The sequence below is a fragment of the Mya arenaria genome, chromosome 7 (assembly GCF_026914265.1).
Source record: "Mya arenaria isolate MELC-2E11 chromosome 7, ASM2691426v1".
NCBI classification, from domain to species: domain Eukaryota; kingdom Metazoa; phylum Mollusca; class Bivalvia; order Myida; family Myidae; genus Mya; species Mya arenaria.
Window position 1 is genome coordinate 65,188,279 of NC_069128.1, and position 118,405 is coordinate 65,306,683.

General features: G+C 35.8%; 3 protein-coding genes, 4 non-coding genes and 1 pseudogene across 7 annotated transcripts; 4 read left to right on the forward strand and 4 right to left on the reverse strand.

The window, feature by feature from the left end:
* Nucleotides 1-18,262: 18,262 nt before the first annotated feature.
* Nucleotides 18,263-51,369, reverse strand: LOC128241347 (neurogenic locus notch homolog protein 4-like). The gene is made up of 24 exons (XM_052958275.1): nt 51,363-51,369; nt 50,756-50,938; nt 46,376-46,566; nt 45,584-45,901; nt 44,742-44,910; nt 37,489-37,667; nt 36,823-36,958; nt 36,234-36,350; nt 35,662-35,727; nt 35,134-35,271; nt 34,452-34,607; nt 33,277-33,420; nt 32,075-32,227; nt 31,494-31,625; nt 31,045-31,209; nt 28,488-28,571; nt 27,943-28,137; nt 23,887-23,912; nt 23,064-23,181; nt 21,267-21,407; nt 20,719-20,890; nt 20,063-20,166; nt 19,591-19,607; nt 18,263-18,445 (listed from the first exon to the last, which is right to left on the reverse strand). Exons 1-24 carry the CDS (start codon nt 51,367-51,369, stop codon nt 18,263-18,265), a joined length of 3,294 nt encoding a protein of 1,097 aa, XP_052814235.1.
* Nucleotides 51,370-54,844: 3,475 nt separating this feature from the next.
* On the reverse strand, nt 54,845-65,856 carry LOC128241348 (E3 ubiquitin-protein ligase HECTD1-like; annotated as a pseudogene).
* Trnas-uga (transfer RNA serine (anticodon UGA)) lies at nt 62,165-62,237 on the reverse strand. Its single transcript has one exon. It is a non-coding gene; the product is annotated as a tRNA-Ser (tRNA).
* On the forward strand, nt 62,412-62,484 carry Trnas-uga (transfer RNA serine (anticodon UGA)). Its single transcript has one exon. It is a non-coding gene; the product is annotated as a tRNA-Ser (tRNA).
* Trnas-uga (transfer RNA serine (anticodon UGA)) lies at nt 62,684-62,756 on the forward strand. The gene has a single exon. It is a non-coding gene; the product is annotated as a tRNA-Ser (tRNA).
* Nucleotides 62,956-63,028, forward strand: Trnas-uga (transfer RNA serine (anticodon UGA)). Its single transcript has one exon. It is a non-coding gene; the product is annotated as a tRNA-Ser (tRNA).
* A 16,267-nt stretch (nt 65,857-82,123) lies between the features above and the next one.
* On the forward strand, nt 82,124-83,760 carry LOC128241350 (uncharacterized). Its single transcript, XM_052958276.1, has 3 exons — nt 82,124-82,323; nt 82,546-83,469; nt 83,742-83,760. The coding sequence occupies exons 1-3, from the start codon at nt 82,124-82,126 to the stop codon at nt 83,758-83,760; spliced, it is 1,143 nt and encodes a 380-aa protein (XP_052814236.1).
* Nucleotides 83,761-89,181: 5,421 nt separating this feature from the next.
* Nucleotides 89,182-92,320, reverse strand: LOC128241351 (uncharacterized). Its single transcript, XM_052958277.1, has 4 exons — nt 91,940-92,320; nt 91,436-91,599; nt 89,967-90,962; nt 89,182-89,215 (listed from the first exon to the last, which is right to left on the reverse strand). The coding sequence occupies exons 1-4, from the start codon at nt 92,318-92,320 to the stop codon at nt 89,182-89,184; spliced, it is 1,575 nt and encodes a 524-aa protein (XP_052814237.1).
* Between the last annotated feature and the right edge of the window lie 26,085 nt (nt 92,321-118,405).

Genomic DNA, 118,405 nt, shown 5'->3' on the forward strand with positions numbered 1-118,405 from the left:
GAAAGATGATCCCACAGGTAATTCTTGTTAGACTTTTTATGAAGAAACAATTGTTTTTTAATCTTCTTGTTATTAATGCTTAGATTCAGGGTCTAAGCCACATCAAACATATAACGCTGTATTTGTACCGAAATTAAACAAGGAGAATTTATATGATCTCCTGTATTTGAAGACATTCTTGCAGTGATATAAGGACCCCTTGAGATCTTTTCAATATAATTCTAAGGATGCAAGACATTTCATTCATAGCAAACCAGAGCATTTAGGCTATTTGGTATTTCATGTTTGTCCTTGCATTTGTTGAAATATTATACTAACCATTGCATTTCCCCCCCCCCAAATTATCATTTGTACATGAATATTCTTAATTTGACAGGGATAAGCTGTCTTAACAGGACAGCCAGATAAAGACATTGTGTTAGAATGACAATGTTAACATTTTGGAAGGAGGAGCCAAAGAATGGCAGTGGTGGCGAAGAAGCTAAAATCAAGGACAGGAATAAGTAATAGGACTTACTCAAATATTTTTCAACACAAATTTTAGCATGGATTAATAGAAAAAAAACCTACACATTGACTCAGATGATGAGCTGCTCGACATTTTGGTGAAGAGAACTCATGCCTTACAGTAATACCAACGAAAACAGCCGCGGGGGTTGTACGGGACCTACAGCAGGACAGGTAACTGGAAGCCATCCAGGGAACCTCAAGGTTCTGGTTGTTCAACACGAGTTTCAGCTTTAATGAAGGTTAATACTGGTTTTTAATGATGCCATACAGTCAAGTTTGTTTCCTAAGTTAAAAGGCAAACTTCATATCCAATTCATGACCAAGAGCATTAACTCAGATATTTGAGTCCAAACCAAGGATCAAATACTATTATTATTTGGGTGTTTCAGACAGAGATGCCAGAACATGACTCCATCCCTCCAGGTTGAGTCATCCTTCCCTCTCGGGAGTTGTGGGAGACTGGAACACTGCAGTCAATGTAACAGAGTGGGGCTAGCTAGGATAGATGAGCCCCAACGGTTGAGTCATCCTTCCCTCTCAGGAGTTGTGGGAGACTGGAACACTATGCAGTCAATGTAACAGAGTGGGGCTAGCTGATGACAATGGGATGTTACCTGGACTTGTATGATTAACAGTCATCCTTCCCTCTTGGGAATCCTGAAAGACTGGACATTGTTTCCTGGAGGAAATTCTTCAAGGTCCATGTTAGAGAGTGTGTAGAGATAGATAGATAGAACAGAGGTTACCCTGACATATATGAGAAACAGATTTCGAGCTTGCAATTTAAAAGATTTGTTCATATATTATGATTAACAAATGATAAGCTCATGAAATATGAAGTGACCTACTGACTAAAACATTCATTTAAGCTAGTTTGTTTTAAAAACCAAAAGATGGAACAGCATAAACAGATTTTAAGAAGTTAGTTTAAACATAAAGGAACTCCTTTTGATCATTAACATGTTTTTATCATACACAATTTGTGAGTATTTTTGTGCAATTCAAGCGCTAAAGTTAACCATTTTTAGGATTTTGTCTACCAATATATTTGAAGGGGAAGCATCAGCCTAATCTCGGGCAGCATTTACTCCACTAGTATACTGGTAGACTTCCTGGTTGCCTTTAGCAGCTGGAGTATGCACAAAGTATCCATATTTTTTGGAATCTGCTTTTAGCAGGAAACCTAGCTTTCTCAAGCAGACACTATTAATATACATTTTCATTCTTGCCTTTTGTCCACAACATTCCTATATATTTCACTCCATGCTTAAAATCTGCTTATTGCTTCTTCCTTTTGTGGCTGCTTGACACTATTAATTTGGAACTTTTACAACCTTCAAAGAATTTAACAAAAATACAAGCTTTAAGATTTTGAGGTATAAATATCTTGAGGTGAAAAAAGTATGTGTGTTTTTTAATATTAAGTTAAAAAAGCCTACCAATCATTAATGTTTTTGAAAAGGATGTTATTCTAACCAAACCTTTTTTTATTTTAAATGGTCATGATATTGGTTTACTTTGCTTGGATTAACTAAAGTTTATTTTGAGAAATCCACGTCAACATATACATGTTTGTCATTGTCATAGTAAATATATATTTTGATACAATATTTTTTTTTTTTTAAATGTAGACAAATTTAACAAGAACATCCACAATACCTTTCCCTTTTTCGATTCAGGCTCCAATTTCTCGAAATCTCTTAAGCTTAACAGGCTTAGGTTGCTCATTTCAATTAGCCAAAATACAAACTGAAAATGAATTCTGATAAATGAAAAGTACTTTATTCTGATAATCATAGATTATTCCTACCAAATTTCTAAAACAAAATTGAATAAGTAAATATAACACATTTTATAGATCATCAAAAATAGTGAGATTAGCTTAATCCTGTTATAAGGGACTTAAAAAGTTTCGAGAAATTGGGGCCAGAACAGAAACACAAAGTTATGGACACTCTAAAATACAAACATTTTGCCACCATTTCCATTGTTTGCAAGCCGACAAAATTAAGGAAGAAGAACAAAAGAACAAAAATCTTTAACACCGCCAATAAGAACAGGAGGAGATCAATTAATCTTTTCAAACATGGCTGTTTGTTTAGGACATATCCGTATTTTGAAACCGCCATCAGTTGTTTGCTAGTGATTGTTCTGGGCACACTATCTCCATCCCCATCAACACTCCCACTGTCCATCATTGCATTGTTGATGTCATCGTCTTGATCATTGGCAGTTTATTAACATTCTGTGGGATTGAATCTGTAATCTGGCAGGATAAGGATTATTTTGTCCATTTCTGTACTGCTATACATGTAAATAATCATACTTGTTTGCCATCTGATGAAGGAATGCAATATCAACAAACATTCTGCTTCTATTTTCGGTGTTTACAAGCCAACAAAATTAAGGTGGAAGAACAAATATTTTGCAACAGTCATCAGTTGTTTGCGAGGGATTGTTCTGGGCAGCCATTTTTACTGCTCTTGTTTATCAAATTTGCAATCAAAATAATATTTTAAATACTGTAATAGTAGTTTTTCCACATGTTTAGATTTTTTTCATTAGAAATGACTATTTTTGGACAACATAATCCAGCACACCCAAGCCGCCAAGTAACCATCAAATTTCAATTCTGGTATTAAACAGTCGCCAGAGAAAACAAACGGGTTGCTTAAAGCTGAATTCAAGCAGTGTGATAGAGACATGTTTGTGTTGGCAATTGTCCAGTGAAGATGAAATGAATCTGGCACATACTAACATTAAATAACCCAAATTAAACAATATACGAAAATCTGTCCATGAAAAACTAAGGAAAGCTATGGGTGAAGATACTGAATATGATTTGTGAACATGCAGGAGTTTCTGCCTTTCCCAAGATATTAACAGGGACCTTATTCACCCTAGCAAAAGGGATGGAAGGCCTAATGGATGTGTTGGTGAAAAACAAAAATCAAAGAAAACACATATCAAAGAAAAGCCCGACATACTGTGATCTAGGGATGGAGATGCGACGAAAGACTCATGCAATATGATCATTTTGTAACTTCTGTATGTATATTGTTTTGCTTGTCACTGTATAGATTATTTTTTTCATTGTTGACGGCATTTACATTATATTTAATATATCATACAATATCATAGTTATTTTATACATATATATATATATATATATATAAATGATTTTATAAAATATGTTCTTTGTTCATTCCATTTTTTTTTGCTCAAGTAAAAAGTAACTTCTAATTCAAATCAAATATTTGACCATACTAACTTATAAAGCCGAATTGTTGCAGGTATTGCAACACTGACTAATTGGCATCAAGTCAAATAAACTATAGACTAGAAACATTCAGCAGATTTTAATTACGAGTCAATGAACTCTGGAATTCAATAGTAGAAATCAATCCTGTATATGAAGCCCTAAAAAGATGGGAAAAAACCAACACTTGATGCAGGGCAGACACAGACACCGATTTGAACCACCAGACTGGCCTCTTAGACTAAGTCCCAACCAGGGCGCAAGCCCCTACATGTGGAAAACATAGCCACAAGCATTACTATACATACAGCAGGTTGTGACAGGTTGGGGATGCATTGACAGGACATACAGCAGGAAGTTTTCATTTTACACTATATATTTGTTTTTGATTGTATTTTTGGTTGAATATAGATATATGATGGTGCAATTTGTTTACATTATAGGCAGTGCATCTAGAATAATGCAGGACTATATAGTACTTATCAAATAGTAGACAAATATCCTGAATACATCCATATTATATACACAACGGCAACACAAGGCCAATTGACAAACAAAGAAAGGAAAAAGAATGAAATATTTCTGGGCTTTGGCTTTGCAAATTTGTTATATTAAAACTTATATTCTATTTGAATGTTTTGCTTATCTTTGATAAAGACATAATGCAATAAATTCTTATTCTACCTAGAGCCAAAAGAGTGATGGCATTATCATCATACAAAAGGCACTCTGAAATGAAGATTCTTCAGGATGACTTGTACTAAGTATAGTTAGTTTAAAACTTATTATTTTACAATGTTTATGGATCAAGTTATTACAAAATGATATTGATAATTCTTGTTGGCATCGTGTTACGCCAGAGTGTGGTCTTGTGTTGTGAGGAAAACCGGAGTACCTGGAGGAAACACACTTGTCTGGCATGGTGACCTCAAACAACTCAAGAAAACGAACCCGGGTAGCCTAGGTGAGAATAGGCAAACAACTGCACTGACCAGACAATCTAAATAAATTAGTATAGTTAAAACTCAAAACAGCGAAATGTGTAACAAAAAAACACATACAAGGATATAATGTTTGACAGGATCGAAATGCCTGAGTCATGAATTGCCATTTAACTATGAAGGTGATATTATTGTCTAAACATACGAAGCAAGTCACTCCACAAACCTTTGCCAGGAGGCTGACCATTCACTATCATAGAAATTATTAGGCTTAATTTAAAGAGCATTTAATCAAAATGTTGCATGTGTTATTCAACTTTACACTATTCTAACACTCACTATACCAAACCATCTGTAGTCTTAACACTTGACACTTCTCCTATCTGACACAATTGATAAGGTCAAAAAGGTTTACAAACGGCGCCTTTTTTGTAAACAAATTTGACCATATCAAAAAGCAAATAACAAAATGCGGCAAATGAAAGACTAAAAACCAGTTTGGGACACTTGCAAGACCAAACGTAGGAATAATGATTTTGAGCCAAGAATTTTATTTACAAATCTGAGAGCAGACAAATTTCTTTTGCTGGATGGTTTCCATGGTGAATTGACATTGAAACCTTAAATGAGAAATAGTTTTTAATCCTAATAAGGAATTGAAATTCAGGACTTTTGTTCGTAAGGAAATCTCATTATAACCTGAACTTTATCTGGGCCTCAACATTTACGTATAGTTAATCAAACAATTTGGTATTACATTTTAAAGTATGAACAATAATCATTAATATAATATAGATCATCTTCAATGGCAGTCAGTAATCTCAACATACATTGAAAATAAAGTTATGACAACTACTGCTGATTGTACCATTATTAATTTAGCCTAAAAAAAGAATGTCCGACATGTATTACTGTGTTAAATGTGTACAGTTGAACAAAATTTGTTGCTGATATGAATGCCTTCCATATGCAAGGATGGTAAGGATAGGACAGTATGTAACGTGATAAACGAAAGTTCCTATATTATCTTTCGTTCCTATATTATCGCCAGATCATCATTTCTTGATCCTGTATGTCGTCGCCATGGAAATAGGAGCCTCATAGGTCAGTGTATATCAGGCTGCAGCCTCCTCCACCTGTAGTGGTTAGGAACACAATAAAGTTATGCAGACTAAACAAAAAAGGTTAATGCTATGAACATACATTATACATGTTACTATACAACATAGATCCAGCATCTGCTTACACTTCAACAACGGCTGGCACAACAAGATCCCCTGGGTTCAGAGAAATTATTAAAATAAAGTAGTGAAAAATTATGTAAACAAGAGATGTTTGTCAAACATTATGTGATGTTTTTATGTTTTCAGGGCTATAGTACACAATACACAATTAATGAAAGGCATACCATTTTCTTATACTGGTCGGCACTGCTGTAGAACATATGTGCCCGGATCCTTAAACTGATAGGCAAAAAGCGTTGTTGACGTCCCAACTCGAGCTTGAGCTTCGGCCAGGGCGTGGAAACCACCATAGTCAAACTGTGAGTTGGTGTTGAATAGGTTATTCCTTAAAAGTAATTATTAATAATGAGCTTTTTGTTACTGTAGTTGAATTCTAAGAGTTGAAATGCAAAACACATTTATTTATTTTTTGTAAAAGGAATAAAATAAAGATGATTCTTAATTTAATAAAAATGCTTTTCTGATAAAGAGTCTAGACTTGGACTTAAGCCTGCTCAAAATCATACCCACAGGTCTTGAAATTTTGCTAGAGTAGAGAAACCAACAAAGTGGATTTGTTTTTTGCGTATACTTATTTATTTAAGCATAACAATGACCTTGTCCTTAACATATCTTTTGTTTGTGTCTATCCACTAAACTGTGAGTTGAAGTGCTTAAGTATGCTAATGGACTTGATGCCCAGTGTTTTGCTTGATAATAAAATTATATTCCATTTTCCATTTTTTGCATTGATGTAAGTATCAAAATATGAGAAATATTAAATGTCCTTAACACATTAGCGTCAAGAATTAAACTTCTTTAATTTAACAACGATGGTGAAACAAGCTATTGCATCTTTTTTTAATCACTCTCATTGGCACGATGTTGTGCGAGAGTGTGGTCTTGTGGGGTTAACCGGAGTACCCCAAGGAAACCAACTTGTCCGACTTGGTGACCACAAACCAGGTTGGGAATCGAACCCAGGTGGATTAGGTGAGAAGCAAGCGCACTAACCACTGCGCTAACTGGACACCCAAAGCTTCAAGAGTTTGTCCTGTTTTATAATTATTAAACTGAATGCCCAAAAATAGGGATTTGTTTTTAGTATCAAAATATGAAAGAAACTTTAAACAACAAAGTCAGTGAATTTAAGAAAGTGCAATGCTTTACCTGTCGTAGATTGGATAGTTATTATTATCAACCGCCCACATCATAAAGTCAGCATACTTCAAGCATACAATCGGGTTTGTGATTCCTGTGTAGTTTACGCCTGATAACATAGTTGTTGCCAATAAACGATGTCGACCACTGTAAGTGTAGGTACTGTCCTGTGTTGCATTTCCGATTATGTTTGTCTTGACATTACTGTCGATAAAGGCAACTAAGGCGTCAGGGTCAGGCTCATAAACTCCTGCAAAAAAGTTAAATTGGCAATGAATACTTGGACCTACAATATCATCCCAAGATGTCAACACTACATCATTTCCCAAGGATCATGAAGGGACACCACCAGTTGAAATCAAGTGTCCCTTCCTTAAATCAGTTGCCCCTCCAAAAACTTGTCTTGGCACCTTTCCGAAAATTTGTCTTTAGCATATGTTTTAGTATGGGGTTTTATTTGCCTGGTTTTGTTTTACACAGAATTCCACATGACATAAGGTGTAGATATATATATAAATATATAAAGCTGCTTACCCCTTTAATGTAAGTACTGTATTAAAACATGAATGAACCCAAAATGCTTAGAATCCCTGTTATGGATGAAATGCTATGAGTGCGAATCATAGTGAGTATGCAACAGAGTTTGTTTGCATGTTTTGACAATTTATGTTCAGCGTTATTTTACTAGGCTTCAGAGGTCAAAATCTAGTGTATGTAGATTGCTATTCCTCAAAAATATAAAGAATCAGTTACATAGTATATAAGCAATTTGCCTACCAATACCAACAATGCGTAAAACCTTACCCATGAAACCTTTGTCTGTACTGATCATGAAGTTCACAGAGTATTCTGAATTGTCCAAGTCGTCACCTTGGTCTGAGGTTAAGGCATTCTCAGAGTTAATGGTGGCTGTCATCGAGGATGATACATACTGGTTCTGTAAACATGATAAAACCCACATATACTAATGGCCAAAAGTCGTGTCCCGTATGGGTTTCATTTGTGCCTTGCAAATCCTCAATGCCAATTTTTATTGTACCGGCAGTTCTGGCTCAAATTCCAACATTCTTTTTTCATTGAATGCAAATTAATGTCCTCTTTTATGAGTGTGCGATATAAAACAAAACAGATATTGTAGTTTTTGTAGACCGGACAAGACTTTTGGATATTGTAGTTTTTATAGACCGGACAAGACTTTTGGCCATAAGTATATATACAAATTGTTACAAATTGTGATGTTAGTAAAAAAAATTAAGATTCTGTTAACATTTCACTATATTGAGTTTGCCGACTTACATCCATTAATATGGTTGTAGTTTTTCCGACATCTTTGGAATTTCTGGTAATAATTATGCCTATGAATGAATGAAAAGGCCGTTTCAAACTTGACTCAGCATTTAAAACTCAGTTTTATTTAATTTTAGAATTCAGCAGGGTTTTTTCCACCTTCTTTGCTAGGGGGCGAAATAAGGCTACTTCACAATTGGGAAAAATAGCATTTTTTCCCAATTTCCAAATTATTTTTTTCACATAACCCAGATATTTTCCCCAAAAAGGAAGATCTTACTTCAAAAATTTAATCTGTTTGAGCAAATTATTCTTTTTTATCTTTTAAGTTGACATAAGAAGAAAGCTGTATAATTTAAACGTTATTCAAGGACCAATTACTCCATAGAATTATATTGCTATCAATTCCCCATTTTGAGACGTTAACGCATTTAAATTTCCCAATTTGCAGAATTTCACACGTTTAAATTTCCCAAAATGAAAAGGCTAGGCCTCTTCACAATTTTTTGGTGAAAAAGCCCTGTTCAGTATTGTAATAAGCACAAAAAAGTACTGAATAGCGGGCCGACCATTCAAAACTCTGTTAAACCACGTTGTTAACATTACAGTTACTAACTTTTAAATATTATTATTTCATGATAGGCTCAAATATTTTTTAAATACTGCAGATCTTAAGATCTGTATCCATTAAACTTCCAAATCATCAAAGATTTGAAAGTTAACAACAATCACGTTTTAATAACATTGTTAACACTAAGTTCTGAACAATTGTTTCACAGATTCAAAAATATGTACATACCACAACATTTCCATCAGCGTCTGACACTTGTAGATGTGGCTCATCAGGGGCGTCTGCACATACCCATTCAAGATGGTGCCCGGAGGTCTTCCTACAAGCCACGTTACACATTGCTTGCAAGTCCATATCCCCTTTTGGGCATAGAATCCTAGGTACTTTTCTTCCCCACAGTACTGAAATTAGAAAAAACAACATCAAGTTTAATCTTAAAGGCAAGGTTTAAAGACTGGCAACACTTAAGTATAAACATCATCTGGCCGACACAAGGGTATGCTCTTCTGAAAAATATTAAATCATTATGATTTTTCTACTTACAGAACTGAAAAAAAAACAAAAAAACTTAAGCCTCAATTTAGTTCTGCATGGCAGCCATATCAATAAAGGATTTAAGTCATAACTATAATAATCTAAAATCTGTATAAACGTCACTTATGGAAAAACATTTTCTCATCTTTCTATTTATCTTGGATTAATTCACTCAAATATGAAGCAAAATAATGGCACTATAAGATCTATAGGGATACATGTTTGCAATTGTCAATGGGGAAGTGTATACGGATAAATTTCACTGTAGTGTTTTTGTATTGACTGGTCACCGGTCATACGAGTTCGTTATTTTAGAAACATGCTGTGGTAGTAAATACACATGTGAGAATATACGGGCATATTGTGAATAATAGTTTAAATTATGCATTTGATAACAAATATAAGTGCCTTAACACGACATTAATTGACTATTTTAAATTTAAGTGATATAAAATGAAACTACAAAGCTTAATTCACACAATTTTACTAACAAAAATAAGTTGCAATAACAAAATTAACACAATTTAAAAAAAACATTAATGAATAAAAGTAGGCCGAAAAATATCAGACCGAAATGATATCTCGGCCGAATCGACCCGACACCAATAATTTCATCGGTGATAATGCAAGGTACCAGTCTAAATAATTTGGGCATGAAAGGTTCCCATAAACTCTTTCTATAGACCAAGTTTGGTCAAGATATGTCAACCCTTACTAAAGTTATTCAGTTTCAAAGGTGAGTTTGACGCCGCCTGGCCCCCGCCCGAACAACGACGTTTGCCATTCTAATATAAACCAGGTTTCACTTTAATGTGAAAACCTGGTTAATAATAATAAAATGGGTATTGTACATAACCTCTGTGTATTGATCTTAATCTAATTGCCTGAATAACCTGCTGTGATGTTTTATTTTAGAAATGGACCCTAAATGGCCAGTGCCAACAAAAAAACTGGAAATTTGCCCATACTGTGACATCAGTGCAATTAGCAGGAGATGCACAGGAGAGAATTGTCATGCCAAACATTCCTTAAACTAAGACCTATAATCAAGTTCAGACTCAAAGAGAGTTTGTCAAATTGGAAAGTTTGATAAATATTCATGCTTCTCATGCTATGACCTGGGATGTTTACCAACTTGGACTCTTTTCAAGACCTGTTCCTTAACTAAATCGTTGGCAATTCATTGATGTATTTTAATTCTAGATATAGGTGTGCAAGAAATAAATGACATATTATGACAAGCCTGTGTTAAGACAGAACACCACAACATTGACCAAGAAATCATCACCTTAAAAATAGCTAAACAGAATAAACTGTCATACCTGGAAATCACTCCCGTTTCCTGAACACTGACAAGTTGGTTGTCCAGTCAGCGGTTGTTGCGCCTCTCCTCCACAATAGAAGCAACCAGTTTGACCAGTCAAATGGTTGAAATGGTTAATCGGGCAGTTTTGAGAGTCACTAAGGGCGGTCATACCTTCCTCATAATTGTATGTGGGACAACCAGTCTCATAGGCGGAGGCATCTGGGCAGTAGTAGCCTGTGCAGACATATTTTTCAAATTCAAGTCTGCATTTTATTAAAAGCAAGATACATGTAGAACACCATTATACATGATAGTGATTTTTTCTATTGTTAAACAAAGTGAAAAAGATTGTTATCAAGCAGCAGATGATGCTGATTTTCCTAAAGATTTTTTTTAATCTATGATCTATGTAAGAAATGAATATGAACTTTTTTTAATCTGTGTAAGAAATGAATAAAATTTTTAAATCTGTGTAAGAAATGAATATTAACTTTTTTTTAATCTGTGTTAGAAAAGAATATTTACGAGGGCTGAAATCGCAGTTATAAAATTGAAATGTAAACCCAGATGGAATTTATCATTTTTTAAACATGATTTTTACCTGGTGGGCAAAGATATGACTGTGTCCCATTTGGTCCAAAGATATATGCCAAATTGCTGTTGTTTGCAACGGGGTTATCGGACGTTGCCTTGTCAAGACAGACAACTCCTGTTCGACAAGGGAGACAACTGCTACCATCTGCCGCACTATAGTACCCTCCACAAAATGGTTCACATGTGTCATCAAATGTTACACGCAGGGCGCCAATTTTCTCCCTGTAGCCGGCAGGGCACATGACGGATTCAATGGCTCCTGAAAAGTGAAACGGCCATCAAAATAAGACTTCTGAATTAAAACGCTGAAATTCACAGTATAGTGCTTAACATCAGACATTACAAAACACACAGCTAAGTTTAAATCTTAACCAAGCCCATAAAGCATTTAACCAGAGGGCAGGGCTTGCAGCTAGACTCCTGTTAATTCTGACCTGTGACTCGTGAATTTGATTAATATTTATAACTTGTTAAAGTTAAGGTTTTTCATACCTCATTTGCTTGTGACGTAAGGCTTAATACATTACAATTCCACTTAAAAAATTGTAAAAATTCCTTTGTCTAATTTTTTTTCAACAATGGATATGCTCCACATCGACAATAGAATCATTGATATTATGCTTCATGCACCAAAATAAAAGCAAAAACTCTTACCGGCATCCGTGCAATTGCAAGTATCGAAATATTGTCCAGTACAGTAGCTACCAGGCGGACATTTTGTAGGCTGTGTGGCGTTTTTAGGGCAGAAGTTTGCAGGTGGACAAGAGATCTGAGTCTCAGAGTTGTTGCATTAGGAACCTGAAATTTAGCGCATACGTTCCAAAGGCCTTAAGAAAAATACATTTGGTTCAGGCAATCTGACACTACCTACAAAATATTTGCTGACCCTACCGTTTATAAAGGCATTTGGTAAAAAATATAAAATAATATATATACAATTTTTTTTTAAGTGAGTTTTAATATGTACCGTATTTCCCCGACTATAAAGCGATCTGTTTATAAGACGACCCGTAACTTTGCCCATGAAATATGGTGTTTTTGTCTAGACTCGTTTACAAGACGGGGTCAATTTTTAAAGCAAATCCAGCACTTAAATTTCATCAAGTCTGAGATAAAGTTCAAGCTAAACAGACAATTATCAACTTTTTTTTTGTACAGCCAAAAGTTTAAAACATTTAAAGCTTTATACGGATTACTTTTCACGACATTCTCCAATGATGACAATTTCGTTCTTAAATAAAGCCTTAAAAAAATAACCACCTTACCTGTTTCTGTAAAGATGTTACTCTAAATAAACCATTTTTGATTTGGCCTAAGGCCTTTTTTTATTTCATTCTATGTTTTATGAACACCGCCGCTCAAAAAAAACTCATTTCTGAAATAAAAACGAAATTGTGATTTCGGTTTTTTTATTCCACCGATGGAACTTTATCGCGGCAAATCATTAAAAGCAGAGGACATCGCAATAGTTGTAAAAATATTGGTGTAAACATTTCTGAAAAAGTTTAAGCCAATGAAAAACATTTATCGGATTTGCAGGCTGGTGCTAATAACCCGGTATCCGGTACCTGGTATCCCCTCATATCCGGAATCACTTTCTGATACCGGATTATGTTGATATCGGGGTTATTTTCAGATGATAAATCCAAGTATCCACGGTCCGATATTAATTGCTTTTTGACAACCAATGCATATTTTAAATAACACGGTATCAACATAATCCGGTATCATTAACGGTGATAATGGCTTTTCTCGATATCGATACCTGGTACCAGGTTTTAGCTCAGACCCGCATAATCCTTTGCAGCAGGGTGACTTCTGGTTTATTTCCGGGTTATAACGAAGTATAAAAACAGCGATAAATATGGCCTAATTATCGTTCCAGGTTTGTTATTATTTATTTATTTTTATTAGATTTGTCATTTTAATGAGATTATATTACATAATTGTGATATAATTCGAATGTCATGAGCTATAAATTGCTTGACTGTTTACCTGGACAGTTTAGTTCTGGTGGGTGGGGTAGATGGTTCAGAAAAGACTGCGGTTACTATTCTTAGGCCACTCCTTTTTTATTTTTTGGTTTACAAGAATTTTTGGAAAAAATGTCCACCGGGTGGTCGAAAAAAAAAAAAAAAAAAAGGAAAAAAACATACTCTTATAGGGTGAAAATCAGAAAACAACATAAAAACATTGAAAATTTATATCATTTACTTGACATTTTAAATTTTTAAACTGCTATTTATGCATGTTTTAAAGCTGCACTCTCACAGATATACCATTTTTACAATTTAATTTCTTTTTTTTTTGTCTTGGAAAGAGCATTTTTTTTTACGCAAATATCTGCAAACCAATGATAAAAGATTGCTGACAAAAGATCAAATCGCAGACTTTCATATTTCCGTTCAAAAATTAATGTTTTATAGCTTAAAACCGTTACTAACGTTTGAAGAAAAATGCATAAGACATCAATTTTTGAACTTAAATATAAAAATCCGCGATGGAAGTTTTTGTCAGCAATCTTATGTAACTGGATTCCATTGGTTTTAGCAAAAAATTGGCTCGTTCCAAGACAAAAAAATGAAAAATTTGTCAAAACGTTCAATCTGTGAGAGTGCAGCTTTAATACACTCAAAGTTTCAAAGTTTTAAATAAACACACAGTTTAAATCTTACATACTGTGCATATAAAACATCAATGAAATTGACTATAAAACATGTTTATGTGTATAAACTACACTTTTTATCAAAGATACATTGGATATCACTCAGCAAGACATTTGTTTAGCTTTAAGGGTATGCTAAAGCAAAAGTGAATGCAGAACAAAAACTGACCAATATTAATTTGAAAAAAGAGAAGGCGAATTTTACGCATTAGGGTACACGTACACAAAAATTGCATTGTATTAAAACAATACGTTACATTTTCTAAACATTATTTCAGTTATTTCAATATTGGTAAATGTCAATAAAGTGAAATAATTACCAATTTAGTAAATAAGAAAATAACATTTTATGAAGACATTTGAGTTCTAATATTGTGAAAACAATTCCTGAAAAACTAAAAACCAAACTAGACCTAGATTTGAGTTTTAATAACCTTTTCTATGCGGGGTCCTAGTTGTGTGTAACTCGATCCATGCTAAGTCCGGATACTTTCGGACCGGGATATTTACCATGGGATGTTCACCAAATCCATTTCAAATTCAAATCTTGCAGCAAATTACCACATCAGTACATAAAAATCACATCGCAAAATAATAAATCTAGCATGTGACTTAACTGTATGTACCAATAATAGTAACATAATTATGTATCGGATATTTTCATATTCTCCCAACTCCGCCATTTTGTGTATACATGCGTTCACAGGACATATATACTTCATGCTTCATTTTAAAGAGTATTTCTTGGTTACAACAACAAATCTCATTTATAGTGAAATATCAAGTTCATTACAAATTGAAATGGACTTATTTAAAATAGTTTTCCGTGTTGTTTTATCTAAAAGTTTTGCACACAACTCCTGGCATTAGTAAATGTCATTAACACATGTGTTCAACTCTTTCATTGTTTTTACTCTACTATTTTAAACCCAAACATGAATAAATATATAACCTAGAATAAACACAAGCTTTACATTGAATCAATGACAAGTATTTCCAAACCATTTTGTGATCTAAAATCCATAAACACTAGCGACCGAACTAGGTCACCGGTGTCAACTTAGAAATTTTACTTTCGATTTCATCACTCACATTTAGTGCACTGTTATTTGATATTTAACAATAAAATGTTATAAAATGTTTTTCTCACACATACTTAACAAATATTTGTGCCTACTAATTCGATGGCAGCCGCTGACACTTTTATTTTTATCTATAAACAACAATATTTTCATGACCTAAATTAGCGGGGAAAAACAACAATCACGTGACAGTTATTGTTTGTGTCTGCTGTTAAATTTGCCAATGTGTATTGCTATTGTTATTTTAACAACTCCTGCATATTTTAATTAATTATTTCATACAAAGAATGACTACTATCGTCAATTTCGCCATTGCCAACGGCGGTGCCATATCAGTTGACTGGTTCACGTATGCTATCACAATAAATTGGCGAATACGGCTACGGAACAACAAATCAGTCGAGATCTACTGCATTCGTACTCTTATCTGTTCGTTTTTCTATCGTTTCGCACCAAAATCAATACGGTCGGGAAAATAATTTTGAAAAAAAAAGTGAAATTCATTTTTTTTTTTTTGTACTTTTCGGAAAATTAGACCCGCCGGTTTTGTAAACCAATTTATATAAAAGTAGTGGCCTTATTGGAGTATTATTAACAAATAATTATCATCTATTCTATAACATTTGTTTTTAAAATTAACACAAATAATACATTAGGCTGTTTTACTATCTGTCAGTCATAATCTATAATGAAGAATCTGTATGTTACATTACCAGGCTCAGTATAACTATGTAATAGTCTTATGAATGAACATATATAAATCATCATCAATATAAATTATGATGTTTATACTGCTCTGTGTGTTTAATAAATATGTAATAAATTTTTTACTTAGACAATCAAAACACTTTAATAAAATTAAGTTAAATATAAGGTGGTTATAGAATAACGGCCCTGATCAATAATTACATACGAAGCTAAATACATACCAGCTTTGCATTGCTCGACAAGATCAGCTCCCTCTGGACAATACTGGCAGTCTTCACAAGGGTATCCCGCAAATGTCATATTCGTGTCAGGACAATACGATCCACCTGGACAAGGGAAGCATTCTAGCTCACTGGCGGCAGCAGTTACATCCCTTGAAATACACAACATAAAATGACCATGAAGTTTAAAGGTTCTCTCCCATGTTTTGGGAACAAACATGTGCATCTGAAAACACTTTTTATCATTAATTTATTGTACGACATCAAAATTGTGGAACAAAATACAGTTAAAGTATAAAACAGTTTTTTGATTTTAGTGGCGTGCCAACCCACACCAGTATAGTCAAGAAAAACAGAAAACCAACACCACAAGACTTTTAATTTTTTTTTATAGATATTTTGACTTCTTAACAATACATTGATAACACCATGTGAAAATGTCTATCAACCAATGAATCACACAACAACAAAGCTGAAATTAAGAGATCATTAGTGGTGTTAACACAAATGAAAATTTTGGTGTTTAAAGCGACATTTGGGCCAATAACAATATTGCTGAAGGGCTCCAGCTTTTGGAATCTAAGTTTAAAGACTCCTATTGACTTACAAAAAGTGCATTTTACAAAATCAAGAGCAAGTACCTTTAAGCTGAATGTATAAAACAGGTCAAGTTTTTGGTTTGGTTCATTAGTTATCCTTAGAGTTTATTGATTGGTCAATATTTATCCAATAATAACTACTAACCAATCAAATTGTTTTAGAGTAAACTTAGCCAAAAGATCAAAAGATGACCTGTGAACAACTTATCCAAGTTTCATACAAATGGCTACAGGAGGGTTACAAGCTTACACCATAATACCGTAAATGACTGGTTATAAGACGATAGGGGGTATTAGACGCAGGGAAAAAAATATGTGCTAAATCGGGGAAAAAAACTTTTAATTTATGTTTTGGGTTAAAAGACGCATAGAAAAAAAGTCAAATTGTCTGGCATTTTCGGCCACCATGTTTGTTGACAGTGACGAAAAAAAAAAAATTCGTGAAAATGGCGATGGTTATCTTTAAAACCATACAATGATAACACAAAGCAAAATAGGTTTCATTTTTATTCGTTTCATGTGATATAAAACATAACAGATTATTTAAAATAAATACATTCAACCAGCACATAAACAAATTGCACAAAGAAACACACAAATTGTCATTCACAAATCCTTAAATAGCTTTCCTCAAAGCCCTCAAATTCCTCGTCATCGTCGTCACTAAAAAGTACCTTTTATGACAATTTGTAAGATTCTTTCTGACAGTATATCGTAAACAAAATATGTCAAGAATGATAAGTTAAGTTTTGCAAAGACCTTATATTGTACGAGTTTGTTCTCAAAATGTCAACACCTACAGAAAAGAATAAAGAACGTGACAAAGTGCGAAAAAAACAAGACCATTATCGCAACAGTTTGTAGTATTGGTATGTTAACAGGTTAAAGGCAGTCGAGTTTTTCACACCTTATCGTACAACTGACAAAAAATATTTTGACAGTGCCCAACTTTGCTTTCTTATATGCAAGTTTAATTATTGTTCAATTCAATTTATTATTCAAAATTAAATTGAATAACTTTAATCGAAAAACATTTAATCCAAAAATATTTTTGTTAAAATTATAAACGTCTTACGATATACCGTATACCGATCTGTAACTTGCCGTTTTAACCCGTATATAATCGATCAATATGACGCGAGTAAGTTCCCTTTCTACATAAATGTAAACAAACTCTCAGCTTAAAAATCGACCTCAGAAAAAAACTTTGAAAAATTGTTACGGGGTATTATAAGCAGGCATTTTTTGCATTGAAATCTGAGGAAAAAAGGGCGTCTAATACCCAGTCATTTACGGTATTTGTGTCAGGACAATATGATTGGTCTGGACAACTAATCCAAAGGGAAGTAATCTATCCAGGTATTACTACAAGTCAATTTGCAATGAAAAAAGGAAGCACATGTACACATGCTAAATGGCAGAGTATTTAATCTTCCCTTGAATTATTCATGAGGTAAAATGAAAGCTTTAAAAGCTGGTATACAGCAGAGCTTAGCTCAATTTAATTAACGACAGCGATGTTTAAAAAAACACCAAATGTTAAGAAATTTAAAAATGTTATTTACATACAACACAAACCTGTATGTTCCAGTCGGACATGGCTAAGGATAGATGGAGGCGTTGACGCAGAAATATCCGAGGGGACATGGTTTGGTTGTGTAGTTAGCAATGCCTTCCTCATCACAGAAATAGCCAGCGGGGCAAAGGAGACAAGCACTGGAATCACTCATCCTGGTTTGGTCATTGTATGTGCCGTTGGGACACATTGCTGGGTCCATTGTGACCTGTGGAGGTAGTGAAAAGTAAACATTTAATGACTACAACGAAATAATGAACTTCTTCTCAATTCTTTGAAACGCCATTGCTGTCTCCACGACAACCATGAAATAATGAACTTCTCAATTTTTTGAAACGCCATTGCTGTCTGCACCACAACCATGAAATAATGAACTTCTTCTCAATTCTTTGAAATGCCACTGCTGACTGCACAACAACCATGAAATAATGAACTTCTTCTCAATTCTTTGAAATTCCACTGCTGACTGCACGACAACCATGAAATAATGAACTTCTCAATTCTTTGAAATGCCACTGCTGACTGCACAACAACCATGAAATAATGAACTTCTTCTCAATTCTTTGAAATGCCACTGCTGACTGCACAACAACCATGACATAATGAACTTCTTCTCAATTCTTTGAAATGCCACTGCTGACTGCACGACAACCATGACATAATGAACTTCTTCTCAATTCTTTGAAATTCCACTGCTGACTGCACAACAACCATGAAATAATGAACTTCTCAATTCTTTGAAATGCCACTGCTGACTGCACAACAACCATGAAATAATGAACTTCTTCTCAATTCTTTGAAATGCTACTGCTGACTGCACACTAAGTTCAATAGTTATTCAATCAAGGCATGTAATTGTTAAATGTACGATAGTATATCTTTAAATATTGGTTCAACAATGTACCGTAAATAATTGTGCATAGGACGATATGATATTTTGGACGCAGAAAAAACAAGACAAAAATCAAGAAAACAACAACACTCAAAGCATATATTGGACGCAGTAAAAAAATGTCAAAATCGATAGCCGCTGTATTTGTTTTGAGGAATTTTATTGATTCGTAAAAATGGCAAAGGTTATTCATGGAACAGGAATACCAAATAGTAGGAAAACTTTTAATCAATCTATGAGATGCCAAATTGTACAGTTCTTTTATTATGTGCTTTTCTGTGGTTTATAGAAATTTAACAGTGATAATTACTTTATATCCCACTGGTTTATTTACCGAACACCGAACGTTGATACTGGTATATCATTTGTGGCTTTCAGGGTGGACTAGTTGGTATATATTACAGGGGCATAGCTAGAGCCAATTTGATTTGCAGGTGCAAACATAGGGGGTCGGGGATCACCTCCCCTCCCCCACCCCCTGAAAAATTTGAATGTTTAGAAAGTAAACTGAGTTTAGGTGTATAACCAGTGATAATAAGCTTTAAAATCAAATAACAAATGTAGGGAATTCACATAGTTTATCCAAATCTCTTCAACAAAATCTTCTTTTTATTACATCACTGATTTGCTGTACATTCATTTAAATTTATATCACTGAACATATATATATATGTTTTAACGTTCTAACGACAACATCAGATTAATGGTGTTCAAATGTATATATATAGGAAAAAGCAACTCATTTTACCATACAATAGTAGCCTCTCCAGCATGGCTCGGACACCGTAGAATTTTCCGGATAAATCCTTCCACCCGGACAAGGCTGGCATTCAGCCTGGCTTATGGCCCCTTCCTTATCAACTAAACTGTTTGGTGGGCAGGTAGCAGGTGTGGTCACCCCTTCTCAATAGAATCCATAAGTGCACAGCCCACCATTGGGCAGGTAGGAATTGTCGGGGTCAGATACACCAATCCCACTTAGACAGATGTGGCCAGCCTGGCATGGGCCTCGATCTGCACACCGGTACAGTATTTGCCTGTAAAAAATTTAAGGTATGTAAATTTTCTTGAGCTATACATAAACAAACATTTTATTAATGATAATAACAGACGAAAAATAAGAAATTCTATAACTTTAAAGCAGTGGCATAAATGAGAATAGAATGGCTATAGATTGCTTTTTAAAATATGTACGATATTAAGTTTTTTCATGATTAATTGGCTTTGGCGAGGTTTAAAATTTATTTACAATACCATCACTCCATCATTGCAAAAAATTAGTCAATTAATGTTTCTCAGTTATAATTTCCAGTCCTTGCCCGGTATTCAATATTTATTCTATCCTTATCCTTAGACATGCCCCAGTTATTCCATTCAGCCCATTGGTAAGCTAAATATACAGGCCAATCAAAACACTTAGTTTATAATCTTAAATTTAAGTTAAATCTAGCTTATTGAATACGACCCCTGGTCATTCCTAAAGGAAAACCACCCATCCACAACAAATTCTTTAAAAACTAACCACCAATGCAGGCTGAACAATCTTCCGGCTTTTCCAATTTTGTCGAGGCGTCATTTAAGTCCCATACAAGCACAGCGTCGGGGCAGCTGAACTCTCAGGGCAGTATGAATAGATCCGGCAATCAATGGGCACAAATGTATTAGACGGGCAATAGTACCCTGCTGGACACGCGTCACACTCGAACTTGCCCACGTTTTCTTGGTAGGTGCCCGGGTCACATGGTATGGGATCGGCAGTGTCTGAAAAAGGGAATAAAAATGGAAACATTCTTTTAATAAAAGTTTAAAGCTTATAAGATCATTGGGTGGTCATACTACTGAAAATGAGCATGTTTATGAAAGTCTAAACTCAAAATAATTTTATTACCTAATAGGAAATGATATGTATTTTCCCGTGTGAAATATATGTCAATTGAAAACAACAATATGACTTGTATTTAATATCACATTTGAAGACAAAACAAAATATTTCAAGCTGGACATATTTATCCTGCCGCAAGAATGTTCCTAATTGATAGGAAATGGTTCCCCAAACCCTTGGTTAATATATTTGTCAATCTAAAACAAAAATATGTCTCATATTTCATATGACATTGATAGAAAAAACAATTATTACTGGCTGGACATATTGATCCCGCTGGACAAAGGTATCCGGTGGGGGATGCGTCTCCGATATCATCTGCTGCAGGGCAGTAGTACCGCTCAGCACACGGGCCAGTTGGCTCAGTGAGAGCTTCCCCTCCACAGTATTTTCCACCTGTGAATGTGAAATAAGTATAAATTATCATTTTTTATGACTTTTATCTTTAATTTCAAATGTTACCAAAACCTCAAATTACATCCTCCTTCATCTTCTCCTTGTCACTGCTGTCATCATCATTGTCCTCCTCACCACCACCACTGTCATTGTTGTTGTCATCATCCTCCTCCTCCTCCTCCTCCTCCTCATCCTTAGCACATAGACAAGTGGCCAGATTACACCTCCCAGTCAATAGCCATCTTACTGATAAGCAGTCCTTATCTGTATAGGTACTTTTCAGGATATTTGAAAATAAGGAAATGAATACAGCAGTATGACCTTAAAATCAATATTACTCCAAATAATTGTTTCCAAATCTTTTTTATGTGAATACATTTTTTATTGATAATTAAATTATCTAATAAATGGTGTCAATGATGAAATATTAAATTATTCTATTTCATCTGTGAATGCATATCCAAGATGGAATTGTAACATTTCTTTGAAATGTCATAATTGCATTAAATCAAAGGGTAATAAAATGCTGGGATTGATCTAAATTTTATTACCCCTATCATAAAAAAGACCCATCTGGATTAAAAAGCCGACAATTGATGTTCTTGTGTATAATACACCGAAATGTGGCAGGAATATCCGGTGTCATCCAGCTGAGAGATGCAGTCCAGAGTGTCTGTTTAACTTTATTACCCCCAAATAAAATTCTTTACAAAAAAAAAAGCCGATAAATGTTTTCCAAGTAATGAATAAAAAGATCTTAATCATCAAACGCTTGCACAAATGTTGTTTACTTGACCTATTTTACGACCGGAACCACGCTGGCCATCGATTAGCTCAGGAGAAAATTTACTCATTTTCTCAGCTACTTATTGTCTCTATTGTTTGTAACACAAACTATTATCTACAAATAATTATAATCTTTATTGATTTTAATGGTAAATTAAACTGACATAATATATTCAATGATTTACTCATCAATGTTTTGGGGGAAATTCCATACTGTACAGTATTGCCATTCCTTGAGGTTTTATTACATCACAGTGGGATCTCACACCTGTGATTGGCAGTATAAATAATAACCTTCAAGTTTTAGCAGACACATTTTCGAGGGAAAATCAATACGCAAAAGGTTAAGCTTCAGCTTTATAAAGATCTTGTTTACAAATAGAAAGATGCAAAATTGAAGAATTGAAATATGCGGGAGATGCGTATACATCCAGTAGTGGATAAGGTCGGCCAGATGCGTTTACATCTGCTAATGAGCTATGTCAGCCTATCTCGTATACATGCACTTAAGGGTTAAAGCTGCACTCTCACAATTTGTCTTTGAATGAGCCAATTCTGGCGTAAATATCTAACAACCAGTGATATGAGACTACTGACAAAAGAACAGATTGCAGACTTTCATATCTACGTTGGAAAATTTATGTTTTATAGCTAAATGCATTACTAATGCTTTACGAAAAAGGCAAAAAACATAAAAAAATAAAACAAATATGAAAACCTGCGCATCCATGCACATTTACCTCAACAATCAAAAAAGGTTTGTCATAATTGTTTGTGCAATTCACACAATAGTAGCCCGCAGGACAAGGTAGGCGGTAGGTCCATCCAAGGTCTTAACAATTGTGTCCTATGATTACACAGAAAACTCACCAATTGGACATGGTTCGCCATCATTTTGGGTGCCACTAAGACAATAGTAGCCTGCAGGACAAGGCAGTGTGTAGTTCATTCCCAGGTGACCTTCCTGCAGGACATATGTCACAGGAATCTGGATTGAAAGAACAATAACAGGATGTTATAAGAGAACTTTTTTATTACATACTAGGGATAATCCAGCAATTTGTACATTTTGCTTCTATAAGCAATAATTTCCACTGTGAGACCACATTAATATATATATATGCCTTTCACTTCATCATTACTATAGGAACTTTGAGAAATATATATCCAGTCTATGAACTTCTAGATCAACTCTCGGGCCTAAACAAAATAAACTTTACCCGACCCTTCCTACCAAATAGGCGCTGTTGTTTTGTTTCTGTAGTCAGGTGTTAAATAAAATATAAAATGAAAAAAAAATGTATATTTTGTGTGTGTTTTAATATGAAGTTAAAAATCTTTAAAGCTTTACACTGAAAAACTCTTTTAACACCATTCTCCAAAGATGACAATAAAGTTCTTTATCAAGCTTAATAAATAAAGAATAGAAAAAAATGTCTACATACCCTACCTGTTTTTGATAAGGATGTAACCCTCATTATACAATTATTATTTTGGCCTCATACATATCATTAATGTAAAATATGTTAAAGGAATCTGAGAACATAGAAAAAGTGTGTACAATTACCCTGACCCTGTTGGATTTGGTATGTGCCCGGGGAACAAGGGTTAGCAAAAAGACCGTAGTAACCGGCTGGACAAATGTAACCAATGATATTGTCTGTAGGCGTGGCTATATAGGATCCCGTCAAACCAATGTACCCAGCGGTACATGGAAGGCTGAAACATATGAAAAAAAAAATTAAAAAAATTATGTTGTTTTTTTACCTTTCAACTTAAGAAAAACAGACCATTTTTACATGTGGACAAAATCGAAAAACTCAACCTCAGTTATGATCAAGAGTACTTAGAAAACTAATAAAAACGAAGCCCTTGTCATTATCATTACCTTTGTTTGCAGTGGGTTTCCATAAATATTTTATTATTTATATAAATTTATTATATTTTATTTCTTAAAAAGGTTAAAAAAAAAATAATATTTTGCTAATTTTGCTATTTAAATACTAATTATTTTGTAAATTAAAGCATTATCTATCAATTACATCAAAGCAAATACACCCAGTTCCAAGCCAAACAACTTGTATCACTATAGCTTAGCTCTTGCAATTAATAACATAATCACACAACAGTAGCTTTATGTTAGCAAACAGCATATCATTTTATTGCATCATAAAACCACATTGTTATGGCCGTCCATTTAGCTCACTCGCTTTTCACAAAGATGATCTGGGTTCAATTCCCGGCCTGAGTGACCCCTAAGATTAAAAACACAATGTAATGATGCGCTTTTTATACTAATCAACCTTTAGCCGGCTTAGTGTTTGACATTATATTTTGTCTACTTGCCCGTTCTGTACATTCACATGCAAAAATAGCACAGTAAGGAAACTTTAAATTAGTCTTACAATGTCTTTAAGATTCAAATTGCTAAAAGAGAGGCCCGAGTAATTTTAAGAACATTTTTTAAAGTCCAAAATTTTCATACACATATTTATCGAATATCTCCAATATTAAACAAGAGCGACACTCACAAAATACGCCCATCAATAATTTCTTGGATTCTAAGACAACTTACTGTCACATTGGCCCTTTGCAGTAATCCTGAAGTGCTTCGGGGCATTTGGCTGATTATCATACTTGACCGATTTATTTTACCAACAAATATTTTCAGCAAGTTTGGTGAAGATCAGATGATAACTGTTCAAATTAGACAGTGGACAAAGCAAAAATGGCAAATTTTGACCAATTCAAGGGCCATAATCCTGAAGAGCCTGGCTGGTTATAGAACTTTGCCAAGAATATATACCAACAAACATTTATAGTAGCAAGTTTGGTGAAATTCCGATAAAAACTGTTCAAGTCTGAGAGTAGACAAAGCTAAAATGGCCAATTTTGATAAATTCAGGGGGCCATAACTCTGGAGTGCCTAAAGCGATTAGGCTGGTTATCGAACTTGACCTAGATATTTCACCAACAAACACTTTCACGAAGTTTGGTGGAAATTGGATGAGAAATGTTCAAGTTAGAGAGCGGACAAAGCTAAAATGGACAATTTTGACAAATTCAGGGGGCCATAACTCTGGAGTGCCTAAAGCGATTTGGCTGGTTATTGAACTTGACCGAGATATTTCACCAACAAACACTTTCATGACGTTTGGTGGAAATTGGATGAGAAATGATCAAGTTAGAGAGCGGACAAAGCTAAAATGGCCAATTTTGACAAATTCAGGGGGCCATAACTCTGGAGTGCCTAAAGCGATTTGGCTGGTTATCGAACTTGACCTAGATATTTCACCAACAAACACTTTCATGAAGTTTGGTGAAAATTGGATGAGAAATGTTCAAGTTAGAGAGCGGACAACATTGTGGAGCCGCCCGCCCGCCCGCCATGGGTGTTCCCATAATACGGCCATCGTAAGATGGGCGTATAAAAAGTCACCAGCTTTTAAGGTGAAAGTAATTCTCACCATTTTGTGAACTGATGGCCGTGCAGTAGTTTCCTGGCTTACAAGGCTCACAATCAGTCCGGTTCAAGTTACCGGTTCCCGTTGCTATGGTACCCGAGGGGACGGGGTTGGCTCATAGCTTCCTTAAGGACAGTTGTTGCCTATCGGACAATCAGAGTCAGGGGGGTTGAGAAGGAAGGAGCTTCTGTTGCAGAAGAAACTGGAACAAAATACAATTTTTAAGTGTCTTACTTTGAAATTCTACCCAAAGGTCTTATTTTTCACAATTTATTTTAACGCCATCATAATTATCTTAAATTCAAAGCATTGCTAAATGTTACATATTAATCAAGCATGAATATGAAAGAAAGGCAAATCTTCATGGGTCACAAGTGCAAAACCTTGCAGAAATGGTCACAATATAAAATTCCCAAAGAAATGACCATCACAACCAAAAGCAACATGAGCGCCGCAGAGAGAATACTAGTCTGTTCCTGGTTTTTTTGAAAAAAAAAAGCATAACTCTTTAATTATTAAAGCCTAAGTTATGCACCTTGCTATAAATGATAATATGCATAAAGTTCCTGGCAAAACATTTAGCAAGTTTAATTGAATCTCTTAAATGCTTTATGAGTTTTGAGTCAAAGTGACCTTTTATCATTTTTACATCGACAATGCAGACACAGACTACGTCAGGGGTATGACAAGAGTTTGACAATAATTATTGTTCTTTAATTTTTGTTGAAAATCTAATAAATTAACAAGTTGTCAGAAATATTTGGACAATTGAATGAAATATGCATGGACTGAAATGACAGCTGATTTGTCATTGGATGCATATGAGGCAGGTCATCTACTGGTCATACCTAATCTTCATGTCAAGTTTGATGACCATAGGTCCGGGAATTGTTGAGTTATCACTCGGACAAGCTTTGGTCTTCCAACAGACCGACCGACATGTGCAAAGCAATTATATAACCCCTCTGCTTCGAAGGGGGGCATAATTAAACTAGATGTTCACTGAAAACTGATACTTCAACTCATGCATTTAGTGACATATAAATTTCTACTGTCTACTATATAAGAAAAAAATTGTTAGTAGGATTTGGACACTTAAATAAAATATGGACAATCAGAAAACCTTTTTTCAGCTTACAGTCACACTGACCTTGACCTTTGACCCACTGACCTCAAAATCAATAGGGTTCATCTGCTGGTCATGACCAATAAGCCTACCTAGTATGAGGTCCCTGGGTCAAAGCGTTCTCAAGTTATTGATCGGAAACCGTTTTTCATGTTAAGGTCACACTGACCTTGACCTTTGACCCACTGACCTCAAAATCAATAGGGTTCATCTGCTGGTCATGACCAATACACCTACCAAGTATGAGGTTCCTGGGTCAAAGCGTTCTCAAGTTATTGATCGGAAACCGTTTTTTCATGTAAAGGTCACACTGACCTTGACCTTTGACCCACTGACCTCAAAATCAATAGGGTTCATCTGCTGGTCATGACCAATAAGCCTACCTAGTATGAGGTCCCTGGGTCAAAGCGTTCTCAAGTTATTGATCGGAAACCGTTTTTCATGTTAAGGTCACACTGACCTTGACCTTTGACCCACTGACCTCAAAATCAATAGGGTTCATCTGCTGGTCATGACCAATACACCTACCAAGTATGAGGTTCCCGGGTCACAGCGTTCTCAAGTTATTGATCGGAAACCGTTTTTCATGTAAAGGTCACACTGACCTTGACCTTTGACCCACTGACCTCAAAATCAATAGGGTTCATCTGCTGGTGATGACCAATACACATACCAAGTATGAGGTCCCTCGGTCAAAGCGTTCTCAAGTTATTGATCGGAAACCATTTGGTATTCCGACCGACCGACAGACAGACAGTTTTTCATGTTAAGGTCACACTGACCTTGACCTTTGACCCACTGACCTCAAAATCAATAGGGTTCATCTGCTGGTCATGACCAATACACCTACCAAGTATGAGGTTCCTGGGTCAAAGCGTTCTCAAGTTATTGATCGGAAACCGTTTTTCATGTAAAGGTCACACTGACCTTGACCTTTGACCCACTGACCTCAAAATCAATAGGGTTCATCTGCTGGTGATGACCAATACACATACCAAGTATGAGGTCCCTCGGTCAAAGCGTTCTCAAGTTATTGATCGGAAACCATTTGGTATTCCGACCGACCGACCGACAGACAGACAGACCGACCGACCGACATGTGCAAAACAATATACCCCACTTTTTTCAAAAGGGGGCATAATAAAATATTGTAACCAACCCAGGATAGCAAAGTCCCTCAGGCTCAGGAAGTCCTGTATTCTGACAGAAATATCCCGGCAAACATGGCTGACACTGGGTCTCGGCCACCAATGCTGTTTGGACCCATTAACACCACACGGGCAGTAGAAACCTCTGGGACATTCGTAGTTCGAGAGATTGCCGATTGCGCCAAAAGCATGGTCACAGAAGTAACCTTAAAAAATATAATCAAACATTAAACATTAGACAATGGAAAATAGCTTTCAACAAAAGTTGTCCTTAGACAGTGCCATCCACTATAAGCCACTTTGTCAGTGAGATATTCACTGAATAGCATGCATTATAGATGATATAGTACAGTACTGTTAAGACCAAACTTGACAGTTGGTGCACTTCTAGTACTCTCATAGTTCACTAGGAGTGCACTTCTGGTGAACTAGGGTAAGACAAGGGAAAGACTATAGGTGCTATATATGAATATTCAGGATTATAAAGAGAAGATTCAAAAAGCTTTGAAAATTAATTCATAGCCCAAATGGGAAAGGTTAAATTATAAAATCCTACCTGCTGGGCAAAGTTTGCATATGTCTTTCTGGTATTCATCCTGGTAGTAGCCGTTTTCACAGATGACCTCCAACGCTGTGTTAGCTGGACAATATTAGCCAGGGGTACATCTGTAGATGTAGGGTTCCGGCTGGGATTGACCCGCCGGGCAGTAGAAACCTGGAGTATATAAAAGAGTGATAATGTTTCATTTCAAACAGGAGACCATTACAGCCTTGTTAGTTGGAAAAAAAGTAGCCAGGTACCATCTGAAGATCTAGGGGATGGGCTTCAACTGACCTGCTGCGCAGAAGAAACATGGAATACTGTATAGTTAGTAGGGATGCAAACGAATGGCAAAATCAATATTCGAATATTCGGTAATTCTTTTGAACGAATATTTGAATATTAGATTACCAAAATACCTCTTTTAAAAGTTGTAGTTTACTATTATAATATTCTCTTAAGTAGTAGTCGGGGCATTTTATCCCTACTTTGTCGTAACAACCATGCGCTGCGTACCCTGAATTTCACCAAATGAGCTTCTGAAATTCCTCATTTCAAAAAGACAAAAGCAACACATTATGGACAAAGAAAATTTATTTTTCATTTATATCCCTGTGCCTTCATAATTGTAAACAATGTGAACTTAGATGGATTTCTAGTCAAATGGCGTTAATACGCCAATTGAGGGTCTTTCCGTAGCACGAGCAGCCTCATTCTGGGATTGACCTGTGCTAAATAAAACTTTGAAAAACCAAACCAACTCGGGAACTTGTTTTTTCCTTAATTGGCGAAGGCATTTAAGTTTACCGATAATATTTTTTGTGTCACTTTTCTGATAGCCAGTTACTTTAAAATTACGGGGTCTTTTATAGTACCTGATGATATGTCCCTCAATGTCATATGACGCGTGTTTAGTGTATTGTCATCACATTCACACCTCTGACAGTTTATGCCAATCATTGTAAAAACAAGACAAACTTTAAACACAACAACAGAGTTGTAGGCAAAAGATTTATTAATATATTTATTCAATAACAAAACATCGAATATTCGAATACCGATTTTGACATTCGAATACCAAACGTTTGATCGAATATTCGAATATTCGTTTGCATCCCTAATAGTTAGTAAAGAATGTCTGTCAAGTAAAACTAAAACTCATAATTAAAGGTCACACTAATAGCTGAGCCTTTAAATCAACTATGGTAGAGATTAGGATGTTGACTACATATGACTGTAATAAAATGTAGTTTCTTAACATAAAGTAAACTTTAAAGAGCAACTTTACTTTCTCATGACTAAGACATACAGAAATAATTCATTAATGAATACTTCAAATACAAAAAAAAACAAATACATGAAACCTACCTGCGTCACAAGGCCCAGATACCGCAGACAATCCTGTGCCATTACAATAGAAGCCTCCATCACAAAGTAGGGGTATTAATAGGGGCTTATTATCTATTGGCTACTGGTTATCAATGTACTGCAGTGGCAGGCCTAATATGGCTGATTTGACATGAGGGAAAGGGTTAAGTCATTTCCTAACTGAAGTCATTTTCTTAATTATCATATTAATTTATACTTGCATTATAGGATTAGTAATATTAAATTTTCGTAGATTTGATTAAAAAAAAAAAAGTATGTAAAAAAAACAAAAAAAACACTTACAACTTTTTTATAATTTGACAATGAATATTTTATGAAATTGACATAAGTAATGATTTTAGATGTTTTACAATTACCCCCCCCCCCCACCACCACCACCAATTAACAGACATTATATAATATGTAGCAGTAACTTTATTTCTGACAGTACCAATAATAATTCTATATCTCTTAAAATGTAAATTCCATTGACAATGCTATTTTTCAACTCAAAACCTGGATATAAAAATATAATATTTAATAGAAATATCTTCAGCTATTATGCAATCTTCTCATCTGAGGTAAGCTCTAATACATGCTCTAAATTATGATTACATACCATTCGTGAGGTTGTTGAATGTCTGTGGTGGACATGGGTATTCTGTAGCATGTGTAGTGTTAACTGGATAGTGACCAGCTGGACAGTCAAACTCATTGAAGGCGGTGGTATTAAATACGGCTGGACAGTAGTAGCCGGATGGACAGTCCTGCAGTTATCCTGGAAAGAAATTAAGGATTGTGAACCAGAAAAGTAGATAAAATAAAGCTAATGCAAACTTGTCAAAGATTGATGTTTTATAAATCTTAAGGTATCAAAGTCGGTCAAAATTAACATAATTGCATGATTTTGTAACATTGTATAGTGTAACGAAGCCTGATATCTGAAGAATCTCAGTAGATTGGGTACTTTTAGTGAGTGTGTTTGAGAAAGCATGTTAAAACAATAACCATTTAACCATATCCAATTCCTTCTACATAAGACATTGTATGTACCAATTCATGTGACTCTCAAAAAAAGAAATTCAAACAAATTATGCCTCTGCATTGATTCAGGTTAAATTAAAACTTTACTTTACCTAACAGTGGTCCTGATTGGTTAGATCCTGGTAGGTACCAGCCGGACAACTAATGGGATTTTCCGTACCTTCTGGACAATAATGGCCAATAGGACACACATCACCAACAATGGGGTGAACTGTACCGGCAGGGCATTGGCTAGCCCTTAGCATGGTTGGATTAGCAGAAAGTGCGCCCGATGTACAGTAGTGACCGGCACTGCAAGGGCCTGAAGGGCTGGTCAATTTGTCAGCTAGAAAAGAGCGAAATATGTACTTACTGTACCAATTACATTTTTAATGGGTTAATGCTATGAGGGATGGAAGTAGGTCGATGATCAAGATACAAGATAGGAGATACAAGATACAAGAATCTTATATAAGTTAACAAGAAACATTAGCTCAATGAGCTGTCGTCCGACATGAATAACCAACATACAATACTTATCAAAACATAAGGAGATGACCATTTTGAATACTTACAACCACAATAGAATCCACCAATGCATGATGTACACTCGCTTTCCTTTGTCAAGACCCTTAACTGCGCTGTAAGTTCCAGCTGGGCAAGGCTGCCAGTTGCCGTTGGGGCAGAAATATCCCGAGGGGCAAGCAGTCTTCACAGTGCTGATGTCTCCAGCCACCACATTGGCCCCCACACAGTAGAAGCCTTGAACAGAATTGAGTTAAATTTACTCATCTGTCATATGTTCAACAACTCATTTGCAACAACAACTAATTACAGTCAAACCCCGTTGGCTCGAATTCTTCTTTGGCGTGAACTGGATGTAAAGGAGCAGTTTCTTTATACTGAATGTAAGCAATCACACTTGGCTCGAATGTTCCAAGGCTCGAGGTATTTTCGCTGGTCCCTAGAAGTTTGAGCCAACAGTGGTTTGACTAGATGTTTAATCCCATGCTCGAAAATATTTTATTCACCCTGGTGGAAAAATTCTTTGAAACAAATTGAAGAATTTGTTTAAACAAACATGCTATTTAGCGTTTACTTAAAGTAAAGAAATTCCAACTTATGGTACTTTATTTCCAATTTGTAAGTTTGATGTTTACCTGAACTTTGTGAACTAAATAATAAATAGTCTTAGTTTTGTGTCCATTTACCTTCAGGGCAGATCTGACACTCTTTTTTTCCTTTAGATCCCGTGAAGTACCCAGCAGGACAATCTTGTGGGACCGCAGTGCCCGTGGGACAGTATTTGCCAATGTTGCAGATTACTTCTGTCTCAACACTGCTACCAACAGGGCAGTAGTAACCTGGGAAATAATAAATTTGTATTATAAAGGTAAATTATCCCATGGGGTATATATCATGTGAGTTTTTTTAGATTAAGGCATTATTTCCTGATTAAGGCAAATCACCCAAGTCTGAACTCTGCTACCCATGGGCGGTTGTAACCTGGGAAATATTTAAGTGATATTAAAAAGGAAACATCAGGCTTTTACATTTAGCCAAATATTTCCCAGTATAAAGGCAAATCACCTCAAGTCCCAACAGTGCTTCCTACTTGGTATAAGTAGGCTAGAGAATACATTTAGCTCAAGGCAAAGATATCATGGATGTTGACAATGGGCAATACTTTCGCTGAAAATATGGGATGGCTTTTCTGCAAAACTGTATGGATATTTTGATGTGCAGTATTTGCAATGAAAGTATAGTATCTCCTCCACATAAACACAAATTTACAAGATTTCTGTGGTTTTGGTGATCTAAAGGTGCAAAATGAAAGTTCAACTTATGTGCAGTTTAACTATTAGATTTTTAAAGATTATTTTGAGTTATGTCAGTTAGTGAATCAGCTTGGAAACCATTATGTACTATTTTAAACAGGGAAACACTGAGACAAGGCAGAAGCATGATTGTTGTGTTTATTATTTCAACCATGTAAAGTGATATATTATCGGCCTCCTACTAGCTCACATTAACAATTTTGGGCTGAGGAAATACTGTATTTGCCGATTTTGGACCGTCTGGTGTCTAGTCCCTTTAAATTGATGAATAACAACCAGCATCATGTTAATTTATTAAAGGTTACAGAACCAGTAACAACTCTTTAATATTACTAAATCAATCAATCCATGTGAGTAGCTTCCCTTTGAAGTGAATTGTAAACAAACATTTTTTGGCCTGCAATGGACTTTGGAAAAAAATGTCAAAAGCCCAATACTGTACATAAGACGCAGGAATTTTATCTATAAGAAATCTGGGGGAAAAAAGTGTGTTCTTTACACAATGATTTACGGTTATAATTTTTCTCCCTTACTCTAGACTAACATCCCAAACTTCACTATATTGTGGTCCATACCTTTTTTGCATTCTCCAGTGACATTGGCGAGTCCTTCTCCGTTACAATAGTAGCCTGGGTTACACTGGCTACAATCTCCACTTGCGGCATTACCCACGTTGTTGGAGAAGGTTGCATAGGGGCAAGGTGTGGGATACTCAGAACCTATAAAATATTAATATTTCAGATTTTTTTGGATAAGGTGCTAACGATTGGTTGGTGCCAAAAATATATGTTTTAAATCTAAAAATTTAATCCATTATCATGTTTTACTCATTTGATTTTTATGAACAGAACAAAAATACTACTACAGACTTAAGGTGTTCAGCAGCTGTACTACCAACTAGATGACTACTGACAGATCATTTCACATAAATCTTCTAATTTCTTAATGTTTTGAATCGAAATGAGCATTATTTAGGTTCAGAATTCTTTGAAAATGCAAAGCAAAAGATCCACTGCACGTTTATTACGATAAATATGGTAATAAAATCATCAATGGCTTGGACATAAACATCAACATTTTCGAAACCCCTCTTACATATTGGGCAGTAGTTGCCGACTGTGTACTGTTCCTTGGTTGAGCTGTCCCTTCCCATGGGACAGTAGAAACTAGCGGACTAACTACAGCACTTAGGCCTGAAAATAACAATAATTAGTTACCTTGTGTGCCATATTTTTTGAAGGATTGAAAATGAGCTGGATAATGAGGATTACCAAATATATGCATTTGCAGATACCGGTAGGTACTATTACACTGGCAGTTTTATTGCTTAATTCAGTTGGAGCAAATGTATTCAAACTTATCCTCTATAGGATCTTTAACTTTTCAGTTTATTAATAAGACAATGCTTGTCTTTTCATAATAGTTCATACCTGTTAAAATTGTAATAAAAAAAATAGTGAAAGCAAACATTTCCAAGTCATCCTACAGTCGAACCCTGTGGGCTAAAACTCACTTGAATCAAATTCTTCATCGACTCTAAATGGATGAAAGGGACTGATTTTTTCTACTGAAGAAAAATAATACTGTAAGTATTATTTACAGTAAGAATACTGTAAGTATTCCCTCTTGGGTTAAATTTTCCGAGGCATGAGGTATTTTCGCCTGTCCCAATGAGTTGAGAAAACAAGATTCAACTGTATTTATATTTTATGAACAAGGTTTTGGCTTCAACAGCTCAAACCAAACTTACCTGTATCATTACAATAACTTCCTCCAGTACAGTTTAGACACTGATCTTCTGAATGCAGCAACAGACTTGGATTGAATGTTCCGGCAAGGCAAGGCACTGAGTCTGCTGTTTGTTCAGGACAGTGCGAGCCAGTCCGAGATGGGTCAGCATTCACCCCTGAAGTGGACAGAGCTGACATTACATATGATATAAAAATGGACATTAGTCATCTAAATAAATATTACTGGGCAATAGAATGTTCACATGATAGTGATTACAGGGTCAGTGACAGGTTTTTCATGTATCTACACAAGATCCAACACAATGCAATTATTAGTATCGATACTGTATTTTGGTCTGAGGGGTTGTATTCAAATTGAGCAGAGTTTTGCAGATTCAGATTATAAAATGTGTAAAAAAAACTGAGTCATCAATATGATGTTTCTGATCAAAACACAGTACTAATAACCTTGTGGTTTCCGATCAAAACACAGCACCAATAACCTAGTTATCAAATGCATAACTGGTATAAATCACATAGTAGAAATGCTATAACATTATGAATGACACTTTAATGACACTATTTTGTTTTGTGACATAATTTGAACATTGGCATTAACACTTCTAATGATGTTACATCAGCAGAGTGGAATAGTCCCACATTTGAAACTAATACAAATGCTAAAACAATAATGAATCTTACCTTGGCTAGGTGTCTGTGATTGAGCTCCTGTGAGACAGTAATAGCCGGCAGAACACGGTCTCTTAGGATAGGTGCGGCCAGTTTCGTCACATGCCATACCAACAGAACAAGATGTACAGTTGTCTTCATGGACAAGCCCTGTCAAAGGATATCAACCTAATAGAAATATGGTTAAATGTTTTGTTGTTGAATTAAGCAACATTGTGAACAGCTTTGTCAACTTTTACACGTGAAATATTTGATGATGTGCTTATATTTGTGTAAAACACCTACAGCTGAAATAGTTGTCTCAAATCTTGATAAGAGGTACTGAAGATCGTAAGTGTATCCATTAAGCTTCTAGTGAAGTAACAATTTTATCAATAATGTTAACAATAACGTTAACAATGTTGTTAACTTTAACACAGTTCTGAACAATCAACCCTATGTTTAACTTCTAAATAATCATTACCTGTGGCATTGTTAAATGTTCCAAGTGGACAAAGGTGCTGGTCAGCATGTTCTCTGTTGCTTCCAGACTGAAGCTACCTTCTGGACAAATGTATTGGGAGTAGTTGGAGATGGCTCCGTAAATACCAGCATCGCAGAAGTAGCCTGGCGGGCAGTTTATGCAGCTTGACTGGATAGGTTGATCCTAAAAAGACAGATTATATTAACATAAGGTATAATTCTGATCCTGTTGGAGATATAGTGGGCAGTTTGTCTTTATGGCAGTATATGCAGCTAGACTGAGTAGGCTGGTCCTAGAATTGCAATGTTTGCTTTGATATTGACTGAAATGTGGTAGTCTATATGTAAAAAAATTCTGTAATTCTGTAATTCAATTTATATTAAACTGAAATTCTTGGTATTATCAGACAATGGCTGATAAGATAAACCCATTAAGCCTTTTGGCAAATCGTTAGCCAAGAGAGTGATCTTATAAAGAATGATCATATTTATAATGAAATCAACAAGTCACGCTTGAAGACTACAACCAATTTTTATGCATCCAGGAGGGAATCAAATCCATTTTGCATTGATAAAAAATACCCTAATATGACATCTTCAGGTACATGTATGAAGTTCATGATTTTTTTTTAATTAACATGAAGTCATACCTTGGGAGCAGTCTCCTTCAATAGCGGACAGTCCTGATTGGCTACAGTATTTTCCAGCAGTGCAGGACAGACAGAATGAGTTATCAGTGGCTCCCTGGCCTGTGGGGCATCGGTCACCTGTAAGGACAGATAGGAGGTAACTTATATAATGATATAACTGCCAGACAGGGAAGCATTATGGCTACCCCCATACATGGCATGAAAGCTGCCCAAGAAACTGAAGTGACCTGTCGGGCATTTGTAACCTTAAATGGTAGACTATACTTTACAATTATACGCCGAAGGTTGTCTCTTGTTATCAGTACATGAAGAGGCATAACTCAATAACTAAAACCAGATCTACTGGCCTTGCTATACACACCCATATTGACAATGATAACATGCTTACTAAGTTTCATGAAAATATCTTTAACAATGACAACTATGATATCTAGTCTTCTATTGTTTGAAAAACAGTTTCAAGAGAATATCGTTTACACTTACATTAGGACTATGATATTTGGTCATCTGTTGTTGGAAAAACAGACAAACATAATTGTTTTATCCCTTGCATGATCAATTTCAACAGGTATTATAACAATAAACATACCTCCAGTGCCTGTGGGTTGGTCGGTTGTGAAATTCCCTGTACAGTAATATCCCGCACAACAGTTACCCGTGACTGCATCTAGCATGTCTTTAGAACAGTAGGAGCCTGGGTCACATCCCGTCGTGGTGTAGCTTCCCTGTTAAGGAGATAACAAGTTATTCATAAGACATAAGAAAAAGTAGTGTTACACAATGAATTTCCTGTGTTGTAATATCCTCCACTGAAGTTGCCTGTTTCTAGCATGTTGGTTACATAGTAGGAGCCTGTTTCCAGCACATTGAATTTCTGGTACAAAAACATAACAGCACTACAGTTTCTTGACCATAATTTTTATATCCAGCTTTGCTGATAACACTTTTTTGTGGTAGTATCCAGTTCCCCAGGGACACTTCAAGAAGTGGGGTGGAGGGTTGTTTACTTCTGGCTACTAAGAAACAGGGAAAACAATCTCAACAGCTACAGGTAAAACCCATTGGCTTGACATTTTGGGGCTCAATTTCCTCTTTGGCTCAAACTTGATGTAAAGGACCAATATTAGTTTACTGTATGTAAGAATTCCTGCTTGGCTTCATATTTGTGAGACTTGAAGGATTTTGGCTAGCCCTGGGATATTCAGCAAACCGGTTTCGACTGTACTTCAATGTTACAGACCCAATTATATCTTACCACTGGACAATAGGTGCCAGCTAGGCATTTTCCTCCCTCTGGACTAGTGGGTTGAGCCAATAACGAGCCTGATTCCCAGTACCAGCCCGGATCGCACATTCCTGTGGGTGCAACGAGCCCCGGGGCAACACAGTAGTACCCAGGGGTGCAGGGCAGGCAAGAACTTTCATTGTGGGCTCCTGGAGAAAAATGTGAATTCAGGATAAAATATACATATAAAATCCCAATGCCACATTAAAGCCAGAATTTTCATTTTACAATGCAATTACGCAAACCTAAGATTTGAGCTAGTGACCTAATTTTTTTACCAAGAAGACCCAAACTACTTATCAGGGATATCATACAAATAACCTGATCAAATTTTATGAAGATCAACAGAAACTATTCCATTTGTGTGAATAACCTATTTTTTTACCTGAGGTGACCCATATTCACAATATATAGATAAGTATTCTGACAAAGTTTCATAACAATTGGATAAAAACTATTGATTGAATGACATGAAATTAAAACTTTAATGCAGAATTTTTAAAGCTATCCTGCCATTTTTTTGCAATTCTATAACCCTGTAATTTTTCAATGAAATGTCAGGCCTGGTTATAACAATATATTAAAAGAAGTACATTTTTTATGACATAACCATACTGTAAATAGGCATGCCAGGACGACTTATGAAGTAACAGGCATTTACTTTTTTTAACAATTACTTTCAAAAATGATAGAAACAATATGAAGAAGAATTCACTGTCCAACCTCTTTTGTTACATCACAAATTGTTTGGTGTCCAGGTATTTTCTATTTTTAAAACTTATTTTACTAAATTGTTTTGTATACCTTTGAAAAAGAATACATACAAAGGTTAATTACATGAAAAATGAAGAGAATTTATGCATACAGGAAAAAGTTACAAGTGATAATGAATACTTAAATTATTGTGATGTAACAAAGACGGACAACAACAAAACAACATTTGTACAGTTAAATAAAGGTATTGCAACACATCTGTAATGTTCAGTCTTCTCAATTTTAATCCATGTTTATACCTTAACACTGACTAAATATTATCTTTAACATGAATGTTTTGTTTTTGATGATTATGTTCAGATGTAACTTGACACGAAACTGAACAATAAATTGATTGCTACCAGCAAAATGGAGGCAATGTTGTCCGAGAAAGTACTGAATTAAATACATTTTAACATCACAAAGACTTTTAGTTGACTGAAAATGTTACAACTTAAAGAAAATACCAAACTAAACACGTTTCATTATAAAATAAAAGTAACGATGGACACCACATAGTGTGACTTAATAGTTTCTGTATCTTTACCTACTAAATGTTCTTTGGCATTAAACATCTCCTGATTTTAGACTCTCTGCATGTAAATGTATGTGCCTTTAACCTATTAACTACCCCATGTTGTATGCTATGGTGCACTGTAACATAACAGCAAGGTAGACGGATGTTGTAGTTTTTGTGTAAGCATGTCTGGTAAAATGTCTCTTCGGTCATTTAGAGAAGGACCAACAAGAAAATTAATTTGTGCAGCACTACTGTTATTCAGTAAGTATTTCTCGGGGCTTCATTAACTGGCAAATGGATGTTAAGTAAAGACCCTGATTAGACAGTCTAGATGCATAATCTGAAGAGACATTTTGTCAACTTGTGACATATATATTGCTTTCAATAGCTCGTAGTACTTGCTTGCACATAGACTAAGCATGCACATTTCTGTATTAGGTTGGGTTTTTTCAGCATTTAGCATTTACTGTAACATTCTTCTTAAGAAATCAGAAAGCTTTAAAATTGTACTAATAATTGTTTGCCATGTATACTTACAAATGTATTTTATATATATATATTTGACAATGAACCTCTTTTACAATAAACATATCAAATGCTGAAAATACCCCCAATCAAATAATTGATTGGATAGCCAGGTAACCACAGTGCAAGTGGACCTGGGGGCTCACCATAGCAATCCATATGTGTAAGGTGTAGTAATGCAATTGTATCTTTTCGCATTCATAACATATTCATTTCATTGTGATGCTTTGATAAAATAACTGACCATGTAGTGAAACAAGAGGCACATCAGTGCCTGTGCTCCACTGGCCAAAAGGTTCAAGCAAAGACCACCTAACGAACATTTTCGTCAAGTTTCATAGAAATACAATCATCAATTTTTGAGGAGAAGTTATTTAATTTTTTTTTTTACTTTAATAGCTCTGGCTGCCATGTTGTGCAGTGGACCGAAATGATTTGGGCAATTTGAGTAAAGGAGCACCAAACAAACATTTCTGTCAAGTTTTATCGAAAAAAGGTCATCGGTTTCGACGACAAGTCGTATAAAGTTTTTTTTATTTTTTAGCTCTGGCAGCCATGGTGTGCAGTGGACTGGAACCATTTAACAAATTTTGGTTAATGACCATCCAAGGAACATTTCTGTTAAGTTCCATCAAAATCTGATCATCGGTTTCTGAGAAGATGTTCTTTAAAGGTTTTTCTATTTTTTTGCCCTGGCAGCCATGTTGTGCAGCGGACCGGAACCATTTGAGCAATTTTGGTTAAGGACCACCCAAGGAACAATTCTGTCAAGTTTCATCAAAATCTGCCTATCCGTTTCAGAGGAGATGTCGTTTAAAGATTTTGCTATTTTTAGCTGTGGCGGCCATATTGTGCAATGGACCAGAACCATTTGAGCAATTTTAATAAAGGCCCACCCAAGGAACATTACTGTCAAGTTTCATCAAAATCTGCCGAACCATTTCAGAGGAGATGTCGTTTAAAGATTTTGCTATTTTTAGCTCTGGCGGCCATATTGTGCACTGGACCGGAACCATTTGAGCAATTTTGGTAAAGGACCATCCAAGGAACATTTCTGTTAAGTTTCATCAAAATCTGATCATCGTTTCTGAGAAGATGTTCTTTAAAGGTTTTTCTATTTTTTTGCCCTGGCAGCCATGTTGTGCAGCGGACCGGAACCATTTGAGCAATTTTGGTTAAGGACCATCCAAGGAACAATTCTGTCAAGTTTCATCAAAATCTGCCTATCCGTTTCAGAGGAGATGTCGTTTAAAGATATTGCTATTTTTAGCTGTGGCGGCCATATTGTGCAATGGACCAGAACCATTTGAGCAATTTTAATAACGGACCACCCAAGGAACATTACTGTCAAGTTTCATCAAAATCTGCCGAACCGTTTCAGAGGAGATGTCGTTTAAAGATTTTGCTATTTTTAGCTCTGGCGGCCATATTGTGCAATGGACCGGAACCATTTGAGCAATTTTGGTAAAGGACCATCCAAGGAACATTTCTGTAAAGTTTCATCAAAATCTGATCATCGGTTTCTGAGAAGATGTTCTTTAAAGGTTTTTCTATTTTTTTGCCCTGGCAGCCATGTTGTGCAGCGGACCGGAACCATTTGAGCAATTTTGGTTAAGGACCACCCAAGGAACAATTCTGTCAAGTTTCATCAAAATCTGCCGATCCGTTTCAGAGGAGATGTCGTTTAAAGATTTTGCTATTTTTAGCTGTGGCGGCCATATTGTGCAATGGACCAGAACCATTTGAGCAATTTTAATAAAGGACCACCCAAGGAACATTACTGTCAAGTTTCATCAAAATCTGCCGAACCGTTTCAGAGGAGATGTCGTTTAAAGATTTTGCTATTTTTAGCTCTGGCGGCCATATTGTGCAATGGACCGGAACCATTTGAGCAATTTTGGTAAAGGACCACCAAAGGAACATTCCTGTGAAGTTTTGTCAAAATCCGCTTATCAGTTTCAGAGGAGATGTCGTTTAAAGTAAAAGTTTACGCACGCACGCACGCACGCACTCACGACGGACAATCTGTGACGACATAAGCTCCATGGCCTTCGGCCAGTGGAGCTAATTATATATCATTTATTTTAAGTCATAACAGCACATTTTTGTTCAACAGAACTCAACAATTGCAATACAGAACCTCTCTACAGTGACCATGATAAAATTGACCTGTTTTGTACAGGTGGCTGTTTAATGCATAACTATGTATGCGGACCGATTTAAAAGGCGTTATAGAAGTTTTACTGTTTGCAATTTATTGAAACTTTGATACAATACTCTGTAATGCATACAAAAGGGAGAAAGTCTAAATATACAGTCAAACCTATCTTTTAAAAGTAATCACTAAAATAAGACGTCTTGGTAGGTGGCAACTTTATGAACATCAAAAGTAGTGTATGAAGCTGAGCCTTTGGCAACACTTTTGATCTAAATTAAGGTACCACTTAATTGTCTAGACATCTGCAATCTTCTTCAATAAACAATCCCTTAAGAGAGCTTTCACTCTTTTATATCATAAATTACGTCGCCAGCGTGAAATAACAGAGTGACATAAGTTTAAATATTTCACTAGTGACATAATTATGCTAATTAACGTCATTACTAATAGCATAAGATGAACGCACTAAAAGTGACGTTATATGCGTTAAGCCCTACTAATAGTCAACTTTGAATTTATAATATAAATAGAATATAACATTCGTGGTCATTGAATATGGAATTTATTAAACTTGTTTACTAAAATAGATAAAAACTCGCCAAGGCTCATTTTTATCAATTTTAGAAAACTCGTTTAATAAATTCCATATTCAATGGTCACTCATGTAATATCCTCTATTTATGTGCCATCAATTCAAAATTTGTAGAAAAGTCTAGAGCCACACATTGACAGTGATGGTTCTTCACGTTGCTCTACGATGTCGTCCCACAAAACGAAAAACTGTTTGTCTTCTAAAGTCCATAATGTCTTTTTGGCCTTCTTAAAAAACTGAACCCATACTCCATGTTCGTCTGTTGACAACTGATGTTCTGGTGTTTGAATAATCTGAAATTAAAACCCAAAATGCAGACATTACCATTTTATTTTATGTGAGTGATGTAATTTTGACAACAAATTGTGTGTCCATGATACATCTGACAAATAGTTTCGATTTAATGTACCTTTAGACAAGTAATAAAACTATGCTGGATTTTGCAAAATTCACAATCCTAAAAATAGATTTGACAGTATGTGATTCTTTCTTGATCACTCCACACAGATCATTGTAAAATATATTTTAAAAAGTAGATGTAACATGGACATTAAGATAATGTTTGTGATGCAACATTGACTGATACTTTGGTTTCTAAGTTACATCCCATTTGTTGCTAACACAGATTCGGCCTGCACTGTTGTTCAATCTTTTTTACACACATACATGGCATAGCATATTGAATCTTATAGTACTATGAACCATTGTGTTTAAAAATAATCGAAACATAAGAAATAAAATGTAATGTTTTGTTCAGATGTAAACGAGACAACAGGACAATCCTCGAAAATTTCACCAAGATCGTATCTCCGTTACATCATTTGCAAAAATAATCAAAACGTCCATTTCGTAAATTGACAACAACCCCACTCGATCTGGTTGAATTCACGGGAAATATAATAATCTTAAATATTTACTTTATAGTGTATATAATAATCAGCATTGCCCCTGATCACTGACAATTAGTGAAGATGTAATGACATACACGATCGATACACAGGGTAAATTTTCAACAACACACAGAGATCGAACGCTGGGGTTTACACGCATTTTAAAATGCCATAAATGAGAATAATAATTTCTTTTCCGATTGGACAGGGTTGGAGCTATGTGCCAAACTGATTAGGCAAGCGATATTCAATAATCTAACCCCATTACTGCTTACAGTGATGTAACATCGACGTTCTACTTACCCCGTCTGCTTGTCCTCCGCCATTTTAATCGCTCCGTGTTGAAAAGTACATGGCAAGGCGAATCACGACCGTTGGGAATACAGTGACAACATATTACGCGCAGAAAAGTAGTGCCGATCAATAACTATGGCATGGTGTGTGTGTTTAAAAAAAATATGGTGACGTAACATTTTTGACACGATCGTAGACTCAAATAATTCAATTCGGATTTCAGTTAATTACACAAACTGGGGGAGATCATTTTTTGCATAGAATTATTTATCGAGTAAAGTACTGTGTACAGCATATTTTGTGTAGAAGAAATATCATTTATACTAGGCATAGTTTAGGCTATTAGAGACGTAACAAAGTTTGACACGGATTGTTACGTCACAAATTTATTTTTGAAAATGAATTTATTTGGCAGTTATAATGGAATACCAACATATATGTAACATGTAAAGGCTGCAGAAAAGTCTGTTGAGATAACGAAATTAGGCCTTTCTCACACATTTAAAATATATGTATCATAACCTTGATTACCCTGGACCCACTGACAAAACTGTCCCATCTTATGTCCAATTTTTTGCTTATTATGTAATTGTAAAATATTTATTCCTTGTCATATCAATAAAAATTATCAAAGAACTAAAGCTCCTAATCCCTTTTTTTATGTTTTGTATCGAATCTTCAGAATACATGATACAGATAGTACTTAAAACAGTTATTATTTGAGATGTAACTTAAATTGCAGGACAGTGAATTTTCATTCATATATGAGCCGCGTCGCGCAATTTCGGCCTTCCGACATATTTTTGCTATTACAATATTTTAAGGTATTTGAATGCCTTGTAATTTCAGAAAGATATTCTGAAATTTTCATGATGATATCACTTAAATTGCGTAAGTTACGTGTTTACAAGTGAGATAATGTATTGCGCATTTTGAATACTAAATTCGACGTCATTCAAATGACGTTGTAACGAAAATGCATTATTCAAATGACATGCAAAATTATTGTATCAATACTACAACTAGCTTATAATTTAAATTTTTTTTTTTTATTGTTTTAAACACAGACTATCAATCCAGTCAAAATATGTCAGGACGATATCCATGGTTGCTATGGAAACATGAGTAAACCAATGGTCATAAATTATCGAGAAAATGATGCACCAATGACAAACCTTAAAAAGAAAGAAGTCAGGAAGAAATTGATTTACATAGAAAAAATCATTATTTTTGGCATTTTTTATTAATGATTATTTCATTTGTAATAATTATGTCCGAAGGCCCAAAATTGCGCGATGCGGCTCATATCATTTTTGGATTGATCTATTCATCAACATATATCACAGCAAAGTCTTTGGTGCCAAGCTTAATCTTGTATGGTAGATTGTCTCTAACCAAACAAACTTTTACCATTTTGGTTATAATTGACAATCTAAAACTGATTTAAACTTATAACATTGGTGTATAATTGTAAACATTTACACAACATACCAGGGAGGTTGTTGAATATTCCAGCAGGACATGGATACTGGTTATCCGCTGTGGTTCCATTGAGGCAGTAGTGACCGTTCGGACACGGGGTATCAGTGTAGTTAGTACTGCCAGCCAGGCAATAGTAGCCTGATGGACAAGTCTTGCAGTCAGCCTGGTTCTCTAGGTCCTAGAATGTTGAAGGATTGTAAACATTTAAAAGAAAGTCTAGGATGATTATAAGTGATTCAAAAGTGAATGTGTAATAATGGGGCAGGTATTCAATTACCACCTTACATTAGAATGAGTGGAATCATTGAGGCATATTGAATTCTGTCCGAGGAAATGTCGTTCTCCCACCTCAGATAAGTAGATCGAATAATTTAACCATGCTAGATATTCTTATCTTGCCCACAGGCAAAGAAAAAATGCCCGTATGGAACTCATTTTTAATGGTTACACATCATGAAAACCTTGTCTTGTGGCAATATTTAGAATGCTAGTTAATCATTTCTCTCTTCGAATGTCACCATAAAACAGTTTCCACGCACCATTCAAGAAATAATGCTTCACACTCCTTAGGACTATTTTAACGACCGATTGACTATTAATATAATCAGAATCACTGCGCGCTTATCCATGACAACCACAAATTATCACATATCCATAGGCAATTATTTTTCTTGATATTGTAGATCAATTCTACCATAAAAGTAGCCTGTTTTATGCTATTACATAACCATTTTTTTGCAATACCGCCAAGAAGTTACATTTTATTAGAACTATATTATTGAACTTCAAAGAAAGAATTGGACAAAAGAGTTGAAAACATGTTTATTTGATTGTATTTACTTGGTAAGTGCCTGCGAACAACTTTCTGGTGTCTGACAACGTGAATCCTCCAGGGGACAGATTCCACCAGTTCCTGTATTCGAAACGCCATCAGGTTGGGAGGTGTCGACACCCAAAGTGCAGAAGTACCCAGCATCACAGTCTGCCATGGGGGCAGTCAGGTTTGTCACATCACAGTGTTTCCCGCCTAAGCATTGCTGGCAGTCAGATGTCGTCAAGCCCAAGAACATTGGAAAAGGTGCCTTCAGGGCACCAGGACTAGTTTCTACCAGTTCCCTCGCGGCAGTAGAAACTCTCCGGGCAGAGAGAGTAACCTGACAATGAATCACCTAAATAAACAACAATAAATTAAACAATGTTTGTCTTCTTATATATAGTGACAAGTTGACATGAAAACTATTTTTTCTTAGAAAGGACTTCCGTTTTCTTTTTATTTTGGGCTGACTAGATTCACTTTTGACTGATAATTTCTAAAAAAAGCAGAACTTGTAAATCTAAATTTAGGGTTATTGGAGAAAAACAATAGGTAAATATTTTTGATAATTGTTCATTGATTTACACTTAAATTGATAACAATATAAAATCAATGGTCAAGCACAATAAGTTGTTGTTGTTTTTTCAAAAATTACACACCAGACATAGAATTTGAATGGATACAAATCATTAATAAAATCAACATTTCAGCCACAATGGGTCTTCCAATGAAGGTGATAAAGAAATATACCTAATCTTGCTCAACAACATACATTATAATAAGCATTTAACTAAATCAAAAAATGTAATATAATCAACATACCACTAACAACTTCCTCCGGAACACAGTAGAATCCGGGTGAACAAATCAGACACGAGTCCTGTTGGTATAATATCCGGGGAAGCATGGAGCAAGGACAATGGAGCCCGATGGGGCATGGGTATGCAACGGGGTTACGTACAGATTGCCCACATTGACAGTAGAAACCAGGGTCACAGTCGTTGACATTGCTTGTAAGGCCTGGAAAAGAGGAAAAAAAATCAGTGTATGTGTATCTCAATTCCAACATTATTGAAGCTATTCAATTGGTCCAGAGCAACCCATGTGGAGGACGGGTATAATCCATAAACCTCTTGTAATTTTGTAACCCCATCAACAAGAAAAACAAAATGGCGACCAAACAAAGTCCTTGCTTAACACTTTATATGTGTACTCGGTGAGATATAATTGTCACACTGTCTGTAGTTACACTTTGCTCTCGCATGTTATGAAACTGAACTGTTACAAATGTTACATAGTTTATATTAACCATTAAAACACGATTCTGCTTTATCAACAATTGTGTCATCATTGGCTTGTAAGTCTTTAAAGGTGCACAATATACAATAGGTTATTGCAAACATTTTTTTTAATTTTAATGCATTTTCCAGTTTAACTCATTTAAATTTGATTATACAAACAAACAAAAGCAGTGATTTTGTTACAAATAAAAAATATCAACCTTTTTAAAAATATCAATTTTCATATTTATATTAAATGTTTGTTTTTTCAATGGCTACGTGACCACAAATTGCTGGGTAAAAAAGCGCTAAAATATTTCTAATATTTCTCAATCTGTACATAAGTCAAATGCTTAATTCATTTTCATCTTTAACTATTAAATTCAAATAAGTTTAACATGATATTGCATTAAAATAACAAGAGCACCGCGAAACGGAGCAATATACGCCCGAAGAAGATTCGGCTTGAGGTCTTTAATAAACATTTAGATTATGCTAGTATACTGCTTACTAGGTGTGAAGTGTTTACAACAAAGGCTTAAACTTCCAATATTGAAACTTTAATGATACTTAAGTTAGCAGTGCTAATAAAAACTTTGTTCAACAGTATTTTTTTACAACATAGAATAATTGTAAAACAACATACATACTGGTAAGTAGTGCAATGAAGGATGTACTAATATGGAATCAGATTTTATGAAATGAAATATTTTTATAAAAAAAATAGAATATCTGAAACTTCCTTAGAAAATCTGAAAATACAAGTTTAAAAGTAGCAGGACTTGGAAAGTGCTCACAATATATCCTTTTAATGTAGCAATAATTTGTATAAAGTTATCTGAAAATTGCTTTATTGGTTACAAAGTTGTGGCTAGGACACGTTTTCTAAAAATTCCTTTATTAGTAGTAACACAAAGTTGTGGCCTGGACACGGAATTGCTAACGCCCCCCAGTGAAATTAGCCTTTGAGGTACGGACCTGGAAAGCATGCTTGACATATCCTTTTAATGTAGAGATGATTTGTATAAAGTTATTTGAAAATTGCTTTAGTAGTGTAACATCCGTCTCATACGTTTAAAGTTAAATGATTATTAACTGTCGATGATATGTGGTGGATCACTGCTTACACCAAGTAGTTTACCCGGTGAGCCAAAGCATATCTGTGGTGTATCACTGCTTACACCAGGCCTAGTGCATGGCAAGCCAAGGTATATGTAGTTTAATAATGATCAGTGATGAATATTCGAAAACGCAAGTCCGTTTCTCAATTAAACGTTATTTATTCAAGTTAATCTCAACTCCACAAAGCTAAGTCAATAATTACAATTGCGGACATGTTCAGTGGACAGTTGATGAGTTGATCAATAGTTTAATAAAGTTAAGTTCAATGTAATTATAATGATTATTTATTCTTATATAATAATATGCGAGGTTCATTTACTTAATAAATGTGCGCGTTGATTTAATTATAATACGTGTCAAAAGAATATACCTCGCATGTTTGTTTTCAAGATGTTGAAAATAGTTCAAGTTTCAGAAATGTCAACCGTCCCAAGCTCGAACTTGACACTTCTTATATACCCGCAAGATGCTGCAGCAATGCTGCAAGGCTTTTGATTGGTCTGCAGGGCTGCAGTTCACATTTGCAGGTGAGAAGAAGGTGCCAAGGCTCGAGTACAATAAAACAAGTAAATATGAAAAGTCTTGCAAGACATTCATAATAATAGATACATCAATCGATCGAGAATGACAAATTGCATCCTATTCGAACACTTAATTAAACAATCTAATTATAATGAAACAAATATCTTAATGCTGCAAAAATAATATTATCATTCATCCGCGAAATAGTGTCATAGCAACAATCGAATCAAATAGTGCGCTCGCAGCATTGTAATTGTAATCTGTAACATGAGCACATTTATATAAAACATTAATAATAAAATTATGCTTGAAACAATTTAACTTTACAATTCATACAGGAAAAGTTTACTCCAATGAATAAATATCTAATAAATATTACTGTGCTGTAACCCAACAGTTAAAATGGCGGACATATTTGTGACAGTCGTGTGTACTTCAAATTTATAAACGGGTTATACAGCTTCGATTCAAGGTATACTTATGGAATTTATATCTGAATTGAAATTGTAATTATCAACATGTTCATTTACTACAAGACTTCTGGAATACTCATAAAAGAAATGGAAAAACAGCGATAAGACAACAGAGTGTAAGTAAATTCGGATATCCGGACAATTGTTAAAATATAAAGGGGGTACAACATATTACAGTAGTAACCCAGTTATGGCCTGGACATGGAATTGCTAACGTCCCCCCCCCATGGTGATTCTAGTGTTTGAGGTATGGACTTGAAAATTGCGCGCGACACATCCTTTTAACCCTTTAGCGCATGTATACGAGATAGGCCGACATAGCTCATTACCAGATGTATACGCATTTGGCCGACCGTATCCATTACTGTATGTAAACGCATGGCCCGCATATTTCAATAGGGTCATTTCAATATTTCAATTTTGCATCTTTCTTTTTGTAAACAATATCCCGGATGTTTATAAAATTAAAGTTTAACCTTTTGTGTATTGATTTTCCCTTGAAAATATCGTCTGCTAAATTGAGAAGGTGTTTATACTCCCAATCGCAGGTGTGATATCCCATTGTGACGTAATAAGACCACGAGCTAAGTACTGTATGGAATTTCCCCCAAATTCATTGATGCGTAAATCATTAAATATATTAAATATATTACGTCAGTTCAGTTTACCATTAAAATCAATTGAGATTATATTTACTTAAAGGTAATATTTTGTTTACAAACAAAAGAAACAATTAGTAAATGAGAAAATGATGGGTAAATTTTCTGTGAAGCTTATATAATGTCCATCATAGTTTTGGCTGTAAAATAGGTCATGTGCAAGCGTTTTGTTTGATCTAGATCTTTTTATTCATACCGGAAAATCATTTATCGGCTTTCTTTTTTTGTAAACAATTTTATGAGGGGGTAATAAAGTTAAACAGACACCTTGGACTGGATCTCTCAGCTGGATGACACCGGATATTCCTGACATATATTTCTGTGTATTAATACACAAGAACATAAATTGTCGGCTTTTAAATCCAGATGGGTCTTTTTTATGATAGGGGTAATAAAAATTAGATCGATCCCAGCATTTTATTACCCTTTGATTTAATGCAATTATGACATTTCAAAGAAATGTTACAAATCCATCTTGAAAATACATTCACAGCTGAAATAAAATAATTTAATATTTCATCATTGACACCATTTATTAGATAATTTAATTATCTATAAAAAATGAATTCACATAAAAAAAATTGGACACAATTATTTGGAGTAACATTGATTTTAAGGTCATACTGCTGTATTCATTTTCTCATTTTCAAATATCCAGAAAAGTACCTATGCAGATAAGGACTGCTTATCAGTAAGATGGCTATTGACTGGGAGGTGTAATCTGGCCACTTGTCTATGTGCTAAAGGGTTAATGTAATGATGCTTTGCATAAAGTTATTTGAAAATGACTTTATTAGTGACCAAGTTGTGGCCTGGACACGGATTTGCTAACGCACCCCATGGTGATTCTAGTCATTGAGGTATGGACCTGGAAATTGCGCGCGACACATCCTTTTAATGTAGTGATGATTTGTATAAAGTTATTTGAAAATCGCTTTATTAGTTACCAAGTTGTGGCCCGTACACGGAATTGCTAACGGACGGACGGACAGACGATGGAGGCCACAACATAATACGACCCTTCGGGCGTATAAAAACTAAAGATTTTGGCATCAACCTATATTGGGCGCCTTTAAAACAACCATATCAAACTAAAATGTCCTTACATATTTCTTTTTTTGACCATCCAATAGACATAACTCTTACAACCTACCTGTATCGTTACAGTATTTCCCAGGATCACAAAATGTACACGAGGTCACATTGATCATGCCCTGTATGTTACTCAAGGTTACTGCGGGACAGGGTGTTGGGGCTGGGGATCCGGCGGGACAGTAGCTTCCCGCGGGACATAGGTATTCTGTACTCCTGTTGGATCCAATTTTCACAGTAGAATCTGAAAAACATGGCATAGACTTGATTAAAACATTGATCATTCGATGGGTATTACTGACAGTTCCCACAGGACAGGTTGCTTTGGATCTTTCGGGGCAGTAGCTTCCCCCATGACAGAGGTATTCTGTACACATCTTGGATCCAATCTAACAGTATCACGACATCATGGTTTCAATTAATACATTGATAAATCTTTAGATTTCTTTTATTGTGTAAAATAAAACATAGATCAAATTTGATTTTCCGGATTTTGGGCATGTCTGTAGTGACAATCCTTTCTTTATGGATGGATAATATTAATTTGTGATCAGTTTCCTTCTGAAATCGTTGTTTTTGTCATAAGTTGAACATAAATGACTTGAATATATCATTTCAGACAAAACAATGAGTCAAATTTCTGTGTTGTTTAACAGCAAACAGCTCACCCTTCATCACAAAGGCCAGTGGGAGCATAAGTCCTGTGTTGTCACAATATTGTCCTGCAGGGCAGTCCTGGCACTGGGATGCATCATGTAGACCGGTGTTGTTACTGTACGTTCCCATGGGACATGATATTGGATCTGTAGTACCAAGTGGACAATATTTCCCATCTGGGCAAATATTAGCATCAGATCCTGAAATTATTGATTACAAATTTTATACATATATGTCTGTGAAGAAAACCTATAACTTTTTACCCTGTCAAGAAAAAACATGTATACTAAAAATTCTTAATTTAATGTTATACATATATTTCAAAACAGATTTTAAATTTTTTACATCAGCATGTATAACACATCATAAAATTTATAGCCTTTCTTATTCAAGGCAAGATATTTACACTTGAATTTCTTTAAGATAAAATTTGCGTTCATTTTGTATGAGCCAGTCGCCATCTGTGACCTCTGTAAGTGGAGAGTCACAAGATAGACCCGAGTCATGCATATTGAAAACACAAATTAAATAATCTTGATAATTTTCTTGATAAACACGAAAATTATTACACCCAGAATCATTATTACCACTACTGTACTTAAAATAAAAATCAATCCTTAAATGTAGCCCTGAAAGAGGTGTATTTCAACCTACCTTGGTCTGGAGTGGTGGTATTGGCCCCCTGTTGACAGAAGTATCCAGCTGCACACTTGTGTATGTCCAACATCTGTGTCATTCCGGTGACGGGACAGGCGTATCCTCCAAGACAAAGCGTACAGTCGCTTTCCTGCTCAAGGCCTGGGTAAAAGCATAGTTTATTTTTATTCAGCCCTGGTCAATGCATATGAAAAATGAAAGAATTTTATTTTAGCCCTGGGCAAAGCATATGAAAAATCAAAGAATAATCTTTATTTATTTCAGATACTTAAGTTCATTTTAGATTTGGGATTTCAAATTAAAAACTAATTGAAGCCATCAATACAATTGCTAAAAAAAATAAGTTTAGTTAATAATACTTTATTTGCACAGGCAATGCAAAGGTATAATAGCTGTACGTATAAATATCATACAGTTGTCAAACATAAAACATGATCTTGGCTTAACATTTTGCTAGTTTTACTGCTAAAAGCAAAAATCATTTACAAGACACAATTTTCTACCAACCTGTGAGATTGTTGAATGTTCCTTCAGGACATGGGAATTCATTGTGGAACCTTGTTCCGGCTGGACAGTAATACCCCTCCAGACATGTAGATGTGGCGTTGCGAACGCAATATTGGCAGTGTTGTCACAGTAGTAGCCCGCATGGCAGATATCACAAGTTGTCTGGGTGGTCAGCGTCTGGTAGTAGCCATTTTCGCACTGTATAGGGTCATCAGTGTCTCCGGGGCAGTAGTGTCCCGCGGGACAGCTGGAAAATAAGAGCGAAAATTAAAATAGTCACCAATATCACATGATTTGTAGATGATCAGAGTATTTGAATGAAAATATGAAAATTGTGGTCTGTTTCTCAGTCAGCAGTCTTAGATCACTAGTTCTCTGACATTTACACAAAAATTGGCTTATTCAAAGACAAAACATAAAAAAAGTTATCAAAAAAGTCAATGGGAGTGCAGCTTTAAGACTAATAACATGTTTACTTTTTTTAACAATTTAAGTGAAATCTTACAAATATCAACAAAAGAGCATTGGATGATGGAACTCACTTGTAATCAGCAGGAGCAGAATCATTCTGACCAATCGGACAATAGTAGCCTGGGTCACAAGTTCCCGCAGGTTCAGGATTTCCTGTTCCTGGGCAATATTTCCCTACTGTGCAGATTATACAGTCTGAGTTGTCATCTGAACCAGTCACATTGAGGAAATAACCAGTCTCGCATACGGTGGGAGTGGAGCTTCCCTCGGGACAAGAGTGGCCCATGGGACAGATATTTCCTGTGGTGTTGTCAGTTGGCATAAAGCTTGAGGCCTCTAGTGTACAGTAGTAACCTGGAAAAGATTCACGTATGGTTAGAAAATGATAAAAAACAATTATATAAACACAGAAGAATATCAAGGTCTGGTATTTTACTTAGTGAACAAGTAACTCAATAATGAGCATTGTAATCAATCACACTTCAAATGCATGGGACAGGAGAATATTGGTCACATAAAATTCTAATCTCCTGGAGAGGAACAAACTTGATAGCCCTGCAATAAATGCCACTAGGAGTAAAATCATGTCGACCTTTTTGACAGAGCCAGCTGGGAGCCCCAAAAAAAGAATGCTTAACAAACCCACATAGGGTTTAAGTTGTTCCACAACATGAGAAAACATCAGAGCTACAGATAACTTTTTAACTCAAAGTGTATTTTACACCCTTATGCAATCTACTAAAGTGTATGATACACCCTTGGGTCATTAAACTATAATGGCGATTTGTAAAGTGTACTGGTATATTAAATTACAAATATGAATGACTTATTTTATTTAAGAACTTTTATAGCACATATATAAGAAACTTGCACAAAATTTCAATGTTAAATTCACAAGTCCTGATTAATTTAAACCTCTTTACTAAATTGCTTTCTTGGCTTATAACCTTCTGTAAGTCTCTTGGTTTGTCTCTTCTTTTTTGCGTGCTATAGCTGAACGGCTCATTTGGTGTCAAATGTTTCAAGTGTTACTCCGACAACCATTCATTTTCATTTTTTTCCTGCAACTTATCACCAACATGCTTCTTCTTTTTACTTGAATTTGCAACACAAATATTAACAGTGTCATGAATAACATAATGTATTATTGCTTTAACAAAAAGATGAAGTGGATTCAATTTCTCTGGTAACAAAGTTTAATAGCATATTTTTCTTGGAAGAAGGAGCTTTTTTAGCTGGAAAACGGCTAGCCTGGGTTACCTGCCCTTACCATTTCATTATCGGCTCTTGTTATGCAGAGTATGCTGGATACCAGACAAGAAAACTGCCTCGATCAGACATGTTTACTGGAGACTTGATTTACACAGAATATAATCGATTAAATAAAACGCTGTGCATCGGTTACGTCCCCTAACAAACATTGCGTAGGAAAGTGAATCCATTTTAACAAACCGGTTCACCATTTCGGCAAAACGGCTAGCGTAAAAATGGACAAAAGTACTCGAAAGAACGTTATGTCCTATTAATTTATTTTAATCGTACCGGTACGAACAGCTGTTTGATTTTATGTCGTAATGGGCGATTTTTAAAGTGTATTTACGCCCACTATGATCCTTATCTGTAGCTCTGAAACATGTTTATTACCTTTGTATGTGTAAATAATTTTCAACAAAATTTTAAACATTTCTATCATACTAATCTATACTCATATTTATAAATGTTTACACACCAGCAGAGCAGTTTCCTGTGGGTGCAGACAATGTTGCAGTTTGGCAGTAGGTTCCTGGGTCACACTTAATCTTCTTGGCCGAACCCTCGGGGCAATAAAATCCTGGGTAACATGGCCCACCCATGACCCCTAGAGCTGGGGTTGCAGTGTCACTGGCGTTGGATCAGTAGTAGCCTGAATAATGAATATGTAAAGTATTAAAATTTGTGGATATTCAAAACTGAATCGTGTCACTGGCATTAAAAAGTAGAGGCCTGGATAGTGGATATGTAAAGTATTAAAACTTGTGGTTATTCAAAACTGAATGGTTTCACTGGCATTGAAAAAATAAAAAATAAAACATTCTTTTTGGATGTACCTTGAAAACAATGGAAATTTGCTGAAATACAGTACACAATTGTTTCAAAATATTAATGAATCTTGAACAACAAAATATGATCAAAAGTCTCATTCCAATAAATTAAGATAGTCGAGGGAAACAAGAGGCCCAAAAGGGCCTATGCTCTACTGGCATGGCTCTTGTTGTCATTTTTAATCCAGAGCATGTATGTATGGGTAAAAGGCAACAGACATATAGTTCACATTTTGTGTTAGGGTTACCTGAAAACGTTGCACGTTCAACATCTGAGCCCAGAAAGAATTGTAAGCAGATTAGTTGCATGAACTATTTTAATATGTGCCAAGTAAAAGTCATCTGAAAAAAAAAAAATGCTTTCAAAACTGTACTCATGGTAAAAATTTCTGTAGTTTTAAAATTTTTAAAAAAAAATCGAAGTCAAGAGCATCCGAGGACAACATTGATCAATTTGAACAATCATTCACAAGCAATTGTGCTGAGATGAATGCAAAAACACACAAAAAGATTTTCAAACCTTTCCCAATTTAATTTTACCAAACCTGTGAACCCTGGGCGTGGCCAGTAATGACCCCAGGTGCATAACTTGAACATTCCTAACCAATTTTGTTAAGATGAATGTGCAAAACTACAGACACTTAAGAGCTAAGAAAATGGCCTTTGGGCTTTCAACAAGAACAAGGCAGAGTAATTCACAAAATCAACTGCAGTACAAAAAGCCAATTCTCTCCCTTAGTCCTAGACTTGAATTTACATGTACATGTAAACTTGGCTAAAAATAGAATTAGCTCCTGCCAGACCTGCATGGCTAAAAATAAATGAACTAAAAATAGCATTTCTTTAATTTAAAACTTTCAAGGCCCATAATCAAGGCATGCATATGGCTGGTTTTCGAAAGAAACCAAGCTCTAATTGATATCTAAATACTGTACAAGTTTCATCGAGATACAATCAAAACTGAAGACTGTATCGCCTTAACAAGACATTGTTTTCAGACGCACAGACGCACATACTACGTACACATTACCATCGCATAAGCTCTTCTGGCCTTTGGCCAGTAGAGCTAAAAAATGAGGCAAGCACACGTCAAACATGCGCTGTGAAGGCGTGTTTGACCTCAGTCTCTTTCAGTCGCGATTTTCTGAAAATCTTGAATATAAACACCGTCTTTTTTCGTGAGTAATATATTTATCGATGTTTATACTACACAAAAATGCATTTGTTACGAAAAAATAAGCAACAAATATATTAATAAATGACCGTAAATAAGCATGGCACATTTTAGGGCAATCATGCGGGAATCGATAGAGGGGCATTTTGGAATAATTATGCGGTAATCGATAAAGGGGCAATTTGGAACAATCATGCGAAATAGATAAAGGGGCAATTTGGCACAATCATGCGGGAAAGGTTTAATTAAACCATTCTTGTTTGCTTCAAGACAAAATTTGAACTTCCAGTTATAGTCCAGGGTTTTTTTTCTGAAAAAGGGGACGGGGCCTGGGGCCTTTGAGAAGGGGAAAATTTGGGGGCGTTTTAGTAAATAAGGGGGAAAATGTGCATGTTTAACATTTTTATTTTTATTTTACTATCATACATCTTATTATATTTGATTGTTACATTACAAGTCCATCTCTCTCTTTTTTCCTGTTCTTAAAACTCCTCCACTAAATTACCCTCAGCACTTCTTTTAGTTTTTTTTATTCGTTGGGGAGATTACATGTACCTCAGACTTGCTTTCACAATCAAAACTTCAAGACAGTTGGACATTTTTGCTCCGTGGTTCCGAAATTTCAGGGCCACTCGGCTCAACAGATCAGGTCTCGGGTCACATTTTGTGTGCTAGTGGATTGACAAGATGTAACTGCTGACCCAAACGTCAGTGAAGAAAGAATCAATTTTCCAAATATATTTTTTGTGATTTTTTTGTTGAAATACTTCCAGTTATGCGACATTTCTCGAGCACGCGAAACTGAAAAAGAACGGAATACGGTATGTCGTAAACCATCAAGGGAGACCACTGTGTATAATTATAAGTTTAATCGATTAAGTTCAGCGTGACTTACCTCCCCTGGCAGACGAAAAAACGACAGCTGATTTTTCGCAATTCGGCAATGAAATATTGAATTTTATCGGAGGGGAATTTTCATTTTTAGGGGAAAAACTAGGCTTATTTTCTGAGGGGAAAGAGCCTTTAAACGGCCCATTGTATATAAATTAAAAAAAACCTGTAGTCAAAAAGATGTATCTTGCCCTATCGGAAAGGCCCTGGCACCATTCCCAAACTGGTGGCGGAAACCCCCCACTGATCTTACCATTTCCTGAGTTCCAAATGCTGATGCCCAGTTGAGGAGCATTTGTCCAACATCGTCCATGAAGTTCACTTCAAACCCGCTATCCACAGCATCAATGAGAGCGTCAGTATCCTTGCTGCATATACAGTCGATCAGCTGTCTGTGTGACCGTTCCCCGAGACTGTCCATGCGACGGAGCCCAGGAAGTCGTCCCCCGCCTTTGGTAGCGCTCCTCAACCCTTGAATAGCAGCACCAGCAAGAGATCAACGAGTCGCATGGTGTCCAGGCAACATCTGCAAAAATGGTTATCAAAATTCAACAATGATTTATAGGGACCATTTACTGATTATTTACTGATCGATGGTCAATTGATATGTTTAAATCAGATAATCGATAAATATGTTTTTTGTTTTTTTTTTGAATGAATCAAAGTCCATTTGCATTTATTCGTCCAGAATTATGTGACTATTAAATCACTCCATTGGTTTAACAGTAATGAATATTAAAGGTATTTCGCCGAAAAGTCAATAAGGAATGAGATGAATGACCATGAGCCAATTGTAAGGAACTTGTTGAAGTTCACAATGTAGTTAACATCATTGTTGTTAACTTTCAAATCTTTACTGCTCCAGAAGTTTAACAGATACGTTTGTGATTTGCTGTATTAAATTTTAAATCTTTACTGCTCCAGACGTTTAATGGATACGTTTGTGATCTGCTGTATTTATAACAAGATAATTGAGGATTGTTTCAGCTGTAATTGTTTACATTTATTTTAAATATGAGCACTTCATGTTTAAAAATTAACACAATGCCATTAATCACTTTGTGACCTTTAACAGAAAACTAAACAATCGGCACATCGAATGACAATGGAACCTGTAATCAAAGAAGCCATGTCGGTCATATTTTCTGTGCCTTCCAGAACAATGCCTCTGCAATCTAGCCAACATTAAAATTTGAAACTGAAAGTAGGAATTTCCTTGCAATCATTTTTGGAAGTTTTTCTTTATATGTGCACTTATATGCCAAACATCTGCCAAAACATTTGGCCCTAGGTGCCAATTAAACAATGAGGGCAAATCCTGGCCCTCGTGTTATTTTTGGATGCATTTATATGGCAACTGAGAATAATGAATATCTTTTGGTTAAGTGCCAATAGTTTGTGTTGAAAGAAATATCTGATATACTGATGAAGCTAATATTTACTACATATGATATCAATACCTGTATCTGATACCACTCCTGCTCACATAGAGATATTATGTTGCAGTTAATTTCTGTGAAATAATAAGAAAATCTGTTTTTCATTCAAAAGTATATTTTCTTACAGTCAGAAAACATTGAAACTATGCATGTTCATGTTTGTTTCATTCTAAAAACAAATAAGGAAACCAGACTGTTTTTAAAATTGATAACTTCCAAGGTATCAGTTGAAATAGGAGGGTGACAGCTTTTACCTAAATGAGTTTGCAAGTATAACATTCCATTGTGATAGTATTACCGGTAGTATTATAATCAATCTCAAAGAAAGGCCAAATCGCTAAACTTGAAAACAAAATAGTTATGTAATAAATGAACATGATATTACAAATATTAAGTCTTTTGTACAGTCTGCAGAGAAATTTTACAAAAATTTGATAGAATAAATAAAGTTGTTTTTAAAACAAAATCTTCCTTTTAATTCAATATTTTGTCTACTTATACTGTTGGACCCTGCAAATAAAACAAGAGGGCCATTATGGCAAAAAATTGCTCACTGGATTGAAAGTTCTTTTAGGAGAATTAATGAGTTTATTGTTGCATGATATGAAACTTGGGATTTAACTAAATGTATGATTGAATATTGTCAAATATTGTAGTGGTCAAGGTCATCCAAGCAAAACATTGACATTTATTTTCAAAACTATTCACATGGTTCAAATTGTATTGCTGAGGCTTCAAAATAAGAAAGTATGTTACAATATCACAGTAAAGGTCATCGGAGTACAACATTGATACTTGTTTTCAAAGCAAAACATGGTCTCAATTTCATTGCAAGGGCTTCAAAAATAAGAAAGTAGGTCATCCTGAAGCACAACTTTTATATTTATTTTCAAAACTGGACACCGTCAAAAAAAGTAGGTCAAAAGATCACACTCGAGTTCATCCTAGTTAGGCCTAAAAAAAAAAAATGTCCGTTTCGGGTAACCCGACCCTACCTATAAAAATGCGCCGACCCTAACTATTTTTGTTCCGTTTCTGAGCAAAAAAAATATTCATTAGCGAATAGAGTTACGAAGGGCGGATAAATGCAGATTTTAATCAGAATTATTGTTTATATGATAAAACAAAGTCAGGCAATGACAGTAATGTAGGAAAGACTGCCATGTGCAAGAATACACTCTGAACTTACGACAGATTTTGAAAAAAAAAAAAAAAAAAAAAAAAATCCCTACCTACCCTACCTAGAAATTTTGGAAAGGTTACCCTAAACAAACAATTTTATTTTTTTTGGCCGTATCTTCAAAACTGGACACATGGTCCAAATTTAATTGCTGTAGCTTCAAAAATTAAGAAAGTAGGTCAAAAGGTCACAGTCAATGCCATCTTAGGACAACATTGATACTTGTTTGCAAAACTGTACACATGGTCCAAATTTTATGGCTGTAGCTTCAACAAATATCTGGGCCATGTGGTTTGATCACTGGGTGGGGACAGTAATGTTAAAGGAGTCACAATTTTAACAAAATTGATGGAGGAATACTGTTTGATGCTACATACAAAATATCACATGTCTTGGCCTAGCAGTTTAAGACAAGAGTTTTTTAAAAGATTTCCCTATATCAGTACATGTATCGGTATGTAAGAAACTTGTGACCCCTGGGGCTGGGCCAGTTGTGACCACAAGGGCATAAGTCGAACAAACATAGTAAAGGACTAGAAGAAAATGAAACACACAAAACTTCTATGCTCTAAGCCTCATGGGTTTTGTAAAAAAAAATAATTAAGTTTTTCCTTTCGGTTGTCATGGCATCCAGGTTTTTGGATGGAATTCATTTCTTTGAACAATTTTGAAAGGCAACCATCCCAGGGACATCCCAGTAAAGTTTTATCTAAATTTACCAGTCAGTTAAGGAGGAGATGTCATTTGAAGAGATTTTAGACAGATGACAGATGGTGAGCAAAGGGAAAAGTTCAGCTAGAAAACTACATGCTCAGGTGAGCTAAAAATACCATGATGTTTATCAATCCCTGAGGAAACACAACGATGAGGAATATTGATAACATCAATTCATTTACAATGTGTCTGCTTTACCATGACAGTAAATTAATAAAGACAAATCAACTATAAACCAAACTTTCGTCACCTTTCAGGCCGCACTCTATAGCATGTGGGAGGTCACACCGCAGTAGATCGTGGGTGTTTGAAGGTGAACCTCTACACAGTGTGGACAGCAGGCTGATAACGGTGGAGACACTGTGACTTGACTTCACTTCTGGAGTAATTGTCACTTTCCCTGGCGTGCTTGATATGGATGTATTCCGACCTTGCATGGACATACATTCTCAAAATTTATTGCTCAGTAAGATGCAATATATATGTAACAATGTTTCTTACATTTGTGACAAGATCAAAAGTGAGTTATTGCATAAATAAATTGCAGAGTTTTCCCTAATGACACGTTAACACTTCCTAATAACTGAATGAAGTATATCGTTTATTAAACAGTGTCCAAAAGCACATAATTTGTTATAATATCAATTCAATCAATGGATAAACCTGAAAGGTAATTACACTGAAAATACTTATATACAAAAGAGAATCTATTTATTTGTTACCTGGTTCACAGCCTTTGAAGGAGAACATTAATAAGGCCGTAAGCAGCTAGCTGCGCTGGGTCCTCTTTGCGAGTGAATCTGTCAGCAAGGGAAGCAAAACACCGCAGGGATCCGTCACTCACAAAATGGTCCTCATGATGGAGCAGGGCGAAGAGAGAGCTTACACACTCTTGCTGGGAGCTATCCTTAGGTTCCATCTTGCCACATAGCTGGGTGACAACGGACATGCATGAGTGGAGTGTGTCTTTATGAACCTGGCAGCCATGTTCGCAAATGAATTGCAAGACACAGCTCAGCCCACCTGATTCAAACACTGCCCCGAATTCTCGTGTGCATTCTAGTTTTAGCACCTGCAGATAAAGTTATTTGACTGTCTTGTAATGTTGTATACAAAATGAAATGTTTCAGGAGTGAAATGACTCAAAGAAAATTTCCCTTAGCTTTTCACTGAGTTTTCAGGGGGTTGGGGAGAGGGGAAACACCCAAGGTTCAAGACAGCCCCAGGCCCCCTTGGTGGCAGTTTCAAAGGTCAAAGTTTTTAAAAAGCACCTTGGAGCATTAAAGATTACATTTCAATATGCTAGTTGTTAAAGTGGAAGTCATGAAAGTAATGACCTTACAGCTGAAAGGCTGAAAGTTTCAAACTATTTCAACAAGGGGACAACTCCTCATTCTTTTGGGTGAAATTTGGTGCAAACTGAAGAGTCAATTTTTATAGCATGATGTGCAGATGCGGAAATGGATTATTTCTGGAGCCATCTGATCTGCAAATATCCGTAAATCTGCGGACAAATCACATCAAGGGTTACTTAATATAATATCAGGGAAAGAGTTAAAACCATGTTGTTTCTTCTTGGTAGTTTAAAAATTCTTGAAATGGACAACTTACCTTGATACACTGCTATGCTAGGTCTTTGCTTGTCCGAGACTCCATGTCAAACATCACAAGTCAAATGTCACAGGGTGAGAAAAGTGTGCAGCCAGACCGGGGCTCGAACCCGGGACCCCTCGCTATCAGGGCGAGTGCTCTACCGACTGAGCTACCGGACCGCTTACACACCTCCTCACCACATGTGTAGGTATCGGTACCGTGACATACTTCCCCGCAAACTGGAAATTCGTCCTCGAATTTGAGGAACACCAGTGCTAAGGAATGCACATAATTAACACGTTGGTCAGTATGTCACGGTACCGATACCTACACATGTGGTGAGGTGTGTAAGCGGTCCGGTAGCTCAGTCGGTAGAGCACTCGCCCTGATAGCGAGGGGTCCCGGGTTCGAGCCCCGGTCTGGCTGCACACTTTTCTCACCCTGTGACATTTGGCGCCCAACGAGGGACCGTGGCAGCACTGTTTGGCAGCATAATGCGCTCTCAGTGTTAATTATGTGCATTCCTTAGCACTGGTGTTCCTCAAATTCGAGGACGAATTTCCAGTTTGCGGGGAAGTATGTCACGGTACCGATACCTACACATGTGGTGAGGAGGTGTGTAAGCGGTCCGGTAGCTCAGTCGGTAGAGCACTCGCCCTGATAGCGAGGGGTCCCGGGTTCGAGCCCCGGTCTGGCTGCACACTTTTCTCACCCTGTGACATTTGGCGCCCAACGAGGGACCGTGGCAGCACTGTTTGGCAGCATAATGCGCTCTCAGTGTTAATTATGTGCATTCCTTAGCACTGGTGTTCCTCAAATTCGAGGACGAATTTCCAGTTTGCGGGGAAGTATGTCACGGTACCGATACCTACACATGTGGTGAGGAGGTGTGTAAGCGGTCCGGTAGCTCAGTCGGTAGAGCACTCGCCCTGATAGCGAGGGGTCCCGGGTTCGAGCCCCGGTCTGGCTGCACACTTTTCTCACCCTGTGACATCAGAATCAGGAATATTCAACATAAGGTATTCGACTGATTGATTTATTGTCTGTTGCTGACACCCCAATAAAAGTGACACGATCACACCCATCGGATTAAGACGACCATCTGCTTTGTTTTGCTACGATGAACACTCAATATAACGATAGTTATCGGTCCAAACACATTGTTTATCACAGGGGACATATTTTGGTACCTTTAAAATTAAAATATTTTGAACAAAAAATATTAAATAACTTTCTATGTCGTTAATAAAACTTACTTCTTCCTTACGATTAGGTCTTGCGTATATCATGCAGATACATGTAACTGGCAGATTTCAATACACATTGCATCAATTTATCCGCAATCATCATTGCTTATTTATTTCTTAAAATTTAAGTCCCATCAACTGCAATCCAGACAAACACCTGCGAAAATTAAACTTATTAACACATGTAATGGAATGTGTTGTGTTTGTCGGCTGCAGATCAAACAGTACAATTTGTGATGTCACAGCACAGCTATGTAAAGATCAAAGGTGCACTGCAGTGGTTTGTATTTAAATAGGTCAATCAAATACCTTATAAACCCATTTAAATCCAAAGATTGTGTCTAGGCTGGTTAAAACATACCATACGATCGGAAAATAAAAATCAATACTCCTAAGCAAATGAACAAATTTAGTTGATATTTGTATGTTTAGCTTGAACATTTTCACAGACTTGGAGAATTTAAGTGCTTGATTTGCTTTAAAAATCGACCCCGTCTTAGAGTCGAGACAAAAACACCTGATTTCATGGGCAAAGTTAGGGGGTCGTCTTATAAGTGAATTGCCTTATAATCGAGGAATTACGGTAAACACCAACACATAGTACATTTGTCATTTAAATTTTGACATTATTAATCATTTTAATAATGAAATATTTTATGAAATTTTACTGTAGATAGGAAACAATTGTTGTCTTAATTAACCATGAGAACAGGCAGACAAAAAAAATGGCCTCAAGATTTTCAAATAAAATTTTGTCCATTTTTCCCAGTCACCCATAAAATGAAATTCAAAACTTTTAAGATTAATGGGCCTTGTTTTTTCCATGCATCACTTTATTAAAATGTTTAAAATGAAAGATTACTTGCTGTGTTTTTTCAATGCAACACTATTGGACGGTTCAAATAAAGATTATGTGCCTTGATTTTCCCATGCACCACTCTATTGGAAAGATTGAAATAAAATATTATGTGCCTTTCTTTTCCCATGCATCACTCTATTGCAAAGATTAAGTTAAAAGATTATGTGAACAATGTTTTACTTATGACCAAAGTTAGATTTTGCAAGATTCTGCAAATCTCGACAACATATTAACACCATGGCTATAACATTTAATACCAGGGGCCGTATTCAATAAGCATCTTAGTTAATATTTTCAACTTTTTGAATTTTGTAACTTTTGACAACGATTATTTTAAATACCCGCTACTTTTCATCAGATTTATTCATATGCATATATTGTTTAGGCCATTTTCTTGCTTATTTTCATATTTTTTTTGTACAAACATAGTTTGTTTTCTTAAAATTCAAATTAGAAAAATGGCAATTTTTCACATAGTTGAAATTTTTTTCTAAGATGCTTTTTGAATACCGCCCCAGAGCATTTTTTTCTCTTAAACAACGGTCAAACAAACAAACAAAAATTGCTGGAAACTCCTATCCCAAACAATGCTCCCATATTTGACAATCTTTCATCTAAAGATGAACAAGAGAAAGTTACAGCCCGGACATGACAACCTTTACTTTATGTCCTTATATGCAGCATTCAATTGGGAATAAACACCCAAGTGTGACCTTGACCTTAGAGGTAGAAACATGGGTCTGGCACGAGACACATTGTCTGTCCAACACAATTGTGGCAAGTTATTTTAAAATCTGACCATACAAGAGAAAGTAACAGCCCGGACATGACAAGATGCACTCTATGTCCTTATATGCAGCATTCAATTTTGAATAAATACCTTAGTGTGACCTTGACCTTAAGAGAAAGGGACACGGGTCATGAACATTCTTATACAGATGACATGGTCATTTTCATAGAAATAATTATATATGGAAATCTAAAAGCTACTGTATGAGATCAGATGTTTATGTTCTATTGGCCATCAGTTGATATCTTAGGTCATACATGCATGCTTACCTGCTTGTCGGCTGGGAGCAGCTTGGAACTTTGCCGGGGTCCTCAACCACGCCGCCGGTGGTAGGCCTGGAGCATGTTTAGGCACTGCTCCAGGGTGAAGACCGGCCCGTCTTGTCGAGGATTGCCATAGAGGCGATACTGGCCGGTCCTCTCTTCTACCACCAGCGGGGGCAGGTCCCAGTGGGATGGACGCTATTAATTAAAGACAAACTGATATTATAGTAGGTTTAGAGTGGCAAGACTTTACAATGTGATCACATGGTTAAAACAAGAGGCCCAAAAGGGCCTATGCTCTACTGGCTGGGTTTGTGTGGTTTACATCACTGTTTTCGAAAAGAACCAACCTCTTATGGGTATCTGAATACTCAAAACTGAAGACTGTATCATGTTGGCAAGCATTCATTACACATTAGCATTTTTTTTATACTATTAAGGCCCATGATCGAATCATTTCAAGGCCCATACTCTAGGCATGCATGGGCGGATCTAGCTGGTTTTCCAAAGGAACCCAGCTCTAATGGATATCCAAATACTGTACAAGTTTCATCAAGATACAATGAAAACAAAAGACTGTATCATGTTAACAAGCACTTCTTTACTGACATACTGATTTTTGTTACTTTCAAGGCCCATTATCTAGGCACGCATAGGCTGATCTGGCTGGCTTTCGAAAGGAACCGAGCTCTTATGGATATGTAGATACTGTACAAGTTTCATCGAGATACAATCAAAACTGAAGGCTGTACCGTGTTAACGAGCAATTGTTGACATGATTTTTATACTATCAAGGCCCATAATCTAGGCATGCATGGGCTGATCTGGCTGGTTTTCGAAAGGAACCAATCTCTTATAGATATGTAGATACTGTACAAGTTTTAACGAGATAGAATCAAAACTGTAGGCTGTATCGTGTTAAAGAGCAATTGTTTACAGACACACCGATTTTTTTATACAATCAAGGCCCATAATCTAGGCATGCATAGGCGGATCTCACCAGGCTGGCTTTCGAAAGGAACCAAGCTCTTATAGATATGTAGATACTGTACAAGTTTTAACGAGATAGAATCAAAACTGTAGGCTGTATCGTGTTAACGAGCAATTGTGTACTGACACACCGATTTTTTTAAACTATCAAGGCCCATAATCTAGGCATGCATAGGCGGATCTGGCTGGTTTTCGAAAGGAACCGAGCTCTTATGGATATGTAGATACTGTACAAGTTTCATCGAGATACAATCAAAACTGAAAGCTGTACCGTGTAATAACGAGCAATTGTTTTCAGGATTTTTATACTATCAAGGCCCATAATATCAAGGCCCATAATCTAGGCATGCAACCGAGCTGTAATGGACATGTAGATACTGTACATGTTTCATCAAGATACAATCAAAACTGAAGGCTGTATCGTGTTAACATGAATTGTTTACAGACGCACGGACGCACACACAACGTACACATTACCATCGCATAAGCTCTTATGGCCATTAAAGTAAATTGTAGTCCGACAAAATGTGAACACGTAATTTCGCTTCACAAGTGTCATGGTGTATGACCCTTTGGTGTCCAGTGTTACATCTCTTGGAAAGTTAAAGGTGTTGTTTTTGAAAGAATTAAGCAGAATAACTGTTATTATATCTCTCAAAATTTGTTTTTTATTGAAATGGTATAAACAGGCATGTTACGTATTTTCATGTTTATGCCTTTCTTATCCAAATAACATCTTATTTAATGTAGACTTTTCAGTCCAGTTACATCACCGAACGGATCTATCATGTCAATGATAATCATATTAAAGTTGAGTTTGAACGTTTAAGTGCCAGCAATGTTTAGATAATATACAGAAAAACTTAACATGATGGACAACACATAAGAGCAGATAGTGCCATCTTTTTGTCATATTGTCCTCATTACATCACAAACAAAGTGAAATTTCTAAATGCCTGTTTTTACTTTCCATCTGGTGTTTTTATATTGTCCTTTCATTATCTTGGAAGCTTACGTGCCATATTTCATTAATAGAACATAAGATATGCAAAAAAAACATCTTGAATAACTCATTGGACACCAAGCCATAAGTGATGTAAAGAAAATGTGCTGGACAGAAAATTCTTGCTCAGATACCAAACAAAAAAGAAGGAAAAAGTTGGCGCCAAACAGTGTGCTGCATTTACGCTAGCCCAGTTGCCTGTGTCGGTGAAAAATTGACCTGGGCTACGAAAAATCCTGTAAGATGGTAATCTCAAGATGAAATAATTGACCTTGTTGGTTAAAAAATTGTTGTGTGATTGTTTATAAATCTTGTCACTGTTGACCAACTTCCGGATAATCTCGCATTGTTAACCCTTTACTTCATGTAAACCTAAGCCATTTCAGGCTGCCAGTGTATGGCTTATCAGTTCATATCAGTACCCCTACTTCATAGGAGATTATTGATATTATTGGAATTTTAACCCTCTTGTATTACAAACCTATTTTCTTAGTATTTCTTTTGGTTTAATCAATAAGTCATCAATGTAAAGTTTATAGAGAATTAAATTTCCAATCCAGTCATATAAATTTTATTTTGTTATCTAAATTATTTCCGCATGATATTCATAAATAAACCGAAAAATATTTCAAATTTGATGAAAATTAATTTTTATTACACTTTTATTTATCAAACATAACACAAAATATTATATAAACAACATATTTTTATAATTCATTTAATGCAACCTGAATTGAAACAAAGATGGACAAAATTAAAAAAATAATTCACAACAAAGAAGCACGGTACAGTATATTTATATATATGAAACAAAAAAAGTTGATCAACATTCACAGTACGTATAACTTTCGGTTATTAAACACTACAATTATGAACAAATAAAGTTATTATTTAACTACTAACAGGCATGAGAATGGCTGATTTACAAAAAAGAGGAAAAATTTCGCCGGGGGTCAAGGGGGCAGCTTGTGGGTCCAGGGCAAAGCCCTGGTAGGGGGTCTGGGGGAAGCTCTTGGGTTTTAAGGGATTTCAGTACTCTGAGACTGCCTTAAAATGAAAGGTTATATTACTGAAAATCAATAATCCAGATTAATCCTTCAACTAATTAGTCAGGTTTACACTGTTATTACTTTTGTTGGAGAAGGAACAAGGTTACTGATTACACTCAGCTTCCAGTTATAAGGGATAACATTTGCTACTGTGTAGGCCTTAAATGTCATTTCAAGAAGGTAATAAAAAAATATTTTCTGATGCGAACTGACTATTGCACCAAACATATCATTTACATCAAAGTGATTTCATGCCTGATGCATAGGCATGTTTGTACCCTTTATGCTTTACTGTCTGGTATTTGAGTATACACCCATCCAATACAGTAACAAAATGACCAATATCCATTGCTACAGGGAGGGACATGTAAAAACAAAACAGATCTAAAGGAAAAATATGAACATTTTATTTTAATACTGAAAAGTTAAAAATAAACTGAACAGGGCTTCCATTAATCAGAGTTTGGAAGTAAATTTCTCCTAACAAATGGGTTAAAACGCCCAAAATTGATTCCTTGAAAGTACCAAAATTTCCATAATATTGAAAGCTTGGAAGTTCAAAATATCAATACCTGGTGTCAAAATTACTTTTATGTCCACAAGTTCAATCAGACTTTAAGTGAAATCAATTATTATAATGTAAGTCAGTGAATTTGGCAAGTCAAAGTTGCAAATTATTTAGTTTTTAACTTACTAGTAGAAAAATATGCAAATAGATTTTGTACTTTTGAAACTTTCACATTGCAGTGAAAAACTTCCAAAATTGATGGACAGGAATTTCATACAACATGTACATCCAGTTTCAAATTCTTATGGAAGCACTGTGACTAGACAAGAAATGAGATCTAAGATTCCACATATGGCATAGCAAATTAATAATACAGTTTTGCATTTCTCTGTCACAACACAATAGGCATGTAAAAAGTCCATGACAGATACAAAACAGCTAATAATATCATGAAACACAATAAAGCAATCAACTAATAACTATACATGTATACACATCATATCCTATCAAAATTTCTGACCATGTGGTCAAAACAAAAGTAAAATAAATCATTCAATGCATAGCAATTTACTACTTGAACTGGGACAACAGAATATTTTTTTGTTTGTTCACTTCTACTTTAATTCTATATATATATATAATCTTAAAGTGACACTCATATTGGCATTTTAGTTCTTTATGCAATATGTTTTCTCTTGGCAGCCAAATTTTCTAGCATCTCCTTTTTTCTCTTATTCACCATTCTAACACCATGCTCTTCTAATTCTTTCCTGGCAATTTCAGATTGTTTTTCTTTGTTTGCCCTCTTAGTTTTCTTCAGTTTGAGTGATTTTCTTTTTTCCTCTTCCACAGATCTATTTATTTCCATTTCCTTCTTATATTTTCCTGCAGCACTTCTCAAATTCATGCACATTACTTTGTCAACTGGGTCCCTGACAGGATCAGGTCTTGCAAATTGTCGCACAGCATCAACTTTTTCCCTGGCAAGTCCATATTTGACAGATTGTATTGCGCTGTATGTTTCTATGTTCATTCTTCCTGTTCTTGTGTTAAGAATGTCTCCCATGATGTTGAAGCTACTTTCAACCTGTGGTCCATGGAAACAACTCAGTAGAGCAAATACCATATTGCACAATGTTGGGTATTTTCCAGTTTTGCTTACAGCAGACCACCAACTGTCAATACGTGTACCCGGTATGTATGGTGGCAAGTTCATGTCTATCTGAAAGTCCTTCACCTCCACAGTATACTTCTCATCATCCTCTTCATCCTCATTGATGGTTTTCACAAGGTCAGGCAACCTGTTCAACAGCTGAGATGTGTAAGAGTCAGCTCTGCGATCTGGACTAATACCTGAAGCAGCACGAAGTACTTGGTTTTTCAGAGGAAGTTTGTGCTGCAGATACCTGGCACAAGTGATATATGCAGTGGCAGCACGCTTTCTGAAATCCTGCACAACTGGGTCTTTGCCTGAGAGTGAAGAGATAAGTTTCTTGTTGGCAGCTCCGATGAACATGTCCTTCTCTCTAAGAAAAACATCACTTTCATCTCCCAAATCTACCTTGCACAACTTACTGCCTGACTTTTCAATCACAACTTCTGGTCTAACGATACAGGCCATAAACTTGGCCATCAGGTTTTCCTGTTTTTCCATAAGTGTATGAATAAGGGGCTCCTTTGTTTCAAACATGGTTACATAACATTTCAGCATTGGTAGGACTGAAATGTAGAAATTCAATGTTAACTCTGACTTCACAGATTTTTCAAAAAGGCATTCAATGATGCGTCCTTTCCTGTTCTTGCCATCAGTCGTCAGTTTCTTCTTTCCAAAGGCCTTCTGGATAGCTCTTATTTCCCTCGTTGCATTTTCTCCAACTCGTATTCGCTGAAGCACTTCATCTATGATTTGGGAGTATATTGCCTGGTCTTCAGTTCTTAAGAATGAGTAATAGAACACCTTGTGGACATCAGACATACGTTTTGTGTTCACTGCCACATCATAGCATGATAGCCACCGGTGTGAAACATATCTCTCTGGCATGGTAAATTTCACATCCAAAAGAATCGCCACCTCTTTCATGGCATCTCTTGTGTCTGTGCTCCATTTTACATCATTTGCTATGTCTGTGAACAACTGTTCTATCCAACAATCAAAAGGAGCGCAGAATTTCTTTGATGCATTATGAACATGATGGCATGTGTCCCCATCAATATCCAAGAGATGTGGGGCATATTGCTTCAATCTGGTTTCAACTCCTGATTTACTCCCCCTCATAACACTACAAGAGTCCATCAACACGGAGACCAAATTTGACCATGGAATTTCATTCTCAGTGAATATACTAACAATATGCTCTGTTAATGTTTCAGCATCAACCTTAATTACATCAAGTGATGCTAGGTGCTCAATCACTACCGATGATTTTTGTTTATCAAAGTAGCTCACTAGTATCGTCAAAACTCTGTGGAGGTTTGTACTAGTACTTTCATCAATATTTAGGGAGAATTTGTTTACTTTCAGGTTCTCAACTGTTCTGTTTTTCATTGTCTCTGCCATCCCATACTTCATTTTATAAGATGCTGTCGTCCTGTCCATAGACACATGGTTGAGGGCCTTCTGGTCTTTGTTAAGACTCTTAGCGAGATCCACAAGCTTTGGTGCCATGGTGAAGGGAAGTGAATTCTCAGCTAGGAACCCCAACAGCATAGCCTGAAAAATGAACATGTTCAAATGGATAGTAAGAATAAACACATTCCCAACTGAAATATGCTCCAAAATGTCTCAGTCATCGTTCACAAAATTTCATAACTCCATCTATTGCTTTTATTAGGAGATAAGAATGTCTTCCTCTATAATGTTACATAACATCAATTTTTCTCACAAACAAAAGTACATGTACTTGTGTGAAAACGTAGCTGATAGTTAAACACTATTAATATTGATTTAAACCCTCCTTAAAACTTAAGCCTGTATTAAGACATAGTCAAATAATATTTTAGCATTTTTGATAATAGTTTACCTCTGAGTTGGATACAGATCTGTCACACATAGGTACCACCTTGAAGGGATTTTCTGGCTGTCTACTACTGTTACCACTGCTGTTGTTGTTTCCATCAACCTTGATCACATCATTTTGAGTCTGAAATAAACAAAAGCAAACCCATTTTGAAATAATGCAAGTATGATTCAAATATACGTTTAAATTTAAATCAGTTAAATTACCCTCATTTTAACTTGTATGTATAACAAGTGGTTACTAAATGACTTTCGAACTTTAATTACCAGAAGTCTCTCAAAATAGCTCTTCTTCAAATCAAATTTGCTTTGCTATTCTGCAAAATATCAATAAAATTTGAACCTATATACATACACTAGTGAAGAAGGACTTGATGCTAGAAGTCTGCAATCTTTGCTTGACGAGGGCTTGGTGTTTTTCACTTTTCACATGATCTGCTACCGCAACAAAACCTCTGCTCCCATAGTTAATGGATTTTAAACAAAGTTCACAATAAGTATTTCCACTCGTACACACTTTCACTACATCATTGCCCACTGTATATTTGTACGGTTTACCATCAATCAATAAGTCAATTTCTCGCTCTAGCCATGCAAACGAAAATTTATTTTTCACTGTGGCATCAATTTCTTTGACTTTAACATCATTTTTGCCTAATTTCTCCATTTTGTAATACTTCAACAACAAAAATAATATTCTTACTCCATTTTGAAAAGAAGGCCAATGTGAGGATAGAAGAAAACTTTCGATTGGACAACGAAATTGTAATACGCTATTCCATTGGCAGAAATCCATATACGGATTCCTTTGAATGTTATCGCTGAATCTTTTCACTTTTGGTATACCTCGGATATCTAGCTTGAATTCGGTTTAAGATAAAACGGCAGAAGACTAACGGCCATCGGTAACGGACCAGCAAAACCAAAAACCGCGGAATTCCGCGGATCCGCGGAAAATTCTCATGCCTGTACTAAATGAGGCCTGCATGTTGTTGTTTACTAAATTTATATCGTTTATTGCATGTCCAGGTATTGTCATAATTGGGTTTGATTTTAAAAATCCTCATTTCTCGTATCCTTGTGTGCGTGACGCCAAGGTCCGAATTCGCTATCTCGACGTCGTACTCAAACTCATTTTAATCGAAGCCAGAATGGTCAGATTCGTAAGACAAACACTGAAATATAAATGACACTATTCAGGAATGTTGTTTTAAACTGAAGTTAACAAGGGCAGAAATTAGCTCTACATTGCATTCTTGTGTATTCGAAAAAACGTGTTTCAACAGCTGATCGATGTTATTTAAATTGGGTCATGTCAAAGTTTAACAATAGGGATAGTCATTATTTTATAACACATTTGTACTTACTTTCAATTTGTAGAAGCAGATGCGCATTTTTATGACCGGATTAGCGAAACAGAAGTGACACATATGTCCCATATAATGATTTATGGCCTTTGTTTATACAAGCCAGATGATTTTTTGTTTATCCAACATGGCCGACATTTTGACACGTTTTCGAACCATGACCTGTGACGTCAGGCGCGTGATCAATAAAATATAGTTGTATTATTGGTAGTTAATTATAACTTGCAGTATCGTGTAAATTTCCACGAGGAAAACGAGACAGGAATGCCCTCAAACCTGCCCAGTCAACGTTATACGCATCTTTGATACCAGTGACCTTATTTCGCGATTTTCTGAAATTCTTTAAATAGTAACAGTGTTTTTTTTAGTGCATTGTATTTATCGATGTTTATACTTCATGAATATGAATTTATAGCGAATAAACAAGCATCAGGTATGAAAAGAAATGCCCCTACATTACGAATACGTAGGATTACGTATCTATGAAGCTATCGATAAAACGTTAAGATCCGTATCTATGAAGCTATGGATAGATAAGTAAAATTGCGTATCTATGAAGTAAAGGGTTAAGGATGTTTTCTTCTGCAGTGATTTCCCTTGTTATTTTGACAGATATTATATTTCAGACTGTCAATACTTTTTTGATAGTGAAATAATGAAGTATGTATGTTGTGTTTTCTCTTTCAAATAAACTTGGAATTATTAAGTTACCGGAATATGAAATAAATGTTAGTACAATTTTTAACACTAATGCTACAAGCAGCACATGCATGGGTGAAAGTTGAAAATTTTCAAAATACTGAAAATCAAAGCTGGGGGCCAGGGGGCCGCAGGGCCCCCGGTGGGTCCAGGGCAACGCCCTGGCTAGGGGTCCAGGGGGGCCGGAGGCCCCCTTAAGCTCCAGGAATAAAGCATTTTATAAACACCTTTCAAAGCCTTTCCTGACTTTAAATCAGTCAAATCTATGTTGTATATTTATGATATTTCTGGCAGCTTTTGTTAACATACATAAGACCCCTGACAAAAACATCCCTCAATACTTAAATTCTTGCTCATTAATCAATAATTCATTTAACTCTGTAACTCATTCAATAAACGTTAAAAAAAAAAAGAAAAAAGAATAGAAATTAAGATTTATATTATATTTTTATCAAGTTAAACAGCACATTTAATAACTTGTACATACACAAACATATATAAAATACATACAACAATATTGCTAAGAAAATATTTACAAAATATTACAAGTCTCTAAACTAAATGTTCACTGGTCTGCCTATATTTCTTTTCCACTGGGTGTCCCAACAGAATCACTAGTGGATATAAAATTTATACAAGATATTGTTAAAAGCATTTACAAAATATATCAGAGTCCCTAAACTGAATTTTTGATGGCCTGTCTATATTGATTTAATTCGTTTCCACTGGTGTCCACAACTAGAACCACTAGTGGCTTTCCTTTTTCTGTTGACTATTCTGTTTTTCAGTCTCACTAACTTGGCTATTCTACTGGCTTTCTCCAATTTCAGCATTTGAATAGAGCTGTTCAATTTCTCTGTCCTTTTCTTTTCCACTTCTTCCCTTTTTCTTTTCAGATAGTCTTGATAAGATGCATATGCATTTATGCAAGCTTTTATCATACTTCTACTAACTCTCATTTTAGTGCTTTTTTCAGCTCTTCTCACCTTGCTGTGTCACCATCAAATATGACTTTATGTCTTAACCTAATTTACCTCAAACATTATCAATAAAAATATTTTTTTTCATTTTTGTACAGGTCTCAAATTCTTTAGATAGGGAACTCCTAATGGTCACCAAATAAGAAAAATAAATAAATGAGTGTCATGATGATTATAAGTACTAGTGTCATTGTAACACATTTTGTATTTACTACACTACTGATTAAAAATAAAACATACTGAAAGTGAAAATACAACTAATAAAAATGATATTAATATATATAGTAAACACTATTTTACCGTATTGGTTTTCACTACCCTATGGTTTTTCTGATGGTTTGCATCTTCGCAATGAAGTTTGAGTGCTTTCTTTCCGTTTGATTTGTAGTTGATTGTTTTCCCACACAAACTGCAAAAAGCCACACCACATACTTCTATCTTTTGGAGCCAATCGGACCATTTCACACCCTTCGAATCGACTTCTGACAGCCATTGCCACCTCCATTTGTTTTTCGCAGGCTGTTCAAGCTCTTTAGTATTATACCCTGGGGGTAGAAACTTCATTGTTCAATTTTGACAGCAGTATTTCGATTAATTTTTTTGTTTACTTTTGCTTCCAATTTGCGGTATGTCGTAAAAGTCGTAAAGGGTACTGACCGTAAGTCCTCGGCGAAAACTGGCCTTTTCCGCCATCAAAGTTTTTGTTAGCGCGGAAACTGCCGAGGTCACTCGGAGAAAATTGGAATTACAATGCTTTTTTCACGAAAAGAAACGACTGTTTTCGGAAACATTCGGCTGATATCGCCGACAGAAAGTTACTGCTTATGTCAACGCTATTTATAGAACGAAATTGGAAAACCAGTAATTTAACTTGGTTTTGTCTTCGATTTTGAGTGGATCGCGATGTTGATGGTGGATGATGGGGTACCCCCCGCCCCCCCCCCCCCCCCCCCCCCCCCCCGAAAAACTCACCGGATTTACACGTTTTGGAAAAATGACCCCTGAGAAGACCGAAAATACGGAATTCCGTATTAATACGGAAAACTTTCACCCATGCACATGTTGACAGGACCTTCAACCTCCCCATACATCAACAATCCAACTGCCTTGACGGAATAAGCACCCCCACACACACACAGCACCGCCCCCTTGCAACACAGGACCATACCTCCACCATAGCCTTGCATTCATACCAAATAAAACATTTTATTTTGTTTGAATGCAAGTATGGTTGTGGCGAGGTCCTGTTTAGTAAGATATTGTACAGGTGTAATATCATTACTTGTTATAACCATATAAGGTACTGAAGATGTGGGCAGGCTATGGAAATCTTGCTTGGACTACAGAAATCTCAAAGTCTGTAGCCCCATTGGCTACCAGGTAAAAAAGGTTAATTTCGCACACTGCAATCAAAAAGTAGGGTAGGGCAAAGGTGCAAGACAAAAAAGTAAGCAAAGGAAGGGCTCTCTGGACTTCCAGAAAAAAAGAGATACAAGTCATGTTAATAGTGCATTCAGCGGGACAAATCTTGACATCATATTGATCATCCACACATGGTTGACTATAAAATGTCTTCACCATAACCACCAGTTGGAAATATTGAAGATCAACAATTGACCGCCAGATAGACAATAAAATAATATAGTTGGTTCAAAATCATTGCAACTGTTGGGGTTTTTTTCTCATTATTAAATAGCCTGTTTAGAAGTGTAGTTATGAATATAATTTATACTTTATACTCGGTCACTCAGTGCAAAAAAAAAATACTGTTAAATTTACTAAATATTTTTGTAAGAACTGTAAAGAAATTCTGTTTTGGTGAATGAATTACAATTCAGTCATTTAGATTATGTAATGATAAAGACTCTGGACACCAGAGGTGAGATATATTAATAGCTCTACAAATCAACATGCAGACAAGTACATAGTATTCTGACCAAAGTCCATAGCAATTGTATAAAATCCATTGTATAGTTGACATCAAATAAAAACACTGAACGCCTGCCTGATTTTAGCCATTCTTGTTTAAGTCAAATTCTATAATAAAAATAGTTTGGGGGCTATCAAATATTATCATCTGACTGGAATCCCAAACAAACTAGAGCTGTCACAGGAGTGATGAATACCCCCAAATGCCGCCTGGACACAGGAATGGCAAACCATTCCTTTGAAAAGAGGCCATAACTCCAAGGTTACTGCACACTGTATCTTCTTTTATCATACATGTATTGTTTTATTTAAATCTGTTGAGTAATTTAGAAGTTACACTGCTGACAAGAAAAACTAGCTGATCTCTTCTTGAATAAGACAAAACCGTTTTTCTATTTTCGTAACAGTGCACAAAAACCTTTACTCCACTGGCCCCATTTTCAATCACAAGCATTGTCTTCACAGAGGCTGCCTATACAGCAAGTTTCATCACAATATCTCATGCCCAATTAAAGTTATGAAGCAGAAACCATTTTTCTATTTTTAGTAACAGTGACCTTGACCTTGGCCCCACCAGCCCCAATATCGAACTTGACCTGTATCTTCTGATGTTACACCTGTGTACCAAAAAATGTTCAAATCTGTCAAGCCTTTCATGAGTTATTGTCCGGAAACAATTTTTCTATTTTTAGTAACAGTGACCTTGACCCCCCCAGCCCCAATATCGAACTTGATCTGTATCTTCTGATGTTACACCTGTGTACCAAAAATTGTTCCAATCCGTTTAGCCTTTCATGAGTTATCGTCCGGAAACCGTTTTTCTTTTTTAGTAACAGTGACCTTGACCTTGGCCCCACCAGCCCCAATATCGAACTTGACCTGTATCTTCTGATGTTACACCTGTGTACCAAAAATTGTTCAAATCTGTCAAGCCTTTCACGAGTTATCGTCCGGAAACAGTTTTTCTATTTTTAGTAACAGTGACCTTGACCTTGGCCCCACCAGCCCCAATATCGAACTTGACCTGTATCTTCTGATGTTACACCCATGTACTTAATTTTTTTTAAATCTGTCTAGCCTTTCATGAGTTATCGTCTGGAAACCATGAAAACCGACAGACCGACCAACAGACGACGTTCAAATCCGTTTAGCCTTTCATGAGTTATCGTCCGGAAACAATTTTTCTATTTTTAGTAACAGTGACCTTGACCTTGGCCCCACCAGCCCCAATATCGAACTTGACCTGTATCTTCTGATGTTACACCTGTGTACCAAAAAAAATTCAAATCTGTCAAGCCTTTTATGAGTTATCGTCCGGAAACAGTTTTTCTATTTTAAGTAACAGTGACCTTGACCTTGGCCCCACCAGCCCCAATATCGAACTTGACCTGTATCTTCTGATGTTACACCTGTGTACCAAATTTTTTTTAAACCTGTCTAGCCATTCATGAGTTATCGTCCCGAAACCATGAAAACCGACAGACCGACCGACCTACCGACAAGCTCCAATATCAAACTTGACCTGTATCTTCTGATGTTACACCTTTGTACCAAAAATTGTTCAATTCCGTCTAGCCTTTCATGAGTTATCGTCCAGAAACCGTTTTTTTTTTTTTAGTAACAGTGACCTTGACCCCACCAGCCCCAATATCGAACTTGACCTGTATCTTCTGATGTTACACCTGTGTACCAAAAAATTTTCAAATCTGTCTAGCCTTTCATCAGTTATCGTCCGGAAACCATGAAAACCGACAGACTGACCGACCGACCGACCGACAGATGTTCAAATCTGTTTAGCCTTTCATATGAGAGTTATTGTCCCGAAACCGTTTTTCTTTTTTTAGTAACAGTGACCTTGGCCCCACCAGCCCCAATATCGAACTTGACCTGTATCTTCTGATGTTACACCTGTGTACCAAAATTTTTCAAATCTGTCAAGCCTTTCATGAGTTATCGTCCAGAACCCGTTTTTCTATTTTTAGTAACAGTGACCTTGACCTTGGCCCCACCAGCCCCAATATCGAACTTGACCTGTATCTTCTGATGTTACACCTGTGTACCAAAATTTTTTCAAATCTGTCTAGACTTTCACGAGTTATCATCCAGAAACCATGAAAACCGACAGACCGACCGACCTACCGACAAGCTCCAATATCAAACTTGACCTGTATCTTCTGATGTTACACCTGTGTACCAAAAATTGTTCAATTCCGTCTAGCCTTTCATGATTATCGTCCAGAAACCGTTTTTTTTTTTTTAGTAACAGTGACCTTGACCCCACCAGCCCCAATATCGAACTTGACCTGTATCTTCTGATGTTACACCTGTGTACCAAAAATTTTTCAAATCTGTCTAGCCTTTCATCAGTTATCGTCCGGAAACCATGAAAACCGACAGACTGACCGACCGACCGACAGATGTTCAAATCTGTTTAGCCTTTCATATGAGAGTTATTGTCCCGAAACCGTTTTTCTTTTTTTAGTAACAGTGACCTTGACCTTGGCCCCACCAGCCCCAATATCGAACTTGACCTGTATCTTCTGATGTTACACCTGTGTACCAAAATTTTTCAAATCTGTCAAGCCTTTCATGAGTTATCGTCCAGAACCCGTTTTTCTATTTTTAGTAACAGTGACCTTGACCTTGGCCCCACCAGCCCCAATATCGAACTTGACCTGTATCTTCTGATGTTACACCTGTGTACCAAAATTTTTTCAAATCTGTCTAGACTTTCACGAGTTATCATCCAGAAACCATGAAAACCGACAGACCGACAGACAGACCGACCGACAAGCTCACTCCTATGTACCCCCTCAAACTTCGTTTGTGGGGGTATAAAAAAGTATTTTTAAGGGCTAGTAAGGCAGATTTCAAAATCGCCCCACCCCCTCCCCCCCTACAGTGATATAAGCAGAAGACCGGATTAACCATATCATATATATAATTTAATTTCAGTAAATTTGTCAAGTACTTGTACAATGCATTTCTAAATTTAATTATATATGATAACTATTTTGAACATACCTCAATGGATGGGAGGACTTGAGGACCCCGGCGACTGCTCGGCCTCCTCTCCTCTTTTGGCACCTTAGGGGCTGGAGGTGCCCTAGGGGCTGGAGGTGCCCTAGGGGCTTGAGGTGCCCTAGGGGCTGGAGGTGCCCGACGGGCTGGAGGCTCCTGGTGGGTAGTTGACTTTTCTTTCTCTAAACAGAGTATAATGTGAATTGAGAACAAAACAACTTGGCACAAAGTTTTAAATGTAACAAACATTAAGTAATACCATGCTAACATTCATTAATCTTCGCATGATGATTTTTACAAACAAGGTTGAAATATTTTCATGATGTTAGACACACAAATATAGAACATGTAAGGCGAGGTCAACTTACTTTCCATGATCCTTTGTGAACGGCGGAGGAGGGTGGTTGGTTCAGGGTCTGCAAGAAAAAAAGTCCAAATGAAAAACAATATTCTCTTCACTTATTGTCATTTCCTAATTTCTCGGTTGGGCCAGTCAATGCCTTACAGTGATTCAGGTTTAAAGTCTTAAAGAAAACCTAAATGAACAAGAGGCCCAAAAGGGCCTATGCTCTACTGGCATGGCTCATGCCGAGGTCGTTTGCGTTGTCGCAATGGTCCCTTGCGGGACGATCTCCGTTGGGGGTGCGGGGTGGGGGCGGGGGGTAGTAATGACCCCAAGGGCATAATTTGAACAAACTTTACATGTAAACTTGGCTAAAAATAGACTTGCTAAAAATAGCATTTTTTTTTATACTTTTAAGACCCATAATCCAGGCATGCAGGGGCAGATCTGGCTGGTTTTCAAAGGGAACCAAGTTCTAATGGATATCTAAATACTGTACAAGTTTCATCGAGATAAAATCAAAACTGAAGACTGTATCATGTTCACAAGCAATTGTTTACAAACTGATTTTTTTATACTTTCAAGGCCCTTAATCTAGGCATACATGGGCGGATCTGGCTGGTTTTCAAAAGGCACCAAGCTCTAATGGATATCTAAATACTGTACAAGTTTCATCGAAATACAATCAAAACTGAAGACTGTATTGACTGTTCACAACCAATTGTTTACACAATAGCATTTTTTTTATACTATCAAGGGCCATAATCTAGGCATGCAAGAGCGGATCTGGCTGGTTTTCGTAAGGAACCGAGCTCTAATGGATATCTAGATACTGTACAATTTTCATCGAGATACAATCAAAACTGAAGACTGTATCGTGTTCACAAGCAATTGTTTACAGACGCACAGATGCACATAACGTACACATTACCATCGCATTAGCTCTTCTGGCCTTTGGCTAGTAGAGCTAAAAACATTATTCTTTATACAATTATAATTCTCACTTAAGCAGAGCTCCAGATATAATGATTTTCTATGAATTGCGACCTATTATGAGCAACCCCAGCATGTTTCTGGCACTAATGCAGTATTCAGGCTTTGCCGAGACAAGAACTTTTTTACCCATTAGATTCCAATTGGATTAACAGAATGATGAAACATTCCACTAGATTTCATAAATTTAAATATCAAATATGCTCAAATTCTAAACCTTCACAAAAGCACCATTTGAAACATGTTTGCATTGGTGTTTCTACTTGAAAGTAATTCAATAATAATGGAAGTTAGGCTTTCTTCCAGCCATTATGATTCAATATTTTCAGACAAATTTATTGTTAGTATTGTCCTTTCCGATAACTCGATTATCTTTCCCTGAATACTCTTCAAGTGGGCATGCGCAGAAAGCGGAAATTTACTTCCGGGGACTACACAAACCAGGAAGTAAACAGCAACAAGTGAAAATGGAAAGTAAAGATTCAAAACTAATAAAGAAAACGGGCAGGAAAACCCCTAAGTACTGTTGTATTTGTAAAGGAATTTACAGAGGAAAGGTTATTTATGGCAGAAAAGTGTCATTGCACCGTTTTCCTCAGAACAAACGTTTAAAACGTGTGTGGGTGCAGCGATGTAAAACGGTCATGAGATCGTTCCAGTGGAATATAATGAACACAGACGATTGTGTAGTGAGCATTTTGTTGGCTTCAGAGGACCTTCTTCCCAGCATACACTTCCATCTATGTTTCCAACTGAGACTGGTGCTACCAAAACCTTCCAGCCAACGGTATTTTTTATTTCTTATATTAGTTTAAGTTCTTCCTTACATGCACCTCAAAATGAATTATGTTATATCAACGGTGCTTAAAAACAATGTCACAGCACTTATTTGTAAATTTTGTAATTTAAGAAATGATTAAAGAATTGTTTTCAAATACAGCCTGGAAAAATGTGTACCATATAGCCATATACCAAAACATTTATCTTATACAGTTTCATTTGCAATTTATGCACCTTGATGAAGACGTAGGTGATGATGATGATGGTGATACGGTCAATGACGATTTAGACCTAGAACTGTCAAATGATGATAGTATACAGCCACAACTGTCATTTGTATCCCCTTCCGGACATGCCATTGATACCTCTGTCCACCTGCATGATTACTGCATGGGACCAGTACTACAGCCACAGAATCAGTCCTTAAGGTATTGTTCAATATATATATATATTGCTTCTTGTGCTATGAAATCGATCTGATTAGTTAATTACTTCTGATCATTTTTCTTCATTCTTTAAGAAAAATAGGAAAATTTAAGTGTTTGTAAATGTTTAAGGCCAAAAAAACAAACATTTGGTTCAGGTTACCAGACTGTACATGTAAGATGTGGTAAATGGGTACATGATCAATTTGTATATATATGTTTCAGATGTTGTGACACACAGACTGAGAACAACTGTGCAGTGATGGAAGTACAAACTGAAGAAAGTTTCCTGGGAAAAACAGCAGACTTCAGTTCACAAACAGAACATTCTACTAGAGACTTTGGTGTACAATGTCAGCTACCTATGCTCACATATGATGACGTAAAATACAATGACGATTTGGTCAGTTTTTACACCGGAATCCCTAATCGAGTTGTGTTTGAAGCTTTGTTTGATGAAATCAAGGATGAAGCTGAAGTGCGGACATCAAGGCGGAAACTTAACTATAAAGATTCAGATGGAGGACGGCCAAGAACTCTAAGTGTTCTGGATGAATTTTTCATGGTGCTTATGCGCCTACGTCTAGGTCTGTTATTTGAAGATCTAGGTACTAGGTTTTGCATATCCACTTCACAATGTAGTGACATTGTTGAAAGATGGATCAACTATTTACATGTACAATTATCCTTTCTTGTTCAATGGCCATCTCGTGAGGTAGTGAAAAATAACATGCCTGAACAATTTAAAGAGAAATATTCTAACACTAGAATTATTATCGACTGCACTGAAATTTACAGTGAAACATCCAGTTCTCTTTCTTTGAAAAGTTTAATGTACAGTGATTACAAGTCTCACATGACTCATAAGATTTTGGTGGGTATAAGCCCAAATGGTGTTGTAACTTTTGTTTCTGACTGTTGGGTGGGCTGTACCAGTGACAAGAAACTCACAGAAAAATGTGGACTCTTGGACTTGCTTGAAGAAGGAGACGCCATAATGGTTGATAAGGGTTTCACTATTACAGACCTTACTACTCCAAGAGGCATTCATCTCATTATTCCACCATTTAAACAGAAAGGAAAACAATTTTCTAAACGTGAGGTTCTCCTTACAAAAGATATTGCAAGTTTACGAATACATGTCGAAAGGCAAATGGAGAGAATCAAGAACTTTCGAATATTGCATGGCAATATTCCTATAACACAGTCAAGGAGAATTTCTAAAGTGTTCAAAATATGCACATATTTGACAAATCTATGGCCACCACTTGTTCAATAATAACTCATGTGTCAATGAAAGCGTTTGTATATATCAAGCATTAGATTTAGGGATAAAAACTTGTATACTTCTAACTAGAACAATGAAATCAATTTTTTGAGCAAGTTATATGATAACATATGAGATTACACATTTGATTCAGGTTTGACAAAAATGGATAAGGAAATATGCTCATGTGAATGGATTTCAAGATTTGATTTGAAACATGTATGCATTAACTGATCAATTTATTGATATAATTTTTTGTTTGTGAAACATCTGCTTTGTATTTTGTGGTTTTATTATTTGTAACATTTCTAAGAATAAAAGTCAAAGATCACTTATTAAGTTTGGCTCTGAAATGAGTTTTTTTTTTATTTGCCATGTGTAATTGATCTACCACGTATTTCAAATCATTAGTATTGAATTACTTAAAGGATTTTTCAGTATGAACCATTTTCATATCAGTTTCATAATTGAACTAAGTGGAAATAAGAATAGGCAAGAGTGCCATAGATCAAACTGAAATGCCCGACAAATGTTAACTTTAAGATACATTAGATTAAATAAACTAGCCCCATGCTAAATACCCTTGCAGAAATTAAATTGGATTTCCTAAGTATTCTTAAGAATATCCTAAGAAATCTTAGGATTTAATTCTTAGAATTTCCAATCTTTTCCTATCTATTCCTAGGAATAAAGAGTTGGAATACTTTGGAAAACATGGGCGGTATTGGCCCCAAAATCCAATGTTTTCCTAAGTAGTCCGAACCGAACCTGGATGCAAAATTCCTATCTTTTCCTATGTATTCCTAGATGGAAAACATTGGAAAGCTTTGGATTTTTACCCATTGGAGTCAAATTGGAAAACATAGGATTTGTTAGGAGTTCCCAAGAATTCTTAGGTTTTCTTATCATTTTATATCTACCAAATTCTTAAGTAATCCAATGTTTTTCTGAGTTGGAATACTTTGGAAAACATGGGCGGTATTGGCCCCACAATCCAACGTTTTCCTAAGTATTCCGAACTGAATCTGGATGCAAAATTCCTATCTTTTCCTATGTATTCCTAGATGGAAAACATTGGATTTTTACCCATTGGAGTCAAATTGAAAAACAGGATTTGTTAGGAGTTCCCAAGAATTCTTAGGTTTTCTTATCATTTTATATCTACCAAATTCTTAAGTAATCCAATGTTTTGCTGAGTGATTAGTGATATAAAGTAAAGACACCAGAATGCATGTGAACACACTGAGACAAATTTACAGACAACATGTCATGTTTTAAGTTGCACATGTCGTAGAAAACCATTTGATATCAAAAGGTTTATTATAACTTTCTTGTTTAAAAATAAAAATGTCAACCACTATCATGAAAAAAAATTAGTCAACAAGAAAATAGAAAACACTTTCTTGTAAGCTCCAGTTTTACGCAACCAATTCCATTTCATCATGAAATGTAGATTACTTTTCTTAATTAAGGATTAGTCATTTAAAACAAATATATTATATTATAATACATTACAAAATCAGCTATTCTTTCATACCAACATATGTTGTTGGTTACATTTCTAAAAGAACAAATACTCAATTGCATTATTTAATACATAACTGTTGGTGAAGGTCTTTAACACCATGATCAATCTAGAGTAAACTGCAAGTCCTTTTTCTGCCTGCGATACGCACAGAACAAGATAAAAGTACTCCTACTGTTTAACCGAAATGAACATTTTTTTATTATGTATTAAAATTATAAGTAATGCTCACATTTTACTGCTTTTATGCTGTATGAATGCAGTAGGGTAAGCAAGCAAATGACCCAAGATGCTCTAACATGCTTTATGAAATTCACTCACATGCCCTTCTACGCTCTTACAGCATAAACGCAAGTAAAACAGTTATCTCTCTTTAAAGTTTAATTATATCATTATATTTTTCAAACATGTACTTTTAACCAATGTGCATGAAAACATGGATAAAAAATTCAAACTAACACAGTTTATAAGTTATTGTATTTAAGAAACAATAAATATCACCTGTACATTAATGGTTCATAAAGGTCATTCTGGAGTTTAAATGCATAGTTATTAATGACTTAATTTTTGGCATCAGCGGGCTAGACTCACAGTTTTGTATTTACTGATAAAATTAGTTATACAGTTGTTATTTTTTATTCTAGACAGCGTATTAATTGATTCGCATTTGTCATTTTCCATGTATGGAGCTTCTTTAGTCCATCAAATTAATATCCAGGTTAGTGCCGTCAAGCGTGTGCTTTTTGAGAATAACATGAACTATTCAAGAATGACAATTTGGACGAATCATGTTCATGAACTCCCACTTAGTTAATGAACTTGACAGTTAATGAACATGATTTTTTCAAAATGTCATTCATGAACTAAGTTCATGAATAAGTAAATGTTATTCGCAACAGGATGATAATTTCATCATTACTACATGTCCATTTATAACAGTTTTAATTTTTTATGACACTTAACACAATTAGAAATGAGCCATTGAATTGCTCATTTCAGTCCGTGCTTGTTGTGATCTTTTCTTAACTCTGGAAGCTTTTGTCTGAGACTTTGACATCCATCTTCCAACCTGAAAAATATTTCTTTTTTTATTTGTACTGCCAATAGTTTCCAATTTCTAACGGCGAGTTGGTTATCAAATCAGTGCAAATTAAGATTTCAATGTCACAGGTATATAAATTAATGATATATTATTTTATTTGTTCGAACCAAAGTGCTCAAATATGAGTCTGATTTTTTTTTAAAGATTCTTAATAGTGTTTGTCCGTTACAAATAAAATCCACTCCACACATCCACAATATTGTTTTCAAAATCAATGTGCATTGAAAAATAGTCGACTCACTGATGGATTTGGCAATTTACAGCTTTGAATGTTTTTCTCCTTCACTGGTTGATTCCTTTGTTAGCTCCTTTAGGCCGGCTAAAATATATGAAACATCATTTCAGACACTAAACTATAATTTGCTTGCATAGTGGTTATTTATTTGACAAAATATAATAAAGAACTCACAACATTGTTGAATAGGTAGTCTGGGGCATTTTGACATAAAACAAAACAAAACAAAGTGATAAGCAATGTCAAGAGACTTTTTTGAATAAATGTGAAAGTTTTTTTGATCCAAAATATTAATTAATCTTTTATTGTAAAATTTGTTAACTCCTTACTACCCCAAAACATGTTGCCAATAATATATGTTTCACAACCCTAAAAGATCGTTCCTCAAAACTATATAAAACATGGACTTTTTAAACGTTTTAGTTTTTGACCTTCCCCACCCACTTTTGCATCACTGCCGACCCTTTATGGCAATTGATTCTTTTTCTAGACAAAATTAGCTTACATACATTAAGAAACAAATATAATAGCTGTTAAAATATATAACAATGAAGTATTAGCTGTACGCGTAAGTCACAAACATTCATTTAACTGTGTTTCTACACAAACGTATTTCGTACGTTTGTCGCGAAAATGTATTACAACAAAACATATTTGCTCATTACTTCAAAATGTTGCTATGTTATTTTAAACAATAATGTTAGCGTAAAAGATCGTTATAAAAGTAATTGAATTACACCCCTTACTTCGCTTGAACTTACCTTAAATAAACGAAACAACACTTCAGTTTATTTGGCGCATTATTCCGACAAAAATAGCGGGATTTCGAAATTACCTCCGCCAGTGAAGAGCGTTTCGTCTTAAATGCGTAACCGTTAGAATATATAGCTACGTTAGAATTTTTATTTTTTAGTAAATATTTGAGAGACAATCAATTACAAGCAAATCAATTGCATTTTTCCCCATTCTCAGAGATCATGGTCCATCTAATTTTATTTCTAATTAATAAAGACGTAAGCGAAACCGAAAGTTGGAAGAAAAACTCTGGACATCGCCTTGCGTCATTGTCAATGATTGTAGGGTCGTTTTAGTTTAGTGAACCTTGAAAGAAGGTACATTTAACTTGTTTGGCAACTAATTAACCAGTGTTTACCACAGGTGCTCGTCATATTGCCTGGATACAAGTATATATATATATATATTTTTTTTTTTAAATATTTTTTTTTTTTTTTTTTTAAATATTTTTTTTTTTGTCAATATAGTGAATATATATCATTTTAAAAAATATTCCACAATTTTTCATGGAAAAAGTTAGTAATATTTTTTTTTTAAATGACATATATTCACTATCTTGACCGAAATAATAAATAATAAAAATATAAAAAATATATAAAAAAATATATTACTGTATCCAGGCAATGTGACAATCACCTGTGAGTGGAACAATCCATGGCACCTTACATGATACATATGATATATGTGGTGCTTTAATTAAAATAAATTTAATTTCAATGTTCATGTTATTTTGATATGGAATTTTCTTTAAGCATGTTATTTATTTTTTTATTTATAATCTTTGGGTTATGACTGGGCCAATAGTGTTACTCTAAATGCAACAGTCAGTTGTAACCACAGCTACCTCAACTATCTGCCTGTTGCTGATGCATCTTATTATATTCTGCTGGTCGTCTCATCTTTTAAATGGTTAAACAGTTCATCACATTCATTTAATTTCGATGATTCAAGTTCAAGAAGTTAGGTTCATGAAAATACCTCATCAACTAATGTTTTGATGAATTTTGTGCAACAGGTGATAACAAAATACTACTCACAAATATTAATCAATACCATTGGTAAACATTAGACATTATATTGACAAAAATCTGAAAAAGGAAACTGTTGAATTCTTATAGAGTAAGTTGTCCTATGTGCTCAATGTCATGATACTAAATTCCTAACTAATCCAAATGTTTGGATTTTCATTTTACAGAAAAATGGTTGCATTTCTAAGTAATGACACATTTTTCCAATTCAGAAAAGCTAGGATAAGTTTGGATTATTATTCCAATCTTTTCCTTTCTTTTCCAATATAAATATCCAAAGAAGTCTTAAGAATTCTTTGGATTTGTTAGGATTGTCTATTCCAAAGAATTCCAATGTTTTGCAAATGAGAAAACATTGGTATTTGCTAAGAAATCATAGGAATTGTTAGGATTTGAAAAAACATTGAAATAATTTCTGCATGGGTATGTCCCAATGTTTAAAGGGACTGTACACCAGATTGGCACCAATAAAGTTTTTTTCTGTAACAAATCTCAGGACAAATTATTTAATAAAATGTTTTACTCTTCTGATATGATAATTGTAAAGAAATACCAAAATGTAAAAGAAAATTGAGCGAGGGTTCGAACCAGTGTCACCAAAATAGCTGTCCAGTGTTGTATCCACTTTGCTACGAAGGCTTACCCGAAACCATATGAATGTTTAAGCTAATATACCTTACTTGGTTATATCCCATGATATCATCAACTAGCAAATCACGCATAAGAATGAATTCTACTAGGTATACATACCCAGTAAAAAAAAAAATGGAGAAATATGGAAAAAATAATGCGAAAATAAATTAATTGTATACTATGTGGTACTTCAGTTAGTTAGTTTCAATGCATTGTACACATTGATACCAAGTTTATGTCAGTTTTTGACAAGTTTCTTTTTTTTTCGCTATTTTATCACACGGTGTATAGCCCCTTTAAGTTTTGCACCCTGCAAACATAAGAAAGTAACACTCATTTGTTGTTTTTAATTAGCAAGTCAGAAAAGGAGAACAACTCGACAGTCTTGAGTTATGGGCCGTGCAGTAGCTACATGCAAACCAATATTCAATTGAACATCTTCAATTGTTTTAGAGTAAAACTCAGCTACTTCTTTAAACAATGGCAATATAAACGCTATCACTATCCTGCACACAAAATGCAATAATAACACACTTGAAAGATGTCAATTTATTAAGCTCAGAAATACATCCCTGCAAACTAGATAAATGGAAAGGAAAAGTAGAAAAGGTCAAACATAAAACAAGGAAATAATTGAAGTAGATTTACAGCATCGCATAATCACAATATGTTGACAAAAGTACACATACTTTCAAAATACTGCCCAAAATTTAGATTTACAACTTTTCTATTCATGGTTTCAAATTCATAGTAACAATACAGTCATTGTGGAGTTTCATTTTGAATATAGTTATGAAAATAACTGAAAGCAAACAAGATATTCACATAAATTGCCATTATTGATCATTCAAATGTACATGTATGAACAACACATAACTAGACGATGTACAAATCAATTGAACAGACTCATTCCCCTTTTAACACGTTGTGCGTACAGTTCAGGAATGTATGATTCAAGACAAAATCTGTCAAGTTGACACAACATTTTCAGCCAAAATGATTCACAAAATACAATTCTCTGTATAGACAGACCTACACATGTCCAAACTACAAAATCACACCATTTCCTCCTGGTGATTCCCATCTGCCCTTGGACCTGGTAGTAATATTTGTGTGTTTCCTTGAGTAACACCTGGCCATTCTCTAACTGACAAAAAAAATCATTGTCTTCACAGCATTCCTCAGGCGTTTGCATCCTCCATTTCTTAGAGGCAGGACACTTAATCTCAACCAGACCAACACTTTCTGTACAATGTGAACAGAACACAAGCCCATCTGGACTGGCACCAAGGTAGGGTCTGTCGGCACATACAACTAGACCACTGTCTTTAACTGCTAGTCCTTTGTGGTCAGTTTGCATTGCTTTCGCATACATTCTCTTTGCAGCCTTCTCATGTTTAATTCCATATTCTGTGTACTTGCTTGTGAAATTGGAATACAACATCTGCCGCAGGAGTCCGTCAGGTTCAGTTGATTCTTTCCTACGACAGATGCTGCCAAAGTTTGAAGCTGTTAGGCGTTCTTTTCTGGCCTCTTGCCATTTCCCACTTTTTTGGCCCCTTGTTAAGATTTCAGTTAATTGAATTTCTTCAGCGCTTTGCTTCAAAGAGTCAAAATGATCCAAAAACACTGTCTTACTAGAACTGTCCCTCAAGTTTACACTATCATGGTAGTTGAATGGCACAGAATGTAACACAGGGAGATCTGGTTCATTTTCAGTTGTTTCAATTTCAAAGTTTTTTAACCAGCCTACATTCAACTTCGAACCAACCAGTTTCTGCCTAAATCTGTCAATGTTAACAGTGCATCCATTGATAGAGTTCTGTTCATGGTTTTTGTTTACAGAAACTTTACGCACTGACACGTTGTACAGTTTCTTCTTTGAGAACATAATATCTTCAGATTTCCTAGGCGACAGCTTACGTTTCCGTGGTGCAGACAGCATGCTGAAGTTGTTCCAGGCACAGGGTTTGGATGTTGGAGCAAGGTTTTTTTTACGCGTCAGGTCTTCAAGTCCATACAGCAGGGCACCAATATGGTTGCAGCATTCACCTTCACTAGATGAAAATAAAAAAATTCATTTACATGTGTGCCTTTTTACTTGTTATACTTACATGTATATCCCAAAACATTAAAGTTTGAAAATGGAGGTGAATATACAGTATTTTACACTTAGTATTTCCTGGTAGGCCATGAACATACAAAACACAAACAGTGCCAGAAGTAAACACCAACACGGTGAAGGGAGTTCATTGAATCAATACATAAGCTTGCCTGTTCTTTCATTCAGAAAAAAAATAGCAAAACTCAGCTAACCATGAAAGCCAAAATTATGACAGTTATAACATGTGCTTTTTTGTCTCTTGTAACAAGTGTACCAAGTTTGATAAGAAGATATGAAATAGTTTGAAGAATGCCCCAATTTTAAGTATTTGATAATACTGACAAAAAAGCCTAGCGTGTGTGGGTTTGACACCTTTCATCAATGCAGATCAGAGACTTTGATTTATCACAAATTAATTCAACTTACCCAGCTGGACAGTTGCAGAACGCAGAGTGTATGCAGCCAGTCACTTTCGACAGAAGGATCCAGGGTTGGTACTCTGGTGACTTTCTTTTGTCTGCAGTTGGAAATGATGGCAGCACGGAAGCTTGAACATAACAGTGGCTGCACTCTTCGCTTATGAGATGGACCTGAAGAATAAATTATAAATAATATTTTAATTTAAATGACAATAAATAAACAACATACATCATAGAACATATGAAAATTGTACAAAATACATTATTTTTTTTTAAATTAAGATAAGTATATAGTCAGTGTGGTTCGACACATACATGTGCTTGCATCCACCCCACCCCCATTAATTGTGGCTAGCCCCGCCTACATAAAAATGTTGAGTACATTTTTCACACCAAATTATTTTTATGTCCAAGTCAAAATAGTCCCCTTGAGCTAATTATATAACTAGATGAAGTAAACATGGCAGAAAAAACAGCCTCAGACTTATTATAAACTCACTATTTGACATACCTCAACTTTCTGTACATGTCCGTCCACATAATAAGTCCTCGCCTTCAATTGACGTTTCGAGTCTCTTTTCAGTACAATGTAGTTGTATATATCCTTTTCCTCTACAGCAGGAAACAGATCAATAGTGGACTTCCATGCCTTCAGTGTTGATGGCGGTGGAACACCCTCGCCACATGGGAGGATAAAGCGTTCGGTTGCTCTTCTCTCTCTTTCTCCCCGATCTCTCTCCTCCAGCACGCGTTTGTCAGTTATAGAAAGTCTATATGCGCCTTTTATCCTCTCAATCAATTCGCATTTAAGACCTGATACATTCAATTTCCGGCTCGCAAGGTATCTTTTCAAATCGACGACCTTAAATGGTGTCAACTCATTGTTATTCATACACGCCCCAGTGTCTTGCAAAATGTATTCCCCGGAAGTAGGAAATGGAGTAGCCTCCCTTAGAAATCAGGGGAAGTAACCAAGTTATCGGAAAGGACAATTGTATATTGCTCAACAAGCTCTCCGATAATTTATATTATAGCATCTCCTCCTTTGATTTATTCTTTGTTACCAGTGATTTTTTTGGTGCAATTAATTTAATGCCTTCTAAAGGCTGTTTCCCCTTGCGAAAAAATACCATTTTTCCCAAAAAATTATATTTCTCCCCCAATTTTTTTCAAAATTTGATTAATGTAGATTACGTTTATGAATAAAAAAGCAATGAATTTCTTTAATTATAAACAAAATCTTGACAATAATACTCTTTCACAGCATAATATATACATAAAAAAGTCAGAACATGTATATTTACCATTATATTAACTATTTTTGGCCTAATTTTGTATTTTTCCCAAAGTCAACTTTTTCCAAATTTGCAAGACACCGGCAGTAAAAAATAAATCAAAACAAGAGCTGTCACAGTATGTGACAAATGCCCCCGAATGTGACATTGATCTACAAACAAGGTCAGTACATGAAAAGTTGATCTTGCCTTTATGTGTCAAATACATATGGCAAGTTATTTTAAATTTCCTCTGAACATAAAAAAATACCACCCATACTTGACAACCTACACTGTTATGTCCTTATATTCAGAATTCCCTTATGAATAAACACTTAGTGTATCTTTCACCTTAGAGGTAGGGACACGGGTCTTGCACAGGACACGTCGTCTTCGTATGTGGAACACATGTAGCAAGTTATTTTAAAATCTGTCCATACAAGAGAAAGTTACAGCTCGGACACAACAACCTATACCCTATGTCCTTGTATGCAGCACTCCATTGTGAATAAACACTAAGTGTGACCTTGACCTTTGAGGTAGGGACACGGGTCTTGCACGCGACACGTCGTCTTGGTATGTGGAACACATGTGGCAAGTTATTTCAAAATCTGTCCATACAAGGGAAAGTAACAGCCCGGACACGACAACCTATACTCTATGTCCTTATATGCAGCACTCCATTGTGAATAAACACTATGTGTGACCTTGACCTTTGAGGCAGGGACACAGGTCTTGCACACGACGCGTCGTCTTGGTATGTGGAACACATGTGGCAAGTTATTTTAAAATCTGTCCATACAAGAGAAAGTTACAGCTCGGACAACCTCTACTCGTATGTCCTTATATGCAGCACTCCATTGTGAATAAACACTAAGTGTGACCTTGACCTTTGAGGTAGGGACACGGGTCTTGCACGCGACACGTCATCTTGGTATGTGGAACACATGTGGCAAGTTATTTTAAAATCTGTCCATACAAGGAAAAGTTACAGCCCAGACACGACAACCTATACTCTTAAGTTATATGCAGCATTCCATTGTGAATAAACACCAAGTGTGACCATGACCTAAGAAATAGGGACACGGGTCTTGCACGCCACATGTCGTCTTGGTATGTGGAACACATGTGGCAAGTTATTTTAAAATCTGTCCATACAAAGTTACAGAGCCGGACGGACGGACGGACGAACGAACGGACAGACGGTGCGATTTTAATATGCCCACCTTTGGGGGCATAAAAAATCACTGGTTACAATCGCTCTTTGTTTTTCAAGCACAAGGTTAATGATAAGTAAAGTAAAATGAAAGGAACAAATAAAAATAAGATACTTAATGCTCTTTCCAAGATGGTGTTAAACATGCATTGTGAGCGTTAATTATACAATAAAAATTGCATTATCTGCAATTGAAATTTTGCACTGAGCAATAACAACTGTCAATCTGGAGCTTTGCTTGGTTATACTGTACAGGTTCATCAAGATACAATCAAAACTGAAGGCTGTATCGTGTTAACGAGGATTGTTTACAGACGCACGGACCCACATACTACGTACACAGTAGAGCTTAAAACGAGAAAAAAACTTAATTAAACTTTCTATAAACACTAAACTCCCACTATTTAGAGAGAGGACAGTTAATAGAAGTGAGATTATCTTGATTTCTTATTCTTCATTCTTTATTGTACTTGTTGTTCACATGCAAACTTACTATAACTATTCAACTCATACACAATTAATCATTGACAACAAATGTACATATTGATGGGTTGTATGAAGAGATGACAGAATGAAAGATAAATGTACTAACTGGCCCTCCTCCGCTTTGGTGCAGGGGTTAATGGTGAGGGTGATCTGCCCCTCTTACCTGGGAGGCAGGACTCATTGGCCACCTCGCCTTCAGCTGTCAATAAATAAAAAAGGTATCTAAAAACAACATCTTATTTCTTTAAAAATAATCAATGTTTTTATAAATATGTTTCAGTTCTATTGCAACACAATGATTGAACAAAACTTTGATTGCTCAACCTTAACAGCTGGACCAACTATAATGGCAACCACTAAAACATATCTATGTGGTCCTGACTTGCATTTTCAGGGCATCAGCCGACTACTCGTAAATCGCTAATTGTTGCAAAATTTGAAATCATGCCTTTAATGGCAAAGTAACATATTTGAGATTTATGAGTTGACAAGACAGCTCTGAAAGTTCGTAGCTAAATGTTCTGTTGGAAGGTGGTTCCAGTCCAACATCCAGTACATCCATGCAAAATATGACGAGCATTACCCGGTAACTGTTACAAGAATTCAATTGGTCGATGGTCACTTAGAAGGGTATTCTAATTTTATGAACTAACCATTTGTTTTACATGAATGTTTATTTTTGAAAAACATTAACGATGATAACTTACTTTAGAATACAACACATTTGTTTTGTTACACATGTCAATTTGTTGAAAAGCATACTTCCGATGTTCCACAATTTCAGTGATTTTTTTTGGTGCAATTTACTGCCTTTTAAGGGTTGTTTCCCCTTCCGAAAAACTATCCATTTTCCCCAATTTTTTTATATTTTTTCCCAATTCAATAAATGCACATTACATTTGGCTGGATTTTTGTATTTTTCCCAAAGTCGACTTTTTTTCCCAATTTGCAAGGCACAGGCGGTTTTAATAATTCCCAAAAAAATCACTGAATTTGAAGTACTTTTTTACATTAAAAGAACTGCCAATGTCCAAGGCTTTTTCTGCCCATTATGGGAATAAGACCCTATACATTTTTGGGAATATTTGCAATGAAATTTGTCTGAATTGGGAAATTTTAAAGTTCAAAGAACAAGCTTAGTTTCTAGCCCTTTCAAAAAAACATGAAACTGCTAAAATATCAATCCTTGGGGTTTAGTATCTATTGCAATAAATTATAACAGATGTATCAATAAATTATAACAGATGTAAATAATACATATGATCTCTGAATGTGATGAAATAAGCCATTATAAATTCAATTACCCCTAAAAACATTACATCACATTTTGTAAGAATGTTAAACAGTACTGGTTACAAGACGTTCATAAAAACAAAAAAGCACTTTTTTGGGATTTTTTTCTGAAGATTGCAAATAATTTATTTTTTGCTATCGGAACGAGTCCGTAGTCTGACTGGGTCACTTCAGAAAAAGCTCTGATATCTCAAAAATTCACAAAGCAAGTATTACCAAAGACTAGACAACAATTTCCCAAAGATTCTTTATCTGTTTCTGTAAAGTTGTTGTGTTGAGAAATGTAAGTCTCGAGTCAAAATAAAACTATCCATACTATGAACCTTTTCTCGCTCCCTCGTCATTAAAAAAAGGCCAGATTGGGTAAAAAATCTGTTTAAATACCTTCACAATGTACACTTTTAAAAGTAGCCCACCTCGGATAATAGGTATCCCAGCATTTCTCATGAAGGCGAGAATGGCCTCCTCCCCCTCCCTGGTCAACAGCAGGCCAACGGGCCTTAGACCTCTTTTCTGTGAACAATTACAAGTAAGAATACATGAATATGCAAGGAAATATTTCATATTACTCAATTTATTCATGGCTTGAATTTGATCATCTCTGGTTTTCAAGGGACCTAACTGACAATAAAGGGAGGATAAAAATAGGGATCACTCAAAAGAAAAGTAGGTATACAAGAAATTACTTGAAGAGAAAAGAATAAAAATAATTATTTAAGGAAATAAATTAATAAATATAATTGTACCACCTTGAACACATTTCACAAATTCTGATTAACATGTGGTGAATGGTTGTTGATTTTGCCCAAAGGGGCCAATAAATGAGTGCTTCACTGTAACCTGCATTCCTGGTCGTTCTCGAGATTTTATTTTGAGCACATTATGCACTAGTCAATTGTCACCACAGCCCCCCCCCCCCAGGTCCGGGGAATAGTGGGGACTTTTGAGTTTCGGTCCAGCCAACCCCAGGTAAAATCCCCGCCCTGCGGTCATGAACTGATGGTAAAATCCCAACCAAATGCCCCCGCACCCCAGGGACCTTAGGTAAGGCTGATTCCCCGCTATATTTTACCCGAAGACAAAAACCACCGCATTCACCCGGCACTGCAGGGACACCTGCCCCGGTATACCCCCGAACCGGGGCGGGGCCGTGGTTACAATTGACTGGTGCATTATGATTTCTTTGTCAGTTTCACAAACAACTTAATAGTAGATGTTTTTATAAAGGGTTTTTCAAAGAGTCGGGAGCCTTAAAATTTGTACAGTAGGAAAAAATGGGGCTGGCTTGAAAGCCTGTAGTGTGGAATAAGAATTGATTGTAAATCTACAAGCAATTTTAGATGGTTATTTACTAGGGATGGCAACGAGTAGTAAAATTAATACTCGAGTACTCGGACGATCGTTCGATCGAGTACTCGGGTACTCGATTACTCGGAAAAATTGAATATGTGTTCGCAATGACAAGATTGTGTATACATGTATTGTTAATGACGTATATTGTGCGTTGGTCGTATTATTGGTCATTTTCACCTTTAAAGTAAACTTTCATTACGTATTTTAACAAAAAGGATATAAAAAGAAAACAAATGTTGTTTCAGGTTTTTAATTTGTCTTATTCGTTTCATTTTATACAAGTATGCACTGCAGAAATGAACAACAATCAGAATTACAATGAACGGAAATTTATAGCATACATAAAAATACTGAACGAAATTCAATACGAAGTTCAGTTGTCTACTCTACATATTTTTTTTTAAATGATAAGTTTTTCGTACTGTTTAATTGTTGTTTACCTCATTAATAGTCATAATTCTTGATTTAAAATATCAACCAATCAACTGTGATAATCATTGCAAAAAAGGTTAAAATACGCCCATTAAGAAATCAGTTCTCGTAACGGCCGATTCTCTTTCGCTCGTTAGCGTCCATTGTTTGGTGAAATGTCTCTAATTGGTATACAATAGAATTGTGTAGGTGAAAGTACCGCTATCAAAACTTCGCTAATTGACATCAGTGTTAATTTGAAATAGGGGTCCTTTGTTGACAGTTTGCAACTATCACAATAACTGTCAACTAATTGATTGAGGTCAATTGTATACACAGCGGGGATTAGAGGGACCGTAAATTGTCCACTTGGCAACTAACCGGATCTGATATTTTGTCTGTAAATCGTGTAATTGGTGATTTTTATAGATTTTTTTAATTTTTGTTTCGAGTACTCGAGTAGTGATTTGGTACTCGAGTACTCAGACGTTCGATCGAGTACTCGAGTACTCGTTGCCATCCCTATTATTTACAGACCAGAGTTGATACAGAGACCATACAACACCTTATTTTAAGTTAATGAAACTTCACAAGAACCAAATAAATTTTACATGGGCCCATTGTTTACAGTTTAACACTTATTTTTCAGAGGTGAAATAACCTATGATGTGCACATACAGTCAAATCTTGTTATGTCGCCTCAGTCTGGACCTTGGGAAATAAGTCGAGATAACGAACATTCAACACATCGGAATTACAACAAGAGCCGTCGTAAGACAGCGCGCTCGACTACGCCGCTTTGACTTAGAATACAATAACAATGTAAAAATACCAAGTTTGGTCTCTTTATGTCAAACCTAACTAAAATTATTTGATATATAAGGTGACTTTGATGCTGCCCTCCCACCAGCCCGCCCAAACAATGACCCAAGTCATTCAAATAACTTGATTTCCCATTATGAAAATGTGGTTAAGAATATACAAATATGCCTTTGAAAGAAAATTAAAAAAAATAAATAAAAAAATCAAGGGCCATAATTTGTATTGAGCTTAAAATGGAGTTATGTTTCTTGTTGTAAGATGGTCGTAAATAATTTTGAATTTTATTAAGTGCATTTAATGAACGGTTTATAGTTTTTTTATTAAAATCCCAACTTGCCCTTAACTTTTACTTGCCTAAAACTTTAACCTAAGTCAATCAGGGGCCATAACTTGTATTAAGGATATGGAGTTATGTAACCTCATTGGGTGATGGTCCTGAACAATTGTGTGAAGTATTAAGTCAATTGAATGAAGGGTATAGAAGTTATTAACCAATATCCCAACCTGCCCTAAAACTTTAACCCAAGTTCAATAGTCAATCAGGGGCCATAATTTTTATAAAAGATAATATGGAGTTATCTAACCTCATTATGTGATGGCTCTGAACATCTGTGTGAAGTATTAAGTCAATTGAATGAATGGTATTGGAGTTTTAAGTGAAAATCCCAACTTGTCCTAAAACTTTAACTGGACGCCGACGCTGGGGCGAGTAGTATAGCCCACCTATTCTTCAAATAGTCGAGCTAAAAATGTATCACCAATCCCACCACATTTGCGTTTGATACATGTCCAAAATCCGACTTGAATTGAACGGTTTTGTTACGGTCGTGGAAACAGCACATGTGTTATGCCCGTTTGTTTTCTGCATGCAGTATAGAGAAATTTCTTCGTCACGTAACATGTCAAATTTTACGATGATGTCATCGTCAATTTAAATTGTGCCTTAAAATGTATAGCTTGATCAATAAATGTCTTTTTAATCAAATACATAAACAGACAACTTTAATTATTCATACTAACCAATTAATCTCCAATTATGAAAAGTTTGTTATTTTGACACGCACAGTATTTTAGCGACATGCCTCAAACCTTAATGACAACTTTCACACCTACAATTTGATCTACAGTTGGACATATAAGGGACAAGTAAAACGTGTGAAATTCATATGGGACTAAAATAGGATGTCAACATCGCGAAAAAATCAATATAGAAAAATTGACACAAGCAGATTTATTTCATATAGAATTAGTAGGAAAAAATTTGTGACCGGAGAAAATAGTCGACATAACCGATAAGTCGATATATCCGACGTCGACATAGCGAGTTTGGACTGTATATTTTAATAAAACACTAGAACAGCAAAACATTGTTCGGAAATTATATTGAATAAATCTCAAAGGGTCCTTTTATTACTGCAAGAATGTCTTCAAATGTAGGAAAATCTCCTTGATATGTCAGAAGATCAAAATACATCATAACATATTTGATGTTGCTTAATGCACCAGTCAATTGTAAGCACGGCCCCCCTCCGGGGAAAAGAGGGGACTTTGACTTCCTGTTCAGCCAAGCCCGGGCAAAATCCCCGCCCTGCGGGGACGAACTGCTCGTGAACCCCCCCCCCCCGCCAAATGCCCCCGCACCCAAGGGACTTTAGGTAAGGGCCATTCCCAGCTATATTTTGCGGGAAGACAAAACCACCGCATTCACCCGGCACTGCGGGACCACCTCGAAGGTAAAAGCACGGCTCATTTCCCCCGCTATCCCCAGTATACCCCCGGACCTGGGGGGGAGCCGTGGTTACAAATGACTGGTGCATAACAGGGCCCTCGCTCTATTTCGGGGGAAGGGGCCCACAGCCTTTTTGAGGGGGAATTTTCGCGTCGTTTTCCCAAAATAGGGGAGTTTGTATTATAGGGGATTTTGTAATAATAGTTAACTACAAAGGTTTCAAACAAACATTATACATTTAAAACAATCTTTAATCACTGAGTAACATTGCAAACAACTTCACATCAATTCAATCACTTGAACAGTCAACTTAGAATTTAACCATTCTATCTTTTTTCTACCGAAGTAGGCAATGGCTTCGTTCAATTGTTCATCAGTCAAACATTCCTATAGTGCTTTGTTAAAATTCAGGGAAGTTGTATCCTGTGTTTTTGGTGCATAACACCAAGCAGATTAACGACCTAGAGGTCCATTCGCAAAGAGCTAGGGTATCGCATATGGATCTCCTTGTGTCAATCTTTTTACATGAAAACGCCGTTTGTTTCGTTAACTTTTTTCGATATGATTTCGAATTGTACGACATTTTTCACAAACTGAAGTAAACAACGGAATAAATTAGTGCGCATGCGCATTGGCAAGGGAACTAACACCGTTAGATACAACGCTACTTATTATTCGAGTTACTTCCCCTAGCGCACAATGGCGCGTGGTTTAAAAAAATTGACGATCTTTTTGCATTTTTTAAACCAATTTTTTAGGGGGAATTTTCAGCTCTGAAGGGGGAAAAAAAGATACTTTTTCGAGGGGGGACGGCAGCCGAATTTCGGCGGTAATTTTGGACGATCGAGGGCCCTGCATAAAGACCTTGAATTTAAGCATTAACAAAGATAAAATACAGGGCTTTTTCTGCCCAATTTGGAAAATAGACCCTGGACATTTAGGGAAATTTTGCATCGTGAAAATTTCGAAATTGGGAAATTTTACAGTTAAAAGAAAAAAGACTCCTGCGAATTAGGAAATGAATTTATATTAGTTTATTTCCCTAGACCCAAAAGGGCTGAAATATCAATCCTTGGGGGTGTAAATATCTATTGCAATAAATTGATCACGAGAGATATTATTTCATACAGATATCTGAATGTGATGAAAACTAATGATTTCAGAGTTCAATTATCAAATAAACTTTACGTCACATAATTTATTAGGATGTTGAAAATGAACCAGTACATGTAAAGACTTTAATTGGGATTTTTTTCTGAAAATTTCTAAAGTCGGACCCGTGGGTACTATAGAAAAAGCCCCGAGATAAAAAACATTACTATATTCGTAAATGTTCAATGTCTACAGGGGCGAAGCCAGGCTTTACTGAATGTTACGTACGAAAGGGGAACAAGTGTGGGAGGGGGAATATCCCTGTAGCCTATAGGGGAGTTTGGGGGGGGGGGCTTCCCCAGGGAAAAAATGGTTCTACCATGTTGAGCTCTTAGGTGTATCTTGATGGATTTATAGGTTCAAGGCTGTCAACTTTGTAGTTACCAAGTGATGGATTTAGACTCAGTCAGCTATCTAGTACAGAGAAGCAATGTTTACTTTAGCTGATCTTTCTTTTATTCTGATATCATTTTTTAGCTTAGCCCTCGACTTCGATGCCATTTTTGGCCATATTTATTTTATTTTTAAAATTGATGTTACGCATAAATGCTTAAAGCTGGCTACGCCCCTGGTCTAGAATTACCTTGTTCATCTTTGGCTTGTCAAGAATTTCTGAAAAAAAAATGAAAACAATTATACACAACAACTAAATGTTGTCTGACCTCAAGACAGTCATGACTGAGTGAGTTAAATTATCAATAAGTTTCACAAAGGTATTCTTCTCAACATCATAAATATTACTAGGCATCCCTTAAATTGGGAAATTTTATTGCTAAAACATTCCTTGACTACAGAATGGAAATAGCATATCTAAATTGGGACATTCTAAATAAATTGCCATGTGAATTGATCGGAATATCAGATTTGTGAGACAGCTATCACACAGAGGGCAACCATTTACTCACAAAACATCTTATGCACAATGGGCAATCATTGGCTTGCAAGATGCCCACAGCATGGTTGGCAATCATTTGCTAGTAAGACGCCTACTACATTGCATGCAACCATTGGCTAGCAAGTAGTGATGAAACGATTAACGAGTACAATCGATTAATCGTCGCTGACAATGATATGTCGGTGACAATCAATAGAGGTTGCCAAAAAGCGATGTCACTTGTGTTACTTTCGGTTACAATGTGTTTTTTGTTTGTTTTGTGGTAAAATTCGAGTAAATGTCAAATTGTCTTTTGTCAAGTTTGTGTTGTGTTATATTTTTTTGTTATTAAAGACCAAAATAAGATTATGGAAATTTACTTACTGTTGCAAAAAGAATGACTATAGCATCACACATATTGATTCCAGGTTTAACCATTTAAATGATCATGATGATACTACCGTAAATGACTGGGTATTAAAAGATTATAAAGAATGTGTTCCTTAGTAAATTTTCAATTATTGTTCGATAGTAAATCAATACTTTGTCCGTTTCGATTTGATAATCAATAGCAAAAAGGGTCCGATTTTCAAACACTACTAGCAAGACACCTTATGAACAATGGGCAATCATTAGCTAGAAATATGCCTTTTGCACAATGGGCAATCATTAGCTAGCAAGATGCCGAATGCACAATGGGCAATCATTAGCTAGCAAAACGCCTCATGCACAATGGGCAATCATTGGCTAGCAATATGCCTTTTGCACAATGGGCAAACATTAGCTAGCAAGATGCCGCATGCACAATGGGCAATCATAAGCTAGCAAGATGCTTCATGCACAATGGGCAATCATTAGCTAGAAATATGCCTTTTGCACAATGGGCAAACATTAGCTAGCAAGATGCCGCATGCACAATGGGCAATCATAAGCTAGCAAGATGCCTCATGCACAATGGGCAATCATTAGCTAGCAAGATGCCTCATGCACAATGGGCAATCATAAGCTAGCAAGATGCCTCATGCACAATGGGCAATCATAAGCTAGCAAGATGCCGCATGCACAATGGGCAATCATTAGCTAGCAAGATGCCTCCTGCACAATGGGCTATCATAAGCTAGGCCTAAAAAATTTTTTGTTTGATTAGGGTTACATCCTTTTCAAAAATATGTAGGGTAGGTAGGCTTTTTATTTTTATTTTTTAATTAGGCTTTATTTAAGAATGTCATTTTCATCACTGGAGAATGGTGTTAAAGTTATCTCCTGTATAAGCATTTAAGGTTTTAAACTCCATATTTAAAAAACAAAAAAACATTTTTTATTTTTTTTTAAGTTTTTCATTATTTTTTTCAAACTGACTATAAAAACGGTAGGGCTAGCGCCTATTCCGTAGGTAATGTCGGGTAACCCGAACCAAATGTATTTTTTTTTTAGGCCCTAGCAAGACACCTTATGCACAATGAGCAATCATACGCTAGCAAGATACCTTATGCACAATGGGCAATCATTGGCTAGCAAGAATCCTTATGCACAATGGGCAATCATACGCTAGCAAGATACCTTATGCACAATGGGCAATCATTGGCTAGCAAGAATCCTTATGCACAATGAGCAATCATACGCTAGCAAGATACCTTATGCACAATGGGCAATACCGTAATTAGCGAGCAAGATGCCTTATGCACAATGGGCAATCATTGGCTAGCAAGAATCCTTATGCATAATGGGCAATCATTGCCTAGCAAGACGCCTTATGCACAATGGGCAATACCGTAATTAGCGAGCAAGATGCCTAATGCACAATGGGCAATCATTGGCTAGCAAGACGCCTTATGCACAATGGGCAATCATTGGCTAGCAAGACGCCTTATGCACAATGGGCAATACCGTAATTAGCGAGCAAGATGCCTTATGCACAATGGGCAATACCGTAATTAGCGAGCAAGATGCCTAATGCACAATGGGCAATCATTGGCTAGCAAGACGCCTTATGCACAATGGGCAATACCGTAATTAGCGAGCAAGATGCCTTATGCACAATGGGCAATCATTGGCTAGCAAGACGCCTTATGCACAATGGGCAATACCGTAATTAGCGAGCAAGATGCCTAATGCACAATGGGCAATCATTGGCTAGCAAGACGCCTTATGCACAATGGGCAATACCGTAATTAGCGAGCAAGATGCCTTATGCACAATGGGCAATCATTGGCTAGCAAGACGCCTTAACCCTTTAGCGCATGTATACGAGATAGGCCGACATAGCTCATTACCAGATGTATACGCATTTGGCCGACCGTATCCATTACTGGATGTAAACGCATGGCCCGCATATTTCAATAGGGTCATTTCAATATTTCAATTTTGCATCTTTCTTTTTGTAAACAATATCCCGGATGTTTATAAAATTAAAGTTTAACCTTTTGTGTATTGATTTTCCCTTGAAAATATCGTCTGCTAAATTGAGAAGGTGTTTATACTCCCAATCGCAGGTGTGATATCCCATTGTGACGTAATAAGACCACGAGCTAAGTACTGTATGGAATTTCCCCCAAATTCATTGATGCGTAAATCATTAAATATATTACGTCAGTTCAGTTTACCATTAAAATCAATTGAGATTATATTTACTTAAAGGTAATATTTTGTTTACAAACAAAAGAAACAATTAGTAAATGAGAAAATGATGGGTAAATTTTCTGTGAAGCTTATATAATGTCCATCATAGTTTTGGCTGTAAAATAGGTCAAGTGCAAGCGTTTTGTTTGATCTAGATCTTTTTATTCATACCGGAAAATCATTTATCGGCTTTCTTTTTTTGTAAACAATTTTATGAGGGGGTAATAAAGTTAAACAGACACCTTGGACTGGATCTCTCAGCTGGATGACACCGGATATTCCTGACATATTTCAGTGTATTAATACAAAAGAACATAAATTGTCGGCTTTTTAATCCAGATGGGTCTTTTTTATGATAGGGGTAATAAAAATTATCGATCCCAGCATTTTATTACCCTTTGATTTAATGCAATTATGACATTTCAAAGAAATGTTACAAATCCATCTTGAAAATACATTCACAGCTGAAATAAAATAATTTAATATTTCATCATTGACACCATTTATTAGATAATTTAATTATCTATAAAAAATGAATTCACATAAAAAAGATTTGGACACAATTATTTGGAGTAACATTGATTTTAAGGTCATACTGCTGTATTCATTTTCTCATTTTCAAATATCCAGAAAAGTACCTATGCAGATAAGGACTGCTTATCAGTAAGATGGCTATTGACTGGGAGGTGTAATCTGGCCACTTGTCTATGTGCTAAAGGGTTAAGCATAATGGGCAATCATTGGCTAGCAAGACGCCTTATGCATAATGGGCAATCATTGGCTAGCAAGACGCCTTAAGCATAATGGGCAATCATTGGCTAGCAAGACGCCTTATGCATAATGGGCAATCATTGGCTAGCAAGACGCCTTATGCACAATGGGCAATCATTGGCTAGCAAGACGCCTTATGCATAATGGGCAATCATTGGCTAGCAAGACGCCTTATGCACAATGGGCAATCATTGGCTAGCAAGACGCCTTATGCATAATGGGCAATCATTGGCTAGCAAGACGCCTTATGCACAATGGGCAATACCGTAATTAGCGAGCAAGATGCCTTATGCACAATGGGCAATCATTGGCTAGCAAGATGCCTCAAGCACAATGGGAAATCATTAGCTAGCAAGATGCCTCATGCACAATGGGCAATCATAAGCTAGCAAGATGCCGCATGCACAATGGGCAATCATAAGCTAGCAAGATGCCTCATGCACAATGGGCAATCATAAGCTAGCAAGATGCCTCATGCACAATGGGCAATCATTAGCTAGCAAGACGCCTACGGCATTGCATGCAATCATTGGTTAGCAAGACACCTTATGGACAATGGGCAATCATTAGGTAGCAAGATGCCTACCTCATGGCGTACATCGTTAGCTAGCAAGAAGCGCACCACACGGCTATCAATCATTGGCTAGCAAGACACCTACCCCATGGCATACATCATTGGCTAGCAAGACACCTACCCCATGGCATACATCATTGGCTAGCAAGAGGTTTCAATATGAGAAACTTTAAATAATAAGTGTAGTTTAACATAGCATTGACTGTGTGTAGTTTTACATTATGTAAACTTAAGTTCTGTCTAAACAAACATTTAACTTTACTCCTGTAAACCTCTGAGAAGAAATACACCATTTACGTCCTATTTAAACCCATTGGCACAATAGAGGTAGCGTAAGAGCATTTTCTTCACATTCAAAAATAATTTGGCTCAAATGTACCAGTATCCACATTAAATAAGTTCTCCGCCGGTCAATATATTTGCCTCATTTTAGAAAATTCAGGTTACTGGTTATTATCAATCAAGTGTTCGAACAATCCTTTAAAAAATAAGAAACCAACATTTTTCGGCAGGTATGCATTATATGCACCAGTCAATTGTAACCACGGCCCTCCCAGGTCCAGGGAATAGCGGGGTCCAGCTAACCCCAGGTAAAATCTCCGTCCTGCGGGGACGAACAGATGGCAAAATCCCCGCCAAATTCCCCTGCACCCCAGGGCCCCTGGGTTAGGCCCATTTACCCGTTATAATTTAGCAAAATCAAAACCACCGCATTCACCCAGCACCTGAAAGGTAAAAACACTGCCCATTTCCCCGGCTATCCCCGATATACCTCCGAACCTTTGGGGGGTGGGGCTGTGGTTACAATTGAAAGATGCATTATCCTAAATTAAATATCAAAGGTTGATCACCAGTCTACACTTTGAATTTTAAGGGTTGTGTACAAGTGCACAAGTTTATAATTTTAAATTAATTATAGGGAGAAAAATCTTACAATACACATTCATCACAAATTATGCAGATGTAACTCCGTCTGCTAATAACTGCTATTAATAATTATCATACAAACGATAAAATGGTCTGCCAAGGCTGGGTCAGGGACAGGGTCAAATTTCAAGTAGCACAAAAAATTCTATACATGGCCAAATGTTGTTTTTTCTAAAGAAGCTTGAATAAATAACCAGAAAATTAAATGCCATGTTAGTACTGTGGAAACTCACTAAACCGGATCTCCACAAAACCGGAATCCTCGGGATACTTGACTTTTTTTAGAGTCCAAGTTTTCCCCTTCTATTTTCAATGTAAAAAAATCCCTACAAAACCGGAACCCCGGAATTCCGGATACTGGACAAAAAATCAAGAATATTTGTTAGTTGTCAACATAATTTTTCCCTCACAAAACCAGACATATATTGTTTAAACATGTCAAAATGATTTTGTGTATAAAGAATTCACGAATCACGTGTCAGTTTGACAGCCGGTGCGTCGTTAAATATTGCACCTGTGATGTTGTGTTAACTCGATAATCGATAATGATGATTGCGCTTAGGAGTGACTGCCGCGCGATAATCAAATGATAATCAAACTTGTGAAAAGAAAATTGATTGAAACATTAATTTGTTTGTTGCAGAAAATAAAGAACTAGAAATGGTTATTAAGTGATCAATTTGGAGGGTTGTTTTATCTAAAGACTTCTATGATTGAATCAAATCAGAGTGGTGCTTTAATTAAACTATGAAACATACTTAACAAGCATTAAATTACGCAAGTTGTTATATTTTAATACTTGGGAAAAAACTAGAACTCCGCGAGTCGGATGTGTCGCCTGACGAATTATTTACCGTCAACATTATAGCTGTTAGATTGGCATTTTATTCATTTATAGACAATGATGTTGCCATTTAACTTTCAAGTGTAGATGGCATTTGAACTGAAGGTAACAACGTTAAGCCAGGAGCAAGCAATTGGTTATATAAGCAACTAGAACTCCATGAGTCGGATGTGTCGCCTGAAGAATTATTTACTGTCGACATTATAGCTGTTAGATTGGCATTTTATTCATTTATAGACAATGATGTTGCCATTCAACTTTCAAGTGTAGGTGGCATTTGAACCCTCAATCAGATACACCTACGGAATAAGTTTCAGGTTGAAACCTCCTATAGTTTACGAGATATGCCACTGACAAAACCTAAGCAAGAAAATTAACAAAGGGCAATAACTCTAAAAATATGGCAGCAAGAGTAACGGTTCTTGTGCACTGCACTTGCCCTCAATGAGATCTATCTAGCTATGAAGTTTCAAGTTGATACCTTTTATATTTTTCAAGATATGCCCCGGACAAAACTTTAAGCATGAAAATTAACAAAGGGCAATAACTTTAAAACTAAGGAAGCAAGAGTTACTGTTATTGTGCACTGCACTTGCCCTCAATGAGATATATCTAGCTATGAAGTTTCAAGTTGATACCTCTTATATTCTACAAAATATGCCCTGTACAAAACTTTAAGCATGAAAAATAACAAAGGGCAATAACTCTAAAAATATGGAAGCATGAGTAACAGTTCTTGTGCACTGCACTTGCCCTCAATTAGATCTATCTACATATGAAATTTCAAGTTGATACCACTAATAGTTTAGGATATATACCCCGGACAAGCGAAAATGGGACGCGGACGCTGCCGCCGAGGCCGACAAAAGTAACCCCTATATGTCGTCTTTTCAGGCGACACAAAAATGATTATAAAAACGCAGAAATGTTTAATTATGTTTATCACTTTTGCATGTGCTTTAATCATGTCTCAACCTCCGTCTAAACGTCGAAGAATTGAACTGTCCCTTTCCATTTTATTCCAATTTTCAACTTCCCTCTAAAGGTAAACTCAGTTAATATTTTTTGGTAAACTTACTCCGTACATCAAATCCTCACTAAACCGAAAATTTTGCCCAGTCCGGACCTTGTCTGGTTTAGTGAGTTTCCACTGTACCTAGGTAATCACATGTGCAGTCGCTCTTTTCATTAACTTCAGAAAAATAGCAAGTCAATCGTTTTTTTTTTTTTCTGCCATTTCCCTACACTCTGACCCTAACTTCGAAATGGCTCGCTCCTACCATACAATTTTTATAGCCAGTTAAAAAAATATTATTTTTTCGTTTGTGTTTAAATATAAAGCTGCACTATCACAGATATATACTATTTTTACCACTCTTTTATTTACTGTCTTGGAAAGAGCAAATTTTTTGCATAAATATCTGCAAAGCAGTGATTTAAGTTTGTTGACAAAAAATCAGATCGTACATTTTCATGTTTCCATTCGAAAATTAATGATTTATGCCTTAAGGCTGCACTCTCACAGATCTACCATTTTTACAACTTTTTTTATTATTTGTATTGGAGCAAATTTTTGCGTAAATATCTGCAAAACAATGATATAAGACTGCTGACAAAAGGTCATATCGCAGATTTTCATATTTTTGTTAAATAATTAATGTTTTATAGCTTCAACCGTTACTAACGGTTTACGAAAAATGCATAAAACATCAATTTTTGAACTAACCTATAAATATCTGCTACCTGATTTTTTGTCAGCAGTCTTATGTAACTGGTTTCCATGGATTTTCACGAAAAAATGCCTTGTTCCAAGACAAAAAATAAAATAGTTGTCAAAACGTTCCTTTTTTTGAGACAAAAAATAAAAAAGTTCAACGTTCAATCTGTGAGGGTGCATCTTTAAACCATTACTAACGGTTTAAATATATTTGCATAAGGCATCAAATTCTTAAAACTTAAATATAAAAATCTGTGATCCATTTTTTTGGCAGCAGTCTCATGTAACTGGTTTCCGTGGATTTGGAAATTGGCTCATTCCAAGACAAAAAATAAAGTTGTCAAAACGTTCAATCTGTGAGAGTGCAGCTTTAAAGTAATGCACCAGTCAATTGTAACCACGCCCCCCCCCCCACCCCAAGTCCGGGGGTATACCAGGGATAGCCGGGGAAAAGGGCCGTGTTTTTACTTACCAAGTTGCCCCACAGGGCCAGTGACCGTGGTGGTTTGTCTTAGCGCCAAATTTAGCGGAGATTGGGCCTTATATAGTCTCTGGGGTGCGGAGGCATTTAGCCGGGGTTTTACAGTTCGTCTCCGCAGAGCGGGTATTTTACTCGGGTTTGGCTGGACTAAAAGTCCAAGTCCCCGCTATTCCCGGACCTGGGGGGGCTGTGGTTACAACTGACTGGTGCATAGGCAAGGGGCAGCTGTTTGGGTCTGCATCATACACTCAAGTATCTGTGTATACGAACACTATGTTAAGTTTTGTTCGGAAAGGTAAGCCTGGTCAGATAAATTCTGAAAATCTCACACCACGCACAGGTGACATCACGTCGTAAGCTACATGTACACTGAGCGTACTTTTATTATGTAGACATTTCTTTAATAACACTTTAACCCTAGGGTAAGCCGAAACGAACCTGTCTCGAGTCTGCCATAATAAAAAATCCGTCACAAAACCAGTGCCATTTGCAGATAGAGAAACCACGTGGCCTTCAGAACAGACAACAAAATGCTCATTTCAGCAATAAACAACTTAAAACGCAACGATAAAATTATGTGAGTAACCCAAAAAGTCATATCAGTCTTCATATGGCTAACAATCAAATCATTATACTACACTTTTGTGCAAAAATATCTAAAAAATTGATCAACAGTAAAAAAGAATCACCCTTCCACTCACCGGAAAAACTCAGTGTGCAATGAATCCGAAGAAAGCGGGAAGCACGAGGACCTATAATTAGGACACGTCGACTCACTGACTATTCGTCACATACCAAATTAACTTGGACAATTCACTAGCTTATCAAGCTAAAGTAAATATACAATGTATACCAGTTATAATGAGCAATAATATTGGATAATTATCAAACATTTATGTAAAAGTAAACAAGCTCATTTCCTCTCACCTGAACTACTCTTTATTCTAAAGAGGTCTAAAATTATTTGTTAACATTAATTAATTATTGATACATTGTATTGTTGCTCTCGCCTAAAATAAGATTAACTATTGGACTCAGCCTACACTATTTGAATTGATTTTAACATATTTTATTCAACATATCTATATATCTACATATAATACACGTTAAATATAATTTAAATATTTGCATTAATATATTGAATCGGATTGAAACGAAAGCATAGCTTATAAAGTTTCTCTCCATGAACTATTTGAATTATAGAGCTGTCACATCGGTTGAAGAGTGCTTTAAAAGCTGCACTCTCACAGATTGAACGTTTTGACAACTTTTTTATTTTTTGTCTTGGAACGAGCCAATTTTTGCGAAGATCCATGGAAACCAGTTGAATAAGACTGCTGACAAAAATTAAATCGTATGTCTTTTTATTTAAGTTAAACAAAGAGAGAAACTTTTGAGAAATCCGCTGAAGCGAAAATGCCAATAGAGTTATATAGGGAAAATATGGTTAAACAGTTCTCACGACTTAGTCTTTCAACATATCAACTTACTTCCTACATATATGTTAGGATAAGTCTTGCCCTTGAAGATGATGGTTTTGTATTTATTGTATGATTTTTACATTTTGGTCCTTTTTAAGGGTTGTGTTGGTCATTAAATTTACATTGAAATAAGAAGTACCTAAAAATTGTTTTGCTATTTAAAGTTATTATAGACATCCGATCGCTTAGCTTCCAGTGGATAACGATGCATAATTTTTTTCTCTTTTAAATGCACTTTTCGAAATAATGAATTTTTAAATATCTTTTGGTCCTTTTTGAACATTTATGTAAAATTTGTAGAAAATCGATGCCCAAAAATTGTGTATTAAACTGTACGGTAATGGCTTTATGGCCCACCCCGCGGCGTATTCACAGCAGGATAGAAATAATCCATCCGGGCAAAGTTATGACACTGGGTATGACATGTGAAACGAAGTTTGTCATTTATAGCAATAAAATTATTCCATAACTATTTCGGATTTTTTTCCTTTTATCATTATTATATAATTGAAATTATATATGATACTCGATTATTCATTTATATCAGTAGTTAAGAAATGTCATATATTGTTTTTGTGTAAAAAAAAAAGAAAATAATATATTTAGCAAAAAATATTCCCATTTTTAATAGCAATCACTATTACAGACAATTAAAACGTAACACTTATCTTATTAAATATTAATGTTTCAAGTTTCTTTGGCAATTTTGAAAATACATACGGGCTATGAAACAATTAATAAATAAGGATATTCAAAGATCATATCTACATCGAGTTAACATGTTCATTAGTAATGCTTAAGTTCTAATTCTTAATGGTTAACATTTTGGTCTACCATTTTCCACTCAACCAAACATATTTATAAATTTTGCGTAAATATAATTATTTTGATTAGGCAAGAAATGTCTTACATGGAATTTTGTCAGCATATTTTAGTAACGAGTGCACTAGGTTTTCATTACGTGTCAAAATGCCATTAAATCAACGTGTTGTTATGGAATAAAAGGGAATACCTGTCTTATTGTCAATACAACATTAATGACATTTTAACTTGTATCGTTAAAGACCGGTACTAAATATGATAGCAACTGCAGTTATATTCATTTGAGCTGTTCCTATCCAAAATTTCACACCCAATTTTGTGTTACACTGCTATTAGAAAAAATACCAACCTGTTAAAATAAAGGTGTGGAAATGGCCTTAATTAAATGTCTTGATAAACCATCAATTATAGATGTCAACAAAAGGACACAGAATATAATATGTAAAAGAAGTAAGTTTGTTAGAGATGATTTGATATTTCAGTACTTTATCAACAAACGTTCCCCCTATTGAACAGCTCTACCTAATTATGGCTAAATCTAAAATCGTCTAAAACTGAAAGTTTCTATCGCAACTTATAATAAAAGGACGGGTCAACTTTATGACCCTCATAAATTCTGTATTTCTTATCTGCCTTAATCTTACACTGCGTCCAGAAGATAAATAAGTGCTAAACGAGCGTATCTTTACGCTACTATTGCACTGAGAGGAGAAATCGATAGTTACCCCCGTTACCCTGATAAGCTCCAAAGTTGGCAATGATTGAATATAGGGCATAGAAATAATTTCAATAAAACTTTAATGCCATCTCGGATGGGTGATGAAATTCAGTCAAAATTCATACATAAAATTGAATTCAAGTCTGAGCTTTAAAACAAAGTTTCTGAATACCACGGCTTTATTGTTTGAATAGAAAGTGTCTGCAAAAGTTATGCAAAAATGTACAGAAACAAGCTCAGTAGCATAAAGTTTTAACATAAACCCGGTTAAATGGCACTGGACAAACATCAAAGACATCGAACATAAAACAAGAAACAAAACTCCACGAACATATATATATATATATATATATATATATATATATATATATATATATATATATATATATATATATATATATATATAACTAGGTATGTTTATCAAGGATTGTTAAAACATTAGCCAAAGCGAACGTCTTCAGCTCAGCTCAAACACAATTACGCCAAGTAGTGATGAAACGATAATCGAGTACAATCGATTAATCGTCGCTGACGATGCTATGTCGGCGACAATCGATAGTGGTTGCCCAAAGTCGATGTCGCTAATGCTACTTCCGGTAACTACGTATTTTTTGTTGCGGTAAATGTCCAGTTAATGTCAATTTTTCTTTCCGGTAAATTTTCGTTGAAGTCATTTCAACGTGGGAGGTCACACTCTTACACAAATGCGGTGCATGTAAAAACTCTCCCAAAATTACAAATTGTTTTTAATTGTTCATATAAATCATAAAACCTTCTTCTATAACCTGTCTCTATGGTGTAGTGGGTCTGGTCTTACCGGTGATCCCGGCTCGATGAATTATGTTTTTAAAACCTTTTTTAGTATCGTTAGTAATTCAATTAATTTACTTTTTTATGAAAGTTTTATCAAATTAAGATTTTCTAATGAAATTGTCAATATAACAGTTTATTGAATGTTAAGCTGGTTCACAAATATTTAATATGCTTTTACATGGATAATATGCTAAGATAACTTACTTGATGCGGTGTGCATCATTTTGCAATTAATGTGCAATTATTAGTATTTGTTGTGTTGTTATGTTGTTTCGTTGAGTTATAAAAGACAGAAAAAGGTTATGGAAATTTATTTACTGTTGCAAATGGCATGACTATAGCATCACACGTACTAATGTATTTAACGGTTTAACTATTTAAATAATCATGATGATACTATATATAAAGAATGTATTGCTTACTGGATTATTAACTTTCGATTATAGTCCGATAGTAAATCGAAATGCTTGGTCCGATTCGATTCGATTATCGATAGCAATTGGAGTCCGATTTTCAAACACTACACACTGGGGAGAAGCCCTTTAAGTGCGAGGTTTGTGAAGCTGGTTTTATAACCAAAGAAAAGGTTTGTATTCACATGAGACGACATACCGGAGAGAGGCCCTATCTCTGCGAAATATGTGGTGCGGTTTATTCTGGCAATGATAAGCTTCGAATTCACATGAAGCGACATACCGAACAGAAGCCCTTCAAGAGCTAAGCAGGTGGTGTGGTATTTTTGTAGTAACGATCAGCTGAAAACGCACGAGACGACACAGAAATGCAAATGGATTTGTGGCACCTAAAGATGACATTTCTAGACCCATGAGAATACATATTTATGAGAAACCCTTGATGTGTAAGGCACATGGTGTTGTTGTTTCTTTAGCAAGATAAGCTCCGAATTTCCCGGAGACATGTAATGGAGTTCAAGTGTTAGGAATGTGGCTCTGTTTTTGTGTCGGACAGATAAGCTCCGAATTCACCTGAGATATTTAATGGAGAGAAGAGCTTTAAGTGTTAGGAATGTGTTGGACAGATAAGCTCCGACTTCACCTGAGACTATATAATGGAGGGAAGCCCTTTAAGTGTTAGGGATATGGTGCTGTTTTTGTGTTGGAGAGATAAGCTTCGTATTCATTCACAAGAGACGAAGTACGTTGGAAAGCAAATGGATATGCGACTCATGGAAAAGGGCATTTAAAGCTGCACTCTCACAGATATACCTTTTTTTTAAAAAAATGCGTAAATATCTGCAAACAATGAGATGAAATTGCTGACAAAATATCAGATCGTAGATTTCTTATTTCCGCTCGAAAAGTTATGTTTTATGGATTAAACCGTTACTAACGGTTCAAGAAAAATGCATTAAACATCAACAGGCTCATAGGAAACTTCACACAGAAGAATTATAATTGCGTTTTTGTGGTACATGTATCGAAGACTTCTTACATACATGAAGTAAATGGAAAGTTATAAAACTGTGAAACAGGTGGAACATTGAATGTTTCAATTGTATGTAGGACGTGTTATTACATACATTACTGGTTATATGACTTCAAAGACACTTGTTTTCATAGAAAATGTCATTTTAATGACACTCTTTTTTGTTTAATGACGTCATTCTAACAACATTCAATGATACTTGTTATGTATTGGCGACTGCTGATTGTAATACTGCCGTATTTCACTGGAGTGGCATACGGACTTCCGTCTAAATTTGAGAAATGATTTGCGTGTTGATTAATGATTTGTATACTATACAATGTTTTCAGCGACATTCCCAGAAATATTTTTGGTGCAAAAACATGAGTCCCATGAATGCTCTGAATAATGATGGTTAAATTAAGTATTGATTTAGTGCATTTTTTTGTAATTCGAAATGTTCGATATGTTTATTGCACTCTCACATAATACTGTTTTGCCAAGCCATTTTATTGACATGTTCATTGCCATTGCGAGTCGATGTGTTTGGCATGTTTATTACTAATACGATTCGATGCGTTTAGCCTGTTTATTACTATAACGATTCGATGTGTTTAGCATGTTTATTGCTATTACGATTCGATGTGTTTGGCATGTTTATTGCTATTTCGATTCGATGTGTTTGGCATATTTATCGCTATTTGCATTCCATGTGTTTGACATGTTTATTGCTTTTACGATTTGATGTGTTTGGCATGTCTATTGCTATAACGAATCGATGTGTTTGGCATGTTTATTGCTTTTACGATTCGATGTGTTTGGTATGTTTATGACAATCTGTATTCCATGTTTTTGGCTTGTTTAATGCTATTACGATTCGATGTGTTTGACAAGCTTATTGCTATTAAGATTCTATGTGTTTGGCATGTTTATTGCGATAACGATTCGATGTGTTTGGCATGTTAATTACTATTACGATTCGATGTGTTTAGCCTGTTTATAACATTTTGCATTCCAGACTTCCATCTATTGCAATAGCCATGGCATGTGTTTGACATGTTTATTACTCTTATGATTCCATTTTTTGACATGTTTATTACTGCCATGTGCTTGATGGATTCTGCATACTCATTGTATATTTTTATATATAACTAATGAAGGAACTTCAATAAAGTTAAAAATATTCATGCCTGGTTACCTCTTATACTTTTGGTATGATTCAAAAGGGAAAATGTATACTGATAGCTTATTTATCTCTAAAATAAAATTCCGAACAAAAACATAACGCCAATTATTATGCCCGGGTGTATATTACATTGTGAGTATAAGTCAATCGGACGGTTTATTAAACTTTGTCTGATTGATAACATGATCTTGATTGTACCTAGGATAAAAAATTGAAAGCAAGGTTGGTCATGACCTCTAGAGGACCACCATTGATTTTAAGGTAAATAGGCCAAATGGTGGTGTCGTGCTTAAACGCAGTAAGCTTGTATGATTGATAACCAGAGTGTAATTATACTTTATCATGCAGTCCACAAACTCGTATAGAGGTTATTCACGATCAGTCGATGCCCCTTTTTATTTGAGGTCAGTAGGTCAAGGCCTTTTTTTGTGTTTAATGTTACCACAACCATAAAACTTGACTCAAAGGTCATGGTTGCTAACGTTGAAAACAAAAACTTGTCTGAGCTTGATAACCAAAATAATGCTTTGGTCTTAGGTCGAAGGATGGTTGATCTTGACAGGCAGATGACCCCTGTTGATTCTGAAGTCAGTTTGTAAACGGGTATGCTTGTGGTGACCTTGAACACAAAAAGTGTTGTCCGATTGAAAACAAGCGTTTGAGTAATATAAGGGTCTTCAATATTGAGAGGGAGGTTTATCGCGACCGGCAGTTGATTCCCATATATTTTGATGTCAATGGTCAAAGGCGTGGTAACATAAAATACATAGAGTTGTCCAACTGATAAAAACAATATTATTTGCTCAACACTGAATTTGGCTGGGAGATCGATCATGACCAGTAATAATCTGGATTGTTTGTTCGTAGCGGTTTTGGTACAAAATGTTTGCCCGATTAATAAGTTGAGTATACTTTGTCCTACGTTCAGACCTCAAATTATGTAAGGTAAATGGTCATAACCAGCAGATGACCCTTATTTATTTTTGTGGATTTTAGGTCATTGTCGTGGTATTCTTGGACACAAAAACACTATGCGATTGATAACTAGAGTATGCTTGTTCCTACGGTTGCTCAATACCAATAGACGACCATAATCGGTGCTTATTTCTCTCAAAGATGTTATTTGGAACACCACAAGCACGTTCACATAGAGGTAATGGAACACAAATATGAGACATGCGTTGCTACTATTGCACGGAGAATTACCCTACAGTGGCACGTGGTGATAATTAGGAAAAAAGTGTGAGGTCTAATGGTGCTACTTTTAAATGGCTAAGTATATTGACGAATTATATGAGAATACACACAAGAGAGATGGCTTTCAAGAGTGAGACAATGGATGATGCTTTCAGTGATAAATTTATTTATAGAGGTACACGAGAAAGCACACAGAAAAAGCCATAAAGATTTTGAATGTGTGGAAAATCTTTTACTAAATTTCAAAGAATTTATCACTTTGGGTTAAAATTATGAAACCTGATGATATATACTTCTGGACCCATCTCAATTTCGTCCAAGATGGCCGCCAAAATCCAAGATGGTCGCCTATCCTCTCACTTTATAAACAGGAACTGCCATATTGCGTATATTTATGTTTGACATGAATAAATTCTTAATCTAAATGGTATTTACTTTTGTAACACCTTACAAAAGATACCTATAAATTCTAAAAAGGGTATGACTTGAAGAGACACATACGAGTACACTTTGAAGAGAAGCAATGATATAAACAGGAATGTTTCTGTTAGAGAAGGGAAAAGACTAGTGTTTATCATGTAACTCACACGTGTGTTCTAGTGTACTCATATCAATTGGAGCACGTACGAATGCGCAATCTGCACGTAGAATATATACATAGGTACTTTTATTGGTATTTTCTTTTTTCAAATCAAATGGAATGGTTATTGTTTTATTTTGGAAACCGTTTGTTAATAAAATGTAAAATGTGCTAAACCAATTACATTTGATTTGTATTTTAATGATTACATT

What these genes read in the sequence shown, in the direction of transcription:
- LOC128241350 (XM_052958276.1), top strand. Translation starts at nt 82,124, where the DNA reads ATGCACCTTGATGAAGACGTAGGTGATGATGATGATGGTGATACGGTC. An exon ending in CCACAGAATCAGTCCTTAAG is followed by an intron (nt 82,324 to 82,545) that starts GTATTGTTCAAT and finishes TATATGTTTCAG; the next exon opens with ATGTTGTGACACACAGACTG.
- LOC128241351 (XM_052958277.1), bottom strand. Translation starts at nt 92,320, where the DNA reads ATGAATAACAATGAGTTGACACCATTTAAGGTCGTCGATTTGAAAAGA. An exon ending in GACATGTACAGAAAGTTGAG is followed by an intron (nt 91,600 to 91,939) that starts GTATGTCAAATA and finishes TTTATTCTTCAG; the next exon opens with GTCCATCTCATAAGCGAAGA. An exon ending in GGAATCACCAGGAGGAAATG is followed by an intron (nt 89,216 to 89,966) that starts GTGTGATTTTGT and finishes TTATGTTTGCAG; the next exon opens with GGTGCAAAACTTAAAGGGGC.
- LOC128241347 (XM_052958275.1), bottom strand. An exon ending in GTGTCAGATCTGCCCTGAAG is followed by an intron (nt 31,626 to 32,074) that starts GTAAATGGACAC and finishes ATTCTGTTCAAG; the next exon opens with GCTTCTACTGTGTGGGGGCC. An exon ending in GCTGCCCCGACGCTGTGCTT is followed by an intron (nt 20,167 to 20,718) that starts GTATGGGACTTA and finishes AATTTTTTACAG; the next exon opens with GCAAATACTGTACCGGTGTG.